Source organism: Primulina tabacum, chromosome 2 (assembly GCF_025594145.1).
Source record: "Primulina tabacum isolate GXHZ01 chromosome 2, ASM2559414v2, whole genome shotgun sequence".
In the NCBI taxonomy this organism is placed as follows: domain Eukaryota; kingdom Viridiplantae; phylum Streptophyta; class Magnoliopsida; order Lamiales; family Gesneriaceae; genus Primulina; species Primulina tabacum.
The window spans coordinates 42,018,686-42,162,864 of NC_134551.1; the positions used below are offsets into that span (position 1 = coordinate 42,018,686).

Below are 144,179 nucleotides of genomic sequence, written 5' to 3' on the forward strand. Positions count from 1 at the left end.
GAAAAACGAGGTTTGCCAAATAAATACATAAATATATATGTATATATAATATATATATACACACACACACATATACAGAGAGAGGGGAAGACTCTTCCGATCACAAGTTAAATCAAGGTTTATATTTCCACTCTGAGGCACACTAATGAGATATTTTGTTCGTGTAACTTATCTATGGAATTGTACAAATGGTTTGGGATACATAACAACCAGAAGCCATACATAAAGAAGAATTCTCATCAATTCAAGTTTTTTTTGAGGAAAAAGTAGAGAAGACTGGACGGCAAACCTTTCTCCTCAAGTTTGGTTTAAGTTCAGCATTAGGAAAAAGAGAGAAATATTGAAAGGAAAACAAAGAACTTTTACAAAAGTCATCGTAAAAATTTTTAATTTTCCTCGATGCCAAGCATTTAGGATAAAGGAACAACACCTTATGGTGAGAAGAACAGGAAAAATAGTTAAGACTAGTTTTTCTCGAACTCTTTCAGAGACAAATCGATAATCCAGATGGAGACCAAAATTTGGTAAACATATAATACAAGGAATTCATTGTAATTGCACGTGAACTCATGAAGCAAGGGTTTATTCTCATTTTGTGTTCACCGTCTTTTTTCTTCATCAATCACCCTCACAATGATACGTGTATGGGCCGCCATACACGCAAAATTTTCATAATAAAAATAATGAAATGATGTCAAAAATTTTAAATCGAATTAATATAAAATAGCAAAGGCTGCCAAAAACCAAAGGATATAAAATAAATAAATTTACCGATTGCCTGTCGATCAGTCTGAGCCTCTAGCCAGTGTTGCTCAAACTGAATATTGTACAAAGCTTCCTCCAACTTGCCAATATGATCAAAAAGAGGTTTAAAATGCTCTGCATATGCCAACAAGTCACATGCTTGAGTTAATATTCTAAACTATTCTTACAACAAAAAAGAAAGTGAAAAAATTCACCATCTTTAGCATGCTCATCATGGTAATAGAAATGGCCAGCATGCACGTCAAAGTCTATGGTTTCATGATAAGGAGATTTGTTGGTGAAACAAAATCGGTAAACTCCTTGATGATAAGCCACAAACTCGTGCTTTTCACTTGTCTTGTCACGAACATCATGGACCTGTGAACCATCTGGTCCCTTCACCTGAATAATATTTCTTTTATAAGAAATAAAATCTTTTAAAGAATATAAATAAACAGTTGAACAATAACAAATCCTTCAGTCAATATTTTGAAAATATGAATCAAGATATATATCCTTCACATGGATAATTCGATGAAAGTCAAGAGTATAATTCCGAGATAAAGCAAACATATTTTATTAAACATTTAGAATGAAGGTTCCCGCAAAATGAGAAATATATCCAAAACGACTCACAAAAGCACAATGTATTCAACAAAAGCTACAAAATACTGGCAATAAACATCCATTAGGACAATTTGCTGTGTGATTTTAATACATATTGGGATGGCAATGGTCTCAACTCTCAAATTCGAGTAGTTGCAGCTGCAACATTTTGTCCACCCTCGTGACATTGTGTTGCATTCCAAGAGGTGAGAAACTAAACCATGCCACCAATTTGTTTCAAGTGGTCATAATTGAGGAAAGTAAAATTATTGTTGTCACTTTTGTCGGTTCATTAATGTCAAACAACAATTAAAATGATGAATAATATCATAAAAATATTTACTATGAACAGAAACCCTACATCTCATTCAAATAAAGACCCCATTTCTATTCTAAATTAACCCAGAAAAATTATATAAAAAAAACGGAATAAAGAATAAATTACCACAAGGTCGACGCCATCTTCATTGTAATGCCAAGAACCCTCTGATTTAATCACCACGAATGAAAAATGCACAGTATTCCCATATTCCACCTTGTGGGAGATGCACTCCTCTCTATCTATCACAAATCTGATCCCCATACCACCCTTCAAAAGACCCAAAATCACCGCCACAACAACCGCAACCGCCACCGCGGAAAGCCTCATCTGCATCCCAAATCGAAACAACATCAGCTTAAGTTTCCTCGTCCGAATCGGGGTCAGACACAGAAAAATCAAATCCTGAGAAACTCATATTTCTTACCTTAAAAGAACAGAGATTGTTCAGAGAGAGAGATCAAAGCTGTTGCGAGATGGATTTTTCTTTCTTTCCTTTTTTTTCGTAAGAAAAAGGAAATCAACCAATCTAATATTATTACTGAACTGTAAGTCTTAGAAATCTGAGCTTAGGTTTGCGAGCCGAGGAACAATGTGTTTGACTTTTGTTGCTTACGTGGACTCTTCCAACGTGCATTAGCCAATTATCAACTTCCACGTCAGCTGTGAGAAGGTCCATGTACATAATATTATCATGTTTGTCATACTTTTCATCATATTTCTTTCAAGTTTAAAACATAGATTTTACAAGTTGAGTATTACAAATATGAAGTATATTTATTGTGTTTAATTAATTGACAAATGATATTTTTTTAAAAATTGTATACAATAAATAAATTATCATATCAAAATTTATTGGGATATTTACTTTTCAATATAGTTGAATACTTTAAAGGATATAAAAGATATGTTTTGGTATCTGATCAATATTATCAAGTCATGTGTAGATTAATAAAATATATGTGAAAAAAGATTAAGTTTTTTTAGACCAGGGTTATGCTGGGATTTGCGAAAAGCAGCACCTTACGATGTTCATGACCAGTTGGATGCTGATATCACATAATTAAATTTATGAGACGAATTGAGTTGGTTCATATTTAAAAAGAAAGTAAGAGGTGTATTCAATGTTGGAGATTTGTTGACTTTTAATCACTTTTGTAAATTTTAAAAGTTTAGAGTTATTCAATCAAGACTTTTGCATATTTTAGAGAAGTCTAGTAGTAATTAAAATAGACTTTCATAGAGTTTTAAAAATTCAAATGGTATTCAGCATTAATTTTTAAAAAATCTACAAAAATATAGGGGTATTCAAATTGTAAATAAACTTTTAATAATTTCATAGAATTCATTAACATACAAATATTAAATACTAAAGTACAACTATAAATTGTCAAAAATTATCTTCGGTTCAATCTAAAGATTTGGAAAATTTTTTAAAACTTATAACTCATACACTAGTTCTTTCTTTCTCTCTATCACTTCACTTCACTTCACATCATCTCTCTTCATTTCTCATCTTCTTTCATCTCATCTCATCTATCTTTATCACTCTATCTAATTTCAAAATGTATCTCTATATATTTTCTTTTTCCAAGTTTCATTTTTTTCAGACTATTTATTTAATAATTTTTATTTTAATATTATTGAAAATTTTGAATTTTAGAATTGATTTTATGATTTTTATTTTATGATTTATATAAATGAATGTAATATTCAATAATAATAAAAAAATGATCTAAAAAATAATAATGTTTAATATTTAATAGTTGAATAATCTCGCTACAAGCATTATAAAAAAAATTAAATTAACTTAAGATTTTAAGTTATACTTTATAAAGAAATTTTATTATATAATTGATAAAATAATTTATTTCTTTTGTTGTTTAAAATTACATTTTATTTATTTTTTTATTTATTTTTTTATGACTTCTAATCATAAAATTTTATAAAATTTAAAATTATAATTATTAATTTTTTAATAAAATTATCATAGTAGATATAAAAAAGCATAAAATTTTATTGGCTTATAGAAATAAATGTAATAATACTTTTTTAATAAATAAAAGTAATTTTTTTATTAACTTTTTGACTAAAAATTGATTTTTAAAATTCTTTTTAACATTTTCAATTAATCGATAAATTATCATATTTTTATAAAAAAAATTATATCCACACAAAAATAAATAATATTTTTTCACATGAATTCAAACATAATGTTACAAATTAATACATTGATGTATTTTAGAATTTACTAATATACATACAAACCCACGTGTAATATAAATTTTTAAATACTATTTCAAAACTGAATATGTTATTTATATTAATTAATTATTGGTTCAAAGAAATTAATAAAAATAATATGTTACAATTAGATACAATATCTATAGAATTCTGTGAAAAAAAATTACAAAAGTATATAAAAATCTTGCAAAAAAATGTACAAAAATCCACATAAATATGATTCTAAATATGTGAAAATGTGTTAAAATCCATAAAAATCTATTAAATCCACAAAAGTCTATCATTTTAAAAAATCATTATAAGTCGTCAAAACTTTAAACGGTATACACTCTACTAATACTTTCAACTTTTATGACTGGATTGAATCGAAATTTTTTTCACAAAATTGATTTATGAGACGATCTAATATGAGTTTTTGTAATTAAAATCTATTTTATTTTATAGAAAAAAAATTAAAATATTTCATGATTTTATTGACCTCTAACCAAGAAAAAAGAGGTTATCGGGATATTTCTAAATATTAAGCGATTGAAATTTGAATGGGGTGATGTATCAATCAATTTTTTTAAAAAAATTGAAAATTGTATAGAATCTTAATAAAAAAATTCTCATACAACTATCAGTAGCAAAAAATCAGATATTAATACCACCGGGGTGCTCATTTTCAAAAAAAATAATGAGAAGTTAAACGTACAATTGATGAACGAAAATAAGATTATGCTATTTGATTTTGTTTTGAAAAATCAGAACAGGTTCGGAAAGAGAGAAAAACAAACAAACAAACAATACGATTCTTTGTATAAAAAAAGTAAATTGATACACTGAAACTTGAAACATCGCATGGTGGTAAAACGAAAAACTCCACCTTTTTTTCCCAAAAAGAAAATGTAGGGAACAAAGATACATTTTCTCTTATAAAGCATTAAACAGGTGATAAATGGCAAGGAAGGAAAAGAAAGCAAGTAAGAATAATGGTTGAATCCACGCTCTAGTTCCTGTTTGCAGCAGCTCTGGCTCCAACCTTAGCTTTCCTCTTGGCTTCTCTGAAAGCTACTCTCTTTTCTTCTCTGCAAATGTTGGCCAAAGTAGATTAGGAAAGACAACACTAAAACACACATGCACGTGTCACTATTTATAATTCTTGAAAAGAAAACATCACTCCTCTCCGCTGTTGCCTGGTACCTGGTTTGTGAAATCTCCTGCCTAGAAGGACGTTTCTTTTTTTCTCTCTTCTCACGGACGGATGTTTTTTCCTCCTTTTGGGATTTTTTAACCGAACCTTTATTCACTTTTTTGTTCACTTCGGAATTGTCCCTTTTCCTCTGCTTCTGTTGGACATCTCCTTCAACGCTGTTTGCATTGACCAACTCAGGTTCTTCCTCCACCTCTCCCGATGGTTCAGATGGCTGTTGAGTTGGCTTCGTGTTACTCATTTTCTTCAGCTGCAAGCGTAAATGAGATATACAACTCAAAAGTTAGTTTTGAAGCAATAGCATATTTAATAAATAAAAAAAAAGAATAAGCAGATAAAAGTCGAACAAATACGATGGAGGCATTTGGCCGACAAATAAGCAGCGAAGACAAATATGGAGCAAATTTTGAGCTCGTTAATTGGGTTTTTTTTATAATATTCCGACTTTTTTTTATAACTAATATTCCAAGTTACCATAATTACTTCGACCAAAACCATGACATGAATCCTTGATGGCCATAGCATAGGAATTAAAAAATATTGCAGCAAAGCAAATGGTTGAGTTTGGTTCTGAGGCAAACCTTAGCAACAAAGAACCCATCCATGTTGTGAACATGAGGATAAAATCGTCGTGTTTTCTCCAAGGAGGTGTGAAAACGATGTCCCCGGAATCGAATAAATCTGTAATTGAAAAAATTGGTCAGATCACACATCCATTTCTCCATTAGTTAAGAATAGAAGTAGCAGATAATACATACCCTGGACGTCCAAAATCAAGGCCACAGGGCACAAGTTTGACATCCCTCTTCTTGAGTGCATAATCAATGATAGCTTCATTCTGTAGATTCCAAATTTGAGAAACACGAAGCAGGTGCCTATGGAAGAGTTTCAAAACTTGTATATGTTACCAACCTCAGCAACCATAATGGAGCATGTGGAGTAAACAACATATCCTCCTGATTTCGAGCCAGCATCCACCATATCTATCGCTGCAAGTATTAATTGCTGCCAAGGAAAATTTAACATGAAGCTGACATTCAGAAAACAGCATTAAAAATTGTTGTAAGAGGTGAAAGAACTACCGGATTGTAGGATCCCAAATACGAGTACAAATCATAATTAAGAGATAACATAACGCAAGGAATTAATGTTAAACAAACAAGAGTCCCAAATTTCAAATGCAATCAACCCCCAGTCTATGTAAAAATGAAACCCAGCTTCAATAAAACTTATGATCTTACTCCAAAAGTAACATGAGGGTCTCAAATGCAATGTTATGGGAATGACGATCAATAGGAGAGAAAAAGTGGTGGCCGCAGGGCTTGGACGTGGTGGTGATGGCATTGAGGCAGTAGAAAGGTGACGGGAAAGAGAAATTAAAACCTTTAATTTGCCGTTAAATGTAACAGTTTGGACTAATTTTACTGTCTTTTTAAACGTTTAGGGACTCATACTGTCATAGTAGAATGTATAAGGACAAAATGTATTCAAGCATACTTCTCCCAGTGAGAGAATGAGAATGATGTATACCTTTTGCAGATAGGCACAATTCTGTATATCTAACTCGTTTTTTGAGGTCTTCACAGACTCGTCCTTAGATATAACCTATAACATACACAAATTAAATCAAATGTCATGCTACCGACTTAAAAAGAAATCTCATCACAAATTTTGTATTAAATTTGACTGCATACCCCAGTACCACTGCAAGGAGCATCCAACAAAACCCTATCAACAGAATTGGCTCCAAGAACTTTGGGCATCTATATTGATGCAGGAAGAGAAACAAATCTTTTATGTCCAGCAGAATGTCATCGATATTCGAAAATTTAAACATGTTCAGATGAATGTTTGGTACATGATAACTAGCAAAAAACTGAGTAAATCGAAAGACACTTTCGAAATTCAAAACAAAAATCAAATAGTAACCAAAAGAAGTCATCAAAAAAAGATTATATAATCAATGACTTGCAAACACTTGGCCGAAACCTGCAAGAGACATTGATTATATAAAAAAGAAAATCGCTTTCTAGTTCAAAGGAAAGGGGGTGCAGTACAGAAAAGAAACATATTTCAGAAATAAACATGATAATTTTCACCAAAAGTATATGGAAAGAAAATCAAGATCCTTACCTCCCTCCCATCGTAGTTGCAAACAATTGTGTTTGTAACCCCCATCCGGTGTAAATTTGCAGTGAGTGACTTGAGTCTAGATTCCTTAATCTCGTTTGCATAAATGATACCTTTTTGAGGAAAATTACAATGTAGAATCATCAGAACACAAGATCACTCTGATTTATCTATAATGTTGTTCACAATGCAAAACTGTATATGGGGTTGTTGCACTGCCATACAATTGATAACAGTTCCAGATTAAGCAACTCAGACATCCTAGCATTATTAAAAAATGGAAAAAGACTTGTTTCTTTTGATGGTATATTATAGGACTGAAGGTGATAAGTGGTAGCACAATGCATGACAAGGATAATAAGACAAATTCTTAATATATATCATGAATAATTTTTTTTGAGAAAATATAAAGAACCTACTTTGAGAAACATAAAGGAAGATGACTTGAAGTGATTGGCGATATCCAAAAGAGAGAGACAAGAAAAATTAAATTTTGACATAGGTTGTTCAAAAGTTCTACATAAAATTAAATGTAAGCAGACTGCAGAGCCTTTTAGTTCCTTACCACTATTTTTCATGAGTGCAGCGACATAGGCTGTTTTACCACCAGGAGCAGCGCTGTAAATGCACACAAACAAGTCAGGAGGAAAGAATAGCATAGTTTTATGAAATCCAGAGTGAATTTCAAGTGAGAAGAAAAGGACAACAGGAAATATGGAAGTCAGTGAACATAATAAACCAGAAAAGTTGAGGCGAAAATTGGACGAACTAGTTCATTGATAATGGAAAGAAATAAAGAGGAGATAAGAGAAAAATGATTCCACAAATAACAAACACTTACGCCATATCAACAACTCTTTCTTTTTCCTGAGGAGCGAGGGCCATTACAGGCAGAAATGAGCTAGCACTTTGGAGCTGGCAGCAACAAAATCTTTAGTTTTATAAATTCGACGACATAAATTAAAGTTGGAAACTGTAGAATCTCTAGATACCATATAATATCCAGCCATATATTCTGGAGTGGCCCCAATTGGGACTTGTGAATCATAGACAACCAATCCTACCTACAAACAACATGTTATGTAGCCATTCATATTTTTATCCTTGAAAATTACCGAGTGATAAAAAGAATGATCCACAACACATGGTGACCCTTACTTTGGACCATTTGCTCAATGGATCAAGGTTGACTCCCCTGTTCAAAAGAACACCAGCCAAGTCCCTCCTCCGAGTCTAAATTCCAATTTAAAAAAATCATTTTAGGAAAACTTCAGTAATTAGAAAAGATCTCGGAATAAAAAACCATAACCATCCATATTACCTTTAAAGTGTTTGTTCGAAGACATATAGGCCGAGGCTTCTCAAAAGCTTCTATAAGTTCCATGAGTTCAACAACTGGAAACATCTGACGAGCACAAATCAAAAAATTCCACAATCAAATGAAAATTATTATTCCAAAAAACTAGATAGAAGAAAACAGGCACAACAAGAAGAATTGTTTTAGAATAGAAAAGTCACCTCAACTAAAGCCTCAATAAGAAACTCATTGTATCCATAGTAGGCACGTAAGTCCATTTTCAACTGATCAACATAATCCTTCCGTGTTGCCCCCTCTTGCCTCAATGACTTAAAATTTGAAAGCACGCGCACAACTGACACAAATCACATCAGTCCAGTGGCGAGAAACTAAACAAGCCATACTTGCACATATTTAAAATTATGCATACTCTCTTTTATCCTTCTCTGGAGATTAGAAAGATCTGGAGGTCTATGCGCTTCTCCTTCAAGCTCCTGTTTCGTAAAAAAACTATAAATTAAATGTGGCAAAAATTTTAAAGCCAGCAGCCAGTACTAACTTGAAAAAATATTTTGTAAGCACAGAAAAGGAGTAAGAACCTATTCACTAACCCCCTCAGTCGGTAATCTAAATTCATCAGCTTCTTCTTTAATATTAAGCTGCAATTCAGCTTCGGCATCCTCCTGTTCCTTTGCCTTTTCCTCGTCAATAGCTTTTGCTCTCTTCTCGATATCAGATGCATCAGAATCTGAATCTGCATCAGAGCCGTCCTCTAAAAACAAGAGGCATAAGAATACCGAATTAAAAATAAGGGGAAGAACAACTTAGAAATGCATTACCTTCTTCATCACTTCCATGAAGAATGTCATCAGCAAATGGGTCATCGCCTTCCGAGGACATATCTGAATCAGTGTCCACTTCTTGTTCTTCGAGCTTGTTCTGTTCTTCATCCATGCCATCAGAATCAATTAGCAAGTCCTCTTTCGTTGGTTCTTCGGCCATTGGAAAATCTGCCTTAAGCTTCTTCCTGGGAGGGTGATTAGATGCCCTTGCTCCCTTCTTCTTATTGAATTTAGGAGCCCACATAAATAAATCTGTAAGATCACGAAAGGAGAAGTATGCAGTCAAAATCTAACCGAAAAAGGCCACGAGGCATGAAAATTTAAGAAAACAGCAAAAAAACTCCAGAATTATTAGCAGTTCTTGTACAGCAGAAAAATAACACAAAGTTCAGAACTTTATCATTCAATGGCAAAAATTAAAATACCTTGGGTAGATTCCGAGGTCCCAACAGCGGGCAGTTGGAAGAAGATGGTGGGGTATTGGGTCGAAGAAAAGTTTTGAATACGGGGGATTGGAACGGGGAAACGGAAAATAAGAGAGAAGCTCTCACAAGAGGCAAGGGTTTTAGCAGGGAAGTGAAATATACTTAATTGCCCTTGAATGAGTTAACAGCTTTCAATTAGATACTTAATTGCCCTTGAATGAGTTAACAGCTTTCAATTAGATACTTAATTGCCCTTGAATGAGTTAACAGCTTTCAATTAGACTAGGTATAGGCACCTCAAATCTTTGAGGTGTTTACCCAAGTTTTTATGTAATATATGATAAATTTTGTTTATATTTTAAAGAATATAAATATGTCTATATGTTTAATTGTATGGGTTCTTTTTTTTAATGCATTACAATTAAATAGATATAAACTAAACTAAAGCAATTGTAGCTTTTTGGTAAAATAATATAAGAAATAATATATAATGTGATTTTTTAAAGTAATAACCAAGTTTGATTTATTTGTGTAAGAAAACCTAGAGATGCTAAATTTGGAGAGCAAAAAAGTTAGTATTATAGATACCAAAAACTATAGGGAAATAGTTTATGCATATGATATATATTAGATGTTGGAATATATATATATTTGAAAATGTCTAAAAATATACTCTTTAATTTGGTTAAAGTTGCGTATGCATGTTGTAATGTGCAAAAGTTTTATTTAAGCTTGTTTAAAAAATAACGAAACTAACCAGTTTGAATGTAGCTAAGTAATAAGAATATTGGGTGCAATAATTGTCCTTGCTTGATAGAGCGATCGAACCGTGGCGCTTGAGCTGCTGTGCAGTTTAAAAGATTTGAGTTGCACCATTACCACCAGCTATAGTTTTTGGTAAAGCGGCAAGCGCTCGGTCCTACAATTGAAATTAGAGCCAAGGTCACGGGTTCGATTCTCATTGATTGCAAGGAGTGCAATTATTGGGAGGGAGATTGTTGGGTGCAATAATTGTCCTTGCTTGGTAGAGCGATCGAACCGTGGTGTTAGAATTAAATTTATTGTGGAGATGCTAAGGAAAAACCAGTAGATGTTGGATTAAGTACAAAACCAGTAGAACCAGTAGATGTTGGATTAGTACAAAACCAGTAGAACCAGTAGATGTTGTAAACCAGAAGTACTTGTATCGCGCTAAAACCTGCTTAAATAATTTCTTAGCTAAAACCAGAACTAGAAGGATACAAAATTCGAAATATACACTAACAGAATCTTGCGTATCTCAAAATCTCTAAACATTACCGTTGATCTATTAACGTGATAGCAGCATTTATTGCTTCATTAAATGCCATTAAATACTATACAAGAACATTTAAGACGGTATACCATTTTTGGTATGAACTGTGACTGATTACTTTTAATGTATTCTGCAGGGTCCATTTTAAGCAATAAAGCTGAACCACCAAAAAGAAAAGAACCGTTCAGTTTTTGAACGTTGAATAGAGCCTATATATGGAGATGAAGGATTTTGTGAAGAAAAATGAAGTATTGAACAAAAATCTGAATTGAAAAACATCATTCGAGCATTGTTAGAACTTTCAGTTATCAAAAGAGCTCAACACTGAAAAAAGCAGCACACGCTTCATTGCATACTATTGAGCATTGAGATCATATTGTGCTAGCTACTTCAGTTATATCTTCTTAAGCTATTTATTTCATCAATTCATTGATAGAAGAATTTGTAACTGGAAAAGAGTCTTTTCCAGAATTTAAGATCATTCAAGAAGTTGAGTTGTAAAGCTAAGAGTTTCAATAGGCGAATGGCAAGTCCTGAAGTGGGTGTGTACAATTGTTGTGCTGTATTCACCAAAGTCTTTTAGTGATATCTTCTAGAAACAGAAGAAGAGGAGACGTAGAAGATTCATCTTCGAACTTCCAGAAACAAACCTTGTGCTATCTACTGCTTTTCGGCTTTATCATTTTTCACCCACTAACCAACAGATCGTTTTCTGCACATTATCTTGTGATCTGCTGGTCTTTATACTTGAACAAGAATCGTTAAAATCTCTAACAGGATTTTAGCACATCATTCGAAAGAATTTAATAAGTTGGCCATTGAGTTTATTCAACCCCCCCCCCCCTTCTAAACTCAACCCGATCCTCAACAAGTGGTATCAGAGCAGAGTTATTCTTGTTCTGAAAAATATTTAATAGACATGGCTCATTTCAGCAAAGTTCCAATGTTCTCAAAAGAAGATTTCGATGATTGGAAAATCAGAATGCACGCTCATCTTGCGGCTCAAGATGATGACATGTGGTATGTCATCATTGATGGTCCATTAAAGATCTTAAAGCCAAATCCAGCTATTGCTATCACCGAAGGTGCACCTCAGATGCTTGAAAAACCAAGATATGAATGGACAAGTGAGGACAAGAAGAAAGCCAATCTTGACAACATTGCGAAGGACATTTTATACAAGACACTCGACAAAAATACCTTCAGCAAAATCAAGATGTGCCATACTGCCAAGGAAATCTGGGAAAAATTAATTCAGATCTGTGAAGGAAACGAAGAAACCAAGGAAAACAAACTGTCTGTAGCCATGCAGAAGTTTGAGAATATGAAGATGAGGGCTGGAGAAACTATGAATGAATTTGATGAACGATTCAGCAGCCTCGTCAATGAACTCTCAGCTCTTGGGAAAGACTTTGGCAATAGAGAAATTGCATTAAAGGTAATGAGAGGCCTACCCAGAGAATGGGACGTCAAAACAATGGCAATGAGAGCTTCCAAGGATCTCAACAAGTTAGAACTACACGACTTGTTCTCGGATTTAAAGGCATATGAGTTTGAACTTGAAGTTCGAAGTGGAGAAGAGCCCTTAGCAAATCCACCAACCAAAGCTCTCGCAGCTACTGTTAACTCTACTACTACAGTTGCTCCAAGCTCATCTTCTGCTACTGCTTTAGAGAACACTTCTGAGAGAAGTGCTGAACAGATAAGCAATGACGCAATGTCATTATTTGTTAAGAAGTTTTCCAGATTCATGAGAAAGAATCATAGAACATTTCAAAGTCCCAACCGCAATTTCAAAAAAGAATCATCACCTAGTGATATGGCATGCTTTAACTGTGGAAAAGTTGGACACTTCATTGCTGATTGTCCAAAACCAAAGAAGGATGACCAGAGGAAGAAGGGTGTCAAACGCAATGATAAAAAGACCAGAAGAGACAGGAAGACAATGGTTGCAGAAGAAAGTAAGTCCAAATGGGCAGACTCAAGTTCTGAATCTTCTGGTTCTGAAAGCCATTCGAGTGAAAGTGATGAAGATGAGATCAAATGTTTGATGGCAAATACTGATTCAACCTCAACATATGGAGAGGTATTTGAATTTGATTCTGATGAATTTACACGCACTGAGTTAGTCAAAGCATTACACGACATGGTAGAAGAGTATTCTAGACTTTCTCAATCATTCGAGGAAGTTAAGATCGAAAATCAGGACTTAAAAGATCAGAACAGTAAGTTAACTTGCTTGCAAGTAGACAGCTGTAATGATTTACAAGTTAAGATGAGTAAATTAAAAACGGAGAATGAAAGAGCAAAAGCAGAATACCAGAAGATGCTTTCTGAAAATCAAAAGTTATCACTACTGGTAAATGTTTGGAACAAGTCCTCTATTTCACTGGAAAAGATGCAAGAATTACAAAAACAATCTGGAGACAGGAGTGGTCTCGGATTTTGTAATAATGAAGGCACTTCTGAAACGAATACTAAGCCAAAACTGGATATGTGCAAAGGGAAGTATATTCACTTTGTGAAATCCAGTGTGGTACAGAAACCAGAAGTACCTACTACTTCAGTAGAAAGGAATTTAAATCAGATGAACAAAAGGATGCATTATGGTCTGGGTTATGTTGAACCTAAGGAAAAAGTTGACCAGAGTTCTAGAATAAGAAGATGATTCAACTCAGGAAGACAATCTCCTATGAAGGTTAAAAACTACCAGTACTACAATTCTAGACCTGTTCAGAAGAGATACAGGCTAGACAACAGCTTATTTGGTCCAATCCCTATCATAAGCTTAGGGGGAATGAGATACACCCTTGTTGTTGTTGATGATTTCTCTAGATTTACTTGGGTAATTTTTCTTGCTGGAAAAGATCAGACCAGTAACCTCCTGATCAAACTTCTGAAAAAGATTCAAAATGAAAAATCAGTTTCTGTTATTAGAATCATAAGTGATCGAGGTACTGAATTTACTAACAAGATTCTTGAGATATATCTAGATGAACAGGGCATTCATCATGAATATTCAGCTGCCAGGACGCCTCAACAAAATGCAGTAGCTGAGAGGAGAAATAGAACACTTAAAGAAGCTGCTAGAACAATGCTAGCAGATGCAGACATCTCTCAGCGCTTCTGGGCAGAAGCTATTAATACAGCTTGCTACACACAAAACAGAACGATGATCAACAAGAGAAACAATCAGACTCCGTATGAAATATGGAAAGGAAATAAACCGAACGTATCTTACTTTCATGTTTTCAGTTGTAGATGCTTTGTGCACAATAATGGCAAAAATCATTTAGCTGCTTTTGATTCAAAATCTGACACTGGTTTATTTATTGGATATTCAGCAGTTAGTAAGGCTTTTAGAATTTTCAATAATAAAACTCTTAATGTTGAAGAATCTATTCATGTTGTCTTTGATGAAGACAGCAGTGTTCCCGAGATTACTAACATATCTAATTTAAGTAAAAGATTAGACAGGGTTTATCTGGGAATAGACAGTGAAGATGATGCAGAAGCAAGTGTCAAGGATATTCAAAATCCAGAACCAGACATTCACATTCCAGAACCAGCAGCTGATACTCCAGAACCAGCAGCTGATACTCCAGAACCAGCAGCTGATACTCCAGAACAAGCTGCTGACATTCCAGAACCAGCAGTCGATACTTAAAAACAATCTACTGCCTTATATGAAGACAATCTAAATCCTTTTATTTGGAGAAAATCTCATCCTCCATCTTTGGTAATTGGAAATCCAGCAGCTCCACTAAGGACTAGAAGACATATGATAAATGAATACATGCATGCTGCTTTTATTTCTCAAGATGAACCAAAGAAGATTGAAGAAGCTCTTCTGGATCCCAGTTGGATAGAAGCTATGCAAGAAGAGCTGAATCAATTTGAGAGGAATAAAGTTTGGTTTCTAGTACCTAGACCTTCTCACCAAGCTGTCATTGGAACTCGGTGGGTATTCAGAAACAAACTAAATGAGGAAGGAACAGTTGTAAGAAACAAAGCAAGACTGGTTGCACAAGGATTCAGACAAGAATAAGGAATAGACTATGATGATACATTTGCACCAGTAGCTAGGCTCGAAGCTATCAGAATATTCTTAGCCTTTGCTGCTTTCAAAATCTTCAAAGTATATCAAATGGATGTAAAGAGTGCGTTTCTTAATGGTCTACTACAAGAGGAAGTCTATGTTGAACAGCCTCCAGGTTTTTCTAATCATTTGTTACCAAATCATGTTTTTAAATTATATAAAGCATTGTATGGTCTGAAACAAGCACCTAGGGCTTGGTACGACACACTTTCACAATTTCTCATTAATCATGGTTTCACCGTTGGTACTGTAGATAAGACGTTGTTTACCTTAGCCAAAAACAAACACATATTGTTAGTTCAGATTTATGTTGATGATATCATATTTGGGTCAACTAACCCCAAATTATGTGCGAAGTTTGCTAAGTTAATGCAGGACCAGTTCGAGATGAGCATGATGGGAGAATTAATATTGTTCTTAGGACTTCAAATCAAGCAACTTGATACTGGAATCTTCATAAACCAAACTAAGTATACAAAGGAACTACTGAAAAAGTTTGGGATGGAAACATGTTCTGCTGCTTCCACTCCTATGAGCTCATCTACTAAACTTGATAAAGATGAAGGGGGAATTTCAGTAGAGGTAACTCAGTATCGTGGTTTGATTGGTTCATTGTTATACCTTACTGCCAGTAGACCAGATATCATGTTTGCTGTTTGCATTTGTACTAGATTTCAATCAAACCCTAAACAATCACATTACATTGCTGGTAAAAGAATTTTAAAATATCTTAAGGTACTCAAAATGTAGGCCTCTGGCATCCCAAGGACTCGTCGTTTAATCTTATTGGATACTCAGATGTTGATTATGCAGGATGTAAACTGGATAGAAAAAGCACAAGTGGTTTTTGTCAATTTCTTGGTGATAGGTTGATCTCCTGGTTTAGCAAAAAGCAGACTTCCTCTGAATCATCAATATTTTGTGACAATACCAGTGCAATTGCTATATCACATAATCTAGTACTCCATTCCAGAACTAAGCACATTGATATCATACATCATTTTATCAGAGATCATGTGCAAAATAAGAACATTCGTCTGGAATACATTCCTACTGATCAGCAAGCAGCAGACATTTTTACAAAACCTCTGCCTGAGAATAAGTTTTCTTACTTTCGAAATACACTTGGATTAATAGATTTAACTTGATTATCTATCATCATCTGATATTATGGCTTAACTTTTCCTCTGTGATTATTCAGTTTTTAATTTTGCAAGATGGTAAAAGCTGAACGATAGAGATAATCAGTAGACATAAAATTTCATTAAAAATAATAGAAGCGGGGGCGTACATTTCTCACTTCTGTTTTAATGTAAACTCTCCAGAATGCCAACCAAGTGGTCAGCTCTCCAGTAGAGGTACGTAGAAACTCCTCTGAAAAAGCAATCTTTTTCAGAGTCTTTTGCTCCTTTAAGAGCATGAGAAGGTAGATGCCATCATCAGAGACGACGTCTGCACTATCAGCACTATGGAGACGTCGGTAATATTTCTTCATCATTAACAACTCCTTGGTGGAAGATGCTCGCCCACTCTCGAAGGAGGACTTAAGCTCATGGATTTTAGTCCAGGTAGCAAGTGTCTTCTTCAGCACTTTGTCTTCTATTGCTTTCTTTCTTGCAGCGGTCACCTCCCTCATAAACTCATCAGCCAAATAAGGACTATTATCTCTTGCCATTTCTCTTAAAGAATGATTATCTGGTTTACCCCATGTTCATATTTATAGATGAAAATCAGGCACCAAAGCTCGAGAAAGTCTTGACTACAGTAGATATATATATGAAACATCCCATATCAAGCTATCATCGTTTCAGTTACCAAGTATTTTCATTTAATAATTGCTCTAATTTAGGTAGAACTTTATTATGATCTTCTGTGATTTTGTGTCAGATGCAGAAGGTATTTTGTCTCATTAACAAAACAAGGCTTTCTTCAGTTTCCAGTAGAAGCTATCATAAGACGACTTACTTCCTTCTGAACTTAATCATTTATTCATTTTATTCTTCTAACATTGAGTTGTTTGCAGAAAGGAATAAACGAACATCAAGTACTTCAACTGAAATTTTATTAGAAATTTTCCAGTACATTAAACAAAGCGAAAGTTACAGAAATCTCAAGACAATTCGAAACGTCTTCTGAAATTCTAGACTAATCAAGCTTATGTCTTCAGTAATATCAGCAGCTTGTAGTATTTTTGCAAAGTACTTCAGCAGAAGAAGGAGAGTCTTTTTCGAAAAGAATCCAGCAAGCTTAGGTCTTGCAAAGAATCTAGCAAGCTTGGGTCTTGTCAGCACTAATGTATAATCAGATACTTTATAGGGCATTATAGATGATATTAGCATTATCGATCCACCATCACTCTCTTATTGCATTAGCATGCTTCTGGAAGGGATCGATGCTACATATCAATCTCAATGAAAGCAAACAATCTTTTTGATTGTTAATATTACAACTCCAGGAGTATGATCCAAGGATCATTATGTGCAGAACGACCTTTTCCAACATCTTCTTAGAAATCGCTAGCAAGATGTCTTTTGAACATTCTTGCTTCTGTTTCCGGATCAGTTGTTACCTCTTTTTCATTTGATTTTTATGTTTACTTAACCTTGTTTAACCCTTGCAGGTATTTATAGTGATATTCAAAGGAGATAAGGATCTTTGCGACTGTTCAAATTCAACGGTTTAAATTGAAAGATTGCCAAGAGTCGTTTAGTATTTAATATCAATTACTACTACATTAATTGAGGGGGAATATCTTTATGGCATTTATATTAAAAACTGATTTGTCCTTTCGATAAAACAGTATACCTACCAGAAGTTGTTGAAGTGCTGCATTTGTTTCAGCATCTTATCCACTTCCAGTAGATATTATCATAAAATGACAAATCAGCTTCTGTTTATTTAGCAACCGCCTCGGACAGCCCGCCAATTTTTTAAAATGAGTAGAGTAACTGACACTTTTGCCTCTCTCTCTTCTAACATATCAACACGTGTCCCTATGTTCACTGACGGCTGTATATTTTGCTTTAACCGTTCATTTTTTTTCTTCACTACGCTTTACGGACTCAGATTATTTCCTTGTCTCTACTACTTTTTCGCATCTACTGCTAACATACTTCTATTCTCTTTCAAATTTAGAAATGGCCGCAGCATATACGTTGAATGCTTATCAGGTGAATTTTGCTTCTGTTCTCACTATTAAGGATGAGAATCTTGTCAAGATGTTCAAATCATTGGAAAAGTCTGGGCTTCGAATATTCTTGGAATCGCCTGCTGTTATCTACAAGTCTGTTCTTCTGGATTTCTATGCCAAAGCAGAAGTTGTGGAAGGCAAGATTACCTATACACATGGAGATGCATCGATCTCTATTGATGCTGCACTTATGGATTTCACTTTCTTCCTACCGATTTCTGGCCTTTCCGAGCTCTCGGACATTTCAAAGGAAGACATGTCCATCGCCTTGACAAATTTTTCAGCCACTGGAGAAGAACTTTCACCCTCTTGCTTCAAAAAGCTACTGAAAATTGAGTACCAGGTACTCGCTGATATAGTAGCAAAAGCCTTGTTAGTTAAGGCTGGAACCTTTGACAAACTAACGAAAGAAAAGGTTCAAGTGATGGTGGCCATCACATCAGAAAAGAAAGTGGATTGGGGACGTTTTCTGTTTCGCATTATGAAGGATATGATTCTCAGGAAAAGTACTGGATTTGCTGTACAAATCAGTACAATGTTGAAAGATGCTGGTTTTCCTGGAACAGCAGAAGAGGATGGCTCTTCGGTAACAATGACTGATGATGATAGCGTGCTTGCTTTAAGGCCAAAGCTAACCGTTGGTAAGTTTGTGGCCATTAAGAAGGAGATTGGAGAATCTCAAATTGAGGGGCAGAAGAAAATTAAACGAAAAAGAGTTGTGGTCTTGTTTGATTCTGACAAAACAGAATCTGGAGAATCAGCAGCACTCACTCAGCAAGCTTCACTGCCTCCCACCCCAGCTAAGAAGAAGCCTCGCACAGCAATCCGCATCAAGAAAACAGCGGTTCTTTCTGAACTGGAGAATGTTCCTCTCCGCCAAGTTTTTCCATCTGTTGTTTCATCCACCAAAGCCAAACCTATTGAATCAGGGCCCTCACCTGCTCAAAGCTTCAGACCAACTTCTAGTTTGTTCATTCGAGAATCAGCTACTGGTTCTTCTGCTTTTAAACCAGTAGTCTCTGCCTCTTCTGGAAAAGGGAAAGGTAAGATTACTGAGTTGTCTGAATCACCGGTGGCTCCCTCCTCAATCCAAACAACAATAAATCTACATCTGGAAGAAGTTGAGATCTCAACCAGAGAAGATATGAAATTTTTTGACGATTGGCTTAAGGTACGAGTCTACCACCCAATCACATTTTTGAAAACTACTGATGTTTATGCTCAAACAGTAGAAAATGAGAAAAAGGTTTTTGATGCTGCCGGGACACGAAATGTGATAGAAGCTATAAATCGTCGCAATTACATTCTGGAAAAATTCAAAATGCAGAAGATGGACACTGTTCTGAAAACCTTAAAGTCAAATTTTGAATCTGCAAGTCCTACTGCTTTTCATGACCAGAATGTCATTCAAATTTTGTCGGAGCAGCTGACAATTCTTTCTGAACAAATTGCTGATAAGGAAAAGGCCTTTTCTCGGCCTCCAAAGTTCAGTCTCACTTCTATCTCCGCAATTTTGAAGAATCAGACAGTTGAGAAACCGACCAAAGCTTCTCCTGAAGTCAAGGTCTCTAGTACTCCTGTACCAGTAGAAGTTCCTACTCAATCTTCATCTCTGATCTTTGTACATGATCTGGCCTCTGTTGATGAGGTAATCGAATCGATTATGCCGACCCAAACAGCACAATATGAATTGCTTCAAGCTATTCCTACTACTACTGATCCTTCTCCAGAATCTGCGACTGCTACTGCAACTGCTGCTGCCAGTGCTACTGTTATGACTACTGCTTCATCATCACTTCCAGCACTTGAGCATTTTTCAGAAGCTCACCAAGCTGATATGGCAATTTTATTGCATACTTCACCCTCTGTTGTTGAGCCACAAGCTGTATCTGTACCTGCTGCTGTTTTGCAGCAACCAGACGAAGGGCCAACAGAACAGTCTATTGCTTCAGAAGGACCTTCTGCTGAACCAGAACCAACTGTTACGACTCAAGCAGAAGCTGCACCATTCTCTATTCCTTCTTTGCAGTCTCCTGAGCGCATTGCCCGAATGGAGGAAATTAGACAAAGATTGCAAGCAAGGACTCCTTCCCCAGCTATGGAACCATTTGATCTAGAATTCCAAATTGATGCTCTCCAAAGGGATCTTGTAAATCTTTCAGACTTAGTCAAGCGGATATCTTATGAAAATGCCGCCGAATTTCATGATGCTCAATTCTTCCGAGAACGCATGTCTAAGGAAATACAGAACACTGCGGAATCTCTGAGTAAAATGCATGCTGAGACCATCGTCTTTCGACAGGCCATATCAGGAAGTTCCAGTCAGATCGCGCTTGCTCAATCTGATATATTTACCAGGATCACCGAGCATGATGAAATGTTTCGATCAATCTCCACCACCATGGACCTGATGGATGCCAAGAATGATTCTCAATCTCAAACGCTCACTGCTATTAATGATCGAGTTTCTAATCAGACTCCTTATTTGGAGATGCTGACAAATGGCATTCACAACTTATCTGGGAGAATGGATGAATTACTTGCTAGGGTCCTTCTTGATGATGCCAAAAAGGGGGAAGACGATAGAACTGGAGCAAGTAGCAGCAGACCAACTGGAAGGGATCAAAATCCAGATGAAGCCATCTTCAGGGATATTGGAACAAACTAATTTTTCTTTGTGTCTCTTTTATATTTATGCTTTATGTGATTTTCTCTGGATATAAATTGTTTTGATTATCTAATCCATTCTTATCTCTATTTTACTAACACAGAACATCTAGGTTTTGGCATCACCACAAAGGGGGAAATTGTTAGAATTAAATTTATTGTGGAGATGCTAAGGAAAAACCAGTAGATGTTGGATTAAGTACAAAACCAGTAGAACCAGTAGATGTTGGATTAGTACAAAATCAGTAGAACCAGTAGATGTTGTAAACCAAAAGTACTTGTATCGCGCTAAAACCTGCTTAAATAATTTCTTAGCTAAAACCAGAACTAGAAGGATACGAAATTCGAAATATACACTAACAGAAATCTTGCGTATCTCAAAATCTCTAAATATTACCGTTGATCTATTAACGTGATAGCAGCATTTATTGCTTCATTAAATGCCATTAAATGCTATACAAGAACATTTAAGACGGTATACTATTTTTGGTATGAACTGCGACTTATTACTTTTAATGTATTCTGCAGGGTCCATTTTAAGCAATAAAGCTGAACCACCAAAAAGAAAATAACCGTTCAGTTTTTGAACGTTGAATAGAGCCTATATATAGAGATGAAGGATTTTGTGAAGAAAAATGAAGTATTGAACAAAAATCTGAATTGAAAAACATCATTCGAGCATTGTTAGAACTTTCAGTATCAAAAGAGCTCAACACTAGAAAAGGCAGCACACGCTTCATTGCATACTGTTGATCATTGAGATCATATTGTGCTAGCTACTTCAGTCATATCTTCTTAAGCTATTTATTTCATCAATTCATTGATAGAAGAATTTGTAACTAGAAAAGAGTCTTTTCCAGAATTTAAGATCATTCAAGAAGTTGAGTTGTAAAGCTAAGAGTTTCAATAGGCGAATGGACAAGTCCTATTGAAGTGGGTGTGTACAATTGTTGTGCTGTATTCACCAAAGTCTTTTAGTGATACCTTCTGGAAACAGAAGAAGGGGAGACGTAGAATATTCATCTTCGAACTTCCAGAAACAAACCTTGTGCTATCTACTGCTTTTCGACTTTATCATTTTTCACCCACTAACCAACAGATCGTTTTCCGCACATTATCTTGTGATCTGCTGGTCTTTATACTTGAACAAGAATCGTTAAAATCTCTAACAGGATTTTAGCACATCATTCGAAAGAATTTAATAAGTTGACCATTGAGTTTATTCAACCCCCCCTTCTAAACTCAACCCGATCCTCAACACGTGGTGCTTGAGCTGCTGCGCGGTTTAAAAAATTTGGGTTGCACCATTACCACCAGCTATAATTTTTGGTAAAGCGACAAGCGCTCGGTCCTACAAAGAATAAACATGGAATTAGCAACTAAATACGTGGGGTAATATTTAATCTTTTTCCTACTTTGGTTTTTTTTTTAAGAAAAAGGTGACTAATAGCAGTTAAATTTTTCTTCTAATTTTTGATAATTGTGTGTGTTAGTAATCAAAATTTAGAAGTTGCTTTGACTAAGGAGTGATGTATTTTATAGGGGTGATCAATTTTTTTTATTAACCGCCGGAACCGCCTAAACCGAATTGCACCGCACCGTTTTTCATAATATTTTATAAAAATCGCGATTAAAAATATTAATCCTAAACCGCACCGCATACGCGATTCGGTTATTTTTTTTGTCAAGAACCACACCAAACCGCACCACCTAAACCGTTTGTCATAATATTGGGCCTATAATTATAATAATTTGTAAATAACATATTCAAATAAAGAAGTCATCATTCATTATATCCCAGCTCTCTTCAAAATTATTATTCTTACAAATAAAACTTATTTTTTTCTTAATTATTCTAATATTAGTCTTTTATTGAAGTATTTATTTATTTTGCTACAATATTTTGTTTGAAGTTTGAAAGTAAAAAAAGATAAAATAGTTTAAATGTCATTTTTGTTGTGAATGTATTGTGTTGTTAAATTATTAACTTAGTTTTGAATCTTGATTATTGTTTTATCTATTTTGATCTTTATACGTTTTGAACTATATTTTATATTTTAAGACAATATATTGTTGTTGTTTTAAAATAAATTAGAAAATATGTTCTAATATTTTTCATTAAAAAAACCGTAAACCGACCGCAACCGCTTGAAACCGCTCAAAACCGTAAGGTTAATTTTTCATGTAAAACAACGATTAATTTTTCAAAATACTAACCGACCGTATATGGTAATTCGGTCTGAATTTTTTAAAAAAAAATCGTAAAACCGGACCATGATCACCCCTAGTATTTTACTCTATTTATCTTATACATTCTGTCAATGTCGTTATTGTGAAGCTATGATTAAAGCATATGTGATATTTTTGTCTAACTATTGGATAGGAATAAAAAATTATATATTTTATATACGTTGGAGATAGTTACTATTTTTAAAATTTTAGTAATTCGCATGATTTATACATAGATGCTATTTTCTTTTGTATTTAAATGTTCCTTTTTTGGGAATATTTAATGAATTACGTCGTTTGAATAATGACGTTTATAGAAAAGAAGGTATAAAATATGTTTAAAAATGTAAATATTACAAACAAAATCTATTGTTAAGTCTGGATGCAATTAGGTTGTAGGTGTTTAAACATGACATATATGATTCAGCATATTAACATTAATTAAGGAATGAGTATTATATATAAATCCCTGTGAATAGAACATTTTTTAATATTAAAAAAAATTTCAGGGGGTGAGCAATAAGTAGATTTTACATATATATTCGATTTTTAAAAATTGATTCTGACATTTATATTTCTCAAAAATAGAAGTTTTTGAGTTGTTTAGATAATGAAGAGTGCAAAAAAATATATATAGAGACTTAGAGAATTTTTTATGTATTTATAAACCAAAATTATCACATTCTTAGTTTCGTGAATTTTGGCATTTTTGTTAAAGCTAAGAAACAAGCTATAGATTGGCTGAATCTTGCTATCAAAATATTAATAAAGTCTAGACAAAATAACAGCATGATAATTTACATATATTCTATATAATGTTTTTAGATAGCACATACCTAGAAAGTACAAAAAGCTTAGTTATGTTCCTATTATTATAAGGTTACTTCATTCCTCGTTTCTGTCTGTAGGGTTGTACTTGAAGAAAATAAATCTCATAATAAGGTGAGTTAAATTCTAGTATATTCACTGGTACTGAATTGTAGAAATTTAACTTATTATAAATAAAAATATTCAAAAAATCTAATCATATCATTTCAGCTTATTGAAACTAAACAATTGGTGAAAATGTTTAGATTTCATTAAATTTCTTTCTTCCAATAATAAAGACAAACTATTTTTCGTAGTCAACCGTAAGCAATAATACATTTGTATAAGCTACATCATATATTGGTATTTACTGAGCATATTCGTGATTCAAAAGTTATATATATCATTTATTGACTAAAATCAGAAACCAGCTAAATACTTCAGCCATTAGCTAGTTCATTAATAACATGTCAAGTCAGATACATCATGAAATGATTGAGAATAACTATACAGAATAACTATATTTAAAAAAATTGTATGCCAATAACATGAAATAAAGTTATTTATGTATTGTAACGGGAAAAAGATGAGTAAGTGTAAAGAATAAAATAAAGGCGACTTTTATACATGTAGGTTCTGTAGAAAATAATTTATTATTGTTAGCAGGTCGATATAAATGTTTTTGAATTAAACGACTTCTAGACTATAAGATAGTTGTTTTAGTATCTGTTTAATATACGTACTGGGTTTGCTGGATAATGTTGATATCTAGCTCTGTTTCAATATCGGCTGCATATTCTAGTAGAAGAGTAAGCTTTGATTCCATGTTAAATGCTCTTCGTAGGATGATGGCCCATACTGGGTTTGAGTCAAATCTTTTTATTAGTTCTTCGAATTCTTTCTGAAATAGATAGCTTGTAGTAACATTGGATGCAATCGATATAATCACAGTACATGTTGTTTTCCATTGAATTTGGTTTAGAAACAATATGTTTAGATATTGAAAGAAAAGTATTCAAATGTTCAGGTAAATAATTGTAAAATAGTATAGGGTAGATTAATTTATATATATCATGTGGAGAAAGATGATTCATAGATTGTTTATGACACATGTTATGATTGTTTTTGGCCACCTCAATACAAGTAATTTAGGCGTTTTAAATTGTTGACAAGTGAAAGGGCATAATTTATTGTTTTATAATATAAGTCCTAGTCATTATATTATTCATTATATTCGCACCACGTGTTGTGTTTTAGAAAAGATAGAAATTAGTTGTTTATTTTAGGTGCTAATAGAGTGAGTTTTAGTGTAAAAAAAACAAAATAATAATATTTAAGTTGTGATGAAACTTTAATTAAAAAGTATTGAATGTAAGAATATTGATGCTACGTTTTATCATATGTGATTGGTATAACTAATAGATATTCCGCAGGATTTTTTTTAATGAGGTGTGTTGGTGAATATGATAGACTGAATCAATCATTCTGATCTTGTAAGCAATTGTACACATGAATGTGGATTTGAAAAATTAGTAACAGATTTAGAGTTATTTAACAAAATATTTGTTTGACATTTGATAGTAGATCCTAAGTAATTTCCGTATATTTTTACCCAACATATTGTGCTAAGTCTAAAATGTGAATCATGTAAACTGCATGAAAGAAAAGGAAATGACAGTATATACCTCATGTATCTAAATCATCATTGTCGGCATCATGGATATCCTCATCTATGGATTGGCGTGGTGGGGTCTCCTGCAATGGATGCTGGGGTTGCCAGGGTTGCCAGGGTGGTGGTGGAGGGAATGGTGTATCTGCTGGAGTATTTGGTGGAAAGCGTTGTGCAAGGACTGATGTAAAGTTAACCATATAAGTCATGAATGTGTTTGTTGATTGTCTGTGCTCTGCTAGTTCTTCACGCTATGCTCTAATGTCTTGTTCTATTTTTGTTATTCGGTCTCCCTAGAATTAATCTGTTCAATGCCGGTTATCGTGGTTCTCGGCGATCTTTCGAACGTTGATTGTATGCTGCTTTTTCTTAGCGCCTTATGTTTTCTGCTAGTCCATGCCACTATCTAACACGATATACAATGATCGGTGCTTTGGCTTTTAAAATTTGTTCATCCGGACCCCCACGTTACACCGGCATGATGGCATAGATCAGTGAAAATATGCGGGCAAGGGAGACCTGTAAGGCCCTGTAATTAATTATCCGGTAATTTGGCATAATTAGAATAATTATTGAGTTGTAAATTAAAATAATTATTTATGCCAAATAAATTTTAGAAGTGTGTTAAAGATATGTATTTTAGAATATCGGAGAATTTAACGATATAAAATACATATAGAGTTTAAATAACACACGAGAGCAAAATAAATACAGACCAAGATAGATGGACTTGAGTTACTATTTTAGTAACCAAATACACAAGATATATATATATATATATATATATACATATATATACACACAACTTACCAAATAAAAGAAGGAAGAATCGAGAGAAAAAGGAAATGAGAAGAAAGAAGCTTTCCCCCAAACTCCATTCACGTCACTTGTGTAGCGGCTGCGGGAAAATCGCGATATCTCCTCCGTCCGGCGTCGAAATCTCGATCGGTCTAAAGGGGTGTCTTCCTAACATCCTAAGCTTCATTTTAAGTCAGAAATCATGATGTTTGAGCAAGGATTTGGGTAGATCGAAGCTGCTGTTCCGGTGCTCTGTTTCTGCAAGAATTCTTCCGATTTTTGGGTGAGAGTTTTTGGGTTGCTGCGATTTTTGTAGCTTGAATTTGTAGAAATGATCTAAATAAACTTTGTAGTGCTTTATGTTAGCTGTTCATAGCCGCTAGAATCATTGAATTTGGATAAGAAACGGATTTGATATGATTTTTCTACCAAAACGTGTCAAAATGGAATTCTGTGTTGGAGCTGTGTACAACACCTACTGTAATTCGAGTTTTTGTCAATTAAGCGCTCGGATTCTGAACTTGTGATTCAAATAAGAGTTGTAGAGCTATGCGTTGTCTTCGTAATGATTTAAGATTCGTTAAATTCCATTAAGAATTGAGATAGTTATGCTTGTTTTACGGAAACTACGCAGTATTAGAGTTCTGTCCGCGAAATGTGTGAGTATCAGCGTGTTCTTGTTAATTCTGGCATTAATCTACTCAGACTCTGGAATTGATTTCTTCTAAAAAAACTTAGATATTTAATTGTCTTTCATTTCCATTTGGCGGATATTGATTTGGGTCAAAAATGAATTAGATATGAATTTTATGGTCATAGGTATGTTACAGTTCGGTAACATACGACGGTAAAACATAAATTATGTTTAATTGTCATTCTGTGTTACATGGATCGTGTTTATGATTTGTTGATTGTTGTAAATTGTTAAATGCCTTCGTTGTGATCTATATTTATTATTATGACATATTATTGGCATTTAACATCGGGCATACAGTCATGACATTCATGTTGAGCCCTAGTCGTTCTTGTTAGCCCATTGTTGATATCCGTTGTTATCTGGCACTGTTGTTTATCTCGGGATCATTGTGTGGCTGATAGGCCTATACACATGAGACCGTAGATGTGATTGAACAATCCCGTGGTTAGTACAGCCTTTTGAGGTGAGCGCTGGGGTTGTGTCATCTAGCTCGTTATGTTGTGCCATCCTGTTATATCGTATCAGCTGTATGGAGGCCGAGTCAGGGGTGTTTTTCAGCACAGCTTGGCATACCTCGCATACTTGGCAGGGCGGTTTAGTTGCATGACGATGTAGCTCCCCTATGTTGTTGCTCGAGCATTATTCCAGTTGTTATCGTACCGTTTGTTGGCTCCTGTTATCCCGGTTATTCGTTGAGCCTTTCATGCATTGCATATCACATTTCATTATATGATTATGTATGATTTATGTTATTGTTGGATTGTTTCATACCAGAATCCTAACCTCAGTTGTTTATTGGGGGGGGGGGGGGGGGGGGGGGGGGGGGGCTACTGTGGTTGCTTTTGGGCACCATGGTAGATGTGAAGGGCCTAAAACTCCTTTCTTGAAAATTTGCGGAAAATTAAAAATTTTCTTTTTAAAAGAACTTAAATGGCCTCATTCATAAAATCACTGGTGAATCAAGTTCAATATTTCAAAATATTGCAGCGGAAGAAAATTAAAGTTTTGCCAACAACAACGATTTAAAAAAAATATCCAACGACTGATAAAATTGTTTGCGAAGAAAATAACAACTGCTGCTCTGAGGTCCTCGGGTGCCACTACTGCCGACCCAAGCTGGCTCACTGGTCCCCGCCCTCGGCCCTGGCCTCATCAGTACCTACAACAATCAAGTCTAGTGAGCCTAAAGACTCAGCATGCATATATCAACGGTAACGAGTAAAAATCTGAATTTAAAATATGCATGAGTTAACATATCCTGTCCTGAGGCATACTGAAAATAATCTGTACTGAGCAATTATAATACATGCATAACTGAACTGGAAATCACTATAAAAATATTTGCTCCTTGGAGCCTGTACTGAAATATCTGGTAAAATTTTCTGTTGAGATTATGTTTTACGCCTGTGGCCACTGCACTAAGCTGAACTGATCGGTAACTGGCTACCGGGGAGGCTGAAACTGAACTGAGCTGGCCGGTCACTGGCGACCGGGTGGTACCATACTGAACTGATCGGTCACTGGCGACCGTATAAAATAACACTCCCACATAGTGAATGAACCACAAGCCATATCGCATAAATCTCAAAAATAATCATTTTCTATTTAATGCACGTAAAATAATTAACTGGCGTAATGAAAATTCCTGTAATTTTACCAACTGGATTGGATTGGATCGTTCCCAGGCTCGCTGCAACCTAACTGTGCCATGAAAAATATGCAATAGCTTAAACATGACCAACTATGCAATTTACGTTCAAAAGATGCGACTATGACGCCTAATGACTTCGCATTTAATCATGACTCCGAGCCAACCTGAACCGACACCGAACCGACGTATATTCATGATTAAAATACGCTGAAAAATCATAAAATAATGCTCCTAAAATGATAGGGTCGAAATCTAGGTGGAATGGAGGCCAAAACACGAAACGCTCTTTCGAGAGTCAATTTGGCACATTGCACCGTAAATTCTCGTACGACCTCAAAAATGATCCAAATGACGAACGGTCAAAAACATGACCTTCCTAACTCAATGAGGCACTGTCCAGTCCAAGGCCATGGGCTAAAAGCCAACCAAGAACTCAAACGACGCTTCTGAACAGCAGCATACTTGCTGTCAAAAATACAGCAGCTGCGCACTACAAGACTTGCATTGGTTTCGAGACTATCGGCCATTAGGGGCGTGAACCACCGACCAGGGACTCTTACCAACATCCCAAAGAATGATTTGAACCATGGCTAAGGGCCCTAGGCCAGCCACAATCCGCATCACACCAAATCTTAACCGAAGGGTCCAACCGAGAGCAACGTGCATGCGTGTGTAGTGTTTATGCTATGATCGATGTCTTGCGTCGTTCCAGTGGCCATTTGATTGACCATGGCACGATCTAGACATCTAGGAGCATGATATGAACCGTGGCTAAGGGCCATAGGCCAACCAAGATCCATACCAAGCAACAAAAGAACGAAATCAAAAGCTGAACAAATGAAGAAGCCGAATGGGGAAAGGGGCTGTTTTCACGTTTTGATTAAAAACCGAGGGGCCATGGACCAAGCCACCAAAAGGGCAACTTAGCCACGACTTAGACATGCTAGGGAAGTGATCCAACCATGGCTATAGGCCCTTGGGGCAGCCAAGATCAGATCCTTCCTCCTTGACATCCAAACTGAATTTTCGAATCACATTTCTGCACCTATGGGGAACTTGCTGTCATTTCGGTTTTCCAGCAAGCATGGGGCTGGTTTGGATGGACCAACATGGTCCTAATGCATCCTACTACATGTATACAAGCCGCCTTGGGAGCCTGGAGTCGATCCAATACCTGAAACTCACAAAACAAAGGAAACCGTGAAGCTTGCCAAGGAATTCGAAAATTCTGCATGTGTGGTTTCAAAATGTTTTGACATGTATCTTGGTTTTTGCTTGAATAAACATGATCATGTACTGAAAAATAAATGATAATATGACTTGATTGAGGTTTGAAAGAAATCTAGACATGCCTGGTTTCGTTTTGAAAGAAAACGAACGAAACAACGACGACGCGGCACGGAGGAGGTGGAGCGCTTCTTGTCTACCTTTCTTGAACTCGATTTTCTTGCCTTCCCTCTAGCTAAGACTCACGATTTTTCTACACTGAAAATGGATCTGAATGGTGCTGAATTCGGTGGTGAGGGAGGGAGAAAATGGTTGGGGAGTGAGATAAGATGGGTGCAAAATATAAGGAAGGATCAAGACCAAGTCCACTCCCTTTTGAATTTGAATTTTGAATTATGGTTTGATATCAAATGAGTTGGTGGATGCTTCTAGGAGGTGGTGGCCGAAATTTATCTTGATTCTAGGCTAGGATATGTCCATTTATTTAATTAAATTGTGCTCTCAAAAATCCTAGAATTATCCTACTAATTACATGCAAAGAATTGGTCAAAGTTGATGAGTTGGAAAATGAATCTTCTAGCACTAAGGGTGGCCGAAAAATGCATGATAAAATAAAGGGAAATGTTGATTATCTAGTCAACTAATAATCCTTGAAAGCCTTACTAATCCTTTAAATAATTTAGTGAGCTAACCCCTTAATTTAATAACTTAAATGAATTCATTTCTTAATCACCTCAAATAATTAAATTAAATCTTCAAACCTTCCTTTCTAACTTAAATGAACTTGGTTGCTAGCTAAATTAACTTCTGGAAATATTTCTCGAATCTTAAATTCTATCTCAAAACTCCAACTCCGGTCCGGCCTCACTGAAAATACTGAAATGCTAAAAATCAAACTACTGAACTGAAATAATAAATAATTAACTTCAAATAAATGCATTTAAAATAATCATGCAATGAAGTCAATTAAATTTAAAAATCTAGAATTATGCATGGCTTATACGTCTACTGACTTACGGGTTCTACAATCCTTCCCCCCTTAAATAAATTTCGTCCTCGAAATTAGAACTCACCGAATAACTCAGGGTATCGACTTCTCATCTCCGGCTCAGACTCCCACGTAGCTTCCTCCTCTGAATGGTTGAGCCATTTGACTTTGACTCGCTTAACCAACTTGTTCCGAAGTTTCTTCTCCTGTCTGTCTAGGATCTGCACGGGTTTCTCCTCATAAGATAAGTTCGGAGTAAGCTGCAACGGCTCGAAATTCAGCACATGCGAAGGATTTGCCATATACTTCCTCAGCATGGAGACGTGAAAGACATTGTGTACTCCGGCCAGATTCGGCGGAAGAGCCACACGATACGCTAGCGTCCCAACTCTGTCGAGGATCTCAAACGGTCCAATGAATCTCGGACTGAGCTTCCCTTTCTTGCCAAATCTCATGACACCCTTCATAGGTGCCACTTTCACGAAGACATGATCGCCCACTGCAAACTCTAACTCTCTCCTCCGCTGATCGGCATAACTCTTCTGTCGACTCTGAGCAGTCCTCATTCTATCACGGATCTTGACTACTACATCTGCTGCCTGCTGAACAATCTCTGGACCCAACTCTGCTCTCTCTCCTACTTCATCCCAATGAACAGGAGATCTACACTTGCGGCCATACAGCGCTTCATACGGAGCCATACCTATGGACGACTGGAAACTGTTGTTATAGGTGAACTCTACCAATGGTAAGTTCGACTCCCAACTCCCAGAGAAATCAATGACGCAAGCACGGAGATGATCCTCTAAGATCTGAATAACTCGCTCCGACTGTCCATCTGTCTGCGGATGGAAAGCTGTGCTAAACAGCAACTTCGTACCCATAGTCGAATGCAAACTCTTCCAAAACGAGGAAGTGAATCTGGGATCTCTGTCGGATACGATAGAAACTGGAATACCGTGGAGTCGGACTATCTCTCGGATATACAGCTCTGCATACTGAACCATGGTGAAAGTCGTCTTAATAGGCAAGAAGTGCGCTGATTTGGTAAGACGATCTACAATCACCCAGATAGCATTCGATCCTCTGGCTGACCTCGGCAATCCGGTCACATAGTCCATGGTAACATTCTCCCACTTCCACTCGGGAATAGGGAGAGGCTTGAGCAAACCTGCTGGTCTCTGATGCTCGGCCTTCACTAACTGGCAAGTCAGGCACTCGGATACAAAACGCCTGATGTCCTTCTTCATCCCTGGCCACCAATACAATAGCTGCAAATCTTTGTACATCTTCGTACTCCCAGGGTGAATGGAGTACGGGGACGTATGGGCCTCTGATAAGATGTCTGCTCGGATAGAATCACTGCTAGGAACCCATATCCTATCTCGGTATCTCACAATACCGTCGCTGACTGAATACAAAACACTGCCCTTAGCTTCATCTCTCTTCTTCCACTGTGCCAACTGCTCATCTGCTGCCTGACCGCTGCGAATACGGTCAAAAAGAGAGGACTGGATAGTCAAGGTAGATAAACGAGGAACTCTACCTCGAGGGTAAGTCTCAAGATCAAACCTCTGCATCTCGATCTGAAGAGGTTTCTGAATCGTCAAATGAGCCATCACTGCGACTTTCCTGCTCAAAGCATCCGCAACTACATTAGCTTTACCCAGGTGGTAGCTAATGTCACAATCGTAGTCTTTCACAAGCTCCAACCAACGCCTCTGACGCATGTTCAGCTCCTTCTGCGTAAAGAAATACTTGAGGCTCTTATGGTCGGTAAAGATCTGACACTTCTCTCCATACAGATAGTGCCTCCAAATCTTCAAAGCAAAAACTACGGCCGCTAACTCCAGATCATGGGTAGGGTAATTCTTCTCATGGATTTTCAGCTGTCGAGAAGCATACGCTATCACTCTCCCATGCTGCATCAAAACTGCACCTAAACCAAGCTTCGAAGCATCGGTATAAAGGACAAACTCACCAGATCCTGACGGTACAGCCAAAACGGGTGCTGAGATAAGAGCTTGCTTCAAAGTATCGAAGCTCTTCTGACACTCCTCGCTCCACACAAACTTCACATTTTTCTTGGTCAGTGCTGTGAGTGGAACGGCAATGGATGAGAATCCCTGAATGAACTTCCTGTAATATCCTGCTAGCCCAAGAAAACTGCGGATCTCTGATGCATTCTGAGGCACAACCCAATCTCTGACTGCTACAACTTTCGCCGGGTCTACCTCAATGCCACTGCTAGAAACAATGTGGCCCAAGAACGCCACCTTCTCTAACCAGAATTCGCACTTACTGAACTTTGCGAATAGTTTATGTTTCTGCAATGTCTGCAACACTGTGGTCAGATGCCTGCTGTGCTCCTCCCGACTCTTGGAGTAGACGAGAATGTCATCTATGAACACTATCACAAACTGGTCGAGGTACGGCTGAAATACGCGATTCATGAGATCCATGAAGATCGCTGGCGCATTCGTCAGACCGAACGGCATCACTAGGAACTCGTAGTGACCATAACGAGTCCTGAAAGCTGTCTTCGAGACATCAGCATCTCTCACCCTCAACTGGTGATAACCGGAACGCAAATCTATCTTGGAGAAAATCGAAGCTCCCTGCAACTGGTCAAACAGATCCTCAATCCTCGGCAGTGGGTATTTATTCTTCACTGTAACCCTGTTCAACTCCCGGTAGTCAATGCAAAGCCTCATCGAGCCATCCTTCTTTTTCACAAATAAGACTGGCGCGCCCCATGGAGAAAAGCTCGGGCGAATGAACTCCATGTCGAGAAGTTCCTGGATCTGCTTCTTAAGCTCTGCCATCTCTGTCGGTGCTAGTCGGTACGGCGCTTTGGATATCGGAGCCGTACCTGGCATAAGCTCAATGGAAAACTCCACCTCTCTCTCTGGTGGCATACCAGAGACGTCTTCGGGAAAAACGTCTAAGAAATCTCTAACTATCGGAACATCTGAGGCTGACTGGCTGGGTTCCTCGGGGACAGATAAAAAGGTTGCTAGAAATGCCCGACACCCTCTATGCATGAGCTTCCTAGCCTGAGCATAAGGAATAATGCGCGGTAAGGAAAAGTACCTGTCCGGCTCAAATAAGAACTGCTCCATTCCAGGCGGTCGGACAAGAACGGATCTCCGCTGGAAGTCTATCAACACTCTGTTCCTCAATAGCCAGTCCATCCCTAGGATGATGTCAAATTCCGACATCGGTAACACGATCAGATCCGCATAAACAAGATTACCGTGCAGCTCAAGGTCTATATCTCGGATAACATTGGTAGCTGCCATCTCCTCTCCTGACGGCAACACTACTGAAAAGGCTGTATCTAGCCCAATGGTCTGGATCTTGAGAAAGTTTGCAAAGACCTCCGAAATAAATGAGTGAGTGGCCCCTGAATCTATCAAGGCCTTGGTAGCGGAACCAGATATAAAAATTCTCCCTGAAAGATCGGAACTCTAAGTTGAATCCCACTACAAGATCTAAACTTATAGACATGCAAAGGTCAAGGTTCCTCTAGCTTAATTTCCCCGAAATAAATCTGAGTAGAGCATACAATCCTATAACAGTTCTAAGTTCAAAATCTAAATCCCGATTCCCAAAACGCGGAAATTCAAATAATAACTTAAAGTTTAAAGGTACCTGTCAACAACATAGTCTCCGGGTTGGTTTCCGCGGCATGGAGAGCAAAAACCCTGCCTTGGGTAGGCAGATTCCTCTGAGGGCACTGCAGCAATATGTGGTCTGGACTGCCACACTTAAAACACTTTCCTGAGCCAGCCATACATGCTCCAGGATGGCGACGTGAGCACCTGGGACAGACTGGGTGCTCCTGAGTCCTCGGGGCTGGGCGTCCCCGCTGCTGCTGCTGCTGGCCTCTGCTCCTGGGCGGTCCATGAAAAGGCCTCTTATTCTGCTGCTGATGCTGATGAGGAGGAGGGCGGTGCGGTGCCTGGACTGGGCGCTTGCCCTGGCGATCCCTCTCGATATCCCGCAGATCCTGCTCTGCGGCTAAGGCCTTGGAGACGGCAACCTCATAAGTAGCAGGGTCAGATACCCTAACATCCCGGCGCAAGATCGGCCGTAAACCCACCAGGAAGTGCATCAGCTTGGCTCTGGCATCATTCGCTATCAGGGGCACAAAGTGACAGCCCCTCTCGAACTTACGGATGAACTCCGTAACCGACATATCCCCCTGTCTCGGGCTCATGAACTCGGTGGTCAGCCTGGTGCGAACCTCCTCAGCAAAATACTTGGAGTAGAAAACCTCCGTAAAGCGGGTCCAAGAAAGTGTAGCCAATGTCAGGGCTACCGAAGCTCCTTCCCACCATAAGCGGGCGTCTCCATTGAACAGGTAGGTGGCACATCGGACTCGGTCTGCGTCCCCCAGCTCCATAAAATCGAAGATAACCTCGAGGGATTTGATCCATCCCTCGGCAACCATGGGGTCAGATGCCCCAGAGAATTCCTTCGGGCGCATCTTCATGAATCGCTCATACACAGCCTCGGGCCCTGTCGGCCTGGCTGCGGTTGCGGCTACGGCTGCGGCATTGCCCCCCGCAAACTGTGCGAAGAACTGTGCCATCCAAGCTAACATCTGGGCACTCATGTCCGGTGGGGGCGGTGGAGACGGTGGTAGGTCTCCCTCCGGTCTATGCTCCTCTCTGTCCTCTCGGCGAGGCTCCTCCTCTCTGTTGCGCTCTAAAATGCGTCTAGGGGGCATACTGTTCCAACATAACCCATACGTAACTAACATGCATAATTCCATAATTTATTACTGAAATACTCAAAATCTGGAAGCATGCTGACAAAATAATTCATGCTATAACTGAAATGCTGAACAAAATGCTGAACTGAAAAAAACTTACAGACCAAAGGCGTGGCTTCGTGAGCTTCTCGCGGTCAGTAGTAGTGAAACCCTATACAGAACCACCGCTCTGATACCAACTGTGAAGGGCCTAAAACTCCTTTCTTGAAAATTTGCGGAAAATTAAAAATTTTCTTTTTAAAAGAACTTAAATGGCCTCATTCATAAAATCACTGGTGAATCAAGTTCAATATTTCAAAATATTGCAGCGGAAGAAAATTAAAGTTTTGCCAACAACAACGATTTAAAAAAAATATCCAACGACTGATAAAATTGTTTGCGAAGAAAATAACAACTGCTGCTCTGAGGTCCTCGGGTGCCACTACTGCCGACCCAAGCTGGCTCACTGGTCCCCGCCCTCGGCCCTGGCCTCATCAGTACCTACAACAATCAAGTCTAGTGAGCCTAAAGACTCAGCATGCATATATCACAGGTAACGAGTAAAAATCTGAATTTAAAATATGCATGAGTTAACATATCCTGTCCTGAGGCATACTGAAAATAATCTGTACTGAGCAATTATAATACGTGCATAACTGAACTGGAAATCACTATAAAAATATTTGCTCCTTGGAGCCTGTACTGAAATATCTGGTAAAATTTTCTGTTGAGATTATGTTTTACGCCTATGGCCACTGCACTAAGCTGAACTGATCGGTAACTGGCTACCGGGGAGGCTGAAACTGAACTGAGCTGGCCGGTCACTGGCGACCGGGTGGTACCATACTGAACTGATCGGTCACTGGCGACCGTATAAAATAACACTCCCACATAGTGAATGAACCACAAGCCATATCGCATAAATCTCAAAAATAATCATTTTCTATTTAATGCACGTAAAATAATTAACTGGCGTAATGAAAATTCCTGTATTTTACCAACTGGATTGGATTGGATCGTTCCCAGGCTCGCTGCAACCTAACTGTGCCATGAAAAATATGCAATAGCTTAAACATGACCAACTATGCAATTTACGTTCAAAAGATGCGACTATGACGCCTAATGACTTCGCATTTAATCATGACTCCGAGCCAACCTGAACCGACACCAAACCGACGTATATTCATGATTAAAATACGCTGAAAAATCATAAAATAATGCTCCTAAAATGATAGGGTCGAAATCTAGGTGGAATGGAGGCCAAAACACGAAACGCTCTTTCGAGAGTCAATTTGGCACATTGCACCGTAAATTCTCGTACGACCTCAAAAAAAATCCAAATGACGAACGGTCAAAAACATGACCTTCCTAACTCAATGAGGCACTGTCCAGTCCAAGGCCATGGGCTAAAAGCCAACCAAGAACTCAAACGACGCTTCTGAGCAGCAGCATACTTGCTGTCAAAAATACAGCAGCTGCGCACTACAAGACTTGCATTGGTTTCGAGACTATCGGCCATTAGGGGCATGAACCACCGACCAGGGACTCTTACCAACATCCCAAAGAATGATTTGAACCATGGCTAAGGGCCCTAGGCCAGCCACAATGCGCATCACACCAAATCTTAACCGAAGGGTCCAACCGAGAGCAACGTGCATGCGTGTGTAGTGTTTATGCTATGATCGATGTCTTGCGTCGTTCCAGTGGCCATTTGATTGACCATGGCACGATCTAGACATCTAGGAGCATGATATGAACCGTGGCTAAGGGCCATAGGCCAACCAAGATCCATACCAAGCAACAAAAGAACGAAATCAAAAGCTGAACAAATGAAGAAGCCGAATGGGGAAAGGGGCTGTTTTCACGTTTTGATTAAAAACCGAGGGGCCATGGACCAAGCCACCAAAAGGGCAACTTAGTCACGACTTAGACATGCTAGGGAAGTGATCCAACCATGGCTATAGGCCCTTGGGGCAGCCAAGATCAGATCCTTCCTCCTTGACATCCAAACTGAATTTTCGAATCACATTTCTGCACCTATGCGGAACTTGCTGTCATTTCGGTTTTCCAGCAAGCATGGGGCTGGTTTGGATGGACCAACATGGTCCTAATGCATCCTACTACATGTATACAAGCCGCCTTGGGAGCCTGGAGTCGATCCAATACCTGAAACTCACAAAACAAAGGAAACCGTGAAGCTTGCCAAGGAATTCGAAAATTCTGCATGTGTGGTTTCAAAATGTTTTGACATGTATCTTGGTTTTTGCTTGAATAAACATGATCATGTACTGAAAAATAAATGATAGTATGACTTGATTGAGGTTTGAAAGAAATCTAGACATGCCTGGTTTCGTTTTGAAAGAAAACGAACGAAACAACGACGACGCGGCACGGAGGAGGTGGAGCGCTTCTTGTCTACCTTTCTTGAACTCGATTTTCTTGCCTTCCCTCTAGCTAAGACTCACGATTTTTCTACACTGAAAATGGATCTGAATGGTGCTGAATTCGGTGGTGAGGGAGGGAGAAAATGGTTGGGGAGTGAGATAAGATGGGTGCAAAATATAAGGAAGGATCAAGACCAAGTCCACTCCCTTTTGAATTTGAATTTTGAATTATGGTTTGGTATCAAATGAGTTGGTGGATGCTTCTAGGAGGTGGTGGCCAAAATTTATCTTGATTCTAGGCTAGGATATGTCCATTTATTTAATTAAATTGTGCTCCCAAAAATCCTAGAATTATCCTACTAATTACATGCAAAGAATTGGTCAAAGTTGATGAGTTGGAAAATGAATCTTCTAGCACTAAGGGTGGCCGAAAAATGCATGATAAAATAAAGGGAAATATTGATTATCTAGTCAACTAATAATCCTTGAAAGCCTTACTAATCCTTTAAATAATTTAGTGAGCTAACCCCTTAATTTAATAACTTAAATGAATTCATTTTTTAATCACCTCAAATAATTAAATTAAATCCTCAAACCTCCCTTTCTAACTTAAATGAACTTGGTTGCTAGCTAAATTAACTTCTGGAAATATTTCTCGAATCTTAAATTCTATCTCAAAACTCCAACTCCGGTCCGGCCTCACTGAAAATACTGAAATGCTAAAAATCAAACTACTGAACTGAAATAATAAATAATTAACTTCAAATAAATGCATTTAAAATAATCATGCAATGAAGTCAATTAAATTTAAAAATCTAGAATTATGCATGGCTTATACGTCTACTGACTTACGGGTTCTACAGTAGATCTCCCGAGTTGTTTTGCAGCATCAAGCCGAGGTTCCGCCAATGGAGCTCGGGATTGAGGTTGGATTGATTGGTTCTATTCAGTGGAGTCTCCCAGTTAGTCTATATGTATGTCTTGGGTTTGTTTCAGTCTTGTATTGTAGTTTATTTGCCGGGGAGATGCTCCGTGTATCTGTAGTAGTATTTGGTTGTTTTGTGATGTTCTGAGTCGACTCTGTGATGTTTTTGATTTGGTGAGTATTTGGTAAGTTTTAATTTCTGTTTAGTCCTGGCCAGTGCAGCTATAGGTTGTTTAATTTCGGTTTTGTTTTAATGACTCTAGTGGGAGTATATTTTGATATAATTGTTGCTTGAGTTTTTCGGAATGTACTATTTACGGGGAGGTCATGGCGAAATTTTTCTAGGCCCTGAGGTCCGTTTTAAAGTATTTTAAATTTTTTTTCCGCTGCAGTTTTAAGTCAAATCATTATTGTTTGATCATTAATTTTCATTAGAGTAAATGGGCCTCACATCTTGGTATCAGAGCGTAAATTGGGATACGCTCGAACTAGAGTCTAGGACACTTGAGTCTTGGCACTAAAATGGTTGTTGCGCCTGTGTATGCTACTTGACAACATACTTATGTGGTTATATGTTTTGTTTACTTCCATTCTAACTGTTTTGGTGTTTTATCGTATAGAATGGAGGGAGGTGGAGAAATTCCTGTTAATGAGATTCCTCTAGCTCGAGCTCGAGGTCATGGTCGAGGTCGTGGACGTGGTAGACCTCGTGTTCATGTTGTTGATGATAATTTTGTTGAGCAAGCTGCTGATCAGCTAGAGCAGCTTAGGATGGATGAATTAGTTGCGCGTTTCCATTCTATGCATCCACCTCGATTCAGTGGTTCGGAGGGAGCCGAGAAAGCTGAATTATGGATTTCTGAGATTGAGGAATTGTTTTATTTGATCGAGTATCCTCCAGAGTGTCGATTGAGATTAGTTGTGCATCAGTTGAAAGATCGTGCTAAAATGTGGTGATCTACTACCTTGATGACTTTAGATGCTCAGAGGATTGTTCCATCGTGGGATATATTCAAGCTGAAGTTTAAGGAGAGTTATTGTCCTCCATCATTCTACAGTTATAAGGCTTCTGAGTTTCATAACCTGAAACAAGGCGATATGTCCGTTGCGGATTATGCAGATTCTTTTTATGCTATGCTGAGATATGCTCCTCATGTTGCTGCGAGTCAGGTTGCTGTTGTCGAAAGTTTAATTGAAGGATTGAACGATCATCTGCACCCTTTTGTTTCTACTGGTAAGCCATTGAATTATCTTGAATCAGTGGAAATAGCAAAAAAGGGCTGAAGCTAGCCTTAAGAGGAGTGGCAATCGAATTTCTACCCAACATCATCAGTCGGGGAGGCAACAATTCAGTTCATCTGGTTCTGCATCTCTTCGTCCACGGGGGAAGCAATTTAAGAAGCCCGGTTCTAGTTCTTCGAGTTCAGGGAGTTCAGGGAACCGTGGTTGATAACGTTATAGTGGACCTTACTGTGATCACTGTGGAGGCAAGCATTCCAGTAATCAGTGTGTTGGAGTTCAAGGGGTTTGTAATAATTGTGGTCGGCCGGGTCATTTTTCTAGAGTTTGTCCTAGTAAGACGGTAAAATCAGCTCAGGCAGGTAGTGGAGCTCAAAGTAATAGAATTCCAGCTGCGTCCCAGTCTTTCCATCAGCCTAGTCGCCCTTCGCATCAGAGCAGAGGGCAAGGTGGTCCACAGAATCAGTCATCTGTTCATGTATTTGCCTTGACTGAGGATGAGGCTCAGGTAGCTCCAGGTACTGTCATTTCTGGTAACTATACTCCATGTGGTTTTATAGCACGAGTGTTATTTGATACCGGAGCATCTCATTCCTTTGTTTCTCATGCATTCATTGTTTCGCATGATCTTCGCACCACTAGTATCAATCTATATGTTGCTACTCCGATGGGCAAAATGATTATCACTGATAATGTGTTGTTCAATGCGGTTTTGTTTCACGATGAAAATGTTCTGTATCTGAATCTCATAGTCCTACCTATGCATGACTTTGATTGTATCGTTGGTATAGATGTTTTGACTGCAAATCGTGCCACTGTTGATTGTTATCGAGGAATAGTTCGTTTTAGGCCTAGCTTTGCTCCTAAATGGAATTTCTATGGCCGTGGTTCTCAAGCCAAGATTCCTCTAGTTTCTGCCATTGAGATGAACCGATTGTTAGATTCTGGTCATGAAGGTTTTCTGGTTTATGCCGTTGATCTATCACAGGATGAGCGACGGATTTATGATATTCCTGTAGTCTGTGAGTTTCCTGATGTGTTTCCAGAAGAGATTCATGGTTTTCCACCAGAACGAGAAGTTGAGTTCAGTATCGAATTAATGCCAGGAACTGAACCCATATCTCGAGCCCCATATCGTTTAGCTCCTGTTGAGCTGAAAGAATTGAAAGAATAATTATAGGATTTGTTGAGTAAAGGTTATATTCGTCCGAGTTCTTCATCGTGGGGTGCACCAATTCTATTTGTTAAGAAGAAAGATGTTACGATGCGGATGTGAATTGATTATCGGCAACTGAATAAGTTTACTGTCAAGAATAAATATCCACTCCCTAGGATTGATGACTTATTTGATCAGTTGCAAGGTACTTCAGTGTATTCTAAGATTGATCTCCGTTCTTGGATACCATCAAGTGTGAGTTAGACAAGAACATGTGCCGAAAACAGCTTTTCGCACGAGATACGGACACTTTGAATTTTTGGTTATGCCTTTTGGTTTGACCAATGCTCCTGCTGTGTTTATGGACTTGATGAATCGAGTATTTCGTAAATATCTCGATCATTTTGTGATTGCATTCATCGATGATATTCTTGTTTATTGCAAGTCCGAGGAAGAGCATGCCAAACACTTGAGGATAGTTCTTCGAATTCTTCAAAAGAAGCAGTTGTACGCCAAGCTATCCAAGTGTGAGTTTTGGTAAGATAGAGTTGTGTTTCTTGGCCATGTCATATCTCAACATGGTATTTCTGTCGATTCAAGTAAATGTACCAGAGATTCGTAGTTTCATGGGTTTAGCTGGTTATTACCGGAGATTTATCGAAAATTTCTCAAAGATTGCTAGACCTATCACTCAACTGACTCAGAAAAATCAGAGATTCATTTGGTCTGATGAATGTGAGTCAAGTTTTGTCGAGTTGAAGAAAAGATTGACTTCTGCACCAGTTCTTACCATTCCGAGTGGTTCTGGAGGATTTGTTGTTTGTACCGACGCGTCTAATCGAGGTCTAGGTTGTATTCTGATGCAGCATGGCAAAGTAGTGGCCTATGGTTCTCGTCAGTTGAAACCGCATGAGCCTAAGTATCATGTTCATGACTTTGAATTGGCTGCTATTGTTTTTGCTCTCAAGATTTGGAGACATTATTTATTTGGGGAGCAATTTGTAATCTATTCTGATCACAAAAGCTTGAAGTATCTGTTCTCTCAGTCAGATCTGAATATGAGGCAGAGACATTGGATGGATCTTTTGAAAGATTATGATTGTGTGATCCAGTATCATCCGAGAAAAGTGAATGGCATTGCCGATGCTTTGAGTCGTAAGGTTGTTGATGTTAATTTATCCTCGATTCGTGTTTCTAAGTTACGAGAGGATATTTGCACTTCTGGGTTGGATTTTCAAATCCAAGGTAATGATGTTTGTGTGTCTCAGATTTCTATTGAGCCAGAGTTGATTCAGATTGTAAATTCAGCTCAGAAAACTGATGATCGAGTTCTGTAATCTTATGGGTTAGTATCTCAAGGACACCAATATGGTTTCTCAATTCACTCAGATGATTCTCTTTGGTTGAATGGTAGATTGGTTGTCCCAGATATTCCTGAATTGCGTACAGCCATCCTTAAAGAAGCTCATTGTACTCGATATAGTATCCACCCAGGAGGAAAGAAAATGCATCATATTCTACGGCCTCAGTTTTGGTGGAAGAATATGAAAAAGGATGTGGCTGAGTTTGTGTCTCGTTGTATGATCTGTCAGCAAGTCAAAGCAGAACGAATGAGACCTGGAGGATTACTGCATAGTCTTGAGGTTCCTCGGTGGAACTGGGAGCACGTGGCTATGAATTTCGTCACGCATTTGCCACATACTTCTCGTCATTTCGATGCCATTTGGGTGATTATCGACAGATTATCTAAATAGGCACACTTTATTCCGTATGTGAGGACGTATTCGTACAAGAAAATGGCTCGTCTGTATATTGAAAATGTTGTGAGACTTCATGAAGTTCCAGTTGCAATAGTCTTAGATCGTGACCCTAGATTCACATCAAAGTTTTGGACTAGTTTCCAAAAAGAAATGGGTACACAAATTGCGATGAGTACTGCGTACCATCCTCAGACAGATGGTCAGACAGAGCGTACAATCCAGACATTCGAGGATCTGCTTCGAGCTGTAGTCATGGATTTTAAAGACAGTTGGCAGGAAGCTTTACCACTAGTAGAATTTTCATATAACAACAGTTTCCAGGTGACTATTGGTATGGCTCTTTTTGAAGCTTTGTACGGCAGACGATGTCGATCACCTCTTTGTTGGGATGAATTTGGTGAGAAGCAGTTGACTGGACCTGACATTGTTCAGGAAATGCATGATAAAGTCCAGTTGATTCGTCATAGAATGAAAGCTGCCCAAGATCGTCAAGCTAGTCATGCTAACAGACGTCGTCGACCTCTAGAATTTCAAGTTGGAGATTTTGTGTTTCTGAGAATCTCTCCGTTTAGAGGTGTTGTTCGTTTTGGTATGAGAGATAAGTTGTCACCTCGTTTTTCATTGGTCCCTACGAGATTGTTGAGCGTATTGGGACTTGCGCTTATCGTTTGGATTTGCCCCAGTCATTATCTGGCATCCACAATGTTTTCCATGTTTCTATGTTGCGTAAGTATGAGCCCGATCCGTCTCATGTGGTTCAGCCTGATGAGGTGGAAATCGACCCTTCTCTATCGTATATTGAGTATCTTGTTTGTATCTTGGATCGTAAAGATAAAGTTTTACGCAATAAAGTTATACCACTTGTACGTGTTCAGTGATCGAGGCATGGGGTAGAAGAATCAACATGGGAAACAGAAGAGAAGATGAGAACGTCTTATCCATATATGTTTGATTCTTAATATTGTATTGTTGGTTTCGTATCGTGTGTAAGATGTATGTGTATAAACAAAAATTTCGAGGACGAAATTTTTTTAAAGGAGTTGAGAAGTGTAAGGCCCTGTAATTAATTATCCGGTAATTTGGCATAATTAGAATAATTATTGAGTTGTAAATTAAAATAATTATTTATGCCAAATAAATTTTAGAAGTGTGTTAAAGATATGTATTTTAGAATATCGGAGAATTTAACGATATAAAATACATATAGAGTTTAAATAACACACGAGAGCAAAATAAATACAGACCGAGATAGATGGGCTTGAGTTACTATTTTAGTAACCAAATACACAAGATATATATATATATATATATACATACACATATATATACACACAACTTACCAAATAAAAGAAGGAAGAATCGAGAGAAAAAGGAAATGAGAAGAAAGAAGCTTTCCCCCAAACTCCATTCACGTCACTTGTGTAGCGGCTGCGGGAAAATCGCGATATCTCCTCCGTCCGGCGTCGAAATCTCGATCGGTCTGAAGGGGTGTCTTCCTAACATCCTAAGCTTCATTTTAAGTCAGAAATCATGATGTTTGAGCAAGGATTTGGGTAGATCGAAGCTGCTGTTCCGGTGCTCTGTTTCTGCAAGAATTCTTCCGATTTTTGGGTGAGAGTTTTTGGGTTGCTGTGATTTTTGTAGCTTGAATTTGTAGAAATGATCTAAATAAACTTTGTAGTGCTTTATGTTAGCTGTTCATAGCCGCTAGAATCATTGAATTTGGATAAGAAACGGATTTGATATGATTTTTCTACCAAAACGTGTCAAAATGGAATTCTGTGTTGGAGCTGTGTACAACACCTACTGTAATTCGAGTTTTTGTCAATTAAGTGCTCGGATTCTGAACTTGTGATTCAAATAAGAGTTGTAGAGCTATGCGTTGTCTTCGTAATGATATAAGATTCGTTAAATTCCATTAAGAATTGAGAGAGTTATGCTTGTTTTACGGAAACTACGCAGTATTAGAGTTCTGTCCGCGAAATGTGTGAGTAGCAGCGTGTTCTTGTTAATTCTGGCATTAATCTACTCAGATTCTGGAATTGGTTTCTTCTAGAAAAACTTAGATATTTAAGCTGTCTTTCATTTCCATTTGGCGGATATTGATTTGGGTCAAAAATGAATTAGATATGAATTTTATGGTCATAGGTGCCGAATCTGAAACTGTAACAGAATTCGTTTGTCTAGATTTCTGGTTGTGGGTGTTTATCTGTGTCAAGATGATTGAATTTCTTGTTGACATCTTCTGATGAAATATGGGTTTTTGAGTTAGGATTCCAATCATGTATGATAAATATATTTTTGTTAAGTTTTAGTTAAGTTTTGATCTTAAAACTTAGCATAGGTAAAAGCTGAAATTTTGAAATATTGTTATTGAATTGGAAATTTACTCGACTTGTTATATTATCTTAATGTGAGGCCGAGGAGATAAAAGTTAAGCTTGTTGTCGTTATCAGTCGGTATAGGTATGTTACAGTTCGGTAACATACGACGGTAAAACATAAATTATGTTTAATTGTCATTCTGTGTTACATGGATCGTGTTTATGATTTGTTGATTGTTGTAAATTGTTAAATGCCTTCGTTGTGATCTATGTTTATTATTATGACATATTATTGGCATTTAGCATCGGGCATACAGTCATGACATTCATGTTGAGCCCTATCGTTCTTGTTAGCCCATTGTTGATATCCGTTGTTATCTGGCACTGTTGTTTATCTCGGGATCATTGTGTGGCTGATAGGCCTATACACATGAGACCGTAGATGTGATTGAACAATCCCGTGGTTAGTGCAGCCTTTTGAGGTGAGCGCTGGGGTTGTGTCATCTAGTTCGTTATGTTATGCTATCCTGTTATATCGTATCAGCTGTATGGAGGCCGAGTCAGGGGTGTTTTTCAGCACAGCTTGGCATACCTCGCATACTTGGCAGGGCGGTTTAGTTGCATGACGATGTAGCTCCCCTGTGTTGTTGCTCGAGCATTATTCCAGTTGTTATCGTACCGTTTGTTGGCTCCTGTTATCTCGGTTATTCGTTGAGCCTTTCATGCATTGCATATCACATTTCATTATATGATTATGCATGATTTATGTTATTATTGTTATTGTTGGACTGTTCATACCAGAATCCTAACCTCAGTTGTTTACTGGGGGGGCTACTGTGGTTGCTTTTGGGCACCATGGTAGATCTCCCGAGTTGTTTTGCAGCATCAGGCTGAGGTTCCGCCAGTGGAGCTCGGGATTGAGGTTGGATTGATTGGTTCTGTTCAGTGGAGTCTCCCAGTTAGTCTATATGTATGTCTTGGGTTTGTTTCAGTCTTTTATTGTAATTTATTTGCCGGGGAGATGCCCCGTGTATCTGTAGTAGTATTTGGTTGTTTTGTAATGTTCTGAGTCGACTCTGTGATGTTTTTGATTTGGTGAGTATTTGGTAAGTTTTAATTTCTGTTTAGTCCTGGCCAGTGCAGCTATAGGTTGTTTAATTTCGGTTTTGTTTTAATGACTCTAGTGGGAGTATATGTTGATATAAATTGCTGGTTGAGTTTTTCGGGATGTACTATTTACGGGGAGGTCATGCCGAAATTTTTATAGGCCCTGAGTTCCATTTTAAAGTATTTTAAATTTTTTTCCACTGCAGTTTTAAGTCAAACCATTATTGTTTGATCATTAATTGTCATTAGAGTAAATGGGCCTCACAAGACCAGTAGTGATGAGACTTGTACTTGTACGCATTATTGAGCCATGAATGATTTTGCCTAAGTCCACTAATTTCCCTGTTATGATAGCATGTACCAAAGCGACTTTGTCCCTTGTAATTTCCGTTTGGTGCGTTGAAGGTAGGATTTTCGCAAGAATGAATGAGGCCCAACTATTTGGGTCACGGAGCATTTCAGATTTTTTTAATGTGAGTGGGATTCCCTGATTTGTTTGCCATTCTGCTCCATCTATCCATAAGTCCTTGATCATCATAGTATAATCTATATTTCCAGCTATGTATTCAGTATATTCATCATTGTTGAGAATTGGTAGATTGTAAACCATGTTTATTGTAGTTGAGTCAAATGCTACCATTTTGCCTCGAACCAAAACTTGATGATCTTCGTTCTTGACACGCAAGTTTGCGTAAAACTCACGAACGATCGAAATTACAGCGTCTGCTGGTGATTTGGCCAATTCTACCCATCCTCATTTTACAAGCTCTTCCACTAAACTATAATCAGGGTTGGACATGTCTATTCCTCTTTATTTAATAATTGGTCGAGTTAACGTGCTTTCATTAATTCTTTGAGCTTCCTCATTCCAAAATTTGTGTCTATCATAGGAATGAGATAATGACAAAGCACTTCCCTTGGATTTCTTTTTTGGAGGCATAATTCTTAGTAAATAATTTCAAGGAACAACACTCAGATCCAAAAATTTATAAGACATTATATTGTATAAACCTGTAAGTCTTGTATATAAAATTTCAAAGAAGATGGGTTTACCTTAGAAAATGTTATTGAAAGGAGGTGTACAACAGATCTGAAGTTCTGGTAAGAGTTGTTGCATACACGAATCTTGAAGGAAGTGTTGAATGGGCGGTGGTTGAGCACGTTGGAGGGATCTTACTCAGCCGTAGGGTTAGCGAAAATATGGTGCTTTAATGGCGGCTGTTAAAGGGGAGAAGAGAAGGGCAGATGAAAGTTGGAAATTCTTTTGTGAGAATGAGGGGGGAAACAAATATTTTTGTGTTTTTTTCGGAAGAGGGCGTGCGCTACTGCGCATTTTTAGCACGTTGGCGCGGGGCTGATTCTGTAAGAATATGGGGTTAGGGAGCGTGCATATGCGCACCTTGAGTGTGCTGGTGCGCCCATGTTTCTGTGCGTTACATTTAAAAAAAGACGCGCTGGTTTGTGGATATAATCTGCAGTGGCGTGCCTACCTCTATATTTTGTGGCTTTTTGTGGCGTGCTGTTGAACGGGCATAACGCGCAACAACGCACGTGCCTCTGGTTTTTTTGGACGAGATGCGCGCGGTTACAAGAGTTTATCCTACAGGTCCGTAACCTTCCTGCCATTTTTTGTTTACAATGTGCGCCAGTGCAATCTTGTACCGCGCAATGGCGCGATGGCTACTGGAAAATAAAATTGTCAAATTTTTTCATATATTATTAACAAATGTAATGTTTTACAAGTTCGTTCATGTGTGTATATAGGTTTGTGTACCTAGGTTGCATGTACTTGTGGATTTAAAGCGTTTAGCTGCACGATGGTTACTGTAAAAGGCATGCTTTGGATTTTTTCCCTCCTTTTTTCATATAGTATTGAAACATCTATTCCGTTGCCCAATATTTAGTCCATAATTTGTAGTTATAAGCATGCCTTTTTCCCCGGTGAAATTGTTTTAGTAGAATAGATAATACTAATGTTTCTTATTTTGCTTAGTTTAGAGAAATAATATAACAATAATTAGTTGTAAGTTGATGATAAAATATATATATCATATAAATAATGTAGGAAAGCCTTAGATATGATATAGCATAATATGAAATTATTTAACGACATTTTATAATTGTTTGTTTTGATAATACGTTATATTTGGTTTTGTAGTTTTAAGAATGTAATTCAATATAGAATTTTTATTACTTAGGAAAAAAAATTTCCCTTGCTATTCATATTTAGTAAGTATACTGAATTGAACACATAAGATATAAAAAAACAGTTGTTTTTTTTTTTAGTTTACATTATCCTTGTTTTTAGAGTAATAATGCCATGTATATAGATGCCACACAGAATCATACATATTAGAGTAAAGGAAAATATTTGACATAACTGAAAATGCACAGGATATTTTAGCAATTAAAGCATGGTTGTAAAAAACTAAGATGTAAGAGAAATTTGTATGTATGTTTAAAACGTAGTTGAAATTTCAAATGACAGTAAATATGTTAGTCTTGAGACAAAATGCTAACGTATGGGTAACAAGTAGAACATAGCAACTACAAATACAAAAAGCATAGGTACCAAAACACATACTGGACTTTTGTATCTACATTTGTCCTTCAGTCTTGTTTTACATGTTTTTTACTTTCATGTAATACCTCTTCGCATTCCAATCTTCTTTTACATGTTGTACTGGGTTGTTGTGCTTTAAAATCTGTTTCAAAGTGTTCTTCCTGCATTGCAGAGCTGCTTTCTTGGGATCAACTACAGCCACATCACCTTGTAACAATCCTTGAACTTTTAAAGAAGTTCCTTTGTCTTCATAACTGTGCGATGCTGATTATGATTCAGCCGCTGGTAGACATGCTATGACTGTGTTTCGAACAAAAGTTTTGCCTCTTGCTTTGCTCCATGACGTTCTTAATTGGAAAAGGAACTGTAAATCTCTTGATTTTTGTTTGAATATATCAGGACTAAAAGGTGTTTCATGGTATTGATAAGATCAGTAATAATCAGAAACTATATGAATTTTTTTATTAACTGGTAAATAAATATACTTGTTCTTCTGCCTCAATTATGTCTTCTCCTGACATACATAGCAACATGCTTGCTTCTTTGTGCTCAACATAAGCAGAAAAATTCTCAGTACCATCAAATAGTTCTGCTTGGAACCGTAACCTATATGTATATCGTAGTTAAGATGACATGTTTCTAATGAGCATAGATTTTCAAAAGATATTGATAAGTTATAGTGTTTTTAGGCTTGGAAAATCATGGTTGCAATAAAAACATGTGAACTCATATTTGTATGCATCTCCGCAAGACAGAGCAACCTGGACAGGCTAGAAAATATACAGAGTCCTCCGAATTTTTTATTCTTATCTTAGCCTTTATCCAAAATGATTTCACTTGCAAATCAAAATAAGTTGATGTTTAAAACTATTTTTGACTCTAAGTCTAGATAAGTCAATGGGTGAGTAAACATGAGCTTACTACTTCGTTCAGGCTCAGAATCTGGCTGATTTTTTCGAATTTGGGAGTCAACGGTTGGTCTATTTCCTGGTTTGCTTTGTCATACAATTTTTGGGAGACAATAATTTCTATATATTCTTTACTGGTTTGAATCCTTAAAAAAAGGGTGTATATTAGTTATTTATTTCTAGAAATATGGGAATAAGGACAAACATGAGAAAGAAATACGAATAGAAGCGTGAACATGGAAAAAAAGTAAGTGAGTACAGCAAGATGGATGTTCCTTTAGCAGAATTCTCTGTTTAGTTGTTACCTATAAGTTGATCCAATACAATGCAATGATACGTCAATGTCCTCATTTATTATGGAGCCCTTTTGTAATAAAAATAATAAATTTGATGGCGAAGTTTATAGGACTGCAGAAGATATTTGTTGCCTTATTTTGAGGTATAGTTTACCATGGCTCTTATGCTAATATAAGATATGATAATGATGTTAAGTTATGAGATATCACGTAAACAGTGTCATTTTTATAAAATTGTTAACAAGCATTAATTAAATAATTATAAATAACCAATTGTTAAAACAATCAAAGTTTGGAAGAGAAACAATACTATAATTTCTTATTTCTAACAATTTGTAAGTTTTTAAAATGTTTTTATTATTATTCTCTTGATTCTATGTGGCATACAGAAATAAAACAAAAGATCAAGAACACTAAAATAACATCTTTTTATATCTTCATATTTGTATTTGACTAAGAACAAAAGTCTTAACTGTTTTTTTTCAAAACAAAAGTTAACCAAACAAACTACAAAAATATCATTCAATCAACTTTACCATCACGTTTGTGTATTCAATAAATGTAATATGTGCCTATCAAAGCCTAAGAATTATTACAAATATTATGTTGGAACTTTTCAAGTTCGCAATCTTGATTTTGATGATAACAAAATTTGTTAATTTGTGTTACTAATAATCTATCTTAGTGTGCAAAAGTTAGGATCATTCACGAGTTGTTTACATCGCATGGTGAAGACATAACTGATCGCACAAACTGAATCAGTCTAACTGATTACGTCAATTGAGCAGTCCAGTTGACAAGTGGTTCAGCAAGAAACCTCAAAAGCCTGGACGGCCAAAGAAGTGTTCAACTGATGAAGAAACCCAGCTGATCAATTCAACTGAACGAGAGTGAAATCAGTTCCACCGACGAGTCAACTGATTTCAGCAGCACAACTGAAGATCAGTTCAGCTGACCAGTTCGGAGCATCAGTCAGAATCTTTCAGTTGTAGATGAAGACAAACTTCTTCAGTGGATTCCAGCTGTGCGTGAAGGTACAAAGCCATTATCCGGTTAAAGGACAATAATGGATGTTGCATCAGAGCATTAAAGACAAAACAGTTTTAGAAGGACAGTCGGAAAGTCGAGACACGAAGTCCAAGAAATTAATTCAAGATGCAACAGATACAATAAATGAGTCTCACTGTACGTTCAGTTTTCCCGCCTATATAAAGAGAAGATCAGTGAAGACTCAACAAGTAGAAGCAAGAAGAAAAAGAACGATATACAGAAACAAAAGCTTCAACGCAAACAAGAGAGAAAAGAAAGGGCACACACATTGCACATCAGTTTTCAGAAGCAATCAGCCACAGGGACACTTTAACGTGTTATCTGCTTAGTTTAGAAGCTTATTTCCCTCTGTGTGTGAGAACATCCTGTTAAATTCTCACACACAAACACTCTCAACCACTCAAATAAAGTCTTGCACAAAGACGTTAAACTTGTGTATGTAGTCTTTGACACATAGGCGTTAAAAAAGTGTTGGCTGGAAGGTGCTGCCTTCAGTCGTAGCTAGGAGTTCAATTTAGGCAGTAGTGTAAGTCCTAGCTGAGTGGGTTTGTACAAATTATTGTATAAATCAAAGTGTTCTAGTGGATCCTACCCGAGGCGGTAGAATGGGTGACGTAGGAGCAGTTGAAGTCTCCGAACATCCATAAACATATCTTGTTTATTTAACTGATTAACTGCTAGTTTTCAAACTATTTGGACCAGTTAGAGTATCCATCAGTTCAGTTGTCACCATAACTGAACTGATGAATGCAAAAACCAATCTACCCTTTTTTAGTTATTCAGTTTACATTAGTTAAAATATTTTCTAATAACAGTCTTCTTCACGAAGAATTACTTCGAGTTTCTTCCGCTTGGTTTTAAACCAAACTCAATTTAGTTTATCGGTGTTAACATTCTTAGAACATGAGCTATTGCAGCTCATTGGAGAATATATTGTTTGAAATGCCTTCAAAGGCACTAGCACACTAGGTCCTTCATATTATTTTTTAGATTTGAGCAGGTAGGCTTAGAACTACATATTCATAATTCGTAAGGAAGTTTTTTTTTTTTTTTGGAATGTATGGTCTGTGAAAGTAGTTGTTGAATTTATACACAAATTAGAAGAGAAAAATAAGCATTATTTAGTGTGATTTAAAAGTTGGAGCAGAGGAATTTCATATACCATATTTATTTTGATTCATTAAAGATCAATCTAAAACTATGTGACAAAATAACCAATAGCAAGATTATGAATTACCATCGTTTTAGTAGTTCATTCCGTTGTATTGGAGGGTCAAACAGAATTGTACTATTTGGTACTGTACCAATTGATAATCCTACAACAGTAATATATTTTCATCAACTTAAACAAGGTTTGTTAACTAAAACTCACTAAAATATATCAAACAATATGTATAATATTGAAGAAATTACTTTTTATAACTATGAGCTAACATTAAATAGAACTGATTGTACCGTAAAATGTGTTGACAGAAAGTCGCATCCCTAAGATTACAGGAAGAGTGTGAACATTTTGAGTCAAAAACGGTGCTTCGGTTTGGAGAAATTCTTCCCATAAGTTGAGAATTAATGGTCTACGTCTGCCAAGATAAGAAACCTGTTATTTTCTGGTCTACATAATTAGTTGAAAAATGAAGGAAAGCAATTAATATTGTGGAAATTTTTAGAAAGAAATTTACTCTTTGTTGACGATGACAAATTCCTGTAAATTCCTTTTTGTTTTTTCAACAACCGTGGTGAAAAGACATGTACCACGCTGCATAATAAATCTGAAAAATATGTCGCGTCAATAAATCTGGATATAATGTAGTTGCATACTATAAAAGAATGTTGGAGCAAGAGCTTAACTGATTTGTTTACTGGACACATATGCTAATTCAGAGCATTATGCAAAAGTTGTCAGTTGGTAAGCATGGTCGATAGGTACTTGTTCTTATTCATTTGCAATCTTAATATAAATACTTCTGCTAAGCAACATTTGGTATTTTTCAGATGCAAACATTAGTGCATTGCTGTTTATTTCTTTACTTTTGGCATTCACAATGTAGTATGTCTTGTATAATTGAAGTAATCTGTCTAATTGCTCAACATCTTGGTGATAAATTATTTTATGGAAATAAATAGGTAAAGTAAAAAATCAATTCCAGACTGAAACGTTATCGAAGAAAGACAATGCATTTTACATATTTGTCAACAAAAACAAGCTTTTGTTGTCTTCCCCATTTCAGAAAACGAATTGGAGTTTTTTCAGAAACCAATACTTTGACAAACCATTTGCGGAAATCTGGTTTTAGATTCACAAAGATTGTACATTTGTCTTCTAATGACCTGAATGTAAAGAGAAAAGAGAAGCGATGAGCACAAGTAATTTGCAGCACTAATATATGGAATTCAGGATAACGTATGGAGAAATAGTAAAAATTTTACAAGTTGCGGGCTTGTTAAAATTCGTACGGAAGTATGAATCAAAATTTTTTTATCTCCACAAGTGTGAAATTAAAACTACATGGTCGACTAAAGAAATAATTCTAAATTAAATTGTGTAGCTGGGAGCATACAATTTTTTTTAACAAAACTAATAATTTTATCTTAACAAACCTTACAATGTATATATATAAATATTTAATATACCTTTATGCGTAATGATTTTGATATTAATAAGATAAACAAAATAAGAATTTACCTGTCAATAAGCATGTGCAAGCGTACCAAAACCTCACGGTGTACTACATTTTTTGTGTAGGTAGTACTTTGAATTAATGGTGTTGATGGTCTGATAAGCACTTTTATTTGATCTATATTCTTACCTCTTGATAATGCGACATAAAGTTGTCCATGTGAGAAAACTGGTTCTTTTAAATAGATACCAACAAAATCTAAAGTTTTTCCTGGTGCTTTGCTAATTGTCATTGCATAACATAAACGAATTGAAAATTGCTTTCTTTTAAATGGAATATATGAAAAATCGTCATGCAGATATTCTAATGTTATTCGAAGAATGAATACAGGTTTTCCTGCATGTGTGCCTACAGAAATTTCAGCATAAATAACATTTTTGTTAAACCCCTGACAAAGTAAGCGTGTACCATTAATATTTCGTAACAATATGATTGGTGAATTCATTTTCAAGATTAATTTGTGTGGCGGAAGCCTTTGAGGAGTGAAATAGTGGAATAAATCTTTTTGATCTGTTATAACACAATCACTTGTGTTTCCATCACAACTTTGATGCGTTCTTTCTTCGTCAGGAAATTTGTAAATTAGAACATCATTTATTTCGTGGACAAATTCGTTTCTTGTTGTAAGTATGGCGCGTTTTACAAATGAATAAAAATCCAAATCTGAATCATTAATGTTTGGGAAAACCATGTTTATTAATGTATTCAAAGAAGTATTGTCATCTGTAAATGGAATGTTAATGTGAGACAAGATTTGAATTTCATTGTTTTCATTAGCATTTTCAACTCCATCACCAATTTTCAACAGCCAAGATGAGAAGATAGAATCAGATAACGCGCGCATATTTTTTTTGGAGTTTTATTTTATTTAACTAGTTCCACAACGGTGACATGACAATTGAAGAATCTATAATATCTTCTTTCGTACTTTTTAAAATAATTGGTAATTTTTGACAAAAATCTCCACCGAACACAACAATTTTACTGTCAAACAGTAAATTTGAATCCATTATGTCTTGTAACATTTCGTTGAACTTGTCAATAACATCACGCCTAGCCATCGTAGCCTCGTCCCAAATAATGAGTTTTGCTAGTTTTATTAAATTTGCTAATGTGCTTTATTTACTAATGCTACAAGATTTGATATTGCTTTCCTATAAAGGAAGTTTAAATCTCGAATGTGAAGTGCGACCTCCTGGAAGCAAAGATGCTGCAACTCCTGAAGTTGCTGTCGCAATTGCTATATCACCATTTGATCGAATTGTAGCAAGAAGTGTTCTATATAAAAAGGTTTTTCCAGTACCTCCAGGATCGTCAATAAAGAAAGCACTTGGCAAATCATTACGAACATGATATAAGATTCGATTGTAAGCATTTTTTTGTTCTATACTTAATTGTTCAACAGCTAAAAGATCTTATGCCGGTATACAAATCTCGCGCTGAGTTTGTAAATCTTTTGCCAATCTATCGTTAAAATCTAAGATTACATCTTTGTCTGGCATGAAATAAGTCTTCCAAATTTTTTCACATGGAATGAAGGTAGTTGTTAACTATGTCTAAAACCTTGTGACTAATAATCTTTGGAGTAAGAGCTTTATAGCTGAATGAGAATTTTTATGCAACAAAATACGAGGACAGTAGCAAATAATTGTCGCAAAGCATGATACATTAAATAACCAGCAGCTTCTTTGATACCCATATCAGCAGTGTTATCACTTTCTATTAAGCCTAATGTTAGTGCTGCTTCTCTGAATGTTGTAAAAGTTACTTCATTGATCGTTCTCAAGCCTTTAAAAGAAGCTGGTTTTCTGACATGCATCAGCAACAACTTTAATAAAACCTTTTCACAATCCAAAGGCCGACGGCTAAAAATTCGGTCTATGGCCTCTTTTTTCCTACGTGGTTCCCACTCTTTGGAATCGTTGTGCCAAGTAAAATATTCAGGAAATTCAACATAAAAATATTTCAGGCTTTGAGCGTAGCTATTGTATTTGTTCATATGGAAAAATTGTGTTAACATAGTTTTCTTAAATGTTGGGTTGTTAACAATATTGTACAACGCTTGATTAGCAGCAAATGTTACAACTTGTTCAATTTCTAAATGAACTGGTAAGCATATTATAGATGGACATGGTTAAGATAAAATCTAAACATGTGCCAGATGGATTCAGGAGGTGAAATCCATCTCGCAGATTGGAAATTTTTTGCTTCGTCAATAATGTGGTCTTGTTCATCTCCAAGTAATGTATATAAAATCTTGTCATGTCTTTTGTATATATATTTGTAGATATATTTTATAGCTTGAATTGTTGAACTTATTTCCGACGTTAATGTGGCAACATATTTCAACGTTAATGTGGCAGTTAAATTTAGCAAGAAAATATAGATTGTAAGGAACAACCCAACGATTATCAAGTTGCGAACCCCTTATAGTAATAACACGCTTGTCATCTCGACGACGATATATTGGGTATGAATTTGTTCCATATTTAGTGTTTTCTCAGTATTCTTTAGGATAATTATATTTACATGGAGTTCTTTTTCATGCAAGGACATGTTGGATTAAGTAAACCACATGGACCATGCATCATATGTTTTACCATGAGTGAAAACAAATATGGTTCAGTATGTGCATCAGGCAATTCTACCCAAACAATTCTGTCGAATGCCTCAGGATGAAACATTTTTGAAGTCTGATTTAAAATAAGCAGGAAATGGACATGAGGTAAGCCTCTTTTTTGGAATTCTATCACGCTAGTATAAGCAATAATGTGCCCAAAGATATCTTTCTTGAATAGTTCATCTCTTAAAACTTGAAGTTTCGCATGAAAAATCCTAGATACCAAATCAGGTCTATTATGGATTTCATCAGATAGAATGCAGGACTTTATTTCATGCCAATTCGGATTCGAAGTTATTGTTAAAAAGATGTCAGGCTTCCCATAATGTTGAACTAATGCAATAGCATCCATGTATCTTTTACGCATATCTCTAGGGCCTCCGATGAACGACGTAGATAATATTACATATTTTCCGACATCGGAACCTATCTCACACCCTTGCGTAATACTATCTAATGACCCATTATAGGCCTCATTTCGCAAACGGTTTTGCATGCTTGAAGTCCTAAAAAATTACTAATCTTGATGTTTCAATTTTAATATACATGTCTAATATTGTAGGACCGAGTGCTTACCACTTTTACCAAAAGCTATAGATAGTGGTAATGGTGCAACTCAAATCTTTTAAACCGCACAACAACTCAAGCACCACAGTTCGATCGCTCTACCAAGCAGGGACAATTATTGCACCCAATAATCTCCCTCCCAATAATTGCACTCCTTGCAATCAATGAGAATCGAACCCGTGACCTTGGCTCTGATACCAATTGTAGGACCGAGTGCTTACCGCTTTACCAAAAGCAATAGCTAGTGGTAATAGTGCAACTCAAATCTTTTAAACCGGACAACAGCTCAAGCACCACAGTTCGATCGTTCTACCAAGCAGGAAAAATTATTGCACCCAACAATCTCCCTCCCAATAATTGCACTCCTTGCAATCAATGAGAATCGAACCCGTGACCTTGGCTCTGATACCAATTGTAGGACCGAGTGCTTACCGCTTTACCAAAATAATAGCTAGTGGTAATGGTGCAACTCAAATCTTTTAAACCGCACAGCAGCTCAAGCACCACAGTTCGATCGCTCTACCAATCATGGACAATTATTGCACCCAACAAATATATATTGTTGCAAAATCGTACCAATATGTAGTAAGAAAGACCTATCATTTTTTCTTTTGCAATTTGTAACAATAGTACTCACGAAATGAGTCCGTCGACCTTTGTGTACTGCTTTTTTCGAAGCTATACCAAGAAAATACATTTCTAAGTATAAAACATTGTAACTATTGTATAATAGAATTTTACTTTTAAATGAAAATTACCTTGAGTTTCAGTGCTTATAAAAAATTCTGCGCTCGCAGAATTTTCTATGCAATTTATGTTTTCACCGTCACAAGTTAGTCTAGGATGCAATTTTTTTTTTGTTTTCGATCTAATCTTTTAATATTTCATTGCCAACCAGATTCCCCATTTGGGAATATGAGAGGGTATTGCAAAGGACCATAACAACCGAAGTAGTGTTTAATTATCTGGGAGCAACTGTTTTTTGGATATACTTGTATATGTTGGCCTGTATATTGATTTTCATCGCTAGATTCTAGCTATATTCCAGCAACCTGAGACAAAGTAGGTCTGTTAAAAACACGCTGATCTGTAACAGGGTCAGCCTGTAAAGCAATTTTATATTCGTCTAAGTTGTCAACAATATTTAGACCACGGAAAAAAAATTCCATATTGGTTTTTCGATAAAATATGAATTAATTTCTGTATAAGACTTTCCTTAAATTTTGATCTAATGCACAGACGGTTAGATAGTTCATGTTCAGTATCAAAAAAATATAGTTGTAAGTTTTTTGGGGTTTCATTGCCTGACGATATTAATTGGCCGATAAAATAATAAATTTGACCTTGTACACAGAATATAAATTCCAGCATTTCTTTTAGCAAAAGATGTATCACAATGTATTCCCATTGATGTGAAGGAAAAAATGTTATTGTAACTATGAATACATATGTTAAACTCTTTTGCATCATCAGCATTACCAACATACAGTTGTACTAAGTCCGAAGGCATTTCTGAAGGTAAAAGATTTATTTCTCATAACGAACAACAAAATGTTGGTGATTCAGCATATATGCGCGTTGCACCACAAAATTTACAATCCATCATATTAAATAGTACATATGGAGTACTCGTTATATATGTCAATGGATCAGTCTTAGTTTTTTTTACATCAAGTATTTGTAAGCATGTTTTTATATTTTTGGTTTCAACGCATATTTTTTTGCAACCAACGATCTTCTAAGCAAGCATATTTTCGTTTACGAGAGTTCTTAGTCATGTTGGTCTCTATTGCAATATCTTTTCTTTGTCGCGGCATCGTTGTTATTTTATAATATCAAGTAGATCAAAAGGTCCAATTTTAATATTACTTGGTTTACTGATATACGAAATTTTTAAATAAAGCTAGATATGACACATTCAAAAAAAAAAAAAAAAGAAACACACAAAAATGAGCTATAACCTATAGTTTGACACCACAAAGGCTAATGAATAAAAGCTGTCTATGGTAATGAAGATAAAAAAAATAAACCACGTATATAGTAAAAAACCAAGAGTACTAAAGGGTAAACTAATAAAATTGAAATAAAGATCGAACATGTATACAGTACGAGAGGACGAGTTCGCCATAGTTTTAATTTGTTGAATCTTCTTATTGATTGCAATTTGTTTCTATATAGCAAAATCAAATAAATCTATACAGAAACGAACAACATCCTATTTTAGCGAGGTAATGTACCAAGATATCAGTTAGCAAGCTTGTAAAATAATTCATAACCAGAATCCGTAGAGTGGAGAGAGTCTAAATTAACAATTTGCTTATTTATTGCAACTTCATCTCTTTTTTTTGTAATAACTATTTCAAGCCATGCATCCTATAGCTGCTATTTGTTCAGTAGGCTAAATAACATACAAAAAAAATTTTGTTTGTGTTATGAAGCCAAGGGAAATTATTAGTTGTTTAAAAGTGTTTGTAAAAGTAGCATTGATCTCACGGAAGCTGTGTCCGAACCAATCTTTGTGGAAGCAAGTCATCACTATCAAGCTTAGTGGATAAAGGAAAATAATAAAAAACAAGAAAACGGGGTGTTGTTGACGTTTAGATAACTCTGCATACCTTTGAAAATGATAAATATTCAAGAAAACTGAGATTCTAAGGTTTTACTCAGGTTTAACATCAAATCATTTTTTAAAGTAAAACAACATATTTTTTCAGAAACATAGTGTTTTATATGTGCAAAACAAGAAATACTATACGATTTCTTAGTGCAAAACAAAAGGCAATTAAATATTTTAAATAGTTTAATGTTTTGAACAAACCAAAGGCGGATTTTTTAGAGCAACAAAAGTTAGCTTAAAACCCTTTCAAAAGCAGAGCAAAATCCCAAAACCTGCTGCCTAAGCAAGATATTAACGAATGAAACGCAGGGCACCAGTAACATATCGAAACAAAGCCGAGGGGGAAAAAATAAAAGCGAACTAACCTAGGAAAAGCTTTCGGACCAAAATCAATATGGGCATCCACATCCCCAAAACAAGGGCAAACAAGAACTAAAACCAATACATCATAGGTAATAGAGAATAAGAAACAAATCAGCCCAAAAAAATTTCAAAAAAAACTTTAATTGTCTAAACGAAGATGTGCCAAAGTATTTCCTTTAGTAGCTCAATTAAAAAACAAAAGTTGTAACAAGGAAAAACCAAGGGCTCTCCGCTCAAACAAGGGAATTCTACAAAGACACGGGGAAAACGATGCCAAAATTCCCAACACGATTATTATAGTTGTGAGGGAGAAAAAACATATGAAGAACAACATAGCCGAACAAAATGGAGGGAAACACGCACCTGGTCTATAACAAGGGAAAAGCAAAGATTCTCCACTCGAGCAACAAAAAAACGAGGAACCTCCTCAAAGACACGGGGAAAACGACGTCAAAATAAGGCGGTCCGGGGTACCGAACGACACTTCCCAACACGATTAATGTAGCAACGAGAGGGAAAAAACACATAAAGAACAACAGAATCGAAGAGAACGAAGGGGAACACGCACCTGTCGATGCTTTCTGGGGTAAAAAGGTCGAACAACGCATGAAACTTTTAAGGGGGAATGATCACAAGCAGATGGAGGCTTGAAGAAGGCCGAACAACAAATGCAACAACTGAAGAAAAAGAATAGCAAACAGATAGAGTTGAAAAAGTAGGAAAAGGTGGAGAGAATAAATTGCAATAACCCCTACACAAGAGCCCTCCTCTTGACAGCACAGACTCTTGATTTGTTGGAGAAAGCAACGTAGGACGCGTGTTTTTTTTGACCGGGAACCGTACCGAAATTGGCCCAACAAAATTTATTCGCTCTTTCATAGTAAATACTAGGTATCGTCACCTCAATTCTTGAGATGTTTGTCCAGGTTCGCAGCTAATCTAAAACAATAAACATAGTAACTATCTTTAGTATTATTGATATGGAAGATAGATACGGATCACCCAATATGATTTTATACACACAGAAGGAGATTTTCCCAACAAAAACAATTTTTTACCAAAAACTTTCACCGATAACAATACAGTTTTGCCTTCCTATCAATCGCACATAATCAAAACTTAGTGATAATTTCGAAACCAGAGCATTATCACAAACGTAGAACAGTGAAAGAAAAAATATTAAAAAAACATCACCACAAACCCACAACAATCAATCAAACAAATAAAACATTCTAAAAATTCCGAAAAATCAAGTAGAAAGCACAACTTCAATCCCCAGCCAATCACAACCCATTCAACAACACCAAGCCTTACAAACGATTGAGTCGATCCAAAAAAACCACCACTATCGCGTCGATCGCGTAAACAACCTTCTTCCTCTACGTTCTTATGTGATTTTTCCTTTTAAAATTTTTTTTTGCTATATGTTTTTAAAGAGAGAGAAATGCAAGAATAGCCTTACAAAGCATGTTCTACAATCAAAGGAGCAAAGAATATTAAATTCATTTTACGATGAAATTGGATAGTTTTACATATGATATATAAGGTTTATTTTAGGACCTGTTCCCTAACTGTGAGAAATAACATGAATATTTTATATGGTTGTGCAAAGATGATCTTCGAAGAAAAAAGATACAAAACACAAAAGAAAAGGTTGTTTAAGTTGAAAACATATCTCTTTCTAACGTTTCTGAAATCCAGAGCAAAGTCCAGCTATTTCTCAACAATCCATAAACACCACAACTTTATAAATTTTCAAAAAGCCTAATTTATTCATCTTAATTTTGAAGAGTATCCCAATATACTTTAATAATCAAAATACCATTTGAATTCCAGCCTGATGGTCCATTCTGATCCTGTCATAGAACTTTAATTCAACTCACAATCACAGAAAAAATATTCTAGTTCATCAAGTTTCAATATCTTTACTTTGAGTAAATAACAACACATAACAAAAAAATTAGAGGAGCTGATAAAGTAACAAAACTTTCAGGTTAATCGGAATTATAAATGACTCTAGCTCCAAGAATTAGATTCAAAAATTGAAAAGAGACCTAAAAAAATGTTACAAGAACCCCATAGTTAAATGTGTGGACCTTGACAAATTTACTTATTAGATTTCATCTTCAAATTTGTAAAGGTAATGAATGACCTAAGGATTGATCTTTGTGCTTATAGTTACAACAACGCAACAAATAACTAAACATTCAATCCCAACACCACAATTTTATAAAAGAAAATTTCATAATTATATTTCTTAATTATTTACAAATACTAAATATATCAATACAAAATTTTGAGTTATAATATCATTATTAATTTTAAAAATATATAATGACATTATATCAAGATCAATTTAAATTTTTGAAAAATTAATAATTCCCAAAAAATGATATTTAAAATTCGGGAAAAAAGATAGTTGAAGAATCCCAAGTGGATTGAATACAATACACTATAATAGTCTTACATAAAAACTAAGGTTCCGTTTGGTCGTTCGTCTTGCCATTTCTCAATGGAGTCTTGGTTCCGCCATTTTGCTTTTTTATTGTTCTTTACTCTTTTTATAGCTATATATATTTATGACGTTGTCAAATTAATGTTGACACTATAAAATTACTCACATGTTTTGCACCATGCCAATACTTCATGGAAGGAAGAGTAAAAACAAATCAAAAGAAATTTAAAGGATGAAAATAAAATAAACTTATAAGATAGTTTTACAGTTTTACCACTATATAATTATATATTAATAATGCCGAGGATTTGAGTTTTATAATCTATATCATCTCTTTCAAGGATTTTAATGTCATACTTAATTTTCATTTTTTATAAAATTTACGTTTACTGTCGGCAATAACTATATAATAACTAAAAGTTGGCTCTAAAAGTATCATCACTGGCAAGACATAATATCATTGGATACGGTAAAAAAAATATGATCACCACCACATTTGATCTGACGAATATCTCTATTTTTGCATGTACAAGGTTTCGATATGTATTTATCAAATATCAGTATGCAGGACGTATCTGACAAATTATGATAATGAGTACACCATTCTAGTAGAATTCGTGCATGATAGCTACTCACCCATAGCATATTAACAATTAAATCGTGCCTAATGGTACCGCCAGCCCAACTAATTTTTCCAAAAGACTTCATCCTAATCGAACAAAAAATAATCGTCGTTGTGATTTTCATCTCCATATCGATTATAAAAATCGACAGTGTCATGTTCATCTCCATATTGACCATAGAAATCACCACCATGAGGGGCAGATGTTTCATTCTCTTCGTCGTAACTCATCTCTGGCTGGAAAACACTGTCATTACTTTCATTAGATCCATTCATTTCGAGGCTTGGCGTATGGTTATTTTTAAGAGCACAAGAATCTGCAGTGATGATCTGAGATTGAGATGCCTTGAAACCGTGTTCCTACAATTTTATCAGTTGTGTATGAGTAAATGATCGTTCCTTTTTTAAACGTCCAATGATATGTGACCGACGATTTCGGTTGGGAAAAATCCTAACAAGCGGACTAGGTCAAGTTATAGTAATTGGACGACAAGTCCAAGTATCGATCCCACAGAGACTATTTTTCAAGTACTAAGATTTAAATTATTCGGTTTAATCTAGGCAGACGATGATAAGTGATTTGATGATTATTTAAACTAATTAAATTAAACTAATTTATGTTAATTTAATGACTAAAATCAAATTGGCAGAAAAGCTTGGAATTTAGGGATTTTCAAATTTAAATAAAATGACCGGGAACACACGATGGTAACAAACTTTGATTAATATCACGCCCTGGAATTATTTAACCACAAATTATTCGATGTCACGATGCAATTCCCTAATTTGATTATAAATCTATTTCTAGAATTTATAATCCTATTTTTATTTAACAGTATAATTATTTTTAATTATGTTTAATTAAACGAAAACGCATGTATCAACGATGAAATCACAGCTTTCGCCTAAAATCGTACACTGAAACCGAATACTATTTCTAGTCGATTTAACCGTGTGTTGATTAATATTTCTGAAGCTAAACTCAATCTATTCTATTTCGAGTCAAGATCGATCAACAAACATGCAATTAATTGGCCAAATTAAAAGAAAGAAAATTACGCAAACATTAATCAATAACAAGAAATAATTTCATAAATCAAACAACCCAATGAATAAACAAAAATCAACCGTTTGTCCCTATAGTGGTCCCGATCACAAGAGAAAAATACTCCATAAATTCAAAGCTAGAAACAAATCTATTAATTGAATTCATGAATAAAAATAAGAAAACAAGAGAAGATAAAATCTCACCGATGGTGTGCGGATCTTGCGTGTGAACTGCACGGTTTTCCTCTCAAATCTCCCAAACTGTCGCCGTCTTCCAAAGTTTCAAAGCTCTCACCTCTTTTTTTCTCTCTCAAAAGTTCGCTCCCTCGAAAATTCAAACCCCCCTCTTCTTTTCTAGGTTTTCCCCTTTTATTCCTCTCCAAAATCATGAACAAATCTTCGCCAAAATCTGATTCTGAACTTAAGGGCACGGGGAATGGGGTCCGTGTAGACTCGGTCCAACTTTCTTCCGGAACATTGGACACGGACCCCGTGCAGAGGTCCGTCTTGGGGTCCGTGTACTCTCTGGAAAAGTCTCCCTTCGGCAGTAATGACACGGACCCCGGATACAGGTCCGGAAAGGGGTCCGTGTAGTCTCTGATTTTCTCTTCTGTGGAGATTGATGTACACGGACCCTTACACGGGGTCCGTGTAAGGGTCTGTGTTTGGCCTCTCGTGTTTTTTTTTCTATTTTTCCGGGTATTTCTGACGTGGCATTGTGAAATTTGACTTCTTTCCATTTCTTTGGCTTTTATTATCTTTTGGTCAAACCTGCAAATAGCCATAATGAGACGAAATAAGCGCGAAACTCGGAATAAAAACGCCAGATAAGCACGAATACGACAAAATAAAGTCCCTAAAATGCTATATAATTCGTGCTTATCAACTCCCCCACACATAACCTTTGTTAGTCCTCGAACAAATCAGACAAAAATAAAGATGAGAAATATCTCAGATTCAGAACTCAAGTACCACAATCAAAACTTCTCAAATTGTCAAACTCTTTCACCCCCGGTCAAAAGGTCACGCTTTGCATATCACAAGATTCGTTTTCGTCGCAATTTAAGATTCAAACATTTACCCAGTAAGGATCAACAAAACAAGATGTGTGTAGTGTGCAGGTCGGACTCGTACTCATCACCAGCTATTTGGTTTCATGATCACTTATTTTCATTTGTTACCGAGACGTCCCATATGCTTGACTTTCATACCACTCTCTACTAAATGTTGAACGACGATGACTTGGTTAATAGGTCTTTTCAAGCTTATAATGTAAGGCCAAGGTTCACGGTTACAATAGAAGGTATGGGAATCAAAAGTGAGAGGAAATAAAAATTAATCCTGCAGCACATTCATCCAACTTTTGACTCGTCAACAATCACTGTATTTTCATCATCCTTTGAGCTCTCTAGTCTCCTTTCTTTCTCCTTGTCCTTCAACTTTAACCCACAGATTTTTCGGGTGTTTTCAATACTATACACTTTCCTCCTTTTTCTTTTTCTTCTTTGTTTTTTTTTTTCATGAATAAAAATTCATCGATTCCTTCACACATATTTCTTCAGCCCATTAGAGTAATTCAAGCATTTCAATGTGCACATGAGGTTTATTTCTCTCATATGTAGGTAGGAGAAAGTGTATAGGCTAAGATTCAGGTAGTTGATGTGGGACATTGAATAAATTACAAATGGGGGCTAATTGTGTGTCATTGACACACACCATTCGATTTTTACAGGCTCAAAAAGGGTTACTAGAGACAATAAATGATGTATCGGTTAGGCTTGAAAGGCTCAAACGGTCCAAAGATCGCCTAAATCATCCCTAAGTCATCACCGTTCATATTTTCGCTTCGAGGGCTAATCAGACGAGTTCTAGGGATCGTTGTTCGATTTTTTTCTTTTTTCTTTTTTTTTTAAGTTCACAATTCACCAATTCACTATCAATGAGTAAAAGTTTGACCAAGTGCATTGAATGAAAGTTGATACAGAACTGGTTCATGTCTAACCCTCTCCTTGAAACTACGGCTCCTCTCATTCAATACTAGGCATGAAACTATTTCCCGGGTGATCCAAAATCTAACAAATTAATCCGATTATTAAGTGAAACAAGAGTTCTTAGTCTGAAAATAGTTCCATCCTACGTGAAAAGTGTTGTTAAGTGTTGTGCAACGATGTGTAACAAAATTGACCCACCCCCACACTTTGAAATCGACACTGTCCGCAGTGTAAAACGATATAAAATGAACTATGAAGAATGTTAAGGCAAAAACACTTCCCTGGTAGAATGTCGAGTACGTGGTGGAAATGAGGTAGAAATCAGCAAATCCTGAAATGAATGCCATCGAAAGCACCAAGAACCGTAAAATGGAATAGACAAAACACGCAAGCACTCAAATAAAGTCCAAATGATAATAAACATGAAGAGCAAGTCCCAACACATCAATACCAATATAAGAACGAAATGGCAAAATCCAGAAAAATAAATAAAGTCCGCCACACATCCTAACAAAATAAAGCTACGACTCGTCGTCTGAACCCAGCTCCAAGTCCTCCAAGCCATCCAGTGCTGATCTGTCGCAAGGCGGCGCGTAGATATCGTCTGAAAACGTCTACGTCCGAGAGTGGTGCTCGATGCGAGCCAGTCGTGTGCGTATGTCGTCCATGCAATCGAATATGGCGGAGAAAACCTGACGGGTACCTCTCGACGCGCGCTGTCGTGGTGGCACATGAACCTGAGGTCCGGCCCTGGCATCCAATGCTGCGTCTTCGGCCACTTGATCATCCCATACCTGCTCATCGAGTGTAGGTGGAGGCATCGGCGGGTCACGAGGATGAGGACTGATATGGCGACTCCCGGGGTTCCGATACCAAGCACCCTGTCTGAAAATGAAATACATCCCCTGCATGGCTTGGGGTGACAGTATCTGAGTGGAGGTCGGGAGGAAAGAGGTCTCACCCGTAAAATTGACTCCATGGGCCGCCAAAATGCGAGAAATGATGATCGGGAAAGGGGCGTATGATGTCTTATTTTTCGTGGGATGCACATGGGTGACGGAGCGCATATGAGAAATGATGATTGATGCCATTGGGATGGCAGGAATGTCCCCTAAACCATTCAGCATCTTATCTATGATGTAAAGGTCCATATGACGCACCTCGTTGTTACCGGCCTTCCTCGGGATAACGTTCGCTCCCGTGAAATAACAAATCAGGCGATCAAGTAATGGGAGGGATGTTGGAAGGACACTAGAGCGGGAGCCGGTAGGAGATGTATGGTACTGAAGGCGGTTCCGAGCCTGAGGGATCCGGAATGTGATGTCAGATAAGAAGAGATCTAACTGGTTGAAGACTACCCAGGGGCCATCATTGGGGACGTTCAAAATTGTGGCTAAATACTCGCTAGATAACTCGATAGGCATCCCCTTGACGAAAGTACGTAGATGTGGCAACCCGGTCTTATCTCTCTCCTCAACATTGGCGTAGAATTGCCACACCAAATCTGGATAATATGGGCCGGAGATGTCCAGGAGGGACCCCCAACCAAACTTATCAAATTCAGCCCTCATTGGCACCTCGGCGTCAATCCTCGGATGAATAGATCGCTCAACAATTACGAAGTTCCCGTGGAGGGCCGAGTACCATTCGAAATTAACTCGGATTGTGAACTTAGCCGCATCGAAAGACAAACTTGCGGACCTGGGAGAGGAGGAAGCACCGCTTCGTGCACGCTTGCTGGTTAATCTACGAGGAGGCATGGCGATTCAAGAGGCTAGATGCCAATATTCCAACAAAATAATCACCAACTTAGGCTAATTCAATGATAATAAATCAACAACCAGATTAAAACACTTTGACGGCCAATAAGCACTAACAACAATTCAAGCACATCAACCTAGCAATATCAGTCTTATCCAAACGTACCGGTAATAGTCCAACACCTAATCGCGAAGCAATCCACAATGAATAGACTCAACAATAGATTATCCCGAAGAAATCACTAAAGGCGGTAACAACTAAATCCAATAACAATCAACGCCCAAACAATCCAATAACTGAACAACCAACACCCGGTCGTTAATTGGAAACAAATTGCAATAAACTCATATGTGGCACAAAATCCCAATGTGGATAATCGAATATGGAGGGGAAGATGCAGCCACGCTTACCGGAAAAAAAATGAGATTTGAGTGTGCACTGATGTTAGGTGACCGGCGACGGGAGTAGGCGGCGGTATGCGGCGGTGTGAGAGACGGCGACTCGAATAGGCTGTGCGAGAGGGAATGGGAAAAATCGATTTGGGGCTTTAGGGATTTTGGGACGTCTGAGCGATTTTATTCTGATATGGTTCGAAAAACTAGAAGGCACGGACCCCGTGTAGGGGTCCGGCTACACTCGGGAAGTGGAAGTTTTGAAGGTGAAATACACGGACCCCGTGTAGGGGTCCGGGGCTAGGTCCGTGTACACTCTGGAGGCTGGGAATTTTGAAAGGGATGGACACGGACCCCGTGTAGGAGTCCGGATCGTGGTCCGTGTTAGCTCGGCAATTTCAAAAGTCAGGGAATAAATCGATACGGACCCCGTGTAGGGGTCCGGGGTGGCTCGGCACGTAAAATCGAAAAGTTTGAACGAATTAGAAACGGACTATGAATCATATACGCAATGCAAAACCATATATGTACAATTCTTATAAATTTACACATCAAGATTGAAGCTCAATCAAGCACACAAGATGCAAGAATTTTACAGAAACTTCCCTGGACTATTTGATGTTCTGAAACCGCTTATCCCAATAGATCCCCACACTTTAGAAATCCCACCGCCAGTAAATAAATTACCTGCACCACCATTTACTGAGATTAACTCACGAACAATGCATAAAACAAAAAGACAGAAAACTTAAAATAAAAGAATAAAAATAAAATTAAACACTGGGTTGCCTCCCAACAAGCGCTAAATTTAGAGTCGATAGCCTGACTGTACTCCCTTTATTCAGTTCGGATCCTGCAGATCCATGGTGGTCGGATCATCGGGTATGGCACCACCATGATAAACCTTCAGTCTATGCCCATTTACTTTGAAAGCTCCAGTTGCTTCGCTAGTGATCTCGACTGTCCCGTAGGGAAAAAATTGCGTGATGGTGTATGGTCCTGACCATCGTGAACGCAACTTACCTGGCATCAGCTTCAGTCGGGAATTATATAGCAGTACCAGTTGTCCCACCACAAATTCTCGATGGACGATGTTCTGATCATGCCAGCGTTTGGTTTTCTCTTTGTACAGCTTGGCATTCTCATAAGCCTCCAACCTAAACTCGTCTAATTCATTCAGCTGCAGCACTCTCTCGTCACCTGTGGCTTTAGCATCAAAATTCAAGAATTTAGTAGCCCAGTAAGCCTTATGTTCAAGTTCAACAGGTAGGTGACACGACTTCCCATACAACAATTTAAAAGGAGACATGCCAATGGGGGTTTTAAAAGCAGTGCGGTAAGCCCAAAGTGCATCGTCGAGTTTTCTAGACCATTCTTTCCTTGAAGCACCGACAGTCTTCTTGAGAATGCGTTTAAGTTCTCTGTTCGATACCTCGGCTTGGCCACTAGTTTGAGGGTGATAAGGTGTGGCCACCTTATGTCGGACCCCGTACTTGGCCAACAGACTGTCAAACTGACGATTGCAAAAGTGAGTACCCCCATCGCTAATAATGGCTCTAGGTGTGCCAAAACGTGAGAAAATATTTTTCATGAGAAATTGAATGACAACCCTAGAATCATTCGTTTTGCATGCAAGTGCCTCCACCCATTTTGACACGTAATCTACAGCCACCAAAATATACTTGTTCCCAAAAGAAACTGAGAATGGACCCATGAAATCGATACCCCACGCATCAAATAATTCACACACAATAATATTATTGAGAGGTAATTCATGTCTCCTGGAGATATTACCTGTGCGCTGGCAATCTGGACATTTTGTGACATATTCATGCGCATCCTTAAACAAAGTAGGCCAATAAAAACAAGACTGGAGGACTTTAGACGCAGTTCTAGTTGCCCCAAAATGGCCTCCAGCCGGACCAGCATGACAATGAAACAAAATTTCACTTACCTTTTCTTGGGGGATACATCTCCGGATTATACCGTCTGCTCATATTCTGAACAAATAAGGGTCCTCACACAAATAATATTTCAAATCTGAGAAAAACTTCTTCTTTCGCTGATAGGTGAAATGGGGAGGAATGAACTTACTTGATAGATAATTAACAAAATCGGCATACCACGGCAAACTGTTGATTTCAAAGAGTTGTTCATTCGGGAAGTCATCGCGATAAAGTCATTACCTTGAATAGGATTCTCTAGACGCGAAAGATGGTCTGCAACTTGATTCTCTGTCCCCTTCCTATCGATTATCTCCAGGTCGAATTCCTGCAAAAGAAGAATCCAACGAATTAGCCTTGGTTTTGCATCTTTCTTAGCCATCAAATATTTCAAGGCTGAATGATCGGTATGCACCACAACTTTGCTCCCTATCAAATACGATCTAAACTTATCCAGAGCAGCAAGAAGCTCCTTCTCTGTAGTAGCATAGTTCAGTTGGGCAGCGGACAGTGTCATGCTAGCATAGTAGATGACATGAATGCATATATCCCTCTTTTGGCCCAACACTGCTCCTAGAGCTGTGTCACTTGCGTCACACATCACCTCAAATGGCGACCCCCAATCAGGTGCTATCATCACAGGTGCGGTGATCAATTTCTCCTTCAAAATCTGAAATGCCTGCACACACTCATCAGAAAAATCAAAGCGCACATCTTTTATCAGTAAGTTGGTCAGAGGCTTAGCAATGCAGGAAAAATCTTTGATAAAGCGTCTATAAAACCCTGCATGTCCTAGAAAACTACGCACTCCTCTGATGTTTGTTGAGGCTGGGAGTTTTTCAATTAATTCAATCTTTGCCTTATCAACTTCGATCCCATTTTCAGAAATTTTGTGCCCCAACACTATTCCTTCTCTCACCATGAAATGGCATTTTTCCCAGTTCAAAACCAAATTTGATTCCTCACATCTCTCCAAGACTTTAGACATATTAAACAAACATGTATCTAACGAAGAGCCAAAGACAGAAAAATCATCCATGAATATTTCAATAAAGTCCTCAATCATATCGTGAAAAATTGCCATCATGCATCGTTGGAAAGTCGCTGGTGCATTACATAGACCGAATAGCATTCGTTTATATGCAAATGTCCCATAAGGACAAGTAAAAGTGGTTTTTTCCCGATCTTCAGGGTCAATGAGAATTTGCATATAACCGGAATAACCATCCAAGAAACAGTAGAAAGAATGTCCAGCCAACCTTTCCAACATTTGATCAATAAATGGGAGGGGGAAGTGGTCTTTACGGGTGGCGTCATTAAGTTTTCTATAATCAATGCAAACACGCCACCCCGTAACAGTTCTGGTAGGAATTAATTCATTATTTTCATTCTTCACAACAGTGATCCCACCTTTTTTCGGAACAACTTGCACTGGACTAACCCAGCTACTATCAGAAATCGGGTAAATAATACCTGCGTCCAGTAGCTTTATCACCTCTTTCTTCACCACCTCTTGCATAGCCGGGTTTAGACGTCTTTGAGGTTGGGTAGATGTCTTGTGGTCGGCCTCCATCAGAATTTTGTGCATGCACATGGAGGAGCTGATCCCCTTTATGTCTGCAATACTCCAACCTATGGCTTTAATGTTATCTCTCAAGACTTACAGCAGCTTTTCTTCCTCCATACCTGTCAAAGTAGATGAAACAATTATTGGCAATTTATTATTATCAAGCAAAAACAGATATTTTAAGTGCGAAGGAAGAGGTTTCATCTCTAGGATTGGGGCTTCTTCGATGGATGACTTTAAAGGTTTTGGGATATGCCCAAGCTCCCCAATCCTAGAATTTACCGTCTTGGAAATTGGTCTGCCTGCTTCCAGATACTGCATGTATTCCTTAATATCCTCATTTTCCAACTCTCCTGGGCATGAATCAGTCAAACAAATCTCCAAAGGATCTTCACCTATCAATTCCTGCAAACCACACTCAACAAGCTCGTCAGTAGCATCAATTCTAAAACAATCAGATGTATCATTAGGATATTTGATGGACTGAAAAACATTAAACACCACACTCTCATCATTCAGTCTCAACACCAACTCACCCTTTTGTACATCTATCAGAGCTTTCCCAGTGGCTAAAAACTGTCTTCCTAAAATAAGAGGAATCTCACGATCCTCTTCCATATCCAACGCAACAAAATCAACCGGAAAAATGAACTTGTCAACCTTTACTAACACATCCTCTACAACTCCCCTAGGATATTTAATTGATCTATCAGCTAACTGTAGGGAAATTGTAGTTGGCTGCACTTCACCTATTTTAAGCTTCTCAAAACATGAATATGGCATCAAGTTAATGCTTGCACCTAAGTCACACAAAGCTTTACTAAAATTCGAAGTTCCAATAGTACAAGGGATAGAGAAACTACCTGGATCCTTAAGCTTCGGAGGGAGTTTATTTTGTAAAATTGCAGAACATTCCTCCGAAAGCTTAACTGTCTCAAAGTCAACCAATTTCCTCTTGTTTGATAAAATCTCTTTAAGAAATTTTGCATATGAGGGCATTTGAGTTAAAGCTTCTGTAAATGGGATATTTATATGCAGCTTTTTGAAAATCTCAAGAAATTTTGAAAATTGGGTATCCAATTGCAGTTGCTTAGCTCTTTGGGGAAAAAGGGAGTGAATTAATATCAATATTGGAGTTTGAGTTTAGAGACTTACCTTTCTCCCTTGCGTCCTCTGACCTTTGCTTGGATAATTCCTTCTCCTTCACATCACCTTCAATATCGATCACTTCCTGCTTTATGGGAGACGTCACCGTGACTGCATTGACACCTTTTGGATTCTTTTCCGTGTCACTAGGTAGTGTACCCGAAGCTCGTGTAGCCATTTGTGTCGCTAATTGCCCTAGTTGCGTCTCCACTCTTTGCATCATGGCATCATGGTTTTGCCATCTCATCTCATTCCCGGCTATGTACTTTGCAAGCATGTCCTCAAGGTTTGACTTGCTATCCTGTGGCTTGAAACCGGGTGGCATAGAAGGTCCAGCACCTTGCGGAGGTTTAGGTGGTTGCTGAGGAGGCTTTTGTTGTGTAGGATGTTGTGGAGGATTAAAATGTAGTGGCTCAACTGAATTTTCTGACGGTCTCCACCCAAAATTCGGATGATTCCTCCAGCCCGGATTATATGAGAAACTGTATGGATTATATTGCTGACGACCCTGGTTTCCCACATAATTTACTGAATCCCCTCCAAAGCACTGTATTCCCTCACAAGACATATCTGGCATGAATGGCATATCACTAAATGAACCACCAACCATTTCAGCACTTCCTTGAATCTGATTCACTGACTTGACTGGTATTGAGTTCTGTGCTTGTAACTGTGCCATCTGATGTGTCAATCCATCAAGTTTCGCTGTAATCGCTGTCAAAGCATCCATCTCAAGGAATCCGACCTTCTTCTCCCTTCGGTTATCTTGCCAACCCACATTGCTTTCTGCCATATTCGAGATGATTTCATGTGCTGCGGTTGGCGTTTTCCTGTATAAGCTTCCGTTTGCTGCCGCATCGAGCATAGATCTCACAGAAGGATCCACCCAATAATAGAATGTCTCAACCTGCTGGCCTATTGAAAAGCCATGTCTCGGGCACATCCTCAACATCTTCTTACACCTCGCCCATGCTGAATTCAGTGATTCCCCATCTCTCTGTCTAAATGATGTGATTTCGTTTCTCAACTGTGTAATCTTAGTTGGGGGAAAATACCTGTGCATGAAGACCTCAACTAGCCCATCCCATGTAGTAATAGAACCAGCTGGAAGGTCTCGAAGCCACTTCATAGCTTCTCCTTGCAGGGAGAATGGAAATAATCTGAGTCTAATGGCATCAGTACTCACCCCATTGCACTTAATCGTAACACAGATCGACAGAAAGTTCTCCAGATGTGCATTGGGATCTTCAGATGGTGAATCTGATCCCCCGAATTTAACTTGCATTTGAATCATTTGGATGATGGCGGGCTTAAGTTCGAATGTATTCGCCTGAATTGTAGGGCGGACGATACTAGAACCATAACCTCCAAATGCTGGCCTATGAAGCTCCATTAGAGTGCGATTATCCTCTTCCCCAGCCATGTCTTCAAATTCTGGTTTACGGTCTATTTCAGATTATGCTTCAGATTCGGATTCAAGAGCCAAGTTGTTGGTCCTTCGAGCTCTACGGATACTGCGAAGAGTGCTTTCAATCTCAAGATCAAGTGACACTAGATTCCTGACGTCTTAAGCACGGCTCATATAACACGAGCTAACCCCTGAAATAAAAAATTTAAGTGCACAATTTAAGCTCCAAAAGAGTGTAAAAGTTCTGGAGTAAAATTAACTAATTAAAATACTAAAGATTTAAAAATAAATGAAAGGTTTAAAACTAAGAATAAAAGCCTAGTCTCAAACAAATAATTTATCCTAATATTAAATAAATAGTCCCCGGCAACGGCGCCAAAAACTTGACCGACGATTTCGGTTGGGAAAAATTCTACCAAGCGGACTAGGTCAAGTTATAGTAATTGGACGACAAGTCCAAGTATCGATCCCACAGAGACTATTTTTCAAGTACTAAGATTTAAATTATTCGGTTTAATCTAGGCAGACGATGATAAGCGATTTGATGATTATTTAAACTAATTAAATTAAACTAATTTATGTTAATTTAATGACTAAAATCAAATTGGCAGAAAAGCTTGGAATTTAAGGATTTTCAAATTTAAATAAAATGACCGGGAACACACGACGGTAACAAACTTTGATTAATATCACGCCCTGGAATTATTTAACCACAAATATTCGATGTCACGATGCAATTCCCTAATTTGATTATAAATCTATTTCTAGAATTTATAATCCTATTTTTATTTAACAGTCTAATTATTTCTAATTAGATTTAATTAAACGAAAACGCATGTATCAACGATGGAAGCACAGCTTTCGCCTAAAATCACACACTGAAATCGAATACTATTTCTAGTCGATTTAACCGTGCGTTGATTAATATTTCTGAAACTAAACTCAATCTATTCTCTTTCGAGTCAAGATCGATCAACAAACATGCAATTAATTGGCCAAATTAAAAGCAAGAAAATTACGCAAACATTAATCAATAACAAGAAATAATTTCATAAATCAAACAACCCAATGAATAAACAAAAATCAACCGTTTGTCCCTATAGTGGTCCCGATCACAAGAGAAAACTACTCCATAATTCAAAGCTAGAAACAAATCTATTAATTGAATTCATGAATAAAAATAAGAAAATAAGAGAAGAGAAAATCTCAGCGATGGTGTGCGGATCTTGCGTGTGAACTGCACGGTTTTCCTCTCAAATCTCCCAAACTGTCGCCGTCTTCCAGAGTTTCAAAGCTCTCACCTCTTTTTTTCTCTCTCAAAAGTCGGCTCCCTCAAAAATTCAAACCCCCCTCTTCTTTTCTAGGTTTTCCCTTTTTATTCCTCTCCAAAATCACGAACAAATCTTCGCCAAAATCTGATTCTGATCTTAAGGGCACGGGGAATGGGGTCCGTGTAGACTCAGTCCAACTTTCTTCCGGAACATTGGACACGGACCCCGTGCAGAGGTCCGTCTCGGGGTCCGTGTACTCTCTGGAAAAGTCTCCCTTCGGCAGTAATGACACGGACCCCGGATACAGGTCCGGCAAGGGGTCCGTGTAGTCTATGATTTTCTCTTCTGTGGAGATTGATGTACACAGACCCTTACACGGGGTCCGTGTAAGGGTCTGTGTTTAGCCTCTCGTGTTTTTTTTTCTATTTTTCTGGGTATTTTTGACGTGGCATTGTGAAATTTGACTTCTTTCCATTTCTTTGGCTTTTATCATCTTTTGGTCAAATCTGCAAATAGCCATAATGAGACGAAATAAGCGCGAAACTCGGAATAAAAACGCCAGATAAGCACGAATACGACAAAATAAAGTCCCTAAAATGCTATATAATTCGTGCTTATCAATATGCTTACTCAAGCATGTTGCATGTGCATTCTTTGTTTAAAACTCATAGATATGCCGAAGAGCTTTACTGGTATACAAATTAAATAAATAAAGTAATGCATTACCAGAATTACTTGGCGATTGAAGATTATCTTGAAAATAAAAAAGCATGCTTACCAATTCTTCATTTAGAATTTTCAAAGCTTCGTAGTTAATCTTGAACTTTGCCTCTGAAGAAGAGAATTCTTTCATACTCGTAACATAATAAAAACTGGCAAAAAACACAATCCACAATCCACCGCAATCCAAGTAAAAATATATAAGCATCATGATATTTAATACCACTAATTCCATGAATATATCATAAGATTGCAACTTCTTTAGATTCCATTTTTTTTAATTCATAGAGCATTTATCATGAATTACAGAGCAATCATAGAATGGAGCTCCAAACTATGAAAAATATCATTGTTAAGCATAAACTAACTGTTGACTTCACTTTCTCCATGGTTTTACCAGCTTTCTAGAGTGGGGCACCTTTCTTTCTTTCAGCTGCCTTCTCCTGTTTCTTTGGAAGAAATTTATCAGATGTCTAAATTGTAAACGAAAAAGAATAAAAGTAGCTTCCCATAACATCCTTTTATAAAGCATCTCCTCCTTGGTGTTGAGATATCTACTAACCTAAACATCATTAACTGTAAGGACCAGTCAAATACTGACAGTAATCCAGAAATAGGCACCAATAGAACTTGATTTTAATGATTTATTGGAAAGAGACTTTAAAAAGGCTTAGATATAAAAGAAGAATTTATCAAAGAGACAAAATGCACGTGAACATGAGCAATTATAAAAATGGATGCATACATTTAACTAAAGTGGTAGAACGTAAGCAAAATGGATGGGTATGAATTAATGAAGCATATACCTCAGCATCATCAATATCAGAAGGCTGTCTGACGCATGGTTATTGGTTCGACTTCTCCTCTGCTTGAACCTTCTTACAACCCCAGAAATGCCTTTATTGATTTCAGGATGTCCAGTTGAAGCACCTGAAAGATTTAACTTGGAATGTAAGTGAAGAAGTTCTCAAGTCAGAAACTATATTTCTAACAAAAATCTTTTGCACAACAACTAACATGAGCACATCATTGTTGAAAAAGCAGCTACATTTACCATTAGGTCCCCTCAGATTGAGGGATCCACATGAAACACCATCCACAACTTCTCCACATGAAGGTTTATTTCCTCATACCTAAATATTTTTATTCAAACAAAGTTAAGATAAACAATCATTTTCTAACATTTTTTGCATTACACTGGATGAAATTGAGCAACAATTTTTCATACATTCAAGGGCATAATACTTAAGGACATATCAGCTCTGGCCACAAATCTCATCTTCTAATTATCTCTTTTATGTTCCTTAAGGACGGGTAAGATAGCTCAAGCTAGCATACCTAGATAACCATGACTATTTAAAGAGAGAAGGAAATCATTATATGAAATAGCAGGTCTAGATACCGAAATTCAGACATACAGTTTGACAACCAAAAAAGAGTTAATTTGAGAGCTCTGAGCGGACAACAAAAGAAGTTACTTCTGAGAATGCTTATTTCTACAGTCTCGTAATAATGCATTATTCTAACAAACAACTACTGACATTCTCACGAACTTATTAAGAATATAAGCAATTGACTGCAGAAACTCTTTTACAGTGAGTTACTGAATAAAGTATTGTTATACTTTCTTGCTTCAAACATATAATAGTACAAAATTATCAGCAACACAACTCAATAACATATAAGAAATTCCATATCACATCGTCTATCACGACCAAACTTTATTGCATCTTATCAGATTTGATCAAAGAAACTGAAAATATATGCGATATTGGGAACACAAACCACTTGAAAAATCAGAACATTGAATCGAGCTATTTGTTACAAAAATTTTATCGAATAGAAAGCACATTGTGAAAATCAAACGATGAATTTCTCATGCAGAAAAGGAATTTGGCGTACCGGAGATTCCGATTTGTACGTAATAGCCATTGGATAGCGGTTCCACAAACTGCGTACGAAAGAATGAACCCTGGATGGCGGTGTAGTTGGAACAACCGTCAAATACTAAACACACTGGGGAAAAAAAGAAGTTTACGAGAAAGAGAAGACCAAAAAGATGAATTCCTCAGGATTGCGAGTAGGTTGATTTTGGTATTGATTCTGAACTCAAGAAATAATAAACAAGTGAAGAGAATGTTAGAAAGAAGGAAAAGAAAAAAGAGGAGCTAAGCCTTTTCAACCGGGCCCACATGTTTCTTTATTTTGTTTGTTGCGGTGGAGGGCCCAGAACAACACGTATATTTTTGGTGACCGGCCACCGTACCAAAATAGGCCCATTTCAACTTTTTTGTGCTTTAATATATGTGTGTGTATATATATATATATATATATTTATATATATATTAGAATTTCAAATTAAGAATTGTTATTATTCAATACATTCAACATATTTATATATGCGATGTTTGCAAAACAGATCGACTTGATTTATATTTGAAGTATAAATTAATATTTTTGGCATTAAAAGAAATATTTTGCATGAGCGATAAAGATTTGTTTTACAAAATTGACTTGTGAGACAGTTTCGTATGAGTTTTTGTGTTCAATACATAAATTTAATTTAATTTAATTTTTGAAATCCAATTTAAAAATTTATTTTCTCCAATAAAATCTCCAACAATATTTTAATAATAATGTTAATAATAAATTAAATAAATAAAAATAAGTCCTAAAACATGTGTTTTTATGTTTTTACGATTTTCATGTACTAGTTATTTGAAATTGAATTGTTTAATTCTTTGAATTGAAAATTTGTTGAACCACCATCTTGTGTTTGGTAATGATTGGAATTGGATTGAGGTCAAAGTAAAATTTCATGATAAAAACTCAAGTATTAGACATGTGATGTTCAATAAGTAGAATTATAAAATAAAACAGTTGGGCGTCTCTAGCCTTGAAAGTAACAGTTGGATATCGCATTATTCCATTATAAAAATAATAACATAAACCCTAGTTTTTTCTCCTTAGAAAACAACGTATGTTTTTCCCTATATTACATGAAAAAGTTGAAAATTTCATTATTCCATTATAAAAAAATAATAACATTTTAACCAAAAAAATAACTCAAAATTTAAGAACTCGCCATTTAACTAAATACAAATATATCAAAATGTGCTAATGTATTTGTGTTCGGACTTTGATGTTCATCTGCAGTTCCTCAGACATAATAACTCAGTGTGTCTGTCTATCTTTCAAGAGATTAATCACCAATGTTATAGATCAAACTTAGTGTGTCAAATGATGCATTAATCAAACCTGCCTTAATCACAAGGGATTGAAGAAAATTATGTGCATTAATAAAAAATAATAAGATACACGACATAATAAGATCCACACTGGAAAAGTCGCGTTTAGAAATTTTTCAGATGAGAAATTTCAATCGTTAAGTTTTAGATCGAAACCAACTCTTATTCATAGTTAGTCAATAGAGTTTGATGTGATCCGGGTGAAATGGATGAGCCGGGTCGGATGCTCCCCCGAATATACTATCAAGATTATGGGAAAAATAAGAGCAAGACGTCTGGATCAAAAGCTTGCTTCCCGGAATAGATATGAAGATCAGCAACCAAGAGAATAACCACGTGAATGGGCGCCGGAGGGGTATCCGACGTGACCACTCCGATGCTTAAGTCAGTAAAGAACTCAAGCAAGAAACCAGTGTAACCAAGTGATGGCTGTGAGATTGGTGCAGAAAATGAGTAGTAAATGCACGATAAATGAGTGTATATAATATCTGAATAGAGAGTAAATGCAAAGAGTAAACCTGATATTTATAGTAGGAGATGTAATGATGACATCGTTCTTTGTGTTGAGCATTAATTATAGTAGGATGACTGATTATACCCTATTATTCTGACATGTCAAATCCCATACTAGTCACCTCCAGCCTACTTGATTTTGTCAACCACTTGCATTAGTGTCAGAGATAGGTCGGCCGCACACACCCTACTTTGTCGGCGTTATTAAATATGGCACGTTTATCGAAGTGGCTCGAGTAGAGTGCCTCTCGGGCATTTACATGAGAACCCGGGCATCCCATATCCCGGGTAGTTTAAGTCCGGGTGTTCCAATGGCCCGACCTTTTGAATGGCCTCTCCATACATCCTCCCTGTCAAGTCATACTCTCAACATCCCGAGCAGGTAGAAATCTGGGTCTTCATTCCGATTATCATCTTATTGACCTGGGAATAATTCATCCTCCTAACCCGAGCACCACGAATGGCTCGTATTTCAAGGCCCGGGACATCCCGGGCATTATCCCTGACCCGTGACATCCCGGGGTATCATCACTCCCTCCTTAAATAGTTAGGATATAGTCATGCTCGCTATCCCGATTAGTCTTATGTGCTCGACCAGGAGAAACACTTTGTCGTTTAGTCTCCCCGAGATGATAGGGATGATGTCACCCTATCGGTGCTGACGTAAGCCCTAACATTAAAGTTGTTAGAGACTCTTCGCTTTTCGAGAAGATAAATCATCATTGCGCCTCTAATCCCGCGCTTTTCTTTTCAGATACCCCACGCGATTTCCCATGTCAATTTGATCCGTCCGATTCATTTTAAATCAACGGCGTAGATTAACTCATCTCCCTATATATAGCAGTTTACTAGTTTTTCAAAAATCATTTGCAAATTCAAACTTGTAGCCAAACTCTTGCCAATTTTTCTCTCGAGCTCTCCGGCGCATAAATCCTAACTCCGGCGATCTTTGCACTTACCAGCCATCTGCCATCACCTTTATTTCGTAAGTTCTCTTTATTTCCTTCCTGTAGCCTCTTCTTCATGTCTCATTCTACTTCCTCGACTTCTGGTCAAAATGCCAGGGGCGTGTCAGAGGATAATTTCCCGACCCCTTCTGAAACCTCTGTCCACATCCCCATAGGTATCCATTTCCTTCCTCCCAACTTCTCCCTAAGAAACAGATAACCATAGCATTTTCTTCTCGACCTACTGGCCCCCAGGGTAAGGGGAAGGAGAAAACTTTGGGGACACTGTGGTTTTCCACTGTGACTTCCACCCTCCGCCCCGGGACCTCTGATGAAACTAGGTCCCTGAGAGCGATCCCTTCTTCTTACGAAATTAAAATTCCTGGGCCGAGCGATCACCCGGACACCCCCACCCCTGGCTTCCAAACCTTCTTCCTAGAACAACTCAAGAGTGGGCTCCGGTTTCCGGTTCATCACTTCTTTGAAGGGGTTGCCTGGTTCTTTGAACTTCCCCTTAACCATCTCCATCCTAATGCTTTTAGGATTATGGCTTCCACCTTTATCTTGTTCCGTATGAAAAATATCCCAATTAATTCCTCTATTTTTCATTATTTATATTCTTTTCGGTTTAATGACAGGGTCTTTTCGTTCATGGCCCGGATGCATTACCGATTTCTAACAGACATCCCCTCCTCCTTGAAGGGATGGAAAACAAAATTCTTCTTTCTACAATGCCCGACTCCCCTTGCATGCTTGACAACCTTCTTACCCTCAATGCCCACACAACCCGAGCTTCCGCGAGATTTCAAACTTCTTCCCACTTTCACTCACACCCGGGACGCTTTGGAAGGGCAGTCCTTCTTATCATCGGTGTTGATGGGGGGGTGATCTGGTGTACTATGGGATCGGGCCCCGGCCCGAAGATCCTGTGGACTAGATAATTGATGAATTTAGCCAGGCTGGGTCACAGGCCGGTAATTTATTTCCCTTCTAACTTTAGAATTTTTCATTCTTATTTTGTTTTTCTAACTCCCTTCCCTGATGCAGCCGAGGAAGAGATGATCAAAGCAAGTCTCTTGGAGACGGATGCCAAGAAGAAAGCCGAGCAAAAACAAGCCTGGGCGGAAAAAAGGGCCCGGGAAACCCAAGAGCAGGAAGAACGCCGAGTCCGGGCGGAGGCTGAGGCCCGGGCACTAGAGGAGAGCCGGATCCAGGCGGAGGCCGAGGTCCGAGAGGAGGCTACTTCTACCCGGGAGAAAGCCACCTCCCCGGTTGTTGAGGAGGACTCGGCACCTCTGAATCATCGCAAGAGGAAGGCCGTGACAGAGCCGGCTACTGTGGTCGTGGAGGATGAGACTGAAGAGATTGTTCGGCCTCCTCCTCTCGTCGGTTCGTCTATTGGTCCCCAGGGTGGGAGATCCTGGGTCCTCCCAAATATCTTTGGGGATGAAATCATCTCGGATCTGGTCAAGATGATCCGGGGTCTTTTGTGCCCTGAGAAAGTGGTGCATCTCCAAGGACTCCACCCTCATGAGATGTTGTGCGAAGGAGTGGCCCGATCCTTTTCTGTAAGTTCCTTTACTTGTTCCATTATTTAATCATGTATCAATTTTTCTAACTCTCCGTATTTACAGGGGTTGAAAATGCTTATGTCAGCCTTTGAGCGAGTGGCTCAGGCTGCCAAAAGAGCCAACATACAAGCCACCTCTGCTCGGAAGACGCATGCCAAACTCCAAGAGGAGGTAGGTCGGCTGAATGAGCTCCATGATCATGTTCTAACCCGGGAGAGGGCTGGCTGGAAATAACAAATGGACCTGGCTCGAGAAGAACTGGCCGAGGCTCAGAAAACCTTTGATGCCCAATCAGAAGTTGCCCGGCTAGAGATGCAAGCAGCCAAGGCAGAAGCGGAGTCCTCCCGAGTTCAAGCTGAGGAGGCGCAGGCTGCTCTGGAACAGGTAAAGACTTCCCATGAGGAGAAGATGGCCCAATTCCTGAAGTCTCGGGAATTCAAGAAGATGGTGGCTGATAAGGCCTTCGTTTACTTTGACCTGGGCTTTAATAAATGCTTGGAGCAATTCCAGGAGGCAGGCCTGGTTCCCTCTGACCGGGAAGACTTCACTGACTTGGAAAAAGCTGCAGCTTCCCTCTCGGAAGAAGAGGAAGAAGAAAAACAAGACCCATTAGAGTAGATCTTTGTTTCGTTGCCTGTTATTATTATTATTATTATTATTATTTATTCCCGGGCTTCCGGACACCATGTAAATTTGCCATTGTTTAATGAAGTATTTTCCTCTATTTCCTTTTTGCACTTGATATTTCTAAGTATTATGAATGAGAAGATTTCTTCAAATATCTTAATGGATTCTAACCAACCTTCACCAAGCATGTCGGTAATCGTGGTATAAGCCCTTGGGTTCCATAAATAATCAGTCTTGGTAAATAACCGAGGTACGGGTCCCTAGGGCCAGGGTACGGGTCCCTGGACTTAGGAGATAACCGAGGTGCGGGTCCCCGGGCCAGGGTACGGGTCCTTGGACTTTGGAGATAACCGGGGTGCGGTTCCCCGAGCCAGGGTACGAGTCCCTGGACTTAGGAAATAACCGAGGTGCGGGTCCCCGGGCCAGGGTTCAGGTCCCTGGACTTGATAAATGACCGGAGTGCGGGTCCTCGGGCAAGGGTACGGGTCCCTGGACTTAGGAGATAACCGAGGTGCGGGTCCCCGGGCCAGGGTTCAGGTCCCTGGACTTGATAAATGACCGGAGTGCGGGTCCCCGGGCCAGGGTACGGGTCCCTGGACTTAGGAGATAACCGGGGTGCGGTTTCCCGGGCCAGGGTACGGGTCCCTGGACTTAGTAGACACTTCCTTGAACAATTTATTTATTTGATGTATAAGCAATAGATACAAAAGCTTTAAACATAAAATTTCTTCAAATGAAATGCATTCCAGGGTCTTTTAAGGGTTTGTCTCTGAGAGTCTTCTAGATAATAAGCCGCCCCGAGCTAAATCTCTGAATTACTTTGAAGGGTCCTTCCCACCGTGCTTCTAATTTTCCCATATCACCCACTGGCTTTACTTTTTTCATGACTAGGTCTCCAACCTGGAAATCTCGTGATCGAACATGCTTGTTATAGGATTTCATTACCCGGCTGCGATAAGCTTCCATTCGAATGGCTGCCCGATCTCTTTTTTCGACCAAATCAAGCTCAATGGCTCGGCTCTGATCATTGCTACTCGGGTAATATTCCATCCGAGAAGATGGTTGTTCGATCTCCACAGGTAAGACTGCTTCTGAACCGTAGACTAAGCTGTATGGAGTTTCTCGAGTAGTTGTTCGAGGTGTAGTTCGATATGCCCACAATATACTCGGTAATTCTTCCACCCAGTCCTTTAATTTTCCATAAAGTCGGGCCTTTAACGCTTGTACAATGGTTCTATTGGTCACTTCAGTTTGGCCATTGGCTTGGGGGTAGGCCACTGAGGTGAAGGATTGCATGATATTCATTTCTTGACACCAAGATGTGATTTTCTTTCCCTGGAATTGTCTCCCATTATCTGAAATCAATCTTCTTGGGATGCCAAATCTGCAAACAATATTTTTCCAGAGAAATATCATGTAGAACCCGTAACTTAGACTACGTATAAGCCATGCATAATTCTAGTATTTTAAATGATTTTATTGCATGAGTATTTAAATTTAATTATTTTATTATTTTATGCAGTCGTTTAGATTTTTATCATTTCAGTTAATTCAGAGAGGCCGGACTGGAGTTGGAGTTTAGAGATAAAATTTAAGATTTAGGAAAACATTCCCAGAACTTATTTTAGCTAATTAATAAGTTAATTTAAGTTAAATGGAAGTTTAAGGAATTATTTAAGTTACTTGAGGTGAGTAGAAAATAAATTCATTTAAGTTCCTTAAATGAGGGGTTAGTTCACTAAATTATTTAAAGGATTAGTGAGGCTTTTAAGGGTTATTAATTTACTAGATAATCAACATTTCCCCTCCATTTATTAGTGAATTTTCGGCCCCCTTAGTATCAAGACTATTCCTTGCCAACTCATCACCCTTTGACCCATTCTTTGTGGTGTTAACATGCTAATCTTTCTTTTTATTATTAGTCAACCTTCATTAATTAATTAATGAGCATTATCCTAGTCTAGATTAGCAAGGAATTTCGGTCACCACCTTCTAGAGTCATCCAACAACTCATTTGATATCCAACAAGAATTCAAATTTAAATGAGTGGTAGACTTGGTCTTGCATTTGAATCCCTTTATTAGTGGATCTTCCCCCTCACCTTTCCAACCATCATTCTCCTCCCCTCCATCACCGAAATTCAGAGGATTTTAGAGACAAAAATCGTGAGGTGCTAAGAGAAAAAAATCGAGAGCAAGAAAGGTAGAAAAGAAAGCGCTCCACCTCCTCCGCGCCGGATCGTTTCGTTCTTTCGTTTTTCTTTCAAAACGAAACCAGGCATGCATATATTCTTCCTTGACTCTTCAATCAAGTCCTAATATCATTTATTTTCATTACATGATCATTTTTCTATGGCAAAAATCGAAATACAGCAAGCATTTTTCAGAAAACCCAACATGCAGAATTTCGGCTTTCATTGTGCAGTTTCACGGTTTGCTTTATGTTGTGGATTTCAAGTATTGGCTCGATTCCAGGCTCCTAAGGCGACATTTAGACATGTAATAGGATGCATTAGGACCATGTTGGTCCATTCATTTAACCCCATGCACGCTGGAAAACACGAAAATGACAGCAACTCATCACCTTTGCCATATTGAGTTTCGAAAATCTGTTGTTGTTGTCCAAGGAAATGGATCTGATCATGGCTGCCCTAGGGGCCTATAGCCATGGTTAGATCACTTACCTAGCATGTCCAAGACGTGACTTAGTCGCCCTTTTGGTGGCTTGGTCCATGGTTAATCGGTTTTTACATAAAACTCAAGAACAGCCCCCCCCACTTTCGCCCCTCTCATTTTACAGCATGTATGGTTCGGTTTTGGTGGTTTGGTGTGGATCTTGTTTGGCCTATGGCCCTTAGCCATGGTTCATACCATACCCCAAGATGTCTAAATCGTGCCATGGTCAATCAAACGGCCACTGGAACGAGACGAGACAGCAAGCGAAGCACAACACACACACGCATGCAAGGTGTTCTCGGTTGGAGTTTTTCTGGTGTTTGCTGAATGGTGCCAATTGTGGCTGGTCTAGGGCCCTTAGCCATGGTTCAAATCATTCTTTGGGATGTTGGTAAGAGTCTCTGGTCGGTGGTTCAAGCCCCAATGGCCGGTAGTCTCGAAAATGACACAAGGAAAGCAAGTGCGCAGCTGCTGTAATTTTGACAGCAAGTGTGCTGCTGTTCTCAGGCGTTGTTTGAGTTTTTGGTTGGCTTTTAGCCCATGGCCTTAGACTGGACAGTGCCTCATCAAGTTAGGAAGGTCATGTTTTTGGCCGTTTGTCATTCGGATCATTTTTGAGGTCGTACGAGAATTTACAGGTGCGATGTGCCAAATTGACTCTCGAAAGAGCGTTTCATGTTTTGGCCTCCATTCACCTAGATTTCGGCCCTCACCATTTTTGGAGCATTATTTTATCATTTTAGGCGTATTTTAATCATGACTACATGATGATTTAGTGTTGGTTCGGGTTGGTTCGGAGTCGTGATTAAATACGAAGTCGGTAGGCGTAATTGTCACATTTTTTGAAGGTTATTGCATAGTTTGGTCCCATAAATCTATTGCATATTTTTCATGGCATATTTAGGTTGCAGCGAGCCTGGGAACGATCCAATCCATTCAGTAAAATTGTTACATGATATTTAATTCAGTTATTTAATTATATTACGTGCAAAAATACAAATTTTGAGATTTATGCGATATGGCTTGTGGTCACTTTACTATCATGATTAAATCCGGTCGCCAGTTACCGGTCCGGTCGTCAGTTATCGGTTATGAGAGCATTACTAAGTCCTGTCGCCAGTTACAGGCCCGGTCGCCAGTTACCGGTCAGTTTAGTTGTTTCACCCAGTACTGTGGCAGTGGTCTGATCAGACGTACATTACTAAGTCCTGTCGCCAGTTACAGGCCCGGTCGCCAGTTACCGGTCAGTTCAGTTCAGGGACCACATGCGTAGACCATAATCTCACCAGAAAATTATTACAGGCTATTTCAGTACAGGGCTCCAAGGAGCAAACATTTTCACTATGATTTTCAGTTCAGTTATGCACGTATTATAATTAATCATGACACGACATTTTTACGTTATGCCTCATGACATGATATTTTCACTTGCATGCAAGCTTATTATTTAATTATTTACTTGCTATTTACGATATATGCATGTTGAGTCTTTAGACTCACTAGACTTGATTGTTGTAGGTGCTGATGACGTCGGGACCGAGGGCGGGGACCAGTGAGCAGGCTCGAGTCGGCAGTAGTAGGACCCGATGACCTCAGTTCAGCATTTATTATTATTTGATGGCTCAAACATTTTAATTATCGTTGGAAAAACCTTTTACTGTTATTCCGAAAATGTTAATTTCTTCCGCTGCCACTTTGAACATCAAACTTTATTTATTAGTTCAGTTATGAATGAGACAATTTTAATTATTTAAAAGAAAAATTTTAAATTTTTCGTAAATTTTCAAGTAAGGATTTTTAGGCCTCTACATCTCATGACCTCTTCCTCAGTAATTTTGGCTAATGGCTCGGCCTCCACCTATTTAGAGAAATAATCCACCGCCACAAGAAGGAATTTTTTCTGCGCCCGGGCTTTTGGAAATGGGCCCACGATATCCAACCCTCATTGATCAAAAGGACAAGATGCTGAGATGGGTTGCATGCCAGCGACTTGGGTGATGATGAAAATTAGAATGGTGCTAGCAACCTTTACATTTCTGAACAAGTTGAGTAGCATCTTGATTCATCCGAGGCCACCAAAATCCGGCTAGTATAACTTTTCCAGACAAGGCAGTCCCATCGAGATGTTTACCACAACACCCTTCGTGTATTTCTCGGAGGACATATTCTACTTCATCTTCTGATAAGCATTTGAGCAAAGGGCCCTGATATGATCGTCTGTAAAAAATATCATTCAGAAAGACAAATCTGGGTGCTTGCTTTTTAACTTTCAGGGCTTGAGCTCTGTCTTCCGGGAGCTTAGCATGGACTATGTACTCGATCAAAGGAGTTATCCACGAATTTTTCCGGGCCGGTGGTACTTCTTTATCAACAAAAAGCACTAACCGGGTAAAACACATGACTTGCCGTGTGCTTATGTCCGACATGGAGGCGGCTAATTTTTCTAAAATATCAGCCTCCTCATTTTCTTCCATGGGGATTTGTTCGATGCTCCGTTCAGTTAGGCAGGCAGCCCGAGCTGTAATGAGTCCCAAATATTTGAGCATTTTTTCGTTTTTGGCTACATATGTTCCCTTGATTTGCTGGGCCACTAGTTGAGAATCAGAGTAAATGATGACCCAGGATGCACCGACTTCCCGAGCAGCTTGTAATCCTGCCAGAACGGCCTCATATTCCGCCTCGTTATTGGTGACCCTGGAGTCGATTCTTAGAGCCAACTTGATCTTTTCTCCTGATGGAGCAATTAAAACTACCCCAACTCCACACCCCGACAAATTTGATGCCCCATCAACAAAAACTCTCCATACTTCCTCTTCTCTCGGTTGAATCATCTCTATCAGGAAGTCTGTCAATGCTTGGGCTTTTATAGCAACTCGAGGTTTATATTCAATATCATATTCCCCGAGCTCTATAGTCCACTTAATCATTCTTCCCGAGACTTCAGCATGTGTCATGATTCTCCCGAGTGGAGAATTAGTAAAAACCACAATTGAATGTGAGAGAAAATAAGGTCTCAGCTTCCGGGCAGTCATCACCAAGGCCAGGGCTATTTTTTCTACTTCACTGTATTTTATTTCTGCTCCCCTAAGAGCATGACTAACATAATATAATGGCTTCTGGTCGGTCCCTTCCTCCTTGACAAGTACGGAACTAACGGCGTACTCAGTAGCAGATAAATAAATCCACAACTTTTTCCCGGGCTCTGGTTTTACCAAAACGGGCAACTCGGCCAAATGCTTCTTCGAGTCTTGGAAAGCTTGCTCACATTTTTTATCCTAGCCAAATTTTTGTGCCTTCCTCAAAACCTAAAAAAAATGGATAACTTCAATGAGCAAAACGGGAGATGAATTGTGACAGGGCCGCAATTCTCCCGGTTAGTTTTTGTACTTCCCGATTACATCTTTTCGGGGTTTACTTCGATCCCCCGATCTGTTACCAAAAAACCCAAAAATCTCCCACTTTTTACCCCAAATACATATTTATCCGGGTTGAGCTTTATCCCAAAGTGCTTCAGGGTAGCGAAGGTTTCTATTAGATCATCAATGAAGCAGGAGACCTACTAGGTCTTGATCAAGATATCATCCACATACACTTCAATGTTCCTGCCTATCTGCTTCTGAAAAACATGATTCATCAAGCGTTGGTACGTGGCCCTAGCATTCTTAAATCCAAAGGGCATAACCACGTAGCAGAAAGTGCCTCCGAAAGTGATAAAACTGGCTTTATCTTGATCTTCATGGGCTAAGGGGATTTGGTGGTATCCCTGATAAGCATCCAGAAAGCTTAATAACTCGCACCCGGATGTTGAGTCCACCAGTTGATCAATCCGGGGAAGTGGGTAACAATCCTTGGGACAAGCTTTATTCAAGTCCCGGAAATTTACGCACATCCTCCATTTTCCAGTGGCTTTTGGAACAAGGACCACATTTGAGAGCCAAGTAGGGAATTGGACCTCCCGAATGTGGCCGGCCCGCAACAGCTCTCCCACTTGCTCATCAATGACTTTATCTTTTTCCGGGTCAAAATGCCTCTTCTTCTGCTTCACGGGCCGAGATCCCGAGAGGATATTTAATTTATGCTCAGTCACCTGTGGTGAGATCCCGGCTAGTTCCTGTTGAGACCATGCGAAAACATTAATTTTAGCTTTTAAACAATTTAAGAGATTTACCCGGGTGGGCGCATTGATATCTCGGGCCACCCGGATGTGTTTTCCTGGCTTGATCTCCACCGTTTCTTGTTCTTCCTCCGCAACAAAATGCAGCTCTCTTTCCTCGGCCACTTCTTCTGTTCGACTCTCTTTCTTCCCCTTCTCCTCCCTCCTCGCCCTCTTCTGATCCACTCGGACAGTCTCCCCATAAAACCTCCGAGAAGAAGGTTGATCTCCCCTGACCTCCCCGACTCGTCCTCGTATAGGAAATTTAATTTTCTGATGATAAGTGGAGGCCACAGCTCTCAGCTCATTCATAGCCGGCCTCCCCAAGGTAATGTTGCATGAGGATGGGGCATCCACCACTGTAAAGATCGTCATGACTGTCTTCCTCAAATCCCCAGTTCCTAGGGTCAATGGCAAGGTTATTTCCCCCTCCGGGTATACGGCATGACCTGCGAAGCCAAACAAGGCAGTCTCGACCGCCTCCAGTTGGTATTCATATAAATCCATTTGAATCAGGGCTTCTTTGAATATGACATTGACAAAGCTGCCATTATCAACGAAAACCCTAAGTACATCATAATTAGCCACTCGGGCTTGGATAACAAGAGCATCATTATGGGGCAGACTGACTCCCCTGAGGTCTTCTGGACCAAAACTTATGACTGGCTCATTCCCTCCCTTCCCATCAATCTCCAGACACTCCTTTCTACTACTCGCCTTCCGAGCTCGGTTAGAGTCACCATCTGTAGACCCTCCTGAAATCATTTTTATTACTCATCGACTCGAGAAGTCGTTTCTCTTCTCTGGCTGTCTACTTCTTTCTTCCAGGGAACTTCCTTCCTCTCTTCTACTTCCACTCGGGATATCTGCTGATTTTCGGGGAATATTCGGTCCGAGACGTCGAGATAGCCAAGGTGGTTGTCTAGACCTATCTCGGAGGGATGAGATTCTGGCATAGGACACCTACCAGACTCCTTCCTCAGAGTTCGGCATTCACTTGTGTTGTGAGAACATTCTTTATGAAGGGTGCAGAACCCTTTCCTTTCTGGCCTTGACGGTAGTGCTGCTGAACTCGGACGAGGAGTCATGTCCAAGCTACATTCTTGGATTTCCCGATCCCAGGAAATTCTCTGAGGGACATGAGAGAAATGCCCTGGACCACTCTTCTTGTGAGCCCTCTCCTCGGGCCTGACAACCCGGTCTCCCCTGGATCTTTTCAAGGCCTCCCTTTTTTGGTTCTGTGCCTCTTCCATGTTAATGTACTTTTCTGCCCTGGATAGAAGATCGTCAAAGTTCCCGGGCAATTTTTTGGTTAGGGATCGAAAGAAATCTCCCTCCCACAATCCTTGCATAAAAGCTGTAACTTTTGTCTCTGAAGCACATGCTGGGACCTCCAAAGCTACTCGATTAAATCTCTTGATGTAGGCTCTTAGAGTTTCATCTTGGCCCTGCCTTACTTCAAACAGACTGAAGGCAGTCTTCTTGTATTTCTTGCTACTACTGAACTAGTGCAAGAATATTTTTTGAAAATCTTCAAAAGAATGAATGCTCTGAGGTGCCAGCCCTTCGAACCATCTCTGGGCCGAGTCGATCAGGGTGGTCAGGAATACTTTGCATTTGATTTGATCTCCGTAGCAATGTAACATAGCCATGTTTTCAAATTGAGCAAGATGATCTTCGGGTTCAGTACTCCCATCATAATCTTTGATTTTGGCTGACTTGAAGTGCCCGGGAAGTGGTTCCCAGACAATGATATCGGAGAATGGGCAACCCTTGACAATTTGAGCATTGCTTTTAGAACCAACTTTCCCCTCCAACATTCTCACCTTCTTCCTCAACTCTTTAACTCCTCTGCCACAGTAGGAGATTTAGAACCTGCACTTGACTCCCTCTCCTCTTCCCTTCTCTCTTCCCCCTGCGGCTGCTCACGATCCTGCTCGGGATGGCTGGAATGATGAGTAGAAGCTTTCTTCGCCATGGCTGCTTTAACAGCATCAACTACAATTTTGGTTAATTCCTCAGGTGTTAAATGGATGGTAGGTTGGGGACCATTGGGTGGCTGACCACCCATACCAGAGAGACGAGTGTTGTTCTCTTCCTGGATCCGGGAAGTGTCTTGGTTTGCTCTCCTAGTAGGAGCCATATCAACGCCTTATAACTCAGATATTTCCCACAGACGGAGCCAATGATGTGATCCGGGTTAAATGGATGAGCTAGCTCGGATGCTCCCCCGAATCTACTATCAAGATGCTGGGAAAAATAAGAGCAGAAGTCTGGATCAAAAGCTTGCCTCCCGGAATAGATATGAAGATCTGCAACCAAGAGAATAACCACGTGAATAGGCGCCGGAGGGGTATCCGGCGTGACCACTTTGATGCTTAAGTCAGTAAAGAACTCAAGCAAGAAATCAATGTAACCAAGTGATGGCGTGAGATTGGTGCAGAAAGTGAGTAGTAAATGCACGATAAATGAGTGTATTTGGCGTGACCACTTTGATGCTTAAGTCAGTAAAGAACTCAAGCAAGAAATCAATGTAACCAAGTGATGGCGTGAGATTGGTGCAGAAAGTGAGTAGTAAATGCACGATAAATGAGTGTATTTAATATCTGAATAGAGAGTAAATGCAAAGAGTAAACCTGGTATTTATAGTAGGAGATGTAATGATGACCTCGTTCTTTGTGTTGAGCATTAATTATAGTAGGGCGGCTGATTATACCATATTATTCTGACATTTCAAATCTCATACTAGTCACCTACATCCTACCTGATTTTGTCAACTACTTGCATTAGTGTCAGAGATAGGTCGGTCGCATACACCCTACTTTGCCGGCATTATTAAATGTGGCACATTTATCGAATTGGCTCGGGTAGAGTGCCTCTCGGGCATTTACATGAGAGCCCGGGCATCCAATAGTCCGGGTGTTCCAATGGCCCGGCCTTTTGACTGACCTCTCCATACATTCTCCATGTCAAGTCATACTCTCAACGTCCCGAGCAGGTAGAGATCTGGGTCTTCATTCCGATTATCATTTTATTGACCCGGAAATAATCCATCTTCCTGACCCGGACACCAAGAATGGCTCGGCTTTCAAGGCCCGGGACATCCCGGGGTATCAGAGTTTAAATGTAAGAAACATGTGAGAAACACAAGGCGTTCAGCTGGAAACTCGTTTTCACGTGGAAGCTTCAGCCCGTACGGTGAATCACCCAGTTTTTGCTGTATTTTTTTAAAATATATATATATATATATTTAAATATTATATTATATTAAATCTTTTCAATTCCCAAAGAAGAATCAAATCAAAGAAAATTATGAAGAAAGATACCCAAATATCGTATTAAAGTATGTTACATTTTAATCCCAAAATTCCCTACAATTGAAAACTATAAAATCATATCTTATTGTTGAAAAATATGAGTTGGAATATTTCAATGTTGAAAATAAGAAAATTGATTTTTGAAAATAGGAGTTGTAAATATTTAAAATTAGTGTGTGATGATGTATGTAATGATGTATTTATTTTTGGATTATTTCCAAAGAAATTCTATAAATAGGTCTCTCAATGTGTGAAGAAAATCACAGTTGAATATAGAGAAAATTTTATAAAGTGTGTAATTTGATAAATTTTGAGAGTTTGAGATTTTTACTTTTTGTCGTAAATTTTTACTTTTAACACTTATTAGCACGATACTCGAAGTTTCAGTTCTCCAAATTTTTCCAAGCTCCAAAACACAAGAAAAATGTAACAATATTCAAAAGTACGAGTATTTACTTTACTGTTTTATTATTTTTATTGTGTATATATTTAATATATAATATCATGTTATTATATAAAAGGAGTCTATGACACCTCATTATAATAATGTGATGTGATTATATATTATATACTTATATAATTTTATTATGTTACTATTTATTTATTGTATATATATATATAAATATATATATATGTATATATATATATATATATATTTGAATAATATCATGTTATTATATAAAAGAAGTCTATGACACCTCATTATAATAACGTGATGTGATTATTTCACTGTTTATATATTTTTATTGTGTTATATATTAATTATATATATATATTTGTATAATGTCACGGTATTATATAAAAAGAGTCTCTGACACCTCATTATAATATTATGATATGTTATACATAATTATTTAAACATGGTTAACATTATATACATCATATTATTACCATAAAATTTACATATAGATACATTTATTTTTTTAAGAATTTGTAACTGTCATAAACGACTAGTTTTTACCCTATAAATATGACTTCATAAACACATTCAATCACTCCAAATTTATTCTGTCTCCCTAAAAATTTTCTTCATCAAAATTTTTGAAGAAGAAGAAGATGGCTCGTTCAAGGTTATTTTGTATAATTATTTTGATTATTATACTCACTAGTCTTGTATTTATCGGAGAATATCCGCCTCGCATGTTTTCTTTATTATTACGAATGCCTTGTACCTGTAATTTATCTAGTTACTTTTTATTGTCATATTAATAGAACTTAACTAATAAAATGCATTGTTATTTTATATTATCACCATGTCAAACTTGGCAAAGCTCAAATTTGTTGCGCTCGACATTACAGGAAAAAATTATATGTCATGGACTCTCGATGTAGAAATGCATCTTGAGTCATTGGGTCTAAGCAAGACCATTAAAAAAATGGTATATCTTCATCACAAGAAAAAGCAAAAGCTATAATATTTTTGCGTCGACATCGTGATGAAGGTTTAAAATGTGAATATCTTATCGAAAAAGATCACATGGCTCGTGGAAAGGATTAAAAGGAATATTTGAACATATAAAGGAATTTATACTTCCGACGGCCTGTGATGAATCAAATATGTTGAGATTCCAAGATTTTAAAAAAGTAAGTGATTACAATTCGACGATGTATCGAATAATCTCGCAATTAAAATTTTGTGGACATGAAGTTACGGAACCGAAAATGCTTGAAAAAATATTTTTCACATTTCACGCATCAAATATAACTCTGCAGCAACAATATAGAGTGCGTGGATTTGCAAGATATTTTAAACTTATCGCCTGTCTTCTTGTGGCTGAACAACAAGCTGCTAATGAGAAATCATCAGTACCGACCTACTGGATCAACAGCATTTCCAGAAGTAAATGCTGTAAGTAAAAATGAATTTAAACCTGGAAACCAAAATCAAATTCAGAGACAAGGTTTTGGTCGAGGTCGAGGTCGTGGTCGTGGTCGTGGACGTGGAAGTAGTCGTGGTCGTGGTCGCGGCCATGGTTTTGAAAACAATCGAGATAGTTATTTTTATAACTCATCTCAAAAAAACGTCACGAACCACCCACTGAAAAAGCATCATGAGAACATGAGTTGTAATGAAAATCACTCAAAACGATTTGAAAGTTCTTGTTTTAGATGCGGCACTCCAGGACGTTAGTCTCGTATTTGTCGAGCCCCCGAGCACCTTTGCAAGCTCTATAAATAATCGATAAAGGGGAAAGAAAAAGAGACCAACTTCATTGAACACAGTGGCCGATTGAGTGATTCAACTCATTTTGATGTTGCAGATTTTTTGAATGATTTCTCTGGAAATGATCAATATGCTGGTGGAATAGAAATGAAAAATATTGATGCTACAGATTTTCTCAATGATTTCTCTGAAAATGAACAATATATTGGTGGAATATAAATGTAAAATAATTTATTTTTCATGTACTCATATGATAATTTTTTATTGTAAAATTATGATATGTGTTATATTTTTCAATAAATTACATATGTATTGTCAATAATTTTTTCATTGCATGTTTTTTTAAGTTCAAATATGGAAAATGGTACGAACAAAGCTAAACAAGGAACTAATCCCATGAAAGTTTGAATACTTGATAGTGGTACAACGCACACTATTCTCCGAGATAAAAGATATTTCTTGAAACTAAAACCAATAAAAACAATGATGAATACAATATCAGATCATGTAGACTTGATAAAAGGTTGTGGTAAAACACATTTTTTGTTACCTAATGGTACAAAATTTTTGATAAATTATATTTTGTATTCACCACAATCGAAAAAATTTTGTTGAGTTTTAATGACATATATTCTCATGGGTATGATACTTAGACAATAAATGAAGGAAATGAGAAATATATGTGTCTTACCACATATAAATCAGGAAAGAAATATGTAGTTGAAAAAATACCAATGCTCCCTACTGAATTGCATTATAAATATATAAGTCCAATTCAATCAACATGGTAGTTTATAATTCTTCAATATTGATCAATTGGCATGATCTATTAGGACATTCTGGTTCAACAATGATGCGAAAAATTATAGAAAATACACATGGTCATCCGCTGAAAGACCAGAAGATCTTTCAAAATAATAAGTTTCAATGCAAAGCATGTTCTCTTGGAAAACTTATTATAAGACCATCACCAGCTAAATCCAAAATGAATCATCTATGTTTCTCGAACGTATTCAGGGTGATATTTGTGGGCCAATTCATCCACCATGTGGACCATTTAGATATTTTATGGTAATGATCGATGCCTCCAGCAGATGGTCACATGTATATTTATTATCAACCCGCAATGTGGTATTTGCAAGATTACTTGCTCAATAAAATTGCGGAATTAATTTCCCGATCATACAATCAAGAAAATTAGACTTGATAATGCTGGTGAATTTACTTCCCAGACTTTCAATGATTATTTTATGTCGAATGGAATCACTGTTGAGCATCCAGTGGCTCATGTACATACACAAAATGGATTAGCTGAATAATTGATTAAACGTCTACAACTGATTGCTAGACCAATGATTATGAAAACAAAACTCCTTGTTTCTATATGGGGTCATGCAATTTTACATGCTGCTGCATTAATTTGAATCAGACCAAGTGCACATCATAAATACTCCCCATTGCAGCTTGCATTTGGTAAAAAAACCAGATATTTCTCATTTGAGAATTTTTGGATGTATGATATATGTGCCTATTGCACCACCTCAACGAACAAATATGGGACCTCAAAGAAAAATCGGAATTTATGTTGGTTATGATAGCACATCAATAATTCGATATCTTGAACCTTAGACATGCGATGTGTTTACAACACGTTTTGCTGATATCATTTCAATGAGGAAATCTTCCCAATTTTAGGAGGAGAAAAGAAAAATATCGAAAAATAAATTACATGGTATACATCATCATTGTTACATCTGGATCCAAAAACTAAACAATGTGAAAAAGATGTATTGTGCACTTGCAAAGAATAGCAAATCTGATACCAGATGCATTTGCAGACACAAAAGGGGTAACTAAATCATATATACATGCTGTAAATGCTCCTGCTTGAATTGAAATTCCAAATAAACAAATAAAAGACACTCATGATGTCATTAAACGCTTGAAGCGTGGAAGGCCAATCGGTTCCAAAGATAAAAATCCTCGAAAAAAAACATAGAGAAACACGATGATCACAAAATAGAGAATGATATTCCAGCAGAAATACATGATGATAAAAATGTTCCGTCAGAACCACAAACTGACGAGAATCGTAAAATCTCTATCAATTATATTAATACTGGAAAAATATAGAACCAAAAAGATATAAAAAAAATTGATGAGATATTTTCTTACAATGTGGCATTTGACATCATAAATGACAATGAAAATCATGAACAATGGTCATTTGGTAAATGTAAAAATCGACAGGACTGGATAAAATGGAAAGATGTCATCCATGTTGAATTGGATTCGCTAAATAAACGTAACGTTTTTGGACCTATAGTCGTTACACCTGAAGGTGTAAAACCTGATGGATACAAATGGGTCTTTATTCGAAAGTGAAATGAGAAAAATGAAATAGTAAGATATAAAGCTCGACTTGTTGCACAAGATTTTTCTTAAATGTCTGGAATTGATTATGAAGAAACGTATTCTCCTGTTATGGAAGAAATTACGTTTTGGTTTTGATTAGTTTGGCGGTATCTGAAAATTTAGAAATGCATCTTATGGATGTTGTCACAGCTTACTTATATGGATCACTTGATAGTCATATATATATGAAAATTCCTGAACGATTTAAAATGCCTGAAACACAAAGTTCAAAACCCAGAGAATGTTAGTATGTGAAATTGCAACGATCTTAAAGCAATCCGGTCGAATATGGTATAATCGGCTAAGTGAACACTTAATGAAAAAGAGATATGTAAACAATTCAATATGCCATTGTTTTTCATTAAGAAAACAACATCCGGATGCGTAATTATTGCTGTATATTTTGATGATTTAAACATCATTGGAACGAATAAGGAAATTCAAGAAGTTGTGTCGTACTTGAAGGAAGAATTTGAAATGAAGGACCTTGGAAAAACAAAGTATTATCTGGGTTTGCAAATTGAACATAGAGAATGTGGAATATTTGTTCGCCAATCAAATTATACAGAAAAGGTCATTAAACGTTTTAATATGGATAAATCAAATCCTTTAAGTACTCCAATGGTTGTTAGATCATTAAAAATAGAAAAAGATCTATTCCGTCCATGTGAAGATGATGAAGTTATTCTTGGTCCAGAAGTACCATATCTAAGTGTTATTGTTGTCCTTATGTGTAGAATCCCGTAAATCAGACTACGTTTAAGTCATGCATAATCACTATTATTTAAATCAAAATGATTTTTATGCATGAGGATTTAAATAATTTTCTTTAAAGTTAATTATTTTATGCAGTAGTTTAATTGTTATCTTTTCAGTTAAGTGAGGCCAGACTGGAGTTGGAGTATTGAGATAAAATTTAATATTTAGAAAACATTCCACGAATTCATCTAAGATAAATAATAAGTTAAATTAATGTAAAAGAATGTTTAATGAATTATTTAAGTAATTTGAGATAGGTAGTAAACAAGTTCATTTAGGTTCAATAACTAATTTATTAATTCATTAAGATATTTAATGGGTAGATAAAAACTCTAAAGATTTAAAATACATTATTAAACAATATTTTCCTCCCATTATCATATAACTTTCGGCCATTACACTTTAAAGGATTTAAATTTTGGCAACTCTCCATTTTGATATCTTTCCTTAATCCTTTCATGGCATAGATAATCCTCTCATTTTAAATCCTCGTTTATTAATAATTAAGAAATTTTCCACCCCACTTTGATAAGCAAAAATCGGCTCCCTCCTAAATTGACTTAAAAATATTTGACAACTCATTCCTTTTATTCTTTTCCTTATCCATTCTTGGTAGATAATTCCCTCACCACTTAATCTTCAATAATTAAATAATTAAGCAATATATTACCTTGTACCTAGACTCATTTTCGGCCAACACACTCCTAAATATCCCTCAAATCTTTTGATATCACACATCATTTTCTATCTTACAAATAACTACGATAGCAAGATTATTCTCTTCCATTTATCTTGCAACCTCCCATTTATTCTCCTAGACTTCCCTCCCCATCATTTCCACCGAAATATTCAGTAGAAAAAAAAATCGTGTGAAGTTGAGGGAAAATAAGAGAGAAAAACAAGAAAAAAGAAGAACACTCCGTCTCCGCCGCGCCGCGTCGTCATTTGATTTGTGTTCGTTTCAAACAAATCCCAAGGCATGTCTATATTTTCCTTGCTCTTCAATCAAGCCATATAGGTATTTTAAACATCACATATACATGATTTTTACTAGCAAAAACCGAAACCATCACAACATTATTTTCGAAACATGTACAGATTTTTGTTTCGGTTTTCTCTATGCCTCACGGGTTGCTTGTTTTTGTGAGTTCAGATGGTTGGCTCGATCCTAGGCTCCCAAGGCTGCACCTAGGCACGTACTAGAGTGTATTAGGATCATGTTGGTCCATTTGTTGCGGTCCATGCACCCCACGAAACCATTTTTGACAGCAACACTCCATGCTGCGATTTTTATGTCTCGTTTTTCTTGTTTGGGTTGTCTAAGGGAGAGTTCTGATCTTTGCTACCCTAGGGGCTGTAGCCATGGTTAGAACCTCTCCTTGGCATGCCTAGGACATGACCCAGATTCCCTTTAATGGCTTGATTCACGGTCCCCTCGGTTTTAAAACAAAACAACGCAAGCGTCCCACGATTTCTGTTTTTCTGAATTTTTCTGTGTAAGTGTGTGTTCGGTTTTGAGGTGGGTATGGATCTTGGTTGGCTTTTTACCCCTTAGCCACGGTTCATACAATATCTTACGATATCTAGATCATGCCATGATCAATAAAATGGTCACTGGAATGATACATGACGACAAGAACAAGCAAGACGCCCCACGCGTGCAGTTTGGTTCTAGATTGAAAGCGTGGTGATGTTTCTGGTGTTGCTTGGATTGTGGCTGGCCTAAGGCCCTTAACCATGGTTCAAGCCACACCTTAGGATGTTGGTAAGAGGCTCTGGTCAGTGGTTCAAGCCCCAATGGCCATTAGCCTTGCAAACGAAGCAATGCAAGCGCAAGCGCTTCTGCTGTAATTTTGGACAGCAACTTGGTGCTTCGGTTCAGAGGCTCGTTTGAGTTCTTGGTTGGCTTTTAGCCTATGGCCTTGGACTGGACGATACCTCATTGAGTTAGGAAGGTCATGTTTTTGGCCGTTTGTTATTCGATAAAGTTTAGAGGTCGTATGAGAATTTACGGTGCAATGTGCCAAAGTGACTCTCGAAAGAGCGTTTCATGTTTTGGCCTCCATTTGCCAAATTTCGACTTGTACAATTTTTAGGAGCATTATTTCATCATTTTAGGTGTATTTTAATCATGACTAAATGATGGTTCGATGTTGGTTCGGGTTGGTACGGAGTCATGGTTAGAATTTAAGTTGTTGGTCTAGTTGGCCCCGTTTTTTGGTTCAATTACGAAGTCATTCTCAAGTAAGATTATTTGCATTTTTCTCATGTTAGAATTAGGTCGCAGCGAGCCTGGGAACGATCCAACTCATTCGGTAAAATAAAACAGGACATTTAATTATATTACGTGCATAAAAATATAAAATGTTCATTTTTTAAATATATGCGATATTGCTTGTGGCCACCTCACGTTCATGGGATTGCAGCTTATCATGGGATTATTACTTCATCCGGTGGTTACTGACCGGTTCAGTTCATGTTCATGTATGGGTACAGATATCCAGTCCAAGGGTTGTGATGATCTCTACCGCCTAGTATACTGTGGTTTAGTCTGATCAAACGATTCATTTCACGTTATGGGCCACTTGCGTAGAACATATTCTCAACAGAAAAATTATTATATGATATTTCATGACAGGGCTCTATCGAGCAAACATTTCACTTACGATTTTCAGTTCAATTATGCACGTATTTATAATTACTCATGACAAGATATTTTCACGTTACGTTTTACGATATGATATCTTTACACGGTATGAAATTTTATGATATATTTACTTGTTATCTACGATATATGCATGCTGAGTCTTTAGACTCACTAGACTTGATTGTTGTAGGTACTGATGAGGTCGGGACCGAGGGTGGGGACCCGTGAGCTAGCTTGGGTCGGCAGTAGTAGGAACCCGAGGATCTCATTTATCAGTTTATTTATCATTCTTACGCAAACTCATTTTTATCACGATGAATTATTTTAAGTTGTTGTTTTGAAACGGATATTTACTTCCGCTGCTATTTCGACATTTAAAACTTTCATTCCGCTGTTACATTAAGCATTAAAACTTTTATCCAGTTTATTTTATGAATGAGGCAAGTTATTTACCTTTAAAAAGAAAATTTCAAATTTTTCCGCAAATTTTCAAACACGAATTTCGGGCCTCTACAGTTGGTATTAGGGATGCCAACTTTCCCCGCGGGTTTGGGGCCCCGCGGGGAAAACCCGAAACGGGGATGAGGATCCCCGATTTTTTCGGGTTTGGGTTCGGGTTCGGGGATTTTTTTAAATCCACGATGTAATTCGGGGCAGGTATGGGATTACTATCCCCATCCCCGAAATCCCCGAACCCGCCCCGAAAATAATATCAATAATAAAATAATAGTATTATTAATATTAATATAATAATATTATTAATTTTTAAAATATTAATAATCTTATTATTATTAATATTGATATTGATATTAATATTAATATTAACTCTAATAATAATAGATAATAATAAGTTTTGGTTTGAGAAAATCTCCGAATTCGTTATCGTCTTGCAATATTAATATTTTTGAAATGGGGATGAGGGCGGGGATGGGAAGTTGATCCACGAAGTTTCGGGTTTAGGGATTCCCCGAACCCGAAAAAACGGGGATTGGGGCGGGTATGGGGTGGGGATGGAATTCGGGGATGGGGATGGGAAAGGCAAACCCGCCCCCGCCCCCACCCATTGCCATCCCTAGTTGGTATCAGAGCCTATGTTCTTGTAAAGGGTTGTACTACTACTGACCTCGAGAAGCTCACGAAGTCACGTCTTCGGTTTGTAAGTTTTGTGTTTACGCATTTTGTTTAAAGCATGAAATATTTTAACAGCATGTTTTCATTAAATGATTTATGTCTAGATTATGATTTTGCAGTATTTATTTCATTTTAACGAAATAATAGAGATTATGCATGTTAGTTACGTATGGGTTATGTATGGAACAATATGCCTCCTAGACGCATTCTTGAGCGCACTAGGGATGATGAGCCTCGCCAAGAGGACGGTGAGAATTAGAGGCAGGAGAGAGATTTACCACCTCCACCTCCACCGGACATGAATGCCCAGATGTTAGCTGGGATGACTCAGTTCTTCGCACAGTTTGCGGGGAACAACGCTGTGACAGCCAGGCCGGCAGGGCCCGAGGCTACCTATGAGCGCTTCATGAAGATGAGGCCGAAGGAGTTCTCAGGGACTTCCGATCCTATGATTGCCGAGGGCTGGATCAAGTCCCTCGAGGTTATCTTTGAGTTTATGGAGCTTGGGGATGCGGACAGAGTTCGTTGTGCGACATATCTATTTGGAGGACACGCACGGCTATGGTGGGAAGGAGCATCCGTAGCCTTGAACTTGGCTACTCTGAGCTGGACGCGCTTCACGGAGGTATTTTACTCCAAATATTTTACTGACAAGGTGCGTGCCAGGTTGACCAGGGAGTTCATGACCCTGAGGCAGGGAGACTTGACCGTTACGGAGTTCATCCGTAAGTTTGAGAGGGGTTGCCATTTTGTGCCCCTGATTGCGAACGATGCCGGTGCCAAGCTGAGGCACTTTCTGGATGGTTTACGGCCGATCTTGCGTCGCGATGTTAAGGTGGCTGGCCCTACTACCTTTGAAGTCGCTGTTTCCAGAGCTCTTGCTGCAGAGCAAGATCAGGTTGACATTGAGAGGGATCGCCAGGGCAAGCGACCAGTTCAAGTGCCACACCGCCCTCCTCCTCAGCAGCAGCCCCAGAATAAGAGGCCTTTCCACGGCCCACCCAGGAACAGAGGACAGCAGCAGCAGCGGGGACGCACAGTCCCGAGGACTTTTGAGCACCCAGTCTGTCCCAGGTGCACACGCCGCCATGCTGGAGCGTGTATGTATGGTTCCGGGAAGTGTTACAAGTGTGGTAATTTAGACCACTTGCTACAGCAATGCCAACAAAGGAGTATGTCTACCCAGGGTAGAGTTTTTGTACTCCATGCAGCGGAGACGATCCCAGACACCATGCTCATGACAGGTATCTTAAAGCTTTAAGTTTGTATTTGAAAGTTATTGTTTCGGGGATTTGGATCAAGATTTTGAACATAGAATTGACGATAGGATTGCATGCTCTAATCAGTGTTATTTCGGGAATTTAGGTTAGAAGAACTTTGACCTTTGCATGTCTATAGGTTAGTTCTTGTGATTATTGGGTTCAGATTGACCTTCCAACCTTTCAGGGAGAATTTTTATAGCGGGTTCAGCTACGAAAGCCTTGATAGATTCAGGGGCAACTCATTCATTCATTTCGGAGACCTTTGCTAATTTTCTCAAGGTCAAGACCATTGTGCTAGATATAGCCTATTCAGTAGTACTGCCTTCGGGAGAGGAGATGGCAGCTACCAATGTGATCCGAGACATAGACCTCGAGCTTCATGGAAATCTTGTTTATGCGGACCTTATCGTTTTGCCGATGCCAGAGTTTGACATTATCCTGGGGATGGACTGGCTATTAAGGAACAGAGTTTTGATCGACTTCCAGAGGAGATCTGTTCTAGTCTGACCGCCTGGGATGGAGCAGTTCTTATTTGAGCCAGATAGGTACTTTCATTTACCGCATTTGATATCTTGTGTCCAGGCTAGGAAGCTCATGCATAGAGGGTGTCGAGCATTTTTAGCGACATTTATATCCGTTCCCGAGGCACCCAGTCAGTCAGCCTCCGATGTCCCAATTGTTAGGGATTTTCTAGACGTGTTTCCTGATGACGTCTCTGGTATGCCACTCGAGCGAGAGGTGGGGTTTTCTATTGAGTTTATGCCAGGTACGGCTCCGATCTCCAAAGCACCGTACCGATTAGGACCGACAGAGATGGCAGAACTTGAGAAGCAGATTCAGGAACTTCTTGACAAGGAGTTCATTCGCCCGAGTTTTTCACCATGGGGCGCGCCAGTATTATTTGTGAAGAAGAAGGATGGTTCTATGAGGCTTTGCATTGATTACCGGGAGTTTAACAGGGTTACAGTGAAGAACAAATACCCACTTCCGAGGATTGAAGATTTATTTGATCAGTTGCAAGGAGCTTCGGTATTCTCAAAGATTGATCTGCATTCTGGTTATCACCAGTTGAGGGTGAAAGATGCCGATGTTTCCAAGACTGCTTTTAGGACTCGTTATGGCCATTTCGAGTTCCTTGTGATGTCGTTCGGTTTGACGAATGCGCCAGCGATCTTCATGGATCTCATGAATCGCGTATTTCAGCCGTATCTTGATCAGTTTGTGATAGTATTCATAGACGACATTCTCGTCTACTCAAAGAATCAAGAGGATCACAGGAGACATCTGACCGCAGTTTTGCAGACCCTACAGAAGCACAAGTTATTCGCAAAGTTCAGTAAGTGCAAATTCTGGTTAGAGAATGTAGCGTTCTTAGGCCACATTGTTTCTAGCAGTGGTATTGAGGTAGACCCAACGAAGGTTGCAGCAGTCAGAGATTGGGTTGTGCCGCAAAATGCATCAGAGATCCGTAGTTTTCTTGGGCTAGCAGGATATTATCGGAAGTATTCATGGATTCTCCTCTATCGCAGTTCCACTCACGTCGTTGACAAAGAAGAATGTTAAATTCGTGTGGAGCGATGAGTGTCAGAAGAGCTTCGATACTTTGAAGCAAGCTCTTATCTCAGCACCAGTTTTGGCCATGCCGTCAGGGCCAGGAGACTTTGTTTTGTATACCGATGCTTCGAAGCTCGGTCTAGGCGCAGTATTGATGCAGCATGGGAAGGTGATAGAGTATGCTTCTCGTCAGTTGAAAATCCATGAGAAGAACTACCTTACCCACGATCTAGAGTTGGCCGCCGTAGTTTTTGCCTTGAAGATTTGGAGGCATTATTTGTACGGAGAGAAGTGCCAGATCTTTACCGACCATAAGAGCCTCAAGTACTTCTTTACGCAGAAAAAGCTGAATATGCGTCAGAGGCGTTGGTTGGAGCTAGTGAAGGAGTATGAATGTGACATTAGCTACCACCCGGGTAAAGCTAATGTAGTTGCGGATGCATTGAGCAGGAAATTCGCGGTGATGACTCATCTAGCGATTTCGAGGCCTCTTCAGTCTGTGCAGAGGTTTGATCTAGAGACTTGTCCTCGAGGTAGAGTTCCCCGTCTATCTACTTTGACGATTCAGTCTTTTCTTCTAGACCGTATTCGCAGTGGTCAGTCAGCAGATGAGCAGTTGGCAAAGTGGAAGCAGAGAGATGAGGCCAAGGGCAGTGTCTTGTATACAGTTAACGACGGTATTGTGAGATACCGAGACAGAATGTGGGTTCCTAGCAGTGATTCTATCCGAAGCCCATATGTCGCCGTACTCTATTCATCCTGGGAGTACAAAGATGTACAAAGATCTGCAGTTGTTGTATTGGTGGCCCGGAATGAAGAAGGATATCAGGCGTTTCGTATCCGAGTGTCTGACGTGCCAACTAGTGAAAGCAGAGCATCAGAGACCAGCAGGCTTGCTCAAGCCTCTTCCTATTCCCGAGTGGAAGTGGGAGAATGTTACCATGGACTTCGTGACCGGTTTGCCGAAGTCAGTCAGAGGATCAAATGCTATCTGGGTGATTGTTGACCGTCATACCAAATCAGCGCACTTCTTGCCCATTAAGATGACTTTCACCATGATTCAGTATGCATAGTTGTATATCCGAGAGATAGTTAGAATTCATGGTATTCCCGTTTCTATCGTGTCTGACCGAGATCCTAAATTCACTTTCGCATTTTGGAAGAGTCTGCATTCAGCAGTGGGTACGAAGTTGTTGTTTAGCACAGCCTTCCACCCTCAGACAGATGGGTAGTCAGAGAGAGTTATCCAGATTTTGGAGGATCTTCTCCGTGCTTGTGTCATCGACTTTTCAGGGAGTTGGGAGTCGAATTTGCCATTGGTAGAGTTCACCTATAACAACAGTTTTCAGTCGTCTATAGGTATGGCTCCGTTTGAAGCACTGTATGGTCGTAAGTGTAGATCGCCTGTTCATTGGGATGAAGTAGGGAAGAGATCAGAGTTGGGTCCAGAGATTATTCAGCAGGTTGAAAATGTAGTAGTCAAGAACCGTGATAGGATGAGGACTGCTCAGAGTCGACAGAAGAGCTATGCGGATCAGAGGAGGAGAGACCTAGAGTTTGCCGTTGGCGACCATGTTTTCGTGAAGGTGGCACCTATGAAAGGTGTCATGTGGTTCGGAAAGAAAGGAAAGCTCAGTCCGAGATTCATCGAACCATTTGAAATCCTCGACAGGGTTGGGACGTTAGCTTATCGTGTTGCTCTTCCGCCGAATCTGGCCGGAGTACACAATGTGTTTCACGTCTCTATGCTGAGGAAGTATATGGCAAATCCTTCGTACGTCTTGAATTTTAAGTCGTTGCAGCTCACTCCGAACCTGTCTTATGAAGAAAGACCAGTGCAGATCTTAGACAGACAGGAGAAGAAGCTTCGGAACAAGATGGTTAAGCGAGTGAAGGTCAAATGGCTTAATCATTCAGAGGAGGAAGCTACGTGGGAGTCTGAGCCAGAGATGAGGAGTCGGTATCCCGAGTTATTCGGTAAGTTTTAATTTCGAGGACGAAATTTCTTTTAAGGTGGGGAGAGTTGTAGAACCCGTAAATCATACTACGTTTAAGCCATGCATAATTACTATTATTTAAATTAAAATAATTTTTATGCATGAGAATTTAAATTCTTTTCTTTAAAGTTAATTATTTTTTGCAGTAGTTTAATTGTTATCTTTTCAGTTAAATAAGTGAGGCCGGACTGGAGTTGGAGTATTGAGATAAAATTTAATATTTAAAAAACATTTCTAGAATTCATCTAAGATAAATAATAAGTTAAATTAATGTAAAAGAATGTTTAAGGAATTATTTAAGTAATTTGAGATAGGTAGTAAACAAGTTCATTTAGGTTCAATAACTAATTTATTAATTCACTAAGATATTTAATGGGCAGATAAAAACTCTAAAGATTTAAAATACATTATTTAAGTAATATTTTCCTCCCATTATCATATAATTTTCGGCCATTACACTTTAAAGGATTTAAATTTTGACAACTCTCCATTTTGATATCTTTCCTTAATCTTTTCATGGCATAGATAATCCTCTTATTTTAAATCCTCATTTATTAATAATTAAGAAATTTTCCACCCCACTTTGATAAGCAAAAATCGGCTCCCTCCTTTATTGACTTAAAAATATTTGACAACTCATTCCTTTTATTCTTTTCCTTATCCATTCTTGGTAGATAATTCCCTCACCACTTAATCTTCAATAATTAAAAAATTAAGCAATATATTACCTTGTACCTAGACTCATTTTCAGCCAACACACTCCAAAATATCCCTCAAATATTTTGATATCACACATCATTTTCTATCTAACAAATAACAAGGATAGCAAGATTATCTCTTCCATTTATCTTGCAACCTCCCATTTATTCTCCTAGACTTCCCTCCCCATCATTTCCACCGAAATATTCAGTAGCATTCAGTAGAAAAAAAATCGTGTGAAGTTGAGAGAAAATAAGAGAGAAAAACAAGAAAAAAGAAGAACACTCCGTCTCCGCCGCGCCGCGTCGTCGTTTGATTTGTGTTCGTTTCAAACAAATCCCAAAGCATGTCTATATTTTCCTTGATCTTCAATCAAGCCATATAGGTATTTTAAACATCACATATACATGATTTTTACTAGCAAAAACCGAAACCATCACAACATTATTTTCGAAACATGTACAGATTTTTGTTTCGGTTTTCTCTATGCCTCACGGGTTGCTTGTTTTTGTGAGTTCAGGTGGTTGGCTCAATCCTAGGCTCCCAAGGCTGCACCTAGGCACGTACTAGGGTGTATTAGGATCATGTTGGTCCATTTCTTGCGGTCCATGCACCCCACGAAACCATTTTTGACAGCAACACTCCATGCTGCGATTTTTATGTCTCGTTTTTCTTGTTTGGGTTGTCTAAGGGAGAGTTCTGATCTTGGCTGCCCTAGGGGCTGTAGCCATGGTTAGAACCTCTCCTTGGCATGTCTAGGACGTGACCAAGATGCCCTTTCATGGCTTGGTTCACGGTTCCCTCGATTTTAAAACAAAACAACGCAAGCGTCCCACGGTTTCTGTTTTTCTGAATTTTTCTGTGTAAGTGTGTGTTCGGTTTTGAGGTGGGTATGGATCTTGGTTGGCTTTTTACCCCTTAGCCATGGTTCATACAATATCTTACGAATGTATTGATCATGCCATGGTCAATCAAATGGTCCCTGGAATGATACATGACGACAAGAACAAGCAAGACCCCCCACGCTTGCAGTTTGGTTCTCGGTTGAAAGCGTGGTGATGTTTCTGGTGTTGCTTGGATTGTGGCTGGCTCAGGGCCCTTAGCCATGGTTCAAGCCACACCTTAGGATGTTGGTAAGAGGCTCTGTTTGGTGGTTCAAGCCCCAATGGCCATTAGCCTCGCAAACGAAGCAATGCAAGCGCAAGCGCTGCTGCTGTAATTTTGGACAACAACTTGGCGCTTCGGTTCAGAGGCTCTTTTGAGTTCTTGGTTGGCTTTTAGCCTATGGCCTTGGACTGGACAGTACCTCATCAAGTTAGGAAGGTCATGTTTTTGGCCGTTTGTTATTCGATTAAGTTTAGAGGTCGTACGAGAATTTATGGTGCAATGTGCCAAATTGACTCTCGAAAGAGCGTTTCATGTTTTGGCCTCCATTTGCCAAATTTCGACTTGTACAATTTTTAGGAGCATTATTTCATCATTTTAGGTGTATTTTAATCATGACTAAATGATGGTTCGATCTTGGTTCGGGTTGGTACGGAGTCATGGTTAGAATTTAAGTTGTTGGTCTAGTTGGCCCCGTTTTTTGGTTCAATTACGAAGTCATTCTCAAGTAAGATTATTTTAATTTTTCTCATGTTAGAATTAGGTCGCAGTGAGCCTGGGAACGATCCAACCCATTCGTTAAAATAAAACAGGATATTTAATTATATTACGTGCATAAAAATATAAAATGTTCATTTTTGAGATATATGCGATATTGCTTGTGGCCACATCACGTTCATGGGATTGCAGCTTATCATGGGATTATTATTTCATCTGGTGGTCACTGACCGGTTCAGTTCATGTTCATGTATGGGTACAGATATCCAGTCCAAGGGCTGTGATGATCTCTACCGCCCAGTATACTGTGGGCCACTTGCATAGAACATATTCTCAACAGAAAAATTATTATATGCTATTTCGACAAGAAGCATACGATACTATATGAAGATAATGCTGCATGTGTTGCTCAATTGAAAGAATGATACATAAAAAACGACAGAACTAAACATATTCCTCCTAAGTTCTTCGCATTCACACAAGAGCTTGAGAAGAATAAAGATATTGATATTCGTTACATTCATTCAAGTACAAACTCATCAGATCTCTTCACAAAGGCACTTCCTACAACAATATTCAGAAAGCATATATATAACATTGGATGCGCAATCTACGAAATTTGTGAAGAATCGTTTGTGTTAACATGAGAGGGAGTTTACGTGACTGCACTTTTTTTTCCTTACTATGGTTTTTATCCCAATGGTTTTTTCTAGTAAGGTTTTTAATGAGGCAGTACAAAACACGTAATGAAGACAATCATTGTATCATGATCATCATCACAAGGGGGAGTGTTGAAAAATATGAGTTGAAATATTTGAATGTTGAAATTAAGAATGTTGAATGTTGAAAATAAGAGTTGTAAAAATTTAAAATTAGTGTGTGATGATGTATTTAATGATGTATTTATTTTTGGATTATTTCAAAAAAAATTTTATAAATATGTCACTCAATGTGTGAAGAAAATCATATGTAGAGGCCCGTATTTCACATTCATAATTTTGCAGAATTATTTAAAATTTTTCTCTTTAAATAAATAACATGTCTCATTCATAAAATAAACTGTAAATGGATTTAACTTTAAAATAACAGCGGAAGTAAATAATATGTTTCGAAACAACAGCTTAAAAATCATTCAACCTATTAAAACTGGGTTTGAGCATAAAATAGTGAATAAACTGAAAGCATGAGGTCCTCGAGTTCCTACTACTGCTGACCCAAGCTAGCTCACTGGTCCCCGCCCTCAGTCTCGACCTCATCAGTACATACAACAATCAAGTCTAGTGACTCTAAAGACTCAGCATGCATATATCGTGAATAACAAGTAAATACATTATAAAATTTTGTGTAACGTAAAAATATCGTATCATAAAGCGTAAGGTGAAAATCATGTCATGAGTAATTATAAATACATGCATATCTGAAAATCGTACGTAAAAGGTTTGCTCGATAGAGCCCTGTCATAAATTATCATATCGTAATTTTTCTAGTAGAGATAATGTTTCTACACAAGTGGCCCATAACATAACATGAACGTCTGATCAGACTAAACCACTATATACTGGGCGATAGAGATCATCACAGCCCTTGGACTGGATATCCATACCCATACATAATCGTAAACCGGTCGTAAGTCACCGGGTGAAGCAATCCTATAAGCATAAGGTGGCCACAAGACATATCGCATATATCTCAAAAATAAACATTTTATATTTTATGCACGTAATATAATTATAATCATGTTTTTATCTAGTAAGTTGGATCGTTCCCAGACTCGCAGCGACCTAATTCTAACATGAGAAACATGCAAATAATCTTAACTTGACAAAACTTAACATCCGAACCAAAAAACAAGACAAACGCGACCAACAAACTAATATTCCAACCATGACTCCGTACCAACCCGAACCAACATCGAACCATCGTTTAGTCATGATTAAAATACACGTAACATGATGAAATAATAGTCAAAATAACTGAAAAATGCACGAAAATGGTGAATGGAAGCCAAAATCGTAACACGCTCTTTCGAGAGTCACTTTGGCACATTGCACCGTAAATTCTCGTACGACCTCTAAACTTAACCAAATCACGAACGGCCCAAAACATGACCTTCCTAACTCATTGAGGTATTGTCCAGTCCAAGGCCATAGGCTAAAATCCGACTCGAACATGACCTCTGAACCGAAGACAAGTTGCTGTCATATTACAGTGGCAGCAGCTGCGCTTCCTTTGCGTGGTTTAAGAACTAATGGCCATTGGGGCATGAACCACCGACCAAAGTCTCTTCCCAGCATCCTAAGGGGTGGCTTGAACCATGGCTAAGGGCACTTGGACAACCACAACTCCAGCAAACACCTAGGACAACTAAAGCTTGAAACCGAGAACACCAAACAAATTCTGTACTATGCGATGGTGTAGATCGCTTGCTGTCTTGTGTCGTTCTAGTGGTCATATGATCGACCATGGCTCAATCTAGACATGATGAAGTGTTATATGAACCATGGCTATGGGCTAGAAGCCAACCACAATCCACCCAACATCCCCAAGGCCGAAACTCACACACCCAAAACAGAAAAATGAAACCGAGGGACATGTGTGTGTTTTGTTTAAAAATCGATTGGACCATGAACCAAGCCTCGAAGGGTCATCTTGGTCACGTCCTAGACATGCTAAGGAAGGGTTCTAACCATGGTTACAGGCCTTAGACCAATCATGATCCGAACCTTCAACTTAGACAACCCAAGCACAAATCGAGCCTCAACTTGCAACTATGGGAAAGTTGTTGTCAAGTCTTGATTCCTGAGTTCATGGCCTTAAACCAATGGACCAACATGACTCCAAAACACCCTAGCACATGCCTAGATGCATCCTTGAGTGCCTGGAATCGAGCCAACCTCCTGAAAACACAAAAACAATCAAAACCGTGAGGCATGAAGGAAGTGGCCGAGAAAAATCTGTGCAGGTTTTGTAAAAATTGCCGTCATGTTTCGGTTTTTGCTCCATGAATCATGAACATATAGTGTTTTAAAATATTTATAGGACTTGATTGAAGAGAAAAAAAACATATAAACATGCCTGAAAATTTTGGTTTTGAATAAAACAAACGATACGACGAACACAGCGCGGCGGAGACGGAGTTTTGCTTCTTACTTTTCTCTCTTATTCTTCTTGATGCAACTCACGATTTCTTGCTACTATTCTCTCTGGAATTTTTCAAATGAGAGTGAGGGAGAATGACTAGGTAATGGAGGGGGAAGGTTACTAATTAAATGAGGAGATTGAATGGCAAATCAAATCATTCCATCCTAGTTGCTAGTGAGATATGGAATGCGGTGTGCTATTGTTGGATTGAGGGAGGTTTAGGGGGAGGTGATGGCCGAGATTGTGGTGTCTAAAGCAAGGTAAAAATATTGCTTAATCTTGCATTTTAAATTCTTAAAGTTTTATACACTCATTAAGTATTTTAGTGAATTAATAAATTAAGTTAGGATAATAATTTTCTTGCATGCATGGCTAAGTCTTAAAATAAATTACTAACATGTTAAGTTACAATTTCTTAAATAAAATAGGCCTAGATTAATTTATCCCAATTGGTTACACACTTTAATTTAGGCTTTTAATTAATTATTGGACATAAAAGAACTTATTTACTACTTAACTCCAATTAATTAAATAAATCATTAAACATTCTTTTTCATTAAAATAAATTATTCTTTGGCTTAAATTAAATTTAGGAATATTTTCTTATTATTAAATTTTATCTCAATACTCCAACTTCAGTCCGACCTCGCGTATTTAACCGAAAAAATAAAACTAAACTTCTGCGATTTAAAATAAATGATCATGACTTAACAAAAAACACTCCATAAAAATTAAAAAAAAATCATTTTTAATTTAAATAATAGTAATTATGCATAGCTTATACATATTCTGATTTATCGAGTTCTACATCATAATTGAGCAAAGAGAAAATTTTATAAAAAATATAATTTGATATATTTTGAAAGTTTGAGATTTTTAGTTTTTACCGTAAATTTTTACTTTTAACACTTATATAATTTTAATGCTCAAAGTATTCTTTTCCCAAAATAAATATTTAATGAAATCCTCAAGTCCAAAGAAAGGACCGAGCCTTTATAGATTAATACTCTTTTTTCTCAAGTCTAAAACATCCACAATTCTCATATCTAAATTCGAAGCAAATATTATTACAGATATACATTATGATATTATTATTTTCCAAAAACCGGTTTTCTTTGTCGAGATGAAAGCCGAATAAAATAAAAACCGTAGGAACAGATTCCCAAAACAATGTAAAATGGCTAAAATGATTACTTTCAGGAATGGAAACAAAAACAGATATAATACGAGTACAAAGTCCAAAATTTTACTTATATTAAAACTTGCCAAAAGCTCAGTAGCAGGAACCAGGTAAATAATGAGAAGTAGACACCGCTCATCGGGTCCAAGTGAAAATACTTAAAATCGAAGACCTCATTTATAAAGGTCTGGATTCAACCAATCCCTGTCGAAAAATCGAAGGCGTTAAGTTCCATATTTTCAAATAGATGGTGAACAGAGGTGAGTAGTAAATGATTCTTACTTGCTGATATCATCCAGGTGATCGTCAAAGTCGATAATGTCCTTCCATTTCTCGGAAGAGATGTAATCCAAAAGGACAATGTTTGCTGATGGTTCCTTGAGAGTAAGGTGATTGCTTCCATCTAGCCCAGCTAGCTTCCAATTTTTAGATGCATCCTTCGAGTAGAGCTAAGGAAGATTGAAAGAGACACGATAATTGAACAAACTCTAAGGAGTATGTTTGGGTGGGTTGCAATATAAATAAGCCGAAGCAGCTTCAAGAAAGGAGTAAAGAAAAACACATACACATCGACGACACACAAAACAATTTCCTTGCTCATGGTGAATATTTCATCAACATATAGAATCACCAATGTGACAACATTAGGTCGACGTACTGTAAACTATATCACCACAAAAGATTAAATAGAGTAGTTGAAAATTGTTAGTGCAGCTTCATGCGAAGAGTGAAAGAAAAACACAAAAACGTTAACGACACATAAATTCAAAAGGATTAACTCCAATTTCCTCTCATGGTGAATTTTTCATTGATTGGATAGAATCACCAATGACAACACTGTCGACATACATCAACTAGATTAACAAAAAACTTGGTGGAAGAACCATAATGAAAGCCAAGAGACTGAAAGTCATTGAAACAATAATTTACTCACCACTCTCAAACTTTTTCCAACACAAGCACATTGTTCATTTAAAATATTAATTAAGATGAAAAAACACACTAAAAAATTTCATGCAACATGTCCTAGCAGAACTGTACTTGTCTATCAGCATATCGATTATATAATCCTTTTTCAAAATATCAAAACTAAAGTAGGAACATGCCCATGCTAATTAGTTGAACTAGTTTTGGATAAAAATATAAAAAATTTAACACAATTTGTCCAAGAATAATAAAATCATATCAAGAAGATATTCTTGTCTAAGAGCCTAGTTGGCTAAGTTAAAACTATTCAAAACAAATTCTAAGTTGTTTGACAACTTATTAGATGTCAAAGATAAGCTCAGCCAAAACAGCTCTAAATTAACCAAAAATTAAATTCAAACATGTTTGGGATTGCTAAAAGATATGAGATGACTTGTCAGCTTAAGGTCAAATGCCACCTTGGATCGGCTGCATCATATGGTGCCACTTTTTGATAAACTTTTTGATAAATCTACAAGTCTGTTCAATAAACCTCAAACTTGTCTATTGATATCGCAGTGAATAAATTAGATGGATGTGAATGGTATAATCAGATATTACAAAAACTTAACAAGGCTATCCGTCAAAGAAAACTCAAACAGCACATATATGGAGAGACTGTTTGGATGGACAAGCGCTTTTATGGCAAGCATTTTTTAACTATCACTTGAAAAAAAAAATTGGACATAGCTCTTTGAAACTACTTTTTTAGAAAACAACTTTTTCAGAAGTCAGAAAAAGTAGTTTCAGGGAGTTTCAGGGATTTTCATTGAGCTTTTCTTTGAAAAATAAATGAAAAAACTATATTTGAATATTGCATCCAAACATTAAAACTGTTTCTTTTTTAAAAAATAAAATAAAATAAATTAAAAACTCGAGCTTAATAAAATGCTTTTCTGAAATATGACTCCTATATCCAAACTGGCACTTTGTGAGACCAGACTAATCAAGGTAGATAACATTTGTACATAAACATCTTGAAGACAAGGCCAACGTACTCCCCTCCATACCCTGACATTATATATTATACATAGGTTTGTCTTATTTGCAAAATTTTGTATCTCCTTATAAATTCGTCAAGCAAAAGAACATTATTAATGCATATTCCAATGGAATGGCAGACTAAAGAAGTCATTTTGTTGCAACTACTACAAACACAAACATTATTAGATACTAAAATCACCATCTATTTTAGGTTACTTGGTCTCCAAAGGATAAGCACGATGTAAGGGCCTCTTTCTTTATAATTTAAATGATTTTTTGAAAGATCTTCTCTGGTAAGTTAGGTTTCATCCGAATAACTAAGAAATATTCAGTGTATGCAGAACAAGAGTTAAAGATTTATCCATTATCGAATCTTACGATTCAAATAATGGTAAATTATGGTTCAGACATTACTTTTTGGTCATAAGTAATTTCTCAGTACCAAAATGATCATAAAATAGAATAGTCCACTCTATCTAATTTGGTAACCTAAATCAATACATCTGTCCGACGGAACAAAACAAGTGTACAGTTCGAAATTTGACACAAAAAAACACCTGCATCACGGGACTTCGATCCTTTCCCTGCGGTAAAGCCTCAAGTTTTTTATTATCCAACTGAAAATTCACAAAGTTTACAGCATCAATCTTCATCAGTAAACAAAAAAAAAAAGCTTTGACCTATGAGCAACTTTTATGTCAGTATAAAACCCACCAAAAGTAGAGCAGCCTGAGGAAAATATCTGGTGATGTGATCTCCGATATTCTTTGCCACACCAGCGAGCTCAAAATCATTGAACCTCTCATTAGCATGAAAATATCCCACAATACCCAAGCCTTTTTCTCCATAATACTCCTCTATCTATCTAATTCACATACAAAATATTGTTACCCTAAACTAAATTTCAGTAATCACTTTTAAATTCAACAGCTGACCATGGTAAGGGCGATTTCGAGCGGAGGAAGGAGGCCGATCTGTGAGTGGAAAAGCGGGACTGAATCGATGATCTCGACGGAATTCCCGAAGGCGGCGGAGCGCCCGATAAGGACGGCGTTGACTGCGGAGGTACGGTGTTTTAGGGCATGGAGGACCAGCTTAATGTAGGCGATCTGGTGGATCTCATACGGTGACTCGCCTCCCATGATTCACAGTTTCCGAGCTGAGAGTAACCCAACGAAAATCGAGCAATTAACAGTGGCGAAGCGTCCTACTCCGCTCACTCCTTTTTTTGTATTCTTTTTCCGTAAAAATTAGGTTTCTTTGGAGTAACATAAATTTGATTAGGAAAATAATCTGATAAATGTATTTCATTGCAATTTGCAACTAGATTAACCTTTCAAACCAATACAAATATTATCAAGCTAGCCAAATACATTAAATCGGTTTCATTGATCAATTTTGTGGATCTTCTATTTAAGTCATTCATAAAAAAATGTTACTTTTTATTGTAATCTAGTTTTTTACTATTTTATCTAATAGATTATTACAATTAGAATGTATGATAATTTGTTTACTTTCTCTATAACGTGACTTTTTATCAAAGTGAAATATTTATTGTTTTCATATACATATAGATCTTAACAATGAAATACTGAATAAAAGAGTCATTTTTGTATTTCGGCTGAAAATTAATATGACGCTTGTATTAGACAATGAATGACATAATGTGTTTATCAATTATATTATATTCACATATAAATTTATGTACTATGTAGAAAATAATAATTGTAACAAAATAATTTGATAAATATGATACAAACTTTTAATGTGGTTTTAATTTAAATAAATAATTTAAATTAAAATACATATAAACTAAATGGATTATAGATCATACAATTAGAAAACAAAAAGAAATTACAAATTTTGAAAAACTTCCTTAAATATAACGTTTGTCGTTGAATTTTTCGGGCCGCTATCACTATCACATATAAAAATTTTTAGACTCTTAGGATTCATAACTCTGGATATAGCAACGAACAATTGACCATGATTAAAAACAGGGTTCTTAAAAAAAGTCCTAAATGAGACAATGATTGCCCCTTACTTTTGTTGATTATCATTGCATATGATACAATCAAAGAATATTGGACTGTCTTTGTTGAAATTTAAAAGGAAGCCTTAGATCAGAAGGCGTCAATGATATTCTTGGAATAAACACTTTATGACTTGCGTTACTTCCAGTAAGAATTTTTCCTTCCAAAACATGGTTTCCAAGCCTTGTCATGATCAATCTAGTGTCATTGCATAATCTAAGAGAATAATCTATGTTGGAGATAAAGTACTTTATTTAATTAAAAGAAATCATACAATTTGTAATATCATTTAACGTATATATTGATGTTGGAATCATCATCTTGACTGAACCATGAAAACTAAATTGTTGAGATACTATCGCTCTCAAATCCATATTTTTTGTTTAAATATTTACAAAAAAAAATAATTAAAATAAATGGAACTAATTCTAAAAGAAATATTTATAATGATAACTCACAAGATAAATATATTCAAGTGTAAAAATAATAATAATTGGCATTTAATATAACTTTATTTAATATGGATTATTAACAATAGCCTACAAACAACTCCATAATCAATTTTGGCCTTGAAGTAATTTAACTAACAAAATTTGCTTGTTGAGTATGTCAAATTCCATACATATATTTTAATTCTAAATATGTTAATTAACAATTTTTCCTTATTTACATTATTTTGCATGAATAAAAAAAATAAAAATGGTAGTTTATATTAAATTAACATACGATTATTTTTTAATCATCTATAATAATTCGAGAATTGTTGGTCTAATATTAAAGTTAATATATTGTAGAGAAAAAATATTTTATACTATCATTGAAATAAATATATTAGATCTCAAAAATAAAATCAAATTAAAAATTAGTTCATCTAAAATATAGATGAAAATTTTCAATTATAATAACCTTACAACTATATATATGTGTCATTAATTTTAAATTAATAAAATAATTTCAGCGGAGCACAATTTTTGAAACATATTTCAAATTTTTAGAATTCATATTTAAATTTTGAATAACAATTTGAATTGGTTTATAATTCCCATAATGAATGTCATTTAGGCGGGAACTTACAAAATTTAGCAACAACTCTGCTTTTATATATATAGATATGGGCAGAGTTGACTCATCTAACGAATAAAGATATGTAAAATCGTCTTACGAAATACCTACTCGTAAAATAAATCCTGACATACGTAGAAAATGATTCTCTCATTGTCAGTTATTTATTTTGTCACGTCTATTCTTATTATACAAAAATAATAAAAATCGAATTAAATTAATCAATATTTTAAATATAAAATTGACTGATTTAAATAATCTAATGAAATACTCGAATAATTATATATATCTTTTTTACGATTTTGGTCATAAAATTTTAGTTTTTTCGAAATGGTGTTGACGTGACACTAATAAAATGAACAACCAAAGAATGATTCTAGATATCAAGGAGATCACTAAACAACATAGTGATGAAGACATCTGCGTGCGCAGTGCTCACATAATCATGTGATATAAAAAAAAAAATAATAAATAAATAAATAAATAAAAAAAAAAAAACATAATCATGTGATATCATGCTAATGAATTACGTGGCACTCTCGAAAAGTATCATGACTAAAAACCATAACGATGGATCTTTATAAGAAAGCATATATATGTTTGATTTAATTTTCCGCTGTCAGATTTGTGATCTGCATAAGCGTGTAAAAAAATTGGCCATTTCAAGCTGAATATTGGGAAAATTTTAAATTTGTTATTATAATTTTTGTGATGTGGGTATTGAAAAAATAGTAAAAATCTTACTTTTAAAAATCAAACGACAATGAGTTCTTAATTAGATTGTTAATTCCAATCTCCTAAGCTAATATATACTAAAGACAATACATTGAAATGAAAAAATATGTCGAAATTGAAAATGAAACACAATTAACTAGACATGATTTATGTATTTACAAAACCAAGAAAAATAAAATTAAACATAAAAACTAAACAAAGTTGATATAAAAATAAACATAAAAACTAAACAAAGTTGATAAGAAAATGTTAGAAACTAAACTAGAAATATGAGAAAATGTTAGAAACAGATTGACTAAAATTTGCATATCTGCTATTGTTGAATGATGTCTTGAGTTTTTTGCCGATAATTTTTCTTTTTATTCAGATTTTTGGAAGTTTTCCCCATTCCTGTAATTATCCACGATTCTGCTCACGATCTTCACTGCTTACTAGTTATCTAATTTTTCATTCATCGGTAAGCTTTTCATGTGTAATCCTGTCAACCAAAAATTCCTTCTTGGGTTTGAGATTTTCAAATATTGGGCTAATTTTATTTTTATCACAAACGAATGTCCCCACAATCTTTAAATCATGGGCAAAAATATTTGTATCTAAGTATTTTTCCAACTCAACTCGTTTTAATTTTCCGTTTAATAACCATTTGGCCAACAACAACTTTTTAGAGAATTGGTCCATTAGCGTGTTTAAAGAAAGCTTAATTCTACAAGTGGTCCCACAAATAAATTCAAATCCAATATTTTTTACCATCCTCTATTTCTTCCCCAAACTTTCTCCAAAAACTATGCATTTTCAAAACTTCGAAAAATCTGGATTTCTTCCAACTTTTTGGACTATCACATTCAAATCCCCAAATTCCTTTTCTTGAACACTAATTTCAGAAAATTCTTGAACAAACTGTCAATCAACCTTTCACCTACACTCACCAACGCCCATCACAACCATGATCGGCCATTTCTCTATCTGTTGAGACTCGGTATATTGTCGTTGTCCACTCCATTTGCTATCCCATAGGACGTCACCCACACTACAACCACGAGCCACCACCGTGTCTACCCCTGCTCACGACTCCACGAGCCACCACGGTGAGTTTTCCTGTAAGGTCCAAAAATAAGAAAACATAATTCAACTGCATGTAAATTTAGGAAAATGAAAAATGACTAATTAAAAGATTTTAATGGCATGAGTTAATTGAGATATGCATGATCACATGTTAAAATAGGATTTTTTTTATTTGAATGCATACAACTGTATTTTTAAAAGTTATTCGAGATGCAATCGAGGAACGGAGACCGAGGGCTGAAAAAAGAGAAATATTTTTATTAAATAATTGTTTTCAATTATTTAAAATAAGTTTGATGTTAAATGGTATTTTTGAAAATAAAGTGTTTTGAGGTGATTTCATATGCCAAATTGTAAATTTTAACTGTATTCGATTTTCAACAAAAATATGAACTTTTTGACAACTCGACTAATATTTTCACGAACTTTCCTAAACGAAATATTTTAAATATGCACTAATGAGATTAATGAGCCTAGTATACCATACTAATGGGCCTAAGCATGCACACTTATGTAATTATCAGAATAAAAGCCTAAAACCCCTACCCCAAACCCTCTGACCCACGCCCCCCTTCCCCTCTCAAATATTACAAGGACTTTCCCCTCCCCAAAACCACAGCACACACGCACGTAATTTTGGTGGGAGAAGCTTCGGTTCTTGCAAGGAAAATTCAGTCTAGGTTCTACGTCGCCGTTCTTCGAATCGCCACAACGTTTTCGTGCGTAATATACGTAAAGGCGTGCCATAAATCTTATTTTTCTCAACTATCACATCCTATTACGTGTTTGATTATCGTTTGCATGAAAAACATGATCTCCTTTTAATTATTTTCGTTTTTATGTCATGCTATGTTAATAACTCATGATTTGATGTCCCAAAACTTGATATATTATTGCATCAAGGGGCTGCCATCATAGGGACACCGAAAAGGGAAGATTTAAGGGTGTTTAAGCATCCCTAGATCACGGTTTAGAAGCTGCACATGAACAGGAACCGAGCTTGATCGAATAAGATCATGTTGATGCATTAGGGTCTCGGTTAAGGGGGTAACCAGCGCATGGCTCAACCAGGGCTTGACCAGGGCTCGGTCCAGGTGTCGTTGAGTGTGAGGTAGAGTCCTAGCCACGCTAGGACTTAGGCACAATGGCTGGGAAGGAGTCCATGCAAGCTAGGACCCTTCCCGCCAAGCGAGAGTAGTTGTTGTGCGTAAGGGTTTGTGGCTCGGCCAGGGTGGTCAGGGCTAGTCTAGGCTAGGTCTCAGAGAGGTCCAGGATTGGTCCAGAGGGTGAGGGCTTGGTGGTGGCTCGGGAGAGGGGTTCTTGCTGGACTAGGAGTCATAGGCGCAATTTTAGGGAACTCGCGCAGCTTCTTGTTACGTGCAGGAGGATTGCAGCGTGTTAGGGGCTGGTTCAAGGGGTCATGGCTAGTCAGTGGGGTCCACAGGATGGTTGGGAAAGACTTGGCTCGTGCTGGCTTGAGGAAATCACAAGTTGTGATGCAAACGTGGTTGGTCAAGCACCAAAGAAGGCATGGGAGTCGTTGGAGTTGCCCGAAGGACCTATAACGAGGGGACGTAGTAAGAAGTTTAAAGAAGCACTTCAAGGATTCATGGTGAGCTACCAAGGAAGTCCTACAAATTGGGTGTCTAAATTATAGGAGTTTGAGGAACATGTACACAATGATGGAAGTGTTTGGAATGTCATTCAAGTGCTAAATGACCATGAGGACAGCAGCACGCGCGCACCAGCACATGATCCCGCGCACCCGCGCACACGGCATTGAAGACTGCGTGCATACTGGCAGCAAGTGACGCGCACCCGCACCACTTTCGGCGCGGCCGCGCGCCGAGGACTGCATCTTGCGCGCAGCTGCACGAGTTCACGCGCAGCCGTGCGCACTGCCGTGTCAACCTTGCTAGCCAACTTTTGTTATGACATTTTACACTACTTTTTCATGTTTTATTGATTATATAATCATTGTAAAGGACCAAAAACGAGATTATTGAGACATATATCAAATTTCTTGAGGTTTTCTCTCAAATTTGCAAGGCATTTTGCTTTGTTCTTCACAAAATCAAACTTATCAAAGATTTCATCTTTGTGGCATTTGTCAACTGTGTTCGCACGGATTGTCAAAATAAGTTCTTTGAAGGTTCGTGTGAAATTCGATTGTTACTATCGTTGATATTTGTTGCTAAGTTTTAATCGCTTAGAAGTGAATATCACAAATCGTTGCTTGTTTCAAAAGATCGGGACAACACAATTGATCCTTGTTCGTTATTGAATTGAGGGCGTGATTTTAATTAATCGTGTTTGCTTTTAATTCGTACGAGGATTCGTATCAAGTTGGCTCAAGGGTGTCTTGTAGGGTTTGGTTTTTAGGTTTGGATGGCTAAAGGTTCAAATCATGGTCCACGGGGGTCGAATCATGGTCCATGAGGGTATTTTAGGTATTAAAAGTCTAATTTTAAAATACGAAAAGAAAATATTAAAGTTTGAATATTTCGGAATTAAAACACTATACGAATTAGTAATTACGAAATTAAATTGAAAGCCTAGAATTTAAGTTCAATAAAAATATCAAAAACTTTATTTAAGCTTAAATAATTATTTAGGATGGTATAGAGTCAATAAAAATAAGAAAAAATCAAAATCGAAAAATTTTACGTGTAAGGGTAAAACAGTCATTTTACACTGAAAAATGGGTAGACGGCATGGCAGTGCCTCGAATAGCTGTAATATTTGATAAAATGAATATTTTGAATGTTTAAGGAATTTTATGATAAATTTTAAAGCTAAAAGACAGGTTACATGCTTGGTTTAAAAGGAAAAATGATATTTATATGCATGATTTTTATAAATGATGAAAATATGAAACGTTGGAGGAGGTAAAGTAATTTTGACTATTATGATGTTATGATGATATGTTTGGGGATGTCGTGAGGAAAAAAACCCAGAGTGAGCCCATTTACGGGAGAAGGCCTTAGAGGGAGCCCATTTATGAGAGAAGGCCCAGAGGAAGCCCGTCTATAGAAGAAGACCTCAGAGAGAGCCCGACGATCTTATTTCCATATGATAATGATTTCCAAGGCTCAGTTGACGGGTGAGAGTATCGTTGTTGTCCCCGCCGCCCAGTACTGTGGTTATATGTAGATGGATCCATCGATCTTATGATGAAATGAAAGTCACAATTAACTATCTGAATTCAATAAAAGGAAAAAAAATGTTTATGATGAAATGATATATGATATGAAATGACGAAAGGAAAAATATTTATGTTTATGCATGTTCATTTATTTCAAGTAAAAGTATTTTCACTGTTGCATGCGATTGTATATGTACTACTTGTTATCGAGATTATGGTTTGCTGAATCATTAGACTCACTAGGTATGATGTGTGCAGGTGCATGATATTAATGTTGATGGAGGTTTTGATTGATGATCTTGCTGGACTGAAGGTGCACACAACACGATGACCAACGCTAGATTTTTTGCATTATGATTATGATTTACGTTTAAGTTTACGTTAAATATTTTTACGACTTTTATATGCTTTTGAGTGGTTTTGGAGAGGATGAATAGAGTTAGGTTGATTTGGAAAATGTTAAGTTATGGTTGGTAAAAGATTTACGAGTTTATGTTTCAAATTACTTTCTTCTGAATTTTCAAATATTAGTTAGCTGATTTATTTTAAATGATACAAATATATTTTAAAAAATATTTATATATATGTATGGTTTCAGCCAATGAGATGAAAGAAATGAAAAAAACTTCTAGTACTTTTTAAAAGAAAAACGAGTAGTGTATGTTTCATTTCCATCTTCAATTCAGTCGGTCAGTCCTCTGCCGCTACCATAGAAACACTCACGGGCCACACGCTTCTGTCGCCATACTTATTGCAATCGCGTGCTTTGTGAGCTTGTTCTGATAACACGACACCCAACAACAACTTGCAATCCTAACCCTAAGTTGTTGTCTCTGCATCTCCAAATGCCGCTACTTCTCACCGTTCGGTCACGATTCGGCCACATCCTTCATTGGTTATTCCAGCCTCTATGACTTTTATTGTACACGGTGCTTCTAGCTTTGACATGGCAGTTATAGATCTTCCATCTACTATAGTCAATGTTACCCACTTAGATGTCACCATTCCATATGCCTCTTCCAATATCATCACTTCAACATGTATCTTTCTTATTTTTTTTTTCTATTGTACACTAATGCTTTATTTACCTGTATATAAATTCAAATACTGAATCATTTGAATTCTTGTGAGTAATAACATTTTTAGTTGAAATTTGGTTATTGTGTGTATCAAATAGTTCTTCCATCCATGTGCTTTAGTGAATCTCCATATGTGTTTTGATATCGACGATGATAAAACTTTCTAGAGCATGGTAGATGACTCTTGTTATTGCCCTAAATTCTTTTGAGAGTATACTTGGTGATCCTGCTTCACCTAGCCATTATTTGGCTTCAAAGATTTTGTTTTAATTCAAATGTCGATGGTGGAGTTATTCATTGGCCTTTGCCAAGTCATATGCTGTTTTGATGTGACCTTAATATACTTTCCAGCTATGCCAGGTTCTGGGTCAGAATCTTCTAAAGATTTAACCAACATGCACAACACAAACGACAGGTAGCAAACTACCCACAAGTCTCCTCTTTGAATGAGATTGTTTTAATTTTGACTATCCACTTATTTTTATACACGAGACATCTTGTTCATCTCTCTTGAAATTGGGACTCCCTGCACACATTTGTTGATCATGGATAGTACAATTTTGCATCCACTTGGACCCCTTTCCCGGCATGCAAACATGCATTTCACTTCATTTGGGTCCCTTCTCCGCACACACTTATGTGCATTGCACTTCACTCGGGTCTCTTACCTGCCGTTTGCTCAATATTTTAAGTTGTGGTCATGTCATGTCAGGTGCTATAAACACCAACTTGAATGAAACATAATAAAAATCTAATTTCTAATTATTAAGTCCTAAATTTCATTGTTAGTTCTAATATCCTAAACTAATATTGCACAAAAATAAAAGAAATTTATTGAATGACAATGGAAATTGAAGAAAACAAAGTCCTAACATGATTTTATTTTCAAAAATCACTAGAAATCCGCAATTATGAAAATTGCAATAAACTTTTTTGAAATCTGGAATGAAAATACGTAAAATTCTTGGAGTTAGAATTTAAAAATAAATTGCGTGAAAATGAAAAGTAGATAATTTGCAGAAATTGTGTTGTTGAGTTGAGTTGGATTTTTCTTAAGCTGCTTATCTTTTTATTTGTTCATCTCTGAGACGATTTCCTCAACTCTCCAATGCTCAACTCCCCACTTTTTGTTAGAGTAAATGCCTGTAAGATAACGGTTGGCTAGGAAATTTATCGGCTCAGTTGTAATTAACAATCTTTATTTTAATGTAATTTAACCTTTCATGGTTTCATTTTACTTTATCTGTATAATCATGCAATCGGCATAGATAAAGTCCCTGATTATATACTTTAATATAAATAAATCGCAATTCGATCTTGAAACTCATTATAAACACTGTATATTCTAAATTCGTTCATATTCGATTAAGCCGCTTAAAAATAAAGATAAATGCCGCTTGAGCTTGAGACTAGCATATGTGATGTTGTGTACCGTGTTTCATGGTAAGGGCATAGATATGTCCAATTATACAGATGTGTAATCATACGATGATTGTACCGAACAACCTTGCCTCGAACTTTCCAAGTGGTTATCATTCATCGAGAGTAAAAGTCTGTGGTTTTGATTGTACACCATTAATCTTTACGATCTAGGAAAACACTGAGGCTCTACATACTAGGATTGTGATTTGAATCATTTACCAACTCCGTGAGGGTCACAAGGTGACGAGATTGGGTGCAATTGCGACATGTGTAGGAGCTAGTGTATTGTAGTTGAGATTTCACCGCTTACTTACGGGTGTGGATATGCTATGTGATCTAACGAAATAATAGTGCATGAAATCTCTGGAAAGAGTGTTAGATGTATATTAGCAAAAGAATTCTCTAGTTGTGCATGCGATGACACTATGAATATTTCATAAATGTGTCACATAGCTATCGAATATAATAAGCAACCCTCGAGGAACCAATAGTTGCATATTTGATTATGATATATGAGATGAAGGGAGCATACTGTACGTTAATCATAACCGACTGTTTCTTGCAGGCACTATCAGTGATACCTAGATAATCATGGGGCGATGCTACTAGACTTCTTACCATGATTCAATGAGTTTAATCAGAAAATTAATTTCTGACATTCACATGATCAATGGTTGGTAAATGAAATGGGGCAAATTAGGTTAAGCCCACATAAAGTACTATGTCCTGAATCACAAAGAGTTGTGAACCAACAGCTACCTGTATCTCTGAACCATTGAGGGTCATATAAGCACTGATTTACTTGTTCATGTTGAGATAATAAATTCAAGGAGTTGAATTTATAGGAAAACTAGTTTGATGAGATCAAACGATAAGCTTATAGAAAATTTGAGAGCATGACTGCTAAAATTAGTCAAGGGGAGTGCACTGCCTAATTTAAGTGGAATTGTTCCAAAATTATTAGCTGCTTTATTTCGATATTAGTAATCTCAAAGATGATTGTGCATCATAATGATGAGTAAGTTAAAATCTTCGCATAGATGATATTGGATCATTGGTCGGGATTATGGCAAAATTAATATAATGAGAGCATGATTCATGGTCTTGTAAGAGTATAAGCCCATCATGCCAATTTATTAAAGTTCAAATGGACTTTAATAATTAAATTATATTTTAATTGAATTAAAACATAGCCCATTAATTTTTTTTATAAAATATGGTATTGATTTATGTAATATGGAAATATTCATGAAACCATAATTTTAAAAACTTGCACACAAAGCAAAATAATATTAATGCATGATATGTTAAAAAATATACGTATTAAAAATTCGAGATTGGCTATGATATGGCAAGCACTTAGAATATTTAATTTACTTAATTAATCTAATTAATTAAATAAAAGAAGGATTAGAAATAAAATAAGGATTTTTATTCTTATTTACAGAGATGCGTTCGAAAGCCTTTAGCTGTACATGATATTAGCTCTTCCCAAGTTTTAAAAAGTGTTGCTCTCGAAATCCTATTTATTTTGCAAGAAAAAATTCGGCTTATCCAAATTAATAGTATCAAGTCGATTTCTTCTTCGTGTTCTATCCCTACGCAAAATATCTTCTATACTTTTCTACTGCATGTAAGAAGAGGAACAAGTAATCCGGTCGTGGACCTGATTCAGAGATTGAAGAAAAGATTTTCCAAGAAGATTGTTCGTAGGGAATTAAATAAAATCCATCTCTACTAATTCCAGAATAGTTGGAGCCAAGTGATTAATTTTCGAAGCGAATAAATGCAAAGACACACCTTATATCTTTGTTTTCTCATCTTCCACACCATAATATGTATTGTTGAACGTTTATGTACGATCCATGGCAGATTTCATGTCTCTTTCACGTTTTTCTTTGTATGGTATGAGAAAACTTGATTTTCATGATATATGGCTCACGTTTTTGTTATGGTTGAAGGGGTTGCCAGTTCTCGAAGGTAGGGGAACATTTTACAAGAGGTTTAGAGTAGGTTTATGAAGGATCGTTTGCCGAGCACCTTGAGGTGCTTCAAAAAAATATATTCTCCAAGAGCTGCAATAGGTCGTGTTCTAAGAATGTATAAACCGATGAATTAGATCTAGTTTGGAGTTAAAACCAAGCAGAAAACACTCGAAATAATCATTCGTTAAGAAACACTGATATATTTTAAAGCTTTTAATATCGTGTAACTAATTAACTGACATAAGGGGGATCAGTTCTCGCATGTATCAGTTCAATTATGGTGAGAACTGAACTGATAGATACTCGAACTGATCAGGTCAGTTTAAAGCAAGGGGTTAATAGTTAAAGTACACAAGATATGTTTTATGGATGTTCGGAGACTTCAACTACTCCTACATCACCCTTTCTACCACATCGAGTGGGATTCACTAGAAAACTTTGATCTATACAACACTTTGTACAAACCCACCCAGCTAGGACTTACACCACTGCCTAAACTGAACTCCTAGACTAAACTGAAGGCAGCACCTTCCGGTCAACACTTCTTTAATATCTATGTGAGAAAGACTACATACACAAGTTTAACGTCTTTGTGCAAAACTGTATTTGAGTTGTGGTGTGTGTGTGTGTGAGAACTGATCTCTGAAAACTACCCGAAAGTGTTATCACACACTGAGGAAAATATGCTTCTAATCTAAGCTGATAACACGTTTAAGTGTTCCCTCGACTGGGCTGAGTGCTTCTCTCTTAAGCTGATATGACTTTGAAGCGTGCCCTTGTCTTTTCTCTTTTGTGTTGTATATATTGTAGTTCGTCTTCACTGATCTTCACTCTCTATTTATAGGCGCAAAGTATGATTGTACAGTGAGACTCAATTATTGTATCAGTTGCATTTTGAATCTGTTCCTCGAAATTTCTCTTGTTCTTTTTGGAAAACTTTTGTCTTTAAGCTCTGATGCAACGTCCATTATTGTCCTTTGACTAGAAAAAAGTTATTTTACCTTTGCGCACAGCTGTATTCCACTTAGTTCAGCTTGTCTTGATCTGCAACTGATTGCTCCTAACTGATATTCTGAAGTGGTCAGTTGAACTGGTCTTCAGTTGGGCTGGTGAAATCACTTGATTCGTCAGTTGAACTGATTTCACTCTTGTTCAGTTGAATTGATCTCAGTTGGGCTCTTCATCAGTTGAACACTCCTTAGACTGGCCGGGCTTCTGAGGTTCTCCTGCTGAATCCGTCTATCAACTGAACATTCAGTTGAACTCATTTACGACTCATCAGTTGAACTAGTTCAGTTTGGTTGATCAGTTGATGCTTTCAGTTGGCGTCTTCGACAGCTTCAGTTTTTGGCTCGTAACTGATTATTTCAGTTTCAGCTATCTGCATACTAAGGTAGATTATTAGAAATAAACAAAAAAGTTTTGTTAACATCAAAATTAATATTGCGAAAATGAAATGTTCCAACAGTTTAGGTGAAGATTTTGGACCTGGAATGCGTCATGGCCTGAGGCTAATTGATTCCCTTGTTTGTGGCTCGGTTTTGGAGAGTTCGGGTGGTTAACGTGTATTCGATTGCATGGGGCTGAGAGCCTCGGCTTATACAATTTATTGAGTGTCAGTGGTGGTCTATGAGAGACTAGTTCAAGCATGGTCCGGGTTGGTTGGGCGTGGTGTAGAATTTTGCTTAGAAGTTGGTTTGTGGTTTTTGGTTGCAAGGGGTGGGATCGCTACGCTGCCTATTTGGCATCGCAGCAATTGATTTTCAGCCCTTGTAGAACCGTAGCACTGGTGCATGGCGCCTAGGCGCTTACCAAGCGCCTGAGCGCTACATAGCCAGTTCCTAGGCGCTATTCCAGTACATGAGGATTATGTTTAGTGAGCATGTCTCGTTTTGGATGTTGATATGTCGATGTTTCAAAGGTTATTGATGGTTAAATTGGGTCATATGGGGTTTGGTTAGAAGTCACTGAACTATGCTTAAGTTTCGGGTTGACTCGAGTTAAAACCGGGACTCCGGTCTAAGTTTTAAAACTAATTATATAAGTTAAAGCGTGAGCTCGAGTTTACGTCTAAGAAACAATTAAGAATATGTTTTTAAGGCGTTTGATAAGTTTGGATGGAAAATGATCATTTTGCAACTGAGTTAGGTTAGTAGTCCTAACAGTGCCCTGAAACTGATAATGCATATTTAAAATATATATTGATTATGAACATGAATATTTATATGTTAATACTGGAAAACACGTTGCATACTTGGTTTTAAAGAAATTTATGTATATGCATGAATTTTACAAGTGATGAATATGATCACATGTTTCTGAAGGAGGTGAGTTGGTTGTGACTAATACGAACACGAACACGAACACGAACACAAACATGTAAGGCCAAGGCTAAGTGGACGGGTAAAATTGTCACTGATGTCCCCACCGCCGAGTGCCGTAGTTATATATAGATGGATCCATCGACCTAGAGCTGATATGAAAGTCACAACTAAAGATTTGAATTCAATTAAGGAAATGAATACGTATATGATGATATGATATGACATAATTTGATATGAATATGTTTACGTTTATGTTCATGTTTTTGAAGATCGTGAAATTTATTTTGCTTACATTATTTTTCACTGTTGCATGATATATATATGTATTTGTTATAACGGTTCAGATATGTTGAGTCTTTAGACTCACTAGGTGTGATTGGTGCAGGTAAGCAGTTTGTTGATGAGGAGATTGGAGGTGCCGAGGACTGAGTGGATTAGGGCTGGTGGTGCACCGGAAGCCCGAGGACCTTGCATTTCTTCCGCATAATATGATTATGAGAAATGAGTTTTAAACAATATTTCAAAATGTTCATGATTTTCATGCTTTGGTAATTGTCAGATTTTTAGATATATGTTGGCGTTTATTTTTATACAATAACTTTTAAGTTGAAGTCACGTTTGAGATTTTTATATGCAGTTATTTTTATTCAGTGGTTGAATGACATTTTTTTTGTTATTTTTATGAGTACGTGTGTATTTTCGGACATAGCATAAAAAAATAAATTCAGTTGTATTTAAGTAGTAGACGTTTCAACCTCTTTCTGCAGTATCCATCTTAATATCTCCCAACAATGCTCAAGTGCGAATTCATTGTTTTCATTATCTTTATAGCTAGCTTTAGACAACTTAATTTGAAATTAGTAAAAATTTATAATCATCAAATGAATGGTTTTCAAAAGTACATACATATCACTAGCATAAAAAATCCAAAAAAGTCATGCATATCAAACAAAATAACTTTGAGCCAAAAAAATGCGTGTCATGAACAAAGCAAGTTTGATGCAAGTTTTCAATTTTGAGCCAAGCAAGCTTAAAACTTATTAATTGAACGTTGAATAGATTTCAACTATTCGTTAGTGAGTGAATGATGCATAAACTACCAAGCATATAGTGCATATTCTTCAACAAACATTCTATGAAAAAAATATATAAATGTTGGAATTGTCGGCAATTGATTGATGCAAGTGGTGGGCAATCATTGAGGTGCAATGAATAAGCTGAATTTGCTGAAAAGAAAAATGTGTGATTGTCTACGCAATGCAGCGGAAATTTCGCGGAAATTTTCAGAGGAGAAAATGTGTTTTTTTCACACGGACAAGGGGATTCTATAAATAGAGGTCCCCCTTTCATTCTGAAATCATCCCTTCTTCGAGTTTTCTCTTATCTTATAAGCATTTGAGTGCTTAGTTCTATAATATTTGTGAGATGTTTTGTTTTCCTATATTAAGAGAGTGTGTGATCTCTTTGGAAACACAGTGAGTGAGTTGTACACCACAAAATATTATAGTGGAATTATTTTCATATTGCCCGTGGTTTTTACCCTAATAATTTTTAGGGGTTTTCCACGTAAATCTCGGTGTCCAGTTTATTCTTTATTTTCGAGTTTTATTATCTCAAATTCCGCACGTAGGACCAACAAGTGGTATCAGAGCCTTGGTTTAAAATTTCTTAAAATTTTGAGTATGCTCTGTGGTTGCAGCCTAGACTGATCTTCCACATCAGAAATTTTTTTTGAGGTTTTTTATTAAGACGGTATTATTTTGTTCAGTCTACTGAATTGTTGTATACATAATGGCGGGAAGGTGCGAGATAACAAAATTCAACGGAAGCAATTTTATGCTGTGGAAAATAAAGATACAAGCAGTTTTAAGAAAGGAGAATTGCTTGGCGGCTATTGGATATAGACCGGTAAAAATTACGGATGATGGAAAGTGGAATGAGATGAATAATAATACTGTTGCCAATTTACACTTGGTTATAGCAGATGAAGTTTTGTCAAGTATCTCTGAGATAAAAATAGCCAAAGTTATCTGGGATACTCTGACAAAGATGTACGAGGTCAAGTCGCTACACAACATGATTTTCCTAAAGAGAAGGCTTTATACTATTCGGATGGCGGAATCCTCATCGATGACCGACCATATCAACACACTAAATACTCTATTTGACCAACTCACTTCCATGGGGCATAAAATATGGGAAAATGAACGTGCGGAGCTTCTACTTCAAAGTCTACCAGATTCATATGATCAACTTATCATCAACATTACCAACAATATTCTTATTGGCTTTCTAAGATTCGACGATGTCTTAACTGCGGTTCTCAGAGAAGAAAGCCGGCGCAAGAATAAGTAACATAGGTTGGTAACTTCGAAGCAGGCAGAGGCTTTACCGATGATAAGAGGAAGATTTAAGACCGTGACTCCAGTGGGAGCCAAAGACGAGGTAGATCAAAGTCAAGAAGTAAGAAGAAAAATATTTACTGCTTTAAATGTGACGGTAAAGGACACTTCAAGAAAGAGAGTATCGAGAAGAATTCTCAAGGAAATGTGGCCAGTACTTCAGGCAGTGGTGAAATATTATTCAGCGAAGCAGAAACTGTTGCAGAAGGCAGGCACAAATTTTGTGACATATGGATTATGGATTCAGGAGCGACGTGGCATATGACATCTCAGAGAGAATGGTTTGATCATTATGAACCAGTCTCAGGAGGATCTGTATTCATGAGAAATGATCATGCCTTGAAAATCGCTGGGGTCGGTACTATTAAAATTAAAATGTTTGATGACACCATTCGCACCATACAGGAGGTACGACATGTGAAGGGACTGACGAAAATTCTTTTGTCCTTGGGGCAATTGGATAACATCGGGTGCAAAACTCGTATCGAGAATGAGATCATGAAAATTGTGAAGGGTGCGCTTGTGGTTATGAAGGTGAAAAAGGTTACTGCAAATCTGTATGTACTTTTGGGAGAAACACACAAAGAGGCGAAACTAGCTGTTGCATCAATTGGTTCAGGAGAAGAATTAACAGTGTTATGGCATAGAAAGCTCGGACATATGTCAGAACGAGGGTTGAAAATTCTCACAGAACAGAAGCTGCTGCCGGGACTTACCAAAGTGTCACTACCCTTTTGTGAGCACTGTGTTACTAGTAAACAACATAGATTAAAGTTTGGCAATTCTACTGCCAGAAGCAAAATTATATTGGAGCTGATTCATTCGGATGTTTGGCAAGCACCGGTTGTATCCCTAGGAGGAGCGAGATACTTTGTCTCGTTCATTGATGATTTCTCTAGGAAATGTTGGGTGTATCCAATCAAGAAAAAATCAGATGTTTTCCAGATCTTCAAAGATTTCAGAGTGCGGGTTGAACTTGATTCAGGAAAGAAAATCAAGTGTTTGAGGACTGAAAATGGAGGAGAATATATCGGTGACGAATTTGATGCATATTGTCAACATGAGAGCATCAAGAGACAGTTCACGACGGCTTACACACCTCAACAGAATGGAGTGGCGGAGCGGATGAACATGACCTTGTTGGACATAACAAGAGCTATGTTGAGGATTGCAGGTCTAGAAAAGTCATTTTGGGCAGAAGCAGTCAAAACCGCTTGTTATATTATCAATCGTTCTCCTTCAGTGGCGATTGATCTGAAGACTCTGATGGAGATGTGGACCGAGAAGCCGAAGATTATTCTCATTTGCATACATTTGGAAGTCTGGTGTACGTTCTGTACAATGAGCAATAAAGATCGAAGTTGGATTCGAAATCCAGAAAATGTATCTTCTTGGGATATGCTGATGGACTAAAGGGGTTTCGCTAGTGGGATCCTACTGTTCACAAGCTTGTCATCAGCAGGGATGCTATCTTCGAGAAAGATAAAGTAAAGGGAGACAAAGGCACACCGAATTCATAAACTACTATTTTTCTGGTAGAAAATAAGACGGACGAATGTCAAGTTTCTTGTGAAGTAGTACTAGAGCACGAAGAACAAGAACATGTTGAGTCTGAGGTTCCCAATGTGAGGCAGTCAACTCGAGACAGAAGACCACCAGGTTGGCTTTCAGATTATGTCACTGAAAGTAACATTGCATATTGTCTATTATCAGAGGATGGTTAGCCATCGAGTTACCACGAGGCTACTCAAAGCTCGGATTGTATCCTTGTGGATGATAGCAATGAAAGAAGAGTTGGAGGCATTAGACAGGAATAAAACTTGGGATCTTGTTACACTACCACGAGGAAGGAAAGCCATTGAAAACAGATGGGTCTATAAGATCAAGCGTGATGGCAATAACCAAATGAAGCGGTATCGTGCTAGATTGGTGGTAAAAGGGTATGCACAGAAAGAAGGTATTGACTTCAATGCTATATTTTCTCCTGTGGTTCGACTTACAACAGTCAGAGTAGTGTTGGCATTGTGTGCGGTGTTTGACCTACATCTAGAACAGCTAGATGTGAAAACAACATTTCTTCATGGATATCTTGAAGAAGAAATCTATATGCTTCAGCCAGAAGGTTTTGCGGAAAAAGGTAAAGAGAACTTGGTTTGCAGGTTGAACAAATCTCTGTACGGTCTTAAACATGCGCCGAGGTGTTGGTACAAGAGATTTGATTCCTATATCATGAGACTTGAATACAACAGATTGAGTGCAGATCCTTGTACGTATTTCAAGAGGTCTGATGATGATTATATCATTTTGCTGTTGTATGTGGACGACATGTTGGTAGCAGTCCTAATAGGATCGATTGACGTGTCAAGAGTGTTTAGAAGGGGGGGTTAATAAACACTCTCAATTAATATTGATTTTATCGAATTTTTGAGTTCAGTTTGGTGATAAACTGATTCTCGGAATCTTGTTGGTCAATATCAATCAGTTAAACTGAGGTAGTTGCGGAAGGTAACTGACTGACAGATAGAATACAGAACTGAAATAAAATACACAAGGATTGTTTCTGGATGTTCGGAGAATTCAATTACTCCTACGTCACCCCTTCTATCACAAGGATAGGATTTCCACTAAAAGACTTTGATCCAATACAATACTTGTACAGACCCACTTCAGTTAGGACTTACCCACTGCCTAAACTGAAACTCTTAGTATTACAAAATGATCTCTGTGCGTAACTGATCTTAGCACTATTGAATTAACAAATATTACAGAGCGCTAGTTTGCTCAACTTGTAGCCTTGATTGCTACGAATAAATCAAGTAAGAGTGAGCTGAGATTTTGACAGAGTAATAGCAAGTTTTGAATGATGTATCGTCACTTCTTCTTTTTCTTCTGCCATATTTATACTCTTCTTTTCCAACGGTAATCTTGAGATAAATTTGAATCTTTGTATCTGTTGGTTTCCACTTGATTATTCCTTCGATATTGTTTGCTTCATTTATTGTAATTCGGCGTCTTAATTGCTTTGTCCGGAATGCGTTGTTTTAAGTAGTCGCGGTGCTCTTGTAATATGTTATGTCTTCTTTGTTCTTTCCCGAGACATCTTCAGTTGAGAGACTTTGAGGCATTCGGCTGAATGTTTTTAACTGATCAGTTCCAACTGATCAGTTTACTCTGTATCATTGTATCAGCTGATTTCAGTTGATAAGTTCAGTTGCCGAATTTGCTTGCGCGTATCAGTTGATTCATATTTTGTTAATCGATTGATTCATGTTTTGTCAAACTCCAGAATCTAGTTTCCAACAATTTCCCCCTTTATGGTGTTTGACAAAATCAAGTGATTTAAGATCGAATAACTGAGCTCTTTGTAGATAATAGATTATGCAACTGAATCATAAAATAACTGGATTCCTTGTAGATAACATAAAATCTGAGAATATTATATCAGTTGATTCTAATAATCTGATTAATTCTTCTTCAGCTGCTGTTCTTCCCCCTTTTTGTCAAACAACTCCATTTTGTCTGATAACTTTCGAACGTCAATGGAAAGAATTTTTACATCTGATGAGATACTTGTGGCAACAGTTGTGAGGGAGGTCTGTAGCAATTCTATTTTATTTGAAACAGAGGTTTCCAGTCGCTCAACTCTCTGACTGATTACATCCTGAGTTGTAAAGAGTGAGTTAACTAGCCCCTTCTTTATTTCATGCACAGTTCTGCTAAGAGAGTCCATGTTGGCTTGAAGAGCGTTTAGTTTCGCCGAGTCAAATTCAGTCGAAGAATCTAATTTGACAGTATGAGACAGTTGTTCGAATTGAATTTTCTTGATTTCAGCGAGCATCTGCTGCATATTGTACTATCTGTTCTGGATTTCTTCAAGAACAACATCCATTTCTGTGGATTGAATTGGAGGTCGCTAGCTGGGCGTTTCTGAATGCTTCGATGTTTGTCCAAAAAGAACTAATGCTTGATTAGTTTCCATTGTTCCAGCCATAGGCTGAGCTGGAATGTTTTCTTGAATTTGAGATGATGAACGTTGGTTTTGATCAAGAAATGGACTGTCTGGCTGAATGATGGAGATGGATGGTTCATACATAGGGGCCTCCTGTGGAGAATTAACTGAAATTTGTTCTTGCTCCTTTGATTCAGTGAGCAACTGACCTTCTACATGTTCAGCAGTTTCTTGTTCTGAGGGTTTTGCTTGTTCATAGATTGAATATCTTGTTCAGCAGAAGTTTCTGGCTGAACTGGTGCTTCAGTTTGAGCTTTTTCCGATTTAGTTATTTCTTTTTCTGAAGTTTGGTTTGGCACTTCAGTTTGACCTTCAGTTTGAGCAGATATAAATTTTTCAGCAATAAGTGACTCAGCTGGTGCTTCAGATGATATCTTAATGTCTTGCTCTGGTTGTTCAGCTGAATGGGTAATTGAGTCATATTGTATTTCCTCTAGCTGAGCTTCCAAGGTAACAGCTTGAATGATTTCATCAATGTTTGCCAAGGATAGTTCTGCTTCAGAATATAGCTGATGTTCTGTCTGAGAGGATTGAGGTATTCCCTGAACTGGCTTTTCAGTTGCCTGTTGTGGAGATGGTTCTTTTTGTGGAGATGATGATAAATCTTTTTCAATATTTGAGTTGGGGGGTTTGTCATGAAGAACTTGTTCCTGATCTTCTTCCCAAAATCTGATTTCACTCTACAGACTACTAAGATCTGTGTCCAGTTGAGTGAACACAGCTCTATCATTGTATGCAGTTGGACTTGTGGGATTGTAGTTGGACTTCAGCTTTGCTACCATTCTTGTTAGCTTTTTGACGCGAATCTGATTAAAGAAATATTTCTGCCTTTCTAATGCCTGTGGAATTGTAGCAGCTTTGACTACTTTCATCACAATTGCTTCTAGCTTGATGAACTTTTTCAGTTGAGATCTATGCTTCAGTTCTTTGGCAAAGATTTCTGTTCTGAAACTTTTCCAACAATCAAAAGATTTTAATTGTAATGTGGCAAATGCATTGACCTGTTCCCAAACTAGGTCAATGTGTGTTTGAATGACATTGGATGGCCGGGGTTCTTCAACCAGCTTGCCTTTTCCTTTGTCAGTTGAGAGAATGTGAGGAAGATCCATTCCAGAATGTGTGGAGTGCACTGGTTCCCTTAATATTACACCTTTAGATCTGGCTCTAGGCAGGATGGTAGGGCGATTTACAAGAGTCAAGGGAGCTCTTACCTTAGCTGGTGTCTTTGCTTTGGTAACTGAATCATCAAGTGAGACTACTTGCAAAGGGATAGCCTGAATGGGCTGTTGAGCAGCTGATTGAATAATTTTCTCAGGTGGAATGACTTCCACTGTGGTTATTGGTTTGGTTCTTTGAGTCCTTGGTCTCTTGACAAGCTTAGGGGAAGGAGTTTTCTCTGAATCTGATTCACTGAGAATCAGTTTCCTTTTTGCTGTTTTGACCTTCTTGACTGGTGATGGCTCAACCTCTATTTTGGGTTTTGATGGCAAGGTGTTTTTGGCAGTAAATACCTTGAATTTTGATGATGTTTCAGCATTTTCAGCTACCAAACCCTTCAGTTTTAACAGATAACTGATTTGGATGGCGAAGCCACATGACTGTTTGGATGACTTGAGCATATTCTTCAAGATGTTAAAAAGAATATATCTCCAATTTGCTTTCTTTTTACCCATGATTATGGTCATTACCTGGAATTTTTCGAGTGTAAGAGCAGCATAAGAACCGGCTTTTGCTAATATTCCCTTTGCCACGATATCAGCTAACAACTGAATTTCTGGTTTCAGTTCCTTCTTTGGATCGGAAACCTTGATTTTCCGTCCATCAGCAGATAGTCGAGACTGCATTTCTTCAATGTCATGAGTTTTTACTTCAGAAAGCTGACATAACCATCAGTTGGCAAAGGGAAGATTTCTCCGAAAGCTTCTTCAGAAAGGAGTAGCAACTGATCATTGATAGTCACAGAGATAGTGTCATTAGCAGTGATAAATCCCTTCCGATAGAATTCATTGACCTCCTTGAGGTATATCTTCTGAGAAGATTGTCCCAAGAACATCCTGAGACCTGCCGACTCAAGCTTTAGAAATACATTCTTAACGTCTGCTTCTTGAATCGATAGAACCGAGTTAAAATCGATGACCATCGCATTCAAGATATGGGCTGGGATCTGGTTTGCCATTTCGGAAAGTGTAGTGATCTGCAAATTGAAGAGAATAAGTTCTGAAATTTGTATACTCTTAGAAACTGATTGTAATTGTGAAGAATAGAACTGAAGTGAAGCGGGCAAAATGCTTTTGTTCGTGACTGTTCAAATTCTGGACACGTGTCAGCCCGGAAAAAATTTTGAATAAAAATGTGTGCACGTGTGCTGTAATCGTGTGTATATAATAATGAGCGGTTTTAAAATATGCCACGTCATAAAAATTTAGTCACCTCATTTGATTTGGAATATAATAAGTTTTTAATTGGTTAACTTGTGTGAGAAGATTTGTAAAATTTTCAAGCTGAACGATCAGTTGGGAAACTGATTCAAGTCAGTTGAGAATTCACAAACGATTGTCTTCTCAGTTAACGTCTTAAAAACTGACATTCCCCCTAAATTGGTGCATATAATAATTAAAATAGTGCTACAAAATAATTTTAAGAGTCAGAGAGGTTATTGGTTTTGCTGAAACGTTGACGACTCTTCAGCTTTCTTGATATTCTGCTATAAATAGAAATGGCTCAATTAGTTTTAGACATATCATCCAAAACATTCAAGATAAAAAATGTCTGATATGGGTGACTCAAGTCTTTCTCCCTTTTCTGTGGAGGCCAGGAAGGCTGAGATAGAAGACGAAGTCTTCTATGAAAGTCTGCATTACTAGGGAGCGATTGCAGGAGCTTGAGCTCTTATACAACTCTGGGGAGGCCACCACTCCTGAATTGGTGGCAGAACTGAATCAAGTACGAAAGCACTTGAATATTGCTGTGTGGGTGGACGTCTTCAAGGACGGTCACATGTATCAGCTGATGCTCCGCAAGGAATTGAAGATCCTGAGGCGCATAGCTCATTCTCACAGCTTTCTCATGACTGCTCCTTCTTCTCTATCTGTTTGGCTGAAATTTTGGATAATTGTTGTGGAGGAGAAGTATGATGATGTAATCCAGACCAACATTTATAAGTAATGAAATATTTATCTGGTTTTAACTCTGTTTTTCTGCAAATGATATATTTCATCAGCTGTGATATGTAAACAAATGAACTGATGAGAGACTAACTGTCATAAGTTGATCATGAACTGGGACTATTTAAACAACTATTAATAGAATTCAAACTGGTGTCAGTTGACAATGAACAACTGATAACTTAAAGTCCTTGGTAAATGTGAAAGACGCATTGATTAACTTGAGGCTCTTCAGCTTCTCCAACGTCATTTTCCTATAAATAAGATGATAGTGATAAAAATGTGATGCAATATCAGTTCAAAAATATTTCAATATGTCTGATTCTGATGCATGCAGCAGCACTCATGTTCATGTTACTGAGCAGTCAACCCCTCGTTTAAAAGATATCAAGAGAAAGATGGAGATATATGTTTTTCAGAAGGTGATGTTAACATGGGAAAAGATTCATGAGTTGAAGAGGGTGAGTGACAGTGGTGCTATTCCTACTCGTGCTCAGGAGGCAAGAGCACTGAAATACCTTGAACGTTTTGAAGTGAGGCATGTTAGGGATTTGGTTGAAGACAAATGTCTTTTGGAGGCGATGCTATGGAAGGAGTGGCATGTTGTTGATAAGGTTTCGAAATCTAGGGCATTTGCTAGAGTTCGAATTTATGAGTTAAATGATTGGGTTAGGGCGTGGCTAGATTCAGTTGATTCCATGATATCTTCTGTAAAATGGGAACGTTGGTATTCTTAATGAAGTGTTATTTTCAATTTGTTGTGTTCTTATTTTCTGCATATAATTCTGTTAGTGAAGCAATATTACTAATAATTTCTAAGATAAATCAATTAAACCAAGAATATTTCGAAAGTAAGAAAACTTAGCCTCGGGTAATGGTTTTGTGAAGATGTCATCTGCTTGCTGTTCAGTTGAAATATATTCTAGTCGAATATCCTTCTTTAACGCATGATCCCTAATGAAGTGATGCCTGACATCTATATGCTTGGTCCTTGAGTGAAGAACTGAATTATAAGTGATGGCAATTGTGCTGGTATTATCACAAAATATGGGCGATTCAGTTGACGTTACTCCATAATCCTTCAGTTGTTGCTGAATCCAGATCAGTTGTGCACAACAGCTACCAGCAGCAAGATATTCTGCTTCTGTTGTTGAGGTAGCTATGGATGTCTGCTTCTTTCTGAACCAAGAGATCAGTCTGTCTCCTAAGAACTGACAAGATCCACTTGTACTTTTGCGATCAAGCTTACATCCTGCATAATATGCGTCTGAATATCCAACTAAATTGAAGGTGGAGTCTTTGAAATACCATAGCCCAACATTTTGCGTGTCCTTAAGATATCTCATAATTCTTTTAGCAGCTGAGAAATGTGATTGCTTAGGATTTGCTTGAAATCTGGCACACATACAGACAGCAAAAACAATATCAGGTCGACTGGCTGTTAGGTACAACAATGAACCTATTAATCCTCTATATAATGTCGCCTCTACTGATATTCCCCCTTCGTCAGTATCTAGTTTAACTGATGAGCTCATGGGAGTAGTTGCAGCTGAGCATGATTCCATACCAAATTTTTTTAGCAACTCCTTTGTATATTTTGTTTGACTAATGAATATACCAGTTTTCAGTTGCTTCACTTGCAGTCCAAGAAAAAATGTCAGTTCACCCATCATGCTCATTTCAAATTTTTCCTGCATTAACTTAGCAAATTTTTCGCACAATTTGGGGTTAGTTGACCCAAATATTATATCATCAACATAAATTTGAACTAATAGAATATGATTATTTTTAGCAAATTTGAACAAGGTCTTATCAACTGATCCGACTGTAAAGTCATGATCAGTTAGGAATTTTGAAAGAGTTTCGTACCAAGCCCTGAGAGCTTGTTTAAGACCATATAATGCTTTGTTCAAATAGTATACATGATCAGGAAGTTTGTGATTTACAAAACCTGGAGGTTGTTCAACATATACTTCTTCTTGTAACTGACCGTTTAGGAATGCACTCTTCACATCCATCTGGTAAACTTTGAAGTTTTTGTGAGATGCATAAGCAAGAAATATTCTGATTGCTTCCAATCTTGCAACTGGAGCATACGTCTCATCGTAGTCAATTCCTTCTTCTTGCCTATATCCTTGTGCTACTAGTCTTGCTTTGTTGCGTATAACTGAACCGTCCTCGTTTAGTTTATTCCTGTACACCCATTTTGTACCTATAATGGTTTTTGAAGTTGGTCTTGGAACTAAGTTCCAGACGTTATTGTGAGTGAACTGATTCAGCTCTTCTTGCATAGCATTTACCCAGTTAGGATCAGCAAGAGCTTCATCAGTTTTCTTTGGTTCCATTTGTGAGACAAAGGCTAAATGAATAAATAAATTTAACATTTGATTGCGAGTTCTTACTGGATCAGATGGATTTCCTATTACCAATTCTGGTGGATGTGATTTTCTCCATCTGTACTCAGCATTCGTTGCATCTGCAACTTCTTCAGTTGGTAACTGAATGCAGTTTTTAGCTTCAATTGATGCCTCGTCAGCTGATATTTGAATATTATCATTTTCCTTTAATAACTGATTGTCAGCATTGACTTCCTGCTCATTTAATTGATCCAATATCTCTGGTTCTGGTGTTTGAAGGATGTTTTGATTATTATGATTTTCATCTTTGTCATCATCTTCCAAACTGATATCTGAAAATCGATCAGCTAGCTCAACTTGATTAGTTGGCTTATCAGTTAGTGCAGTTTCATCAAAATCAACATGCGCAGATTCTTCAATATTTAAAGTTTTCTTATTAAAGACTCTATAAGCTATACTAACTGATGAATATCCAAGAAATATTCCTTCTGCAGATTCGGCATCGAATGCTTTTAATTAATTTTTACTATTATCATGAATAAAACATCTACAGCCGAATATTTTGAAATAAGTGATTATACTTTTTCTTCCATGCCAGATCTCATATGGTGTTTTCATATGATTCTTATTAATCATTGATCTGTTCTGAGTATAACATGCAGTGTTTACTGCCTCTACCCAAAATCTTTGAGAAATACCAGAATCAGCAAGCATTGTTCTAGCAGCTTCTTTAAGGGTTCGATTTCTTCTCTCAGCTACACCGTTTTGCTGAGGAGTTCTTGCTGCTGAGAGCTCATGCTTGATTCCAGCGTTTTCTAGAAAGCTTGAAAGTGTTTGATTGATGAATTCAGTTCCTCGATCAGATCTGATTCGATCAATCCCAACTGATTTTTCATTTAAAAGTCTTTTAAAGAGTTTAACCACATCGTTTGTCAGTTAGTATGATTTCATCAGTTGATGTTTTAACTGAGCATGAGTTTTTATCAAATTGTACCGAGAATCCATTGTCGCATAACTGACTGATGCTAATCAAGTTATACTTCAGATTCTCTACTAATAAAACATCTTTAATAGTAAAGTTACCATGGATAAGCT

General features: G+C 37.4%; 10 protein-coding genes and 1 long non-coding RNA gene across 17 annotated transcripts in view; 3 read left to right on the forward strand and 8 right to left on the reverse strand.

The window, feature by feature from the left end:
- The window catches only part of LOC142531999 (transmembrane emp24 domain-containing protein p24beta2-like), a 2,783-nt gene extending 542 nt beyond the window's left edge, over nt 1-2,241 (reverse strand). The window contains exons 1-4 of the mRNA XM_075638300.1: nt 2,097-2,241; nt 1,796-1,999; nt 960-1,146; nt 772-879 (exon numbers count right to left, since the gene is read on the reverse strand). Of these exons, the coding sequence (XP_075494415.1) occupies nt 772-879; nt 960-1,146; nt 1,796-1,999 (499 nt within the window). The 5' untranslated portion in view covers nt 2,097-2,241. The remainder of the gene's footprint in view (nt 1-771; nt 880-959; nt 1,147-1,795; nt 2,000-2,096) is intronic.
- Nucleotides 2,242-4,678: 2,437 nt separating this feature from the next.
- LOC142532008 (26S rRNA (cytosine-C(5))-methyltransferase NOP2B-like) lies at nt 4,679-9,955 on the reverse strand. Its single transcript, XM_075638309.1, has 18 exons — nt 9,800-9,955; nt 9,372-9,626; nt 9,144-9,304; nt 8,963-9,026; nt 8,754-8,887; nt 8,557-8,640; nt 8,394-8,468; nt 8,228-8,299; nt 8,077-8,150; nt 7,801-7,853; nt 7,239-7,348; nt 6,800-6,868; nt 6,636-6,710; nt 6,018-6,110; nt 5,864-5,943; nt 5,687-5,786; nt 5,096-5,355; nt 4,679-4,980 (listed from the first exon to the last, which is right to left on the reverse strand). The coding sequence occupies exons 2-18, from the start codon at nt 9,616-9,618 to the stop codon at nt 4,902-4,904; spliced, it is 1,830 nt and encodes a 609-aa protein (XP_075494424.1). The 5' UTR covers nt 9,619-9,626; nt 9,800-9,955; the 3' UTR covers nt 4,679-4,901.
- A 30,197-nt stretch (nt 9,956-40,152) lies between these two features.
- Nucleotides 40,153-41,596, forward strand: LOC142537690 (uncharacterized). Its single transcript, XM_075643183.1, has 2 exons — nt 40,153-40,417; nt 40,671-41,596. The coding sequence occupies exons 1-2, from the start codon at nt 40,153-40,155 to the stop codon at nt 41,594-41,596; spliced, it is 1,191 nt and encodes a 396-aa protein (XP_075499298.1).
- Nucleotides 41,597-42,438: 842 nt separating this feature from the next.
- On the forward strand, nt 42,439-43,332 carry LOC142537691 (uncharacterized). Its single transcript, XM_075643185.1, has 4 exons — nt 42,439-42,579; nt 42,691-42,823; nt 42,993-43,060; nt 43,171-43,332. Exons 1-4 carry the CDS (start codon nt 42,439-42,441, stop codon nt 43,330-43,332), a joined length of 504 nt encoding a protein of 167 aa, XP_075499300.1.
- Nucleotides 43,333-43,374: 42 nt separating this feature from the next.
- LOC142537692 (uncharacterized) lies at nt 43,375-44,216 on the forward strand. The gene is made up of 3 exons (XM_075643186.1): nt 43,375-43,659; nt 43,771-43,917; nt 44,022-44,216. The coding sequence occupies exons 1-3, from the start codon at nt 43,375-43,377 to the stop codon at nt 44,214-44,216; spliced, it is 627 nt and encodes a 208-aa protein (XP_075499301.1).
- Nucleotides 44,217-49,247: 5,031 nt separating this feature from the next.
- Nucleotides 49,248-61,160, reverse strand: LOC142532018 (replication protein A 70 kDa DNA-binding subunit B-like). Of its 4 annotated transcripts, XM_075638319.1 has the most exons (7): nt 60,794-61,160; nt 59,547-59,620; nt 53,769-53,913; nt 53,265-53,354; nt 53,041-53,165; nt 52,823-52,901; nt 49,248-49,937 (listed from the first exon to the last, which is right to left on the reverse strand). In XM_075638319.1, the coding sequence occupies exons 4-7, from the start codon at nt 53,345-53,347 to the stop codon at nt 49,796-49,798; spliced, it is 429 nt and encodes a 142-aa protein (XP_075494434.1). In that variant the 5' UTR covers nt 53,348-53,354; nt 53,769-53,913; nt 59,547-59,620; nt 60,794-61,160; the 3' UTR covers nt 49,248-49,795. The 4 variants fall into 4 exon arrangements, with proteins under 4 accessions (XP_075494434.1, XP_075494459.1, XP_075494442.1 ...); XM_075638344.1 differs by lacking the exon at nt 59,547-59,620 and having other exon boundaries at nt 60,999-61,160; XM_075638327.1 differs by lacking the exon at nt 59,547-59,620.
- A 2,194-nt stretch (nt 61,161-63,354) lies between these two features.
- Nucleotides 63,355-78,912, reverse strand: LOC142537927 (uncharacterized). 4 transcript variants are annotated; one of them, XR_012818601.1, is made up of 5 exons: nt 78,656-78,912; nt 77,808-77,886; nt 77,560-77,683; nt 76,812-76,864; nt 63,355-63,867 (listed from the first exon to the last, which is right to left on the reverse strand). It is a non-coding gene; the product is annotated as an uncharacterized LOC142537927 (long non-coding RNA). The 4 variants fall into 4 exon arrangements; XR_012818603.1 differs by having other exon boundaries at nt 77,771-77,886; XR_012818604.1 differs by lacking the exon at nt 77,808-77,886.
- A 9,440-nt stretch (nt 78,913-88,352) lies between these two features.
- Nucleotides 88,353-89,366, reverse strand: LOC142537693 (uncharacterized). The gene has a single exon (XM_075643187.1). The coding sequence runs from the start codon at nt 89,364-89,366 to the stop codon at nt 88,353-88,355; it is 1,014 nt and encodes a 337-aa protein (XP_075499302.1).
- A 527-nt stretch (nt 89,367-89,893) lies between these two features.
- Nucleotides 89,894-91,252, reverse strand: LOC142537694 (uncharacterized). The gene has a single exon (XM_075643188.1). It carries the CDS (start codon nt 91,250-91,252, stop codon nt 89,894-89,896), a length of 1,359 nt encoding a protein of 452 aa, XP_075499303.1.
- A 5-nt stretch (nt 91,253-91,257) lies between these two features.
- Nucleotides 91,258-92,307, reverse strand: LOC142537695 (uncharacterized). Its single transcript, XM_075643189.1, has 2 exons — nt 92,098-92,307; nt 91,258-91,992 (listed from the first exon to the last, which is right to left on the reverse strand). Exons 1-2 carry the CDS (start codon nt 92,305-92,307, stop codon nt 91,258-91,260), a joined length of 945 nt encoding a protein of 314 aa, XP_075499304.1.
- Nucleotides 92,308-114,353: 22,046 nt separating this feature from the next.
- LOC142532042 (ER membrane protein complex subunit 8/9 homolog) lies at nt 114,354-117,581 on the reverse strand. The gene is made up of 5 exons (XM_075638354.1): nt 117,241-117,581; nt 117,020-117,166; nt 116,863-116,922; nt 114,638-114,804; nt 114,354-114,559 (listed from the first exon to the last, which is right to left on the reverse strand). The coding sequence occupies exons 1-5, from the start codon at nt 117,445-117,447 to the stop codon at nt 114,529-114,531; spliced, it is 612 nt and encodes a 203-aa protein (XP_075494469.1). The 5' UTR covers nt 117,448-117,581; the 3' UTR covers nt 114,354-114,528.
- Nucleotides 117,582-144,179: the final 26,598 nt, after the last annotated feature.

Bases quoted from the DNA above. Each gene is read 5' to 3' on its own strand.
- LOC142532008 (XM_075638309.1), bottom strand. From the start codon at position 9,618: ATGTGGGCTCCTAAATTCAATAAGAAGAAGGGAGCAAGGGCATCTAAT. The intron at 8,300-8,393 runs GTAAGGGTCACC...TGTTGTTTGTAG, and splicing joins CATTGAGCAAATGGTCCAAA to GTAGGATTGGTTGTCTATGA. The intron at 5,944-6,017 runs GTTGGTAACATA...TGGAATCTACAG, and splicing joins GCTCCATTATGGTTGCTGAG to AATGAAGCTATCATTGATTA.
- LOC142537690 (XM_075643183.1), top strand. From the start codon at position 40,153: ATGACTTTAGATGCTCAGAGGATTGTTCCATCGTGGGATATATTCAAG. The intron at 40,418-40,670 runs GTAAGCCATTGA...ATCACTGTGGAG, and splicing joins GCACCCTTTTGTTTCTACTG to GCAAGCATTCCAGTAATCAG.
- LOC142537691 (XM_075643185.1), top strand. From the start codon at position 42,439: ATGCAGCATGGCAAAGTAGTGGCCTATGGTTCTCGTCAGTTGAAACCG. The intron at 42,824-42,992 runs GTAATGATGTTT...GTTGAATGGTAG, and splicing joins GTTGGATTTTCAAATCCAAG to ATTGGTTGTCCCAGATATTC. The intron at 43,061-43,170 runs GTATCCACCCAG...ATGATCTGTCAG, and splicing joins AGCTCATTGTACTCGATATA to CAAGTCAAAGCAGAACGAAT.
- LOC142537692 (XM_075643186.1), top strand. From the start codon at position 43,375: ATGGCTCGTCTGTATATTGAAAATGTTGTGAGACTTCATGAAGTTCCA. The intron at 43,660-43,770 runs GTGACTATTGGT...GACATTGTTCAG, and splicing joins CATATAACAACAGTTTCCAG to GAAATGCATGATAAAGTCCA. The intron at 43,918-44,021 runs GTTCGTTTTGGT...GATTTGCCCCAG, and splicing joins TCTCTCCGTTTAGAGGTGTT to TCATTATCTGGCATCCACAA.
- LOC142532018 (XM_075638344.1), bottom strand. From the start codon at position 53,347: ATGCAGCGTGGTACATGTCTTTTCACCACGGTTGTTGAAAAAACAAAA. The intron at 53,166-53,264 runs GTAAATTTCTTT...TTATCTTGGCAG, and splicing joins TTTGTCATCGTCAACAAAGA to ACGTAGACCATTAATTCTCA. The intron at 49,938-52,822 runs GTAATTCATAAT...ATATACATATAG, and splicing joins AATGAACTACTAAAACGATG to GTTACGGTTCCAAGCAGAAC.
- LOC142537693 (XM_075643187.1), bottom strand. From the start codon at position 89,366: ATGACTGCCCGGAAGCTGAGACCTTATTTTCTCTCACATTCAATTGTG.
- LOC142537694 (XM_075643188.1), bottom strand. From the start codon at position 91,252: ATGATTTCAGGAGGGTCTACAGATGGTGACTCTAACCGAGCTCGGAAG.
- LOC142537695 (XM_075643189.1), bottom strand. From the start codon at position 92,307: ATGTTGGAGGGGAAAGTTGGTTCTAAAAGCAATGCTCAAATTGTCAAG. The intron at 91,993-92,097 runs GTATTCCTGACC...TTCTTGCACTAG, and splicing joins GAGATCAAATCAAATGCAAA to TTCAGTAGTAGCAAGAAATA.
- LOC142532042 (XM_075638354.1), bottom strand. From the start codon at position 117,447: ATGGGAGGCGAGTCACCGTATGAGATCCACCAGATCGCCTACATTAAG. The intron at 116,923-117,019 runs GTGGGTTTTATA...GTGAATTTTCAG, and splicing joins CTCAGGCTGCTCTACTTTTG to TTGGATAATAAAAAACTTGA. The intron at 114,560-114,637 runs GTAAGAATCATT...ATTTTTCGACAG, and splicing joins CACCTGGATGATATCAGCAA to GGATTGGTTGAATCCAGACC.